This window comes from Primulina eburnea, chromosome 14 (genome assembly GCF_022965805.1).
Source record: "Primulina eburnea isolate SZY01 chromosome 14, ASM2296580v1, whole genome shotgun sequence".
NCBI lineage: Eukaryota > Viridiplantae > Streptophyta > Magnoliopsida > Lamiales > Gesneriaceae > Primulina > Primulina eburnea.
The window spans coordinates 33286813-33422261 of NC_133114.1; the positions used below are offsets into that span (position 1 = coordinate 33286813).

The following is a 135449-nucleotide window of genomic DNA, read 5'->3' on the forward strand; positions in this document are numbered from 1 at the left end:
GACGGGTACTATAAGGATTCGAGATCGACTAAATCCCAACAATTCACACTATTTTGGATTGAGTGATGCTATTTGTGAAAAATTTACATGATTCTCCAATTCAAGGTTCAAAAAAGGGGGATAACCAACAAAAAGGATTTATCACGGCTTGTAATGTGGTTATTTTTATTCAAAGAAAAAGGCTGAAGCTCAAACTTGGTTCACTAGGGGTCTATGAATCAGGGTAGGCTCAAAGAACGGCTCAGATGATGCGAAAGAAAATGGTTTGAACCTAATGCCCTTATCATTTTGTCTATGCACTTAATCCACCACAAAGTGTTGACAAAGACATGTATAACAATGCAAGTTCTAGAAAAATTAACAATGCAATGACAACACACAATCAAAGAAAATGGAGCATGATATCATGATTGCTCAAAGGCTCAAAGCTCACCAAAAAAAAAAAAAAAATTATAGCAATTGTGTTAAAACCCACACACTTGTCCTCTCTAACTATCATCAAGAGCAACTTATTCATAATGTAAAAAGTGAGCATGCAAAAACATTTGCACGCAAAGAAAACAACATTTTTTTCGCATAGGAGGCAATCAGGATTCAGAAGAAAGAGATAACAAATGAACTAGGTGCTTGGAACTAACAACGTTAATATCTTTTCTTTTTTTTTCAATTTTTTTTAATATCCTGAAAAATTAAATTGTTGACTAAAAATCAAATAAGAAAAAAAATAAAAAATCCCACAATAAAGTCAAATTGCTCGCACAAACTCCCACACCTAAACTTGGCATTGTCCTCAATGACAAAAAATAGATGCTCAACTAAAGCGATAAAACAGTAGGAAAAGTTAGAGAACTCCCCTGAAAAATTATGAGCATCGTAAAGAAACATCATCTACTGCTGTGGTGGGGACGTGAGAGTGTGGCTCAGTTATGGAAGTTAGAGCAGACGAGCGGCGACGGCTGGTGGGTCGCGACAACGTTGAGAAGGTGGTGCGAGATGGGAGAGGGGATTTGGAGAGATGCGATGGAGGCTGCAGTGAGAGAGAGAAAAAAAAGTAGATTAAGAATTTTTTTTTTTTTTGGTTTAAAAATTCAGTAGATGTGTTTCAACAAGGCGTGGCCACGCCTTAAGCGAAGACCTCTGCTGTAAATCTTTTTTTTTTTCAAATTTTTTTTTGTTTAACAGTAGAGGTATTTCAACAAGGCGTGGCCACGCCTTGTGCGAAAACCTCTACTGGATTTTTTTTTTCCCGCAGAAGTGGTATTCTTATAAGGCGTGGTCATGCCTTGTTAGAAGACATATTCTGCAGAAATGTAACAAAAATTGTACTATTTTTAAAAAAAAAGAAAAGGAAAAAAATCAAAATAATAAAAACGAAAAATAAAAATAAAAATTGGGTTGCCTCCCAATCAGCGCAATTTTTTTAATGTCGTTATGCTCGACCCTCAAAAGCACTCATTCAAAGAGCGGCTGATGCCCAAAGTACATGTCATATGACACCATATATGGGTCTTGGTTCCATGTGCCCTCAAGTTTGGCTTGATGTATGCAATGTAAGCTCGTCTCCTCAACAAAACGTGACTTTAAATAATAGGCATGAGATGAGAGTATAATCGTTGGCTCTTGAAGAACAAAATCTGTTGAAATCGGCAATGGAGAGAGACAAGGATCTCCTAGATTTATGCATGATAATATTATCGACGAGCTCAAATCGATAGTCTCAGGAGCTTGTTTGTAATGCCCAAGAATTTGATTAACGTAATCTGAGATGATTAACGTAATCTGAGATGATTTATTGATGATGAGCGAATATGAGTATAGTTAGACCACTCCGGAACCAAATTGGTTAAAGCATATGAGTTATGTAATGTTTGGGCAGAACCGGTGGCGCCCGAGCGGTAGAAAGAGACCGCCCGAGCGCCAATGTTCAACAAAGAAGAGTCTCGGGCAGAAGAGGTGGCGCCCGAGCGGTAGAATAGTACCGCTCGAGCGCCAATGGAGGAGCATCCGGACAGAGAGCCTTGCGCCCGGGCGGCAGATTGTCACCGCCCGAGCGCCGAGCTCGCGCCCGAGCGGTACTTTCTTACCGCTCGAGCGCGAGACGTGTTGCATGAAGAAAGAGCCACTCGTCAGTTTGCATGTGCGTGGGTATATATATATATATATATATACAAACGGAATTCAGTCAGGAGAATGGAGAAAAGGGTCGAGGGATTGAAGAAGAAATCCTTACGCCTTTTTACATTTTCGAATTGTGATTGTGAAAGATCCGCCCGTCTGATTTTGAATCCGACTTCGGTACTGAGTTCCTATCGACGTAGGCTACAACTGGACGTAAGTTTTGTTACGTTTTGTTAAGATTTGAAATTATGGTATTGTCAGAATCTGATATGATTCATATATGATGTTCTTGGCATATTAGACATCGTATAATCTGAACTGGATTGAGAAACGGATACAATATGAAATTGTTATGAATTTCAGAGTTAGATTGACTGATATTTGATATCAGAATTGAGTTGTTATTGATTATGAGATGTTAGAATTGATATCAGACTGGTATGTAGTGCTGGATATGTTGGAAATATGATGTTATCATATTGAAACAGAACTTGATTGAATTTTGATTATATCCAGTATTGTTTGGATGGTGTATTGATATTGTACCCTCGATATCATATTGTCAGATTGAGTATTGACAGGTTGGAATTCGAGACTTCGACAGAGTCAGAGTATCAGAGTGACATGTATAAATTAATGTTGAGTTGGGATTGCACAACTCGAGGAAGGTTCGACTCGAGTTTCCCTAAATTACATACTTAGTTATTACATTGATTCTTGTAATTGATGAGATTGATGTTTGTTGTCTATTGATTATAGCCACTGCATGTAAGGACTGCTGATTTGCTAGCCATTGATTGATTTGCTTAGATACTGACTGTATGTATTGATTTCTGAGTTGTGGAGTCATAGGCTGATTCGCCTAGTCACCGGCTGATTCGTCAGGTTATTGACTGATTCGTCTAAACTTAAGCTGATTCGCTTAATTACAGGCTGAGTTGTCTGATTATTGGCTGATTCGCCTAATTACTGGCTGATTCGTCAGGTTATTGACTGAGTCGTCAATTCTGCGGCTGATTCGCCCAGACACTGGAGATATTAATTATATCGATGCCGTTTAGGGATTGATTCATTCCTATCGACTGAGATTCGATATAATTACCTATATCCAGACAACGGGATCCCTAGGATAGAGTTGAGTCGAGTCTGAGACGACGCGTCAGTGGAGTCGAGTCGGAGACGACGTGTCGGTTGAGTTGAGTCTGATATGACATGTTGATTTACATTGTTTATGCCATTCATGATTATTAAATGTTTTATATGAATTTATGTTTCTGATTTGAGACATGTTATGAATACTTCTTATATGCTTTCGTATATGCTTTTATATGACTGCATGTTTACATTGTTTATACTGGGATATTTATATCTCACCGGAGTTATCCGGCTGTTGTCTTGTTTTGTATGTGTGCATGACAACAGGTGGGGCTGGATCAGGGTCAAGAAGATGATGAGAGAAGATTAGATAGCGTGGAGATCCGGGCTTCGAAGCAACATAGGATTCAGCACTGATATGTAGTTGAACCTAGTTGAATTCTTGTAGATAACACAAGATTTGTATGTTCATGTTTAATATGTAAATTGAGTAAATTACATTACGTTTCCGCTTTGTATTTTAAAAAAAAAAAATTTAGACCCTGTTTTATAATTGATTAATTAGTCCCAAACATGATAAAGAACTTGATTAGCGTCCGGGTCCCCACATTGTTCATCTCTCAACTTCATTGGTGCCTCATCTTCGTTTGATATTTCTTCCAAAACTTCTTCTGACTGAGGTTCAACAGTTTCCTCATTCAATGACACGCGCTTGTTTTCCATATCATTCAATCGGCTTATGATTAATTCAAGACTATATCCCTCATCTTTTTGATGCTCGAAAGGTTGGTCTGTAAAATCAGATTGGCTAATTTCTGGAGTGTATTGGTGGCTCCAAATCTGCAGCGAGATTCCAATATTGATGTTAGTCAAAGTCGGCCATATCATTTAGCAAATATATCACACCGTCTTCATGTCGACTAAGTAATGGACTACCAGTTGTCAGTGTTCCATTAAATACCCATCTTCGTGTAACTGCATCCAAACCTTTAAGGAAAAGTCGAATAAGAACATAGTTAGAAAAATCATGATTCCTGAATGTTGTTATTAAATTATTGAATCTCTCCCATGCTGCGTAGAATGGCTCTCCGTTTTGTTGAGCAAAAGTTGTGAATACTTGTCGATGAAACATGTCGAAGTATTTCACAACAAAAAATTCTCAAATTCTTCTTTTTTTGATGAATCACATGTACAAGAAGAATGACACACACAAAAAAAAAAAATAACAAAACTCGAAAATAAATAACCTTGCACCGTTCCCCGACAACGACGCCAAAATTTGGTGTGCTGTCGTTGACCACCAAATTAATTCCTACTCTTTTAAATAAAAACGAGTGTAGTGGTGAGTAGGGTCAAATCCACAGGGAACGGGGGATTATTTCTTTCGAGTTAAAATACAAATAAAAAGGGGGGAATTTTGGGATATTAATTTAAATAAAATGCTAAACTAAAATACTTCAAGAACGGAAAAACAATAAATTTAAATGACAATTAATCAACTAGGATAAAGTAAGACATGTCTGATTCAAGGGATTCTACTATTTAATTATATCACTGGTCATCGGCAAACAAATAATTTATTCAAGTTGTTCCAAGCAATTAACCTTAGAATTATAGGGATAGCCGCTAAAATTCTTGTGTTTTCCTAAATTAATTGACTGAACCCAGCATCCTGTCAAAACTTATCAATAACTAACTGGGCACGATAGCGTTCCATATTAATTAAAAATAGCATTTTCGTTTCGTGAAAACAGTTAATTCTAAAATCTAACAACCGAGATAGCTGCAATTGGAAGATTTAGTTCCGTCGATTTATTTAGATTAAATATATTATGATAGAACAATACATCTAATCTATGCTACTCATGTACCAATCATTCAAGACAATTACGGATCAATGAATTTATGGTTAGCAGTAGAAAATCATATATCGAATTAAATTGTCAGATTAAACGATATACAATATTCATATTATTAAATCATAAATCAACAAATACTTGGAATAAAAAGAATATTAACTCTAAGAACAAATGCCTCACAGTGATAAATTAAACAGTAAAAATATCTCTTAAATCAGAAATAAAACTTAGCCAAATAGGGAGAGAGTTGGAGAGAAAATTTATGCGCCCTTTTTCTTCTTCCCTTCTCGTGAGATGTTGGAATGAAATTGGAGAATGAAATCTTGTTTTCTTTTATTCAGCCGCCTCCCAACTTTTGTTGTGTTATGTGTGCTCATTTGGGTCTAAATATTTTTTGCTAAAAAAGCCCACTAACCTCTTAATTAACCCTTATCATAAAATATAAAATAATAGATAATATTTTATTTAGATTTTCCCTTCTTCCAATTTTTTTTGGCAGCTGAAGTATCTTAATAAGACGTGGCCACGCCTTATTCCAGGACTTCTTCTTTTTTGGTAATTCATATTCAACTCTATCTTGGAAACTTCAAATGTGATAAACATCACCTTTTTAGCTCAAATTTGCTCCAAGACCGTAAAAGTTCCTCCTACAATAAAATTACACAAAAATGTATCAATTAAACAAATCGGAGGTTGGAATAATGAGAAATATGAAAATAAAAATTTATTATGAGCCTATCATATCACCTGCTAAGTTTATAAAGGTTAAAAAGGAGATTGGAATGCAGCAAGCTGCTCCTAAATCAGTCAAGAGAGCCAAGACGCTGGCCCAACTGAAGGCTACAAAGCGAAAACTGATTCTCAGTGAATCAGATTATGAGAAAACTACATCTTCCAAACTTATCAAGAAACCACGGACACAAAGAACCAAACCAATACAAGCAGTGGAATCAACCATTACTGAGAAACTGTCTCAGTCAGCTGCTGAAAAGCCTATTCAGGCTATTCCATTGCAAGTCATCCCTCCTGATGATACAGTTCCCACTGAGAAGATACCCACTAGAGTAAAAGCTACCCTCACTCGTGTAAATCAACCCATTATTTTACCTCAGGCTAGACCGAAAGGAGTCATATTAAAGGAACCAGTGGAGTCTACCAAATCTGGACTACAAATTCCTCACATTCTAACCACGGAGAAGGGAAAAGGCAAGCTTGAGGAGGAGCCAAGGCCATCTCACACCATTCAAACTCATATTGATCTAGTTTGGGAGGAGGTAAATACATTTGCCACAACAAAACTCACTGTTTTTTATCGTTGGAAAAGCTTCAGAACTGAAATTTTTGCCAAGAAACTGAAACACAAATCCCAACTGAAGACATTTATCAAACTAGAAATGATAGTTTTGAGAGTAGTTAAAGCTGCTACTATTATTCAAGCACTGGAAAGGGGACAATATTTCTTTGATCAGATACGGGCTAATCAACTGACTAAGATGGTTAGAAAATTGAAAGAAAACTTCGACCCCACAGGGCCAACTGTATATCGAGATAGAGCTGTGTTCACTCAATTGGATGCAGATCTTAGCGGCCTACAAAAGGAAATAAGGTTTTGGGAACAAGATCAAGAACTTGTTATTCCAGAAAATTCTTCAGGAACAGAGGAATACAAATCTCAATCACCTCAGCAGACTGAATCTTTTGAAGATCTCACTGCTGAAAAGTCAACCCAGGAGGTTCCCCAAACATCAACCAGGGATCAACATATGTACTCTGAGACTGAACTGACCTTCGTCAATATCGATGAAATCATTCAGTCAGTTGCTCAGGAAGCTCAAATTGAAGCACATAATTTTGAATCCGTAGATCTTCTGATTGAACAAACTGAACAAGAAGTTCTAGTTACATCTGAAGACCCAGTTCTAACTTTTATTGCTGAAAAAAAATTTCAATCTCCAGTTGATGAAGAACATACTCAACTCTCAGTTAATGCAGAACAAGATCAATTTCTTATTGCTCCAGAAACAGTTCAGCTCGTAACATCTGAAACAAAAGAGCAAACTGAAGTGCTCACTCAGAATCAAGAGGAAACACTCCCTGAATCTGTGGAAGAACAGTTGCCCAATGTTGGAGATCTTCAAACTGAAGAACCACCACAAGTTTCAGTTGTTAATCATACAGAAGAACAAATCCATGATTCTCCAATAGCAGTTACCACAGATAACCCTGTTATTCTAGAACAAAGTGTCTCTGTTGCTCAGAACCAACCTTCCTCATCTCAAGGTCAAGAAGAGACAGTTGATCGCACTATGATAATTTTTACTCCACAAGCACAAGTTCCACATCAGGAAGATATAGGAGTCATGTCTCCTGAAATCTCAAATTCAGAAGCATTGTTAGAAGAAATCAACACCATCAAGACAAATATGAATCAAATAATGGATGCCATCAAATCCATTCAGTCCACCCAATACTATCATTCTGTCAAGTTGAATGGATCTGAAGATTTTGTTTTTGGAAAGCTGAAGAATATTAAGAAGTTGTAACTGAACTTTCAGTTGCCATCGAACACAAGCCGAACAAAGCTACAACTGCTGCTCTTTTCGTTGCTCAAGATGTAATCAACCAACGAGTAGAAAGACTAGAAACCTCCGTTGCAAACAAAATAGACTCACTGCAAACCTCAGTCCTAACTGCCATCTCCAGTATTTCAGTCGATGTCGGCATTCTATCTACTGAAGTTCGACAATTGTCTATCAAAATGGCTCAGTTTGACAAAAAAGGGGAAGTTAGTATGACTCAGAAAAAGTATTGAAGAGCAGTTAGCAGCAGGAAAAGCATTGAAGAGCAGTTAGCAGTTTAGAAGTTTATTTTGAGACAATTTTAAAGCAGTCTATAAGAGTTCAAATCTTCAGTTAATAAATGCTTAGTTTTGTCAAACACCAAAAAGGGAGAAATTGTTGGAAACCAAATTTCGGAGTTTGACAAACTGAAGAAACTAACTGAATTATGAAGACAACTGAATAATTAGAACCAGCTGAACTAATGAAGAAAACTGATCAGTTGGAAACCGATCAGTTAATATACTCAGCCAAATAAGTTTCAGTCAAAACTGATATCAACTGAATGCTTCTCGGGAAAGAACATTCAACCTACAAAATAACATAGTAAACAGCAAGTGAATATGGAAAGCCGCACCTCAATCATTACAGCATAGAACAACGTATTTCGGCTTCTGCAATTAAGACGCCGTATTACAATCAATGAAGAGAACATTGCCCAACAAATGATGAAGTGACATTCAACGGATACTAGAATTCAAATGCATATCAAAGTTACCGTTGAAAGCGAAGTATAAATATGACTGAAGAACAGCAGAAGAAGAAATAGAGACGATCATTCAATCTTAAGATTGCTGTTACTCTGTCAAAATCTCAGCTCACTTTCATTTGAATTACTCGTAGCAATCAAGACTACAATCTGAGCTTATTATCACTCTTTAAAAGCTGTCAAATTCAAACTGTGCTAATATCAGTTACGTATTAAGAATATTGTGTAGAACTAAGAGTTTCAGTTTTGGCAGTTGTAAGTCCAAACTGAAGTGGGTCTGTACAAGTGTTGTACTTGATCAAAGTCTTTTAGTGAATATCCTATCCTTGTGATAGAATGGGTGACGTAGGAGTAATTCAATTCTCCGAACATCCAGAAACAACTCTTGCATATCTCTTTCAGTTTTGTATTCTATCTTTCAGTCAGTTATTTTCCGCAACTACTCTAGTTTGACTGATTGCTATTGACCAACAAGATTCCGAGATTCAGTTTGTCACCAAACTGAACTCAAATATTCGAAAAGACCAATTTTAATTGTAAGTGTTTATTCAACCCCCCCTTCTAAACACTCTTGTTACGATAATCGATCCTATCAGGAACCTTCGAGTATTGTGCTGATAACGTGTTGAAAGTAAAAATTTAAGGTAAAAATTAAAAATCTCAAACTCACAAAATATATTAAACTTCACATTTTATAAAATTTGCCTACTTAATTGTGTTTCTCTTCACAATTTGAGAGACTTATTTATAGAATTTCTTTGGAAATAATCCAAAAATAAATATATGATTACATACATCATCATACACTAATTTTCAATGTTTACAACTCCTATTTTCAACATTCAATAATTTCAACCCTTATTTTTTAAATGTATGAGTTTATTTTATTTTATTATGGTGTATTGTTGAACTGTTTTATACATGAATCTTAACCTCTGTATTTTATACCGGGGGGTTACTGTGGTTGCCATTGGGCACCATGGTAGGTCACCTGAGTAGTTTTGCAGCACCATACAAATGTTCTGCCCATGGAGCTCGTGACTGAGACAGGATTACTTGGTTGTTGAGTTGAAGTCTCCCAGTTAGTTCACTTTCATTTTGGAGTCTTTTTCGTTTTATATCGGAATATATTGTTCAGGGAGATGCCCCGTTTATTTGTATGGCTATTTGGAGTTGCCATGATGGGTATGAGTTTATTTCATGTTATTATGAGCCTTACCGGCTATATTTGAAATGCGGCATGTGAATGTTGAATTGTGTCTGATCGACACTTGTGTGCAATTGTTTATTAATACGAAAACGTCGTCTTTGAATCATTTTTCTTTTACAGGTATTTTAAAATTTTTGGTATGTCCTATTTATAGGAGGTCATGCCGAAATTTTTGTAGGCCATGTGGTCTATTTTTAAGTATTTTAAACTAATTTTCGCTGAAGATTAACATTAAATCAATATTTTTTTATAATTAATTGTAATTATAATAACTAAGCCTCACAATTATGGGCTCAATTTGTGTTTACACAGGGTAATAATATGTGGATAGATTTTAAAATGTTATCTAGTTATTATATAGAAGTTGTTTGGCTACCATATATAATCCATATGGACTGGGGCTAGATTGAGTTAAACCCCCACATTTGATTTGCCCACTCATCAAGTACAACAATATTTAGAGTTAAATAGCTTTTATCTTCAAGTTTTGATTTCTTTGATCACAAATGGTGTACATGGTTCATCTATCGTGATATGTTGTGTTTCCTATAATTAAAACCTAAATGAAACGCAATCTATATACGTATAAAAGTGTGGATAAATGACATTGTTTTCCAATTGTGCAATGACAAAATTAGCTTTCTATATACACATCAAGAATAGAATGTAACTTCTATATTAATTTATCAAATAACTCATCTTTATACTACATTTAAATATTTTATCCTTTTAATTTTCTCTCTACATTTTTTTTCCAATGATTTTATTGTAATTTTGTAATTATATAAAGTGTGGATAAATGAAATTGTTTTCCAATTGTGCAATGACAAAATTAACTTTTTATACACACTTCAAGAATAGAATGTAACTCCTATATTATTATCAAATAACTCATCTTTATATTACATTTAAATATTTTATCCTTTTAGTTTTCTCTCTACATTTCTTTTAAATGATTTTATTGTAATTTTATAATTATATAAAGTGTGGATAAATGAAATTGTTTTCCAATTGTGCAATGATAAAATTAACCTTCTATACACACTTCAAGAATAGAATGTAACTTCTATATTAATTTTATCAATTAACTCATCTTGATACTACATTTAAATGTTTTATCCTTTTAATTTTCTCTCTACATTTTTTTCAATGATTTTATTGTAATTTTGTAATTATATTTTTAGTGCAATTTCTTATTAAGTAATAAATTATAGTATCACAAAAAGATATATGAAAAATTTATAACTATATGTGCAATAGAAGAATAACTAACATATTTTATGGGTTTTTTAACAAAGAATTGAAAGTAAAGAGTTTAATTTTGATTTTAAAAGATAGTACGATTCCAAAAAAAAATATGAAAAATAAAATAATCTATAACGAATATATATGTTGTAGGCATAATTATTTTATTAAATTGTATAACTAAAAAATTAAATGTATTGCTTGTAAAATCAATCATTAATCAAAACTTTGAATATGTGTTTCATGAAAAGAGATTTAATGAGCAATAAAAAGACTCTAAGTTATTTTCTATGTAAAAACAATATATGATATAATCTTTATAATAAATATAATTATAATGATCATCTATTAGCATTGTCAAAGTATCGGAATTTTTACATACGATATTTACTATCTTTATTTAATTATTCTGAAATCAAACTAATTAATTCAATAGATACAAAAATAACATTTTTGTGAAAGTTTATTTCTTTTGTTATATTTCAAATTTTAATGGTGAAAATCATATCAATAATTTAAAATCTATATTTAATAATTATTATATGAGTTTATTTGATATTTACCATATAATCTTATTTGTGTAAAGATCTGATTTTTAGCCATGCAATTATAATTGTAAGGAAAGTATTTTATTGGATTTTTGTATAAGATATGCACCTTGAGAATTAATTGTTGGAAATATTCAAGTCAATGATGTTTACACTTGTGCATGTAAGTTTATATTTAGGAGAAATAATTCAAGATCATGGGAGATTGTGCAAGGCAAAGACTGAAGGAAATTGAATAATGCATGTTTTGGTGGGATACAACCAAGATTTCGAAATTTGCACTAGGATATATGACTTGTTATTGTATTGGATAGTTACATAGATAATTGGAAGCAAATCCCTCCAACTAGACACAATATTTTCGAAAATATTGAGGTAGGAAGCAAGGATTTAAATCTCATGGAATTGGAAGATAATCTCACCAATTTAGTAGCTAAATTTTCGATTTTGGCAAGAATATTGGAGCCAAATATTGAGAGATTGGAACAAGATTATGGTATGATTTGAGTACCAAAATTATCACCCTTCCCTTCACCTATAAATAGGCCATCACCCTCACTCATTCTCCACACCAATTTTCGAAATCCTAGAGCTAAAACCCTCGAAAATCCAGCAAGCCTCCAAGCCGAAATTTTGCTCCAAGGTCGTTCAAGAAATCACGTCGAAGCGCCGTCCGAGCAAGAGCGAGAAGCGACCCTATTCCGAGCCAAGCCTCCACGTTTTTTTTACATCCAAATACTGTAAGTGGGCTTATTTTTAAAACTTCAAAATTTCAGATCTGAGGTATGCATGTTTTCGATTTTTACAAGAAAAATAAATAGTCGAGTACAATCTTCTTTCTACTCTTTTCTTGTATTGTCATACGATTTTAAAAGCACTGTGAGGAGTCGACTGTATACGGGAGGGAATCCCAACCACGACGTACCCTTACGCGGTGGGGGACATAACCGCTATACGGCCTCGCCCCCTTAGAGGAGTAAAAATTAGGGACTGACGTCAGTAAACCGTAGAAAGTAGATGAGTCGCAGTGCAGTGTCAATGTTATGCATGTTCATGAAGTAGTATGAAAATTTAAGTGTTTCGAATTTATGCATGTTGTATTATTGTGCTCGATTTTCCCCCATTTACTGAGTATTCCCAAATACTCACCCCCCTTACAACCCTTCCCAGATAAGCCCGAAGAACAGGTCGAGGACGAGGAGTCCGAACAATTCTGGGGATGGTGATGATTCAAGAGTCTAGATAGAGTTTAAGTTTATTATTGTTGTTATGCAGTTTACGCTTCCACATTGAATTCTGTCTTTTAAGTTATTTCGATATTGTAAAGACAAATTTATTGAGATTATGATTTATAAACTGGAATCGGTTTAAACTGTGCTACGAAAGGCTTGTCGTTTTAAATTGTGTGATTGTAAACGACGCCGGTGTCAACTCCGAGTTTCGGGGCGTGACATTTAAGTGGTATCAGAGCCGGTCACCGGCATGGAACACCGGGAAATAAGTGCTATGCGGGGCAAAGTGCTACGTGCATGGGAGCCACCTCTTGAACCTGCGGGGCAAAGTGCTACATAACGGGAGCCACCTCTTGAACCTGTAGGAGCCACCTCTAGATTCTCGGTGCTGGTGGATCGAGGGGTCAGGTCACGACGAGGACGTCGCGCTCTGAAGGAGGGGTGATTGTGATACCCTTGTCCCACATCGAAAAAAATCAAGATTTAAAATGAGTTTATAATGGCTTACAATGGACTTCTATAGCAACTTGGGTTAATCATTTTCGTAAAGCGAGGACGGATACGAAGTAGTTGCTATAGGGGCTCATTGTTCAGTCACGCAGCCGCGGGCCCGGGCTCGGGGCGTGACAGAATGGTATCAGAGCCAGGTTCATAGTCCGGTTGGGAAAAGAAATCGATTTTTTTTAAAAAAAAAAAAACCCTAAAAATTTTCGGTGGAATTTTAACTCGAGGCCGATGCTACCCCCTCCGAAACGGCCCAACGATCAAGACTCCCCACGCTAATCGAGAGCTCCAGCGAAAAATCGCGAAATTCCTTCGTTTAGGCCTCTGAAACGTCGTTTTTGCCGTTTTAGGAAAGTTTTGTAACACTTATAACTTTTCGTAGGAAACTCCGAATTCGATTCCGTCAATTGTCCCGGAATCCTCTCGACATATGCTTCGAACCCATATGTCTAATTCCAAACTTTCCATTTTTGGAAAAAAATATATATTTATTTAAATTTCGAAATTTTCATATATATTGCATATTCTCACTTGTTATATACTGCCTATTTCGGATTCTGAGCATTTCCATTTTTGATTTCAGGAAATGGCTCCATCTACTCCCCTGCGACCCCGTACTCGTGTCCAAGCTGCCTTTCGTATGAAGGAGCTTGCCCTTCACTACCAGTCACGCCAGATACGGGCATTATGAATTCACAGGGATGCCTTTTGGTCTGACCAACGCACCAGCAGCATTCATGGACCTTATGAACAGAGTGTTCAAGCCATTCCTGGATCAGTTCATAGTGGTATTCATCGACGACATTCTCGTCTATTCTCCTGACGAGGCGAGCCACGAAGAGCACCTTCACCTTGCTCTGCAAATCTTAAGAGAGAATAAGCTATATGCTAAGTTTAGCAAGTGTGAATTCTGGCTGAGAAGTGTGTCATTTCTAGGACACATGATCTCGAGAACAGGAGTGTCAGTAGATCCAAGGAAAGTAGAGGCGATTACAGAGTGGCCGAGACCGAAGAACGCCACCGATATCAGAAGCTTCCTTGGATTGGCAGGGTATTACCGAAAATTCGTCGAAGGGTTCTCCTCGATAGCCGTGCCACTGACGAAGCTCACACAGAAAAATTCTAAATTCACCTGGAGTGAGGATTGCGAGAAAAGTTTCCAGACACTGAAAGAGAAACTCGCATCCACACCAGTGCTGATCTTGCCAGCAGAGAATAAAGATTTCACTATTTACAGTGACGCCTCTAAGGATGGCCTAGGGTGCGTACTCATGCAAGAAGGAAGAGTGATCGCCTATGCGTCAAGACAGTTGAAACCGCACGAGCAGAATTATCCTACTCATGACCTGGAGCTAGCAGCGGTTGTCTTCGCCTTAAAGATTTGGAGGCACTATCTCTATGGTGCTAAATGTGAAATCTTCACAGACCATCAGAGCCTCAAGGACCTGTTCACTCAGAAGGAACTTAATATGAGACAGAGGCGATGGATCGAACTTTTGAAGGACTATGACTTGACCATAAGCTACCATCCGGGTAAAGCAAACAAAGTGGCTGATGCGCTGAGTCGGAAGGGCCCAGGAAAAATGACTCTAGCTTCCCTCTCGGCCCAGCCATGTCTGCAGGAGACCGTCAAGTTAAACCAAGATCAAGACCCGGTACTGACTAAACTTAAGGAGCAAGTCAGAGAAGGGAAATCTCAGGATCATCAGATTGATGATAAGGGAATCTTATGGATGAAAGGAAAACTGTGCGTGCCCGACAGTGATAACCTTCGCCAAGAGATAATGGCAGAGGCGCACAAGTCTAAATTTTCAGTCCATCCAGGCAGTACGAAAATGTACAGGGATCTCAAGAATAGTTTCTGGTGGAATGGCATGAAAAGAGATGTAGCTGAATTCGTCTCCAGATGTCAGGTATGCCAGCAGGTCAAAGCAGAACACCAGCGACCTGGAGGATTACTGCAACCTTTGAAAATTCCCGAGTGGAAATGGGAACATATTTCCATGGACTTTGTGGTAAGATTGCCAAAGTCTAGGCAAAGTCACGACGGTATATGGGTGATCGTGGACAGACTCACAAAGACTGCACACTTCCTACCCGTCCGCATGAATTACAATCTCGATAAGTTGGCTTCACTATACATGGACAACATTGTCAGACTTCATGGAGTGCCAGTGAGCATCCTATCTGATAGAGACCCGAGGTTCGTCTCGCGATTTTGGAAGAGCTTTCAAGAGGCCATGGGAACGAAAGTGACCCTCAGTACTGCCTATCACCCTCAAACCGATGGGCAAACGGAGAGGACCATACAAACTTTAGAGGATATGCTGCGAGCATGCGCTCTTGAATTCAGTGGCAACTGGAGCACTCATCTACCCTTAATTGAGTTTGCTTATAACAACAGCTATCACAGCAGCATCGGAATTGCTCCATACGAAGCCCTTTATGGAAGAAAATGTCGATCACCACTTTATTGGGATGAAGTGGGAGAGAAAGCTATAGTGGGGCCCGAGCTAGTACAGATGACAGTGGACAAGGTTAAAATTGTCCGAGAGAAACTCAAAGCAGCTCAGGATCGACAGAAAAGCTGGGCAGATCTTAAGAGAAGGCCTGTAGAGTTCAATGTGGGCGAGAAGGCTTATGTGAAAGTCTCGCCTATGAGAGGAGTTGTCCGGTTCAGCAAGGCCGGGAAATTGAACCCTCGTTATGTTGGACCCTTTGAAATCTTGGAAAAAGTGGGCACGCTAGCATGCAGACTGGCCTTACCACCAAACATGTCAAGGATCCACAACGTGTTCCATGTTTCTCAACTAAAGAGGTACGTTCCAGACCCAAGCCACGTTCTGGAGGTAGAACCACTCATAATGGAAGGAAACTTGGGAGGTGAACTGAAATACGAGGAAGTCCCCATCAGAATCGTGGACACCAAAGAACAAGTCCTTAGACGACGTATCATTCCCTACGTCAAAGTGCAATGGTCCAACCATACTGAGCGCGAAGCAACTTGGGAAGTTGAAGAGAAGATGCGAAAAGGTTATCCCTACCTATTTGGTGACCAATACAACTCAAGTTTCGAGGACGAAACTTCTCATAAGGAGGGAGGGATGTAAAGATCCGATTTTTAGCCATGCAATTATAATTGTAAGGAAAGTATTTTATTGGATTTTTGTATAAGATATGCACCTTGAGAATTAATTGTTGGAAATATTCAAGTCAATGATGTTTACACTTGTGCATGTAAGTTTATATTTAGGAGAAATAATTCAAGATCATGGGAAATTGTGCAAGGCAAAGACTGAAGGAAATTGAATAATGCATGTTTTGGTGGGATACAACCAAGATTTCGAAATTTGCACTAGGATATATGACTTGTTATTGTATTGGATAGTTACATAGATAATTGGAAGCAAATCCCTCCAACTAGACACAATATTTTCGAAAATATTGAGGTAGGAAGCAAGGATTTAAATCTCATGGAATTGGAAGATAATCTCACCAATTTAGTAGCTGAATTTTCGATTTTGGCAAGAATATTGGAGCCAAATATTGAGAGATTGGAACAAGATTATGGTATGATTTGAGTACCAAAATTATCACCCTTCCCTTCACCTATAAATAGGCCATCACCCTCACTCATTCTCCACACCAATTTTCGAAATCCTAGAGCTAAAACCCTCGAAAATCCAGCAAGCCTCCAAGCCGAAATTTTGCTCCAAGGTCGTTCAAGAAATCACGTCGAAGCGCCGTCCGAGCAAGAGCGAGAAGCGACCCTATTCCGAGCCAAGCCTCCACGTTTTTTTTACATCCAAATACTGTAAGTGGGCTTATTTTTAAAACTTTAAAATTTCGGATCTGAGGTATGCATGTTTTCGATTTTTACAAGAAAAATAAATAGTCGAGTACAATCTTCTTTCTACTCTTTTCTTGTATTGTCATACGATTTAAAAGCACTGTGAGGAGTCGACTGTATACGGGAGGGAATCCCAACCACGACGTACCCTTACGCGGTGGGGGACATAACCGCTATACGGCCTCGCCCCCTTAGAGGAGTAAAAATTAGGGACTGACGTCAGTAAACCGTAGAAAGTAGATGAGTCGCAGTGCAGTGTCAATGTTATGCATGTTCATGAAGTAGTATGAAAATTTAAGTGTTTCGAATTTATGCATGTTGTATTATTGTGCTCGATTTTCCCCCATTTACTGAGTATTCCCAAATACTCACTCCCCTTACAACCCTTCCCAGATAAGCCCGAAGAACAGGTCGAGGACGAGGAGTCCGAACAATTCTGGGGATGGTGATGATTCAAGAGTCTAGATAGAGTTTAAGTTTATTATTGTTGTTATGCAGTTTACGCTTCCGCATTGAATTCTGTCTTTTAAGTTATTTCGATATTGTAAAGACAAATTTATTGAGATTATGATTTATAAACTGGAATCGGTTTAAACTGTGCTACGAAAGGCTTGTCGTTTTAAATTGTGTGATTGTAAACGACGTCGGTGCCAACTCCGAGTTTCGGGGCGTGACAATTTGAATGTGCATTTCTTTACAAATGTGGATTTATTTATTATTATTAAAACTTATTTAACAAAAAATTAGTAGTTAACAATGTTAGTCTACGAAAGACCGATATATAGAATTTATTATCAATGATATAGAATTGTAAAAATAAAAAGTAAAAAAAATTCTTTAAGAGGTTAAATTAAATATTATGAGATATATTTTACTATCGATATTAATATTTCATTTGTTTTAATATTGTTTATATGAGTTAGTCACATTGATTTTAAATTGATAATAATTTGTCTTTAATATGCTTCGCTTTTGTATATTATGATTTATACATTGATAAAATCCATAATTTGGTTGATTTTTAGGTTATTATGTTTTATACGTGGATACAGCTAGCAATGAGTTCACATCTCCTTGTGATTTCGAGTAACATTTATTCTTATTCGGACTTACCCTAGTTAGTCTCATTCCTTTCATCAACACCTTGATCAAAACTCATTTCTGATTGCACCCATCAGATCATGATAAGAGCGTCTAGTAGCATCGCCCCATGATCCCCTAGGTATCACTGATAGTGCTTGCAAGAACCTTTAGTCCTGGTTAGCGTACAGTATGGTCCCTTCAGCACATATATCCCGATCGAATCTGCAACTATTGGTATATCGAGAGTTGCATATGAATTCGATAATGATACGATTTATCTTTGAGTACTAATAGTGGCATGATATGTGCAACTAGGAAAACACCTTTCCCTAAAGCCAATTTCTTGTTCTGACCAGAGACTCCTTGCACTATTAACTAATCAGATCACATTTGCTCCTACGTATTTCGAAACTACATCCAACCTCACAACCTGATGACCCTCGATAGAGTCGGTAAACGGATCAAAGTACATGCTAGTACGTATAGTTCATACATTGTCCCGGGTCAAAAGACTAATGATGTACAACCATAACTGCGGACTATTCTATTCGATAAGTGAGAACTACTTGGACAGTCCGATGGAGGGTTTTTCAGTGCATCATCACATGATCACCCATCCATGTAAATGGACATCTTCATGCCCTTGCTAATGAAACATGGCGTTTACACCACAAATGCTAGTTTCAAGCTCGAGCGACCTTTCTCCTTGTTTTAGGCGGCTGATTCTACTAGGAACCTGTTTAGAATATACGGTACACTTCCTAACGAGTTTCATGATCTTACGTTGCGACGCAAACCTCATTGTACCTATTGTATATTCAAAGACTTTATTTATGCAGCTTGCATAAGTATACAGATAAAATATAATGTCATAATCGAATAAAATCGTAAAATATTATTAAAATAAAGATTGTTTTATATTAGAGTCAATAAAACATGAGCCACAAGTTGGCTTGTTGAGCACCTACTCTAATAGTTGCAATTGTTGACTTAATGAATTCTATTAAGTGAGGAGAAGAGAGTGACCGATTACATGACCAACTGGTGGGAGTAAAAATACACGAGAGTTATGAAGAATGAGGCAGATCAATTCGGTACATTCAGAAACAGATGCAAGTGCGAGAAGTGGGAGCGGTAAAAACAAAGAAGGCAGAAGAAATTTGATAAAGAAAGTGTATGTTCCTTTTGTGTTCTTTGTTGTAAAGATCTTGTATCTACAAAACACCTGTGAGCATCAATAAAGTATTTGGGTTTTCCCATGGATGTAGATTATTCATGGTTGAACCACGTAATTAGCTCGTGTGCTTATTTTCTTTCTTGCATGCATGTGTGTTCTGGGCTCTATTTGATTGCATTGAAATTTTTCCTGTTCGACTGTTGATGCATTGTTTAATAAGGATGCAACTGGTTCATTGATCATCTAATTGATTTAGAATTAACCCTAACAAGTGACATCGTCTGTGAGAATTGAATCCACGATCGAACAATAAATCAAGAAGATTGGTTTTATTTTCATCACCACAAACCACAAGTGTTACCAGTCTCGACAAGCCTTTTTAAATTCAACAGCTACCATTGCACATCACTGGATCTTCATGTGTAGTGTGTGTATTCGTTAGAGTTAATGGATAGATACCTGGTATGGCAATACGATACGATGCAATACACAGTAAATAATGTTGAAGTTCCTCTATATTCATGACATTCAAAAGTGCACTACAAAAATAAGTTCTCACTGGGTCGCCTGACAAATAAAAAGAACCAGAACTCCAATCAACTACCGGCATCCATCTAATCTGGATCAGCTGACAGCACCTTTAGAAGATATCACTTCCTCAGCTTACTGTTGTGTCTGCAAAGCATCTGACTGTGTTTTGTTGGAATCCCCACTACTGCACAGCTCTTCTACAGCAGATTATACCTCCTTGGCTTCCCGTTCTGTTCCTTGTTGATCAACAGAACTTGACTTTGCAACCAAGCTATTAATGGAGGGTGTGCCAGGAGGTGGACCAGGTGCAACACGAGAGCCAGCCAATTCCGGGACTTCAGGTGAAGGAGACAAGCATACAACAGCTTTCTTTAAAGCAGTTGGCATCACGGATGAGGAAAAAGGATTGATTTTGTCATCAAGAGGAGGCAAGTTAAGATTACCATCAATCCAGGGGAATCCTGAAGCCTCTGACTTAGGGAGCTCCAACATTCCTGCAACAGAAGTTGACCCAATATGTTCTATATCATGGTTAGCAGGGAAGCTATTAACAATACCCTGAGAGGACTTATTAGGTGTATGCAACCTCTTCTTCTTCTTTCTATTCTTCTTCAGACCACTCAGAGGATCCATGGGCTTCAGGGGAGGTGGACCAGGAACAAGAAATGGAGGTATTTTGGAAGAACCTTCCCCATACAAAACTCTGACAGATTGTGCTACTGCAGACACTGCAGGAGGCAGCTCAGGTTCAAAGGCTTTACCAGGAGCATTCACGGCTTCTCGAAGCCAGTGAGGTAAATTGTCTTTTGGAGAAGTACATCTAGCAACTTCTTCCTTCCCCTTTGACTCAGAATAACTTCGAACTTTCCCACAGTCAGTGACCTGAGGAGAACCACCAGGCTCACTGTTTCCCATGTTATGAAGGTCAGGCATCATCCTCATCCTAGTTGCATTCTTTAGTTTGTCCCTTTGCTGCAATCCATGAGAATCCAAGTAAATCGATCCAAATGAGCTTAGAATAAAGGGTGACACATTATCAGTGCTGGAGGAAGCAACTGATCCCTGAATGGTTCCTCCAAAAAAGTCTCTGGAAAAAAAATTTGGGAACTTATCTGCACTCCAAGTTGGAAGTGCTGTATCAGATGGTTCTGATTGTTGTGCTCCAGACGCTAGACCACCAAGAGCAAGTCTCATGTCAGTTAGATGCGTTTGGAATTTCAAAGGATCGTTGTATTTTGTTCCGTGCAACACACGTGTCATCATCCCATCTGAACAAGCTCCGTGCAGTGCTCGTGCCATCATTCCTTCCGAAATTCCAGAAAACAGAGGATTCACAGATTTCAGGGGCTTGAGAGAGTTTGATCCCGGAAGTCTTGGCCCTTCAAAGATCTTGATTTCTTCTTCCTCCCATCTAGCTGACAAATCCTCAGAAGTTTTAAATTTTGAAAACTTCAACCTTGGATCACGTAGCATTGCCTCCCATCTTCCCTTTCCATGTCTACGAACACCTATCCATAGATGATCAAGTTCATCCTCCAACCAGATATCTATTTCAGACTTCTTCATCAGCAGGCCGTTTGATCCAGATCCAGTCCTTAGAATGATGTTCTCAAGAACCTTCCTATGGTTTTCAGGAAATGACGCAAATACTGATGGCATCTGGCTTGAGCCCAATGCTGGAGATAAATATTGTTCTTGTTGATTATACTTGGGTGGATCTGGTGGAAATTTGAGACTTGGAAACATGGGAAGATGAAGACCATGGACACCATCATTTGAGTCTGCAACTCTAGATCCCAGTGATAAGCTTGGGAACAAGTCAGGATTCATATTTGGCAAGTTTCCACCGGGAAGTGAATATCTAGGCATCTGCTTCTCATCAAACGGTAGTTTGGACAATAGCATTTTTTCTTGGAAATCAGAATTAATTGCACCAGGGTTTCTAGAATGATCCGCAGATGCTTTACCTTCCGGGACATTCAATGAATGCTGCAAATGAATGTTAAAAAGTTAAATAAATCAATAGTTTTTCAGGATTAAATTTATGCATGAGTGGTATGGACAACTCACAGAAGTGAATGGTAGATGCATATCCGAGACGTCACTCCATGGAAATCGAAAAGTTCCGGATGAAAAATCAGGAAATTTATACCGGGTTGGGATTGACTCATGACCATAAACAGTCATCTCATTCGACATGCCAGAGGGAGAACAAGTAGATGTCATTGGGAACTCAACTTCAAGCCCTTGCTTGGTTTGTCTTTGGTAGGATTTTGACATTTTCCTCTGCAGGGGATCCATTCTTTTCGGAGCATTTGGGGCACATAATCCTATTACTGGTGGTAAATTATGCCGCAAAATATCAATGGAGCATGTGTTCTGTAACTGGTCATTGGTCATTGAAGCTTCAGACATATATCGATCATTGGATATCACAGAAGGTTGCAGAATAAAATTAGATTTACGCTTGGACATTCTTCCCAGCTTCAGGTTTGAGTCAGTCATGCTATTTGGTTCCATCATTTGATCATGACTCTTATCTTCCAATTTGGTATCTGGAGTTTTTTCTTCAACAGGTTGAACTGACACCTCAATTTTTTTTCCTTCTTGAGAATGAAAAGGTGGAAACTGTGGCATCAACTCTAGCATGTACGATCCCTGAAGCTGTGCCAATGACCCCTTCATGTTCCTTTGGGCCAATCTTTCTTTTTGTCTAGAACGAAGCTTGGTACTGTTTAAACAAACAACACAACAGAAGTATATGATATATCACAATCTGGAGCAAAATAAGAGAGTCAACCACTGTTTTCAAATCTGTGGCACCAAAAGTGGAAATAGCATGTAGTATATCTGTGCAGTTACCGTGCAAAATACGACTATAGAGCTAACAGTCAAAATTCATGAATTTTAACCTGTAATCACAGAAATATGTGATGCAATCTCCAATAACAATCAAGAGAGAATACATAAGAATCCACAATTCACGAAAATACACTTTGTCAGTTTCAAATTTGTAATGACAACTTTTATTCTGTATAGTAGTTTCATTTTGCGTATTGTAGCTCAAATGGAACTCCATAAATATTTTCAAATCAGTAAATCAACTACTTAGTATAAAATGCATGCCAAAAGACTTGCACCAATAAAGCTCATTTTCCTTTTCGGGGATAGGAGTTTAATTTTTAGAATTGGCTTAATTGTCTTCAGACGGCGATAGAAAGTAAGAGGTTATTCAATTTATTGATTGGGTTCACAACAAAGGGAAATTCGTTATCTGGAGTGTGTGATAAAGACAAGATACTCCAGTTCATTTCGGATTTTTTTTGTTTGGGAAATCTTCCTAAATTCATTATCTGGAGTGTGATAAAGACATGATATTCCAGTTCATTTCGGATTTTCCTAAATTCATTATCTGAAGTGTGTGATTAAGACATGATATTCCAGTTCATTTCGGATTTTCCTAAATTCATTATCTGAAGTGTGTGATTAAGACATGATATTCCAGTTCATTTCGGATTTTTTTGTTTGGGAAATCTTCCTAGTGCTAGAAAAGTCAACTACAAAATGTGAAATTAAATTTAAGTGCAACTCACTATTTTTCTTTAAGAGCTCGTCCAGCTGGTGTGTACTCCCGCTCAGGCTCTGGTTCAGGCTCTGGTTCTTCCCCAGTAACATTCTTATCACGTTACAATAAATACCATTAAGATATGACTAAATCTACTAAAAATCTCAGTCCAACATAAAACATTGACACAATGAAAGTTATTATATGACATCAACATTTTCTAACAGAAGGTAAATAGAAGGTGAACTAATGCTGATTAAATTGAGGCTATCAGACAACCTCACAATTTTCAATTTGCAACATTTTGTTTTACTTTTCTTTTTTAATCAAAACAGTAAGTCCAAATAAGGTTAGTGAACAGAAACACAAACCTAAACAAGACCTGAACCAGAACAAAACTTCTCAGAAAAGACAACACAAAGAAGAAGTATCACCGTCTCCTAAAAAAATAAAACCAAGACAAAATAGTTTTCAAAGTGCACTAATGTCTAATTGAGGAATTTCTCTGTAGAAATAATAAAGATCTCAATCCACAAATTCCCAGTTTGGATGGCATTCTGGAAGCTGCTCAATTGAAAAAAAGCTACAAGCCTATAATATATCGAAACATATGCAAAGCAAGGGTTAATCAAATACCATCATAAAGATAACTCACAGACAGTGAACTTTTACAAATACTGTAAATTTGTCCAAAGATGACAGTACAAATGTAACAAAATTTCTAGAATTTTAAATAAACATGACGTCCATGTGCAGAGGTTGTGAACTTGTACAACTACTGTAAATTTGTCAAAAGATGACAAAGCATACACGTATTAGAATATTAAGAATTTTAAATAAATATGATGTCTATGTGCAGAGGTTTACTTTAATACTTCCAAAGCATTAATAAAGAACTCGGGTTTCAAAACACATAAAAAATGGCAAGTTCCCAACAGAGGTGGTAGACCGATGGTGAACAGATAGAAAGAAACATTATAGTTATAATTATATGATAAATAGATGAATTGATAGAAAAAAGGGTGAAAAGAGAAAGAGGGAGTACTCCAGTCAGTGCTTCAATAGGATGAGCGACATATGCCTCCCTATATGAAACAGCTTTTCTCTGACGTTTTCCTCGACCAAGAGCTGCTTCCTCCTCATTTTGATATTTCTCCCATCTATAAAATCCATGAGCAACAACTAAGACATGATCTATCTCCAAGTTTCTTATCAAAAAAAAAAAGACATGATCTATCTCACAATTTAGGGAAATTTAATTTATAAACTTTCTACAGTCGCATCTACACATGCCACAAAATTATATAGATATTTTCAGCGGTACTTATAATTTATAAAGGCTATAACATTGTCAATGAAAAAAGGATAAGAATCAAACTCGTACAGGAAACCACAGAAATCCATCTTCACTTATAATTTATAAAGGCTATAACATTGTCAATGAAGAAAGGATAAGAATCAAACTCGTACAGGAAACAACAGAAATCCATCTTCTTTCGGTGTTGTCACAGCTGAATATTCATATTACTAGTGACAAAGTTAACCCAACACATAAAGCACCCCCAAGGATAGATAGTTTTTCTTTTTATCCCTAAACAAATGCAATTCACGTGGCTCCCATTATTAATTTATATGAAGCTCAGAAATTTCTCTCTAAAGCCTCACTTCATTAATATCTCTACTAAATTCAAAACAGTTTTTCTGTTAAAGTATGAGATGCAGAGGTTTTATTAGCATGAGGCAAAATGATCAAATAGGTGAGACAAGATAGAATTCCCCACCTAACTCGCAGTAGCCTATCCCATTCATTCTCTTCAATGACGCCAACAGAAATATCGTCTTTATTTTCAAAACTTGGTAGAGTCGTGTCTTTATTAGTCACATGTCCTGACACCATTCCAGCTTGTTCTTCTGTGGACTCATCATTCCATTCGAGTGACTGAGAGGAAAAAGGAGAGAGTGAGAAACAACGGTACCAGTTAAATCAAAACTCCATTTCCCGTGATTAGAGAGGCAATCCTAGTAAGTGAGTTCTTTTCAAGAGCACTTTCAGCATTGATCCAAAAACTATGAAATGAGTCAAATGACACGCGATTTATTCACATTTATTAAAGAAAGCATAAACTGTGAAACGTATCAACATTGACAAATGATTGAAGAAAGAGGAGGAGAAATGCGATAGCAGAAGGAAGAAAATCATTATTTTCAATATGATGCCCAAGTACCATAAGAGTATCCAACGTAATGATCCAATTCATTTACCTAACTCGGTAATAAAGTTATATCCTAACATATGTGATGAAGTGCATATACTCAATCGAAACAGTAATGATTATATTTTAGACATAAATTGGAAATCTTGTTTTACAGATATAAATACTAGATAAAAAACCTAACAGGGTCATAAAATCAGAAAACAGTTGTCACCTTCACCGAACCAAGCATGTCATTCTCCAGCTCGATTTCAGTATTATCATCGGCTGAATCAGACTGCAGGTCTGAGCGGTCCAACAATTTCAAAATGGCATTTTCATCCCATGTGATCGTATTGCTGCAATCAGCACATTTGTCTTTGTATACATCCCCAAGACCACCAGTCCTCCTATTATTATGATCTATTTCTGTAAGTGAATCATCTTTATTGATGTGTATGTCACCATCTTTTCCGATAATCGAAGATGAATCACTAAAAAGTTCTTCTGTGCCCCATTTTAAGATGTCTTCCACCTCCTTTTGTGACCCAGACTTGTTCACAAAGAGTTGGTCTAACATTAGCTTTTTCTTTGCAAGCTGCAATATACGCTCTTCAACACTAGCACGGACAACAAGCCTGTACACGAGAAGTCGCTTTGACTGCCCTATTCGATGCGCTCGGTTCATAGCTTGGATATCTGCATGTGGATTGAAATCTGAATCATAGATAATTACAGTATCAGCAGTTGCCAAGTTAATGCCAAGGCCACACGAGCGCGTAGATAAAAGAAACACAAATCTACTCTTGTCTTGATTGAAACGTGTTATTGCCGCTTGCCGATTGGCTACAGGAACAGAGCCATCAACTCTCTCATATGTCTTAGGCCCAAATTCAATAGTCAGGTAATCCTCAAGGATATCAAGTAACTTGGTCATCTGTGAAAAGATAAGGACTCTATGATCTTCTTTGTGTAACAATTTAAGCATAGAATGCAGCAGAGTCAGCTTAGCTGAAGCTTTTATTCGCATTTCGTGAAGAAATTCCAATGATCCAGATTCAGGCTCAGTGCCTGGTATGAGATAAGGATGATTGCAAACCTTCCTCAACTGCATCACAATATTCAGCATCGATTGTTGCGGAACCCCTTTACCTATGTTGCGCAATATTTGGTAGTTTTTTGTGAGCATGGCACGGTAATATTCTGCCTGAATTGATGATAACTCGACAGGAACCACTCGTTCAGTCTTAGGGGGAATATTCTGCATGGCATCCTTTTTAAGCCTGCGAAGCATGTGTGGAGCAACAAGTTTCTTCAGTTCCTCCACCTTTTCTGCGGTAGTTAGATCATTAAATTTCTCCTCAAATAAAGAAAGAGAAGGAAAAGAAGCTTGCTGCAGAAAATTGAGTAAATTGTACATCTCGCCAATGTTGTTCTGAAGAGGAGTGCCAGTCAACAGTACTCGATGGTGGAATGTAAATGTATTCAGTAAGCCAAATAGCTTACTGCCAGAATTTTTTAGACGGTGACCCTCATCAACCACAAGAACTTCCCAGGGAACTCCTCGTAGATATATGGAATCACATAAAACCATTTCATAAGTAGTTAAGAGAACATTAAATTTGTAAGCAGATGGTTTTTTTTTTCCATGGGGATCACAGGCATGCCATTCATATTGGCGAATTATGGCTCTAGCTTTCGTGTTCCCATGATATTCTACGGCATTGAGATGAGGAGCCCAAAGTGTAAATTCTGACATCCAGTTGGGCATTGTCGATAGAGGAACCAAAACCAGACAAGGAAGTCTAGCTTTAAATTCGAAATACAAAGATGAGACGAAAGCACAAGCTGACACCGTTTTTCCAAGCCCCATTTCATCAGCAAGTATCACATTTCTTGATTTATGCCAGCTTTTTCGTAACCAATTCAATGCTTCCAACTGATGTGGAAACAAAGAACCTCCAACTAGTTCTTTAGGCTGTTCCATGAGATTGATTACCTCACTTGGTGGGAAGTCATTTTGTCTCGTGTAGAGCCAAGCTTCGCACTCTCATTCTCCAAGGTTTGCTGTTCAAACCTCAAGAATCTATCAATTAAGTGAAATGATTTTGCAATAGCAGGTTCATCCATTCTTTCCCAAGTGCATTCATCATAAGGAAGACCTTTCCATTTTACGTATGCTTCTTTTGAACCAGCAATAGAGGACCGGGTAGCGATTACTCGATGTGGCATCTTCCATTGTTCCTCACATAGATTCACTGAAGCTGTACCATACTTTGACTTGTAATTCTCCAATTTTCGTCTGGCAAGAATTTTCAGCTCAGATTCGGGAATCCAGCTGTTATGAAGATGAGATTTCCCAACCCATTTCACCAAAAACTCAAACGAGACAGTGGTGGATCCAGCTTCAACCAAGCGAGACTCTAGGAATTTTTTTTTGGAGCAATGCCCAATCCTGTGACCTTTTTTTCCTCCTTTGTGCTTCCATTTTCATCCAAATATTGTGTTAGAAAGTTCTTTAAAGTTCCAGAGGTGTGACTGTCCTTCAAACCACCATTAGTGTGACAAGTCTCCAAGATTGTCATACTCTTCTCAACCTCCGAAACCACCTCATCAGTTGGTGCACCGACATACAATTTACTGCCTCTATCTTTATTGTTATCCAGCACCATGGAATCAGAACCTTTAGTGTCTCTTCTCAAAGAATCTGTCAAACTTTTCTCTTTACATTCTTTGGCTGCTGATCTTCTGTAAACCTGTAGCTTGCCTTTATTCATATTAGTTTTTAAGTTTCTTGCTCCATCGGAACAGCTGGCAAAATTCTGATGGTCCTCTCCTGAGTTTCCGTCACCAACCGCATCCAAATGCATCTCACAGCTGGGAATTTCCTTTGATAGTTTACTTGGATCTTCTGCAACAAATGCCTTCCCTAAAAGGAGCTCCTTTGCATCCAATCGCATCTCAGCGCAGGGATTTTCCTCAGACAGTGTACTTAGATCTTCTGAAACCAACGATTCACCTAAAAGTGCCTCATTTTTGTTGATCACCGCAGCACCACAAACAAAATCTCTGTTATCAACTTTAACTCGACAACCAACTACCCGATCCACCTGATAAGTTAAAAATGATGAACAAGATTTAACATATAACATAAATAAAACTTTTAAATTAAAGGCACGGTTCAACAAGTACTTCAAAACAACATCATGGTCTTAAGAAGAAGTCCAATCAACACATACCTGCTGGATTTCAAGAACATGCTCTTCATCTGCTGCATGTTCAACTGTAATTTTTTCTGCTTCCTGTGTTTCAAGTGAATAAGGGGCTGCTTCCGTAGGAACCACCTGTATACAACCAATTCAAATCATGGAAACAATAATATTCATGATAGCGCAACAGAAAAAGATCGGACTACAATATCAAAATGTATAGAAAAGGCATCATAAACAACCAACCACAGAGCTTCCGGTGTAGAAGATGAGAGGAAATTCACAAGATGCGATATAGATTATATAGAGACAGCAACCACAGCAATAATAATGGAAAGATCCCGCAGAAATGAAGGTCTAAATATGGCACAACAAAAGAAGAGACTTCACTAGACCGATCAAATATAAACTAGATTGATGAGCGATTTGACATAACTAATATACCACCCAACTGATTTGGTCCTATCCAATTTAGGTTTAAGCAATCCATCACAAAATGAGATCTGGAGCCTGAATTTACTTGCTGCTAATTGACCAAACTCTTTGGCTCTCTTCTACGACAAATGATGAAAAACCGCTTCAGGACATTAATCTCACAATTCACAATAGATTTTTGATCATTTTCTGACACAACAACAAAGAAAATATCCCTTCACCTACATCACCAAGTTATACTTTTAACGAAAGCTTCATTCTTGTAAACATTGTATAGTGGGTAATTTCGTGAAGGAAAAAAAACATGGGTGCAAAACTCCAGTTATCGATATCACAATATCAAGCAAATAACAACATACATAAGCAGTGGTACCTTCCTAACAATACCTTAAAATTTTAAGGGTATTTCAGTAATTAAAAGTGAAAATGTTCAAATTAAAGATTTTCAGCATCAGATGCCATCAAGCTAAAATTTAAAAAAATAACCTCATATTGTTAAGAACAAACAAGAAGGAAGTTCAGGACCTCATCCATTGGTAGGATATCAATGACATCTTCGCCTCCATCCCGATTTAGTGAAGTTGAATTAGCCTTGTGGACAATTATTTTACACTGTCCCTTGGATTTTGAAGCTCCTGGGTGTGTGGCACTCCCTTGACCTTTTCCGGGACCAGATTTGGCCTTGCCAACTATATGTTTCTTCTCATTATCATGAGAGTAAGCTCTATGCTTTCTTTTTCGGGCAGCTCGAGTGGCAGCTTCCAATGCAAGGACAGGTTTGTTTTCAGGAGATATTTTTTCAGTTGATGCTTGAGGTTTCATCTCAGAAGATTCCACATCCGCAGTTGATTTTTTTTTCTTCGACGAGGACAAGGATCCTTCAGCAGGAATTGCTGGCTTCTCTGCTTGTTTATGAGAACGAGATCCATCTAGTTTCTTATCAATGCCACCAAAAGAAGAACAATCATCCATTGAACTATCTTGAACCATATGATTCTGATGGTTATTGTGCACACAATTGGAGGAACTGTCCAAATGTTCAACTATTTGGCCAAGATGAGACAAGGATGATTTTCCTTTATCTGAACTGTGTTTCTTCCCAACTGCAGAACTTTCAAATGTTTTAGTAAATTTGTCAGTTGCAGATGATTCAGTTTCAGTTTTTGACTTTCGAATTGTTATCTTAGTTCGTGCTCTTTTTGAAACTGGATCCAGATGGTTCACAGACTCCAGTGAAGCATGTCTCTGACAACACATTGGGCATTCCCACTTTCCCGATGGAATACGCTTGAGGAGATAATTAATAAATGACGCGTTATTGCATGTAAATGAAAAATAAGAATCCCTATACAGACATTGTCAAGATAACAAAAACAAAGCAAACATACCTTCAGAACAGGATCTAAACACTCAAGATGATACGTGCAGGGGCAGCTATCACAACACAGCAGCTTTCCACCAAGTTCACAAATTACACACTCGTAATAATACTGAGATTAGAAAATGTGAGTCACATGTCATAAGCAGCCCACAAGCTCTCACATATTCTAGCATCCAAGTCTAATTAGTGCCATTAATACATAAGAGCGACATGAGTCAAGGAAACTAAGATAAATAGCTGGCAAACAAAACTAAGGTAAAAAAAATAAAAATAAAAAACAAAACAAGGACAATTAGCCAAATGGGGTGTTGAATCAAGTATGCAGTAATTTTCTTAAAACACATATTTCTCCATTTGGAAAGAACCAGTTAAATATTTCACTATCAGAATTGGAACCAAAAAGATAGAAAACATCGAATTCAAATACTCACCCCATCATTTCCTTTTCTCTTGCCAGAACATCCATCTAAACCAGCATTCTCTTTCAGTTCAAGCTTCGATAGTGTCGTGGATGGAAACTTCAATGACTTGTAACCTTTTTCTCTATCACCAGATTTAACTATACCCGCCGGAAGCTTTCTGCGTTTACGTTTTAACACCCAGTTTCTGTCAAGTATTGCACTAGGCTTTGAACTCTCTTTCTTCATTTCCATACACTAAGAACTGCACTGAGTATGTCAGAATGTAACAAACAGTAGAACGAAAGAGCTGAGGAAAGAAGCTTAAAAATTGAAAGTAAGTGCCATAATATCAGGTAGAAATTAGGTTAAGCATTAAGATCAGACTCCACTCATAAGCAATATGGTAGCAAGCAACAAAGTTATCAAGTAAATATTACAAGCTCAAAAGCCCCGAGCAAAAAAAAAAGCAAGTGGGGGAAGAAATAAATACTAGAAGTAAAATCCAACAAACAAATAACCGTGTTTAAACCAAAGTGATTATGGACTCAAAGATGATCCTTGAATGACAATTGTAGGAACTGAAAAGGCAATCAATCTACTGATCAATGCCAATATAAATTTATTAAATAGAGAGCAAGTTTTGTTTTATAATGACAAGCTATTTACAAGCCACTCATGCTTTTACGAATAGCTCTTGAGGCCAATATGATTCTCATTCTAAATTGATTTCCCTAAGAATCGTATATCACTCTGGCCAAGCTACCTTTTTCTTGATTTTTCCTGACTTAGAGCACCCACTGCCTTCACTTTTCAACCAAAGAGTTACCGAATAGATTTTATATGCTCTTTCATCACTATTCTTTTTCTCTAAATAAACTGCCACTAGAGGTTTATATGCTTCAACAAGAATAAGAAATAGCAACACAGACGATTGCAGATGTAGAAACTACGTCTAACTTCTTCAATTTCAATACATGGTCAAAGTTAAATCAAAATCTGTGCAGATTGCATATACAACACGCTTTTTTTCATGTAAACCTTTAGATGGACTGATTTATGTTTAAGATCATTACATGCAATACTGCGTTCTGTTCAAACTACTTCATCAGAAAACAATAAAAATTCTTAAAACAGAAACCCAAAACCGAAAGTCATTAATAAAGAAACATACAAAATGAAACATCAATATATAATTTATATACAATGAAAAGATAACTCAACTGCAACTTTAACCCATAACATGCAAATATAGAAGAGCGCCCACATGAAAAATGAGGTGCCAAATGCAAAAGATTCATCCCAACTTGGCAAGAAAATAGAAAGAAAAACATTGCCATAACAAAGTAATCATCCACCAAAACCTTGCTAATGGATCAAAACACCAACAAAAACTTGGAAACAGCACCAATCTGTCTTATTTCTTCATGCGCACAGAAGGATCGAAACAGAGGAAGCGGTGGAGCAAGGGAAAAGGGCATTAGGTTACACGAGTACGGGAGAAAGGAGAATAAGAGAGAGAGAGAGAGAGAGTACACGGGGCAGGGCAGGCACTTGAGTCTTGAAATAAATAGATAGAGAGAGAAAGTTAATGAATCGTATCGTGTGTTGTGCGAGAATGAGATTAGCAATACATTACAATACAAATACGGATTCGCCGGGTTCATTGGACTTTGGGGCTACACACGCTGACATGTATGCTGTGGGAAGCGAGCCCAGACTTCGTCCACTCGGAATCCGACACGTGGAACTACCGGACGCCTGTCGCATCCCTCTCCTCTCACCCTCCTTCGTTTTTTGCGCTTCTTCCCTCTCATTCTTCCATGATAACCCATTCCCTCGGGTTTTCCTCTTTCAATTCCTTGCCGCTCCGTAACATGCAACGGTGAGCTGGTGGTGGAGAGTTGGATAATGCATATGATTCGCTCTGACTGCGTCTTTATTTAAACTTAAACCCACACGAACTGTAGATACGTACATATATATATATATATATAATATAAAAATAATATTCTTTACCATAACGGAACCCATGCTGAACTTAAATATCGTAATGGTACAGTGTTCACAATTAACATCAAATCTTTTCCAGATCATATGTATCTACAGTTAGTGTGATGGGTTTATGTTTAAATAAATATGAAGTAAGAGTGAATATATATATATATAGATTTGTGTTAAAATACAATTTGGGAGAAATAACCGTCAACTCCATTGCTAAAGAAAAATTGAGAAAAAATGAGTACAATACCTCTTCTTTTAAGCTCATAGGTATTTATACATTTCTAATTTGCAAAAACACACTTCTATTATAGATGCAAATCACGACTCTTGACACGCCCCACAAGCTTGTATATGTTTATTACATCAAGCTTGCTCAATAAATATCCATGATGTGTCTTCCCAATTGGGAGATATGTTGTTTAGTTCTCTCATGATATATAGGCTTAGCTCCTATGTGTATTGCTGTTGTCTAAGATTGTTGGCTTTGATGACCGTATCCCCATGTCCCCTAACAGACCTCTAATCCAAACAATCTTGCAAGTAGTGTTAGTCATTTATCTACATTCTGCTTCGACTGATAATCTAGACATTGTTCTCGGTTTCTTTGTCTTCCATGATATCAAGGAATTCCCCAACTTTATATGATAACCTGTAATAGATCTTCTGCTCATAGGACATGTGGCCCACTCTGAATCACAATAAACAACCAAAGAAAAAGAGCTCTGCGTTGACAGCAATAACCCAAGTCCAGGTGAGGATTTCAAGTACCACAAAACTCTCATTGTCGCATCCATATGAGATTCTTTCGGTGCTTGCATGAATTGACTTAGAGTTTGCTCTGCAAAACAAATGTATGGCCTTGTCACTGTTAGGTAAATGAACCGCCCAACTAGCCTTCGATAAGGGCTTGGATCCTGCATCAAAACATCACTTGAATCACCTTTACTCTTGCTGTCACCAAATTCTTTGGTTGTGAGCCTCAAATTTTGCTCCATCGGTATCACGTGCTTGGGCAGCTGATAGCCCAGCTTCTGAAATCAACTCTAAGGCATACTTTCTTTGACTCAAACAGATACCCTGTTTTGATCTAGCCACCTCAATTCCAAACGTAGATCCTTTACTTTTATCTTGGTACGCAAATATGATTAAGCTTTGAAATATCTTAAATGTCAACTTTCCCAAGGTGAAGAGAAACAATTTGCCAAATACCATTAGCTGCAAGTGCTGACAACTCTTGATCCGTAGCTACCTTTCCAACGAGGGTCAGTAATGGCCTCATGGTAGCTGGAAGGTTCACGAGTAGAAGATATCGAAGAAAGAAAGGCTTGGTAAGCATGAGAAAGATGAGAATAAGAGATAAAATTAGAAATAGGATGAGGAACCGAGGAAGAATGAGGTAAAGATGAGGAAACAAAATCTTTAGTCCAAACGGAAAACCGAGATGATCTGGTGGAATAACGAAGAGGGATAGATGGAATGGTGACAGGAGACGGAGGACTCGCAATCAGTGAAGGAGGATCATCAAAACATTGGACTACTGGAGGAGAAAAACGAGGATCAACATATTTAGGAGAAGAAAAGGGAAAAATATTCTCATGGAAACGTACGTCCCTAGAAAAAAAGAACCTATTGGAAGATAAATTGAGAATAGGCGTGGCGGGTTTGCCATCCACATCTCCGTCTCCGAATTTCATCCTCACCTCTATATCTGTCTCGATCCCCGTTTTTTCGGGTTTGGGCGAAACCGCGGAGATCAAATCGGAGATCCCTCTCCCCGTTTCGAGCTCCAAACCCGTAGGGAAAGTTGTTATCCTTAATTGAGAAGTTTATATCCTTTTTGTGAAGAAGAATAGCCTAAGAAGATACATGGGTGTGCACGAGGAGAAAATTTATCACCACGTGGCAGCACGGAAGCATAACAAAGGCAGCCGAGAACCTTAAGATGATCATAGGATGGAGGTCTGCCAAAGAGCATTTCATATGGGGTTTTTACATAACAGAGGTGTCGGAAGACGATTGATAAGGTAACAAGCGGTCAGAACACAATCATCCCAAAAATGATGGGGAAGAGAAGCTTGGAATTTCAATGTTTGGGTTATTTCGAGAAGATCATGATGTTTGAGCTCAACAAGACCATTTTGTTGTGGTGTATGACAATTTCATTCGATTTGAAGAAACATGTCCAAGACGTTGATGCCAAACAAGTTCTTTAGAAAACTTACAAGTAGTATCAGATGCATTAGAAACCAATGTATGATAGTAAGACTTCATGTTATTAACATCAGGATGATTCAAAATTTGTGGTGTTGGTTGTAGGCTGGAAGTATCTAGGTAGTACAAACGACGTCTCTCCTTACCAATCCCCGGAATCCTCCCACTCCGTAGGTCCTGAAATATAAAAAAATGAGAGAAAAATCGACAGAACAATGGTTTTCGATGGTAAACCGCGAGATAGAGAGCAAGTTATGATGGGAATCATGAAGACGAAGACATTGAACGATAGAATCGGTCATGGCCACAGAGCCCATATGAGAAACTCTGGTTGTGCTACCATTAGGCAATTTAACTAAACCATTGGAAGCGCTATAAGACCGAGAGTGGAGCAAGGTTCCATTTCGACCAACCGTGTGATCATTTGCCCCAGCATCAATAATCCATTCTAAGGGACAAGTAGAGGCAGAAGTATCATGATTACCTGCCATGTTTACCATGGGAGAGTGAGGAATATCAGAAGCTCGACTCTTGTCCAAAAGGTTCAATAACTCAGCATACTGCTCTGGTGTGAACACCAACAGAGGAAGTAGGTTTGGTAGTAAGGGGATTTCCAGACTCAGTACTGGAGAGGATTGCATTAACATGAGGCTTAACATTCTTGTTCCAAACTCTGTTAGATTTAGGATTATTATTCTTGCCCGATTCTTTTAACAAACAAAGAATTGTTCAAATTTCTTATTTTAATTGAAATACCATCCATACCGACAATAATAAAAAAAAATTCACACATAAAAAATCTGTCCAACATTCAAAAGGCTTTCATGAGGTACATTGAATATCACACTATTTTCCCTGCAAATCTTCCTAAGAAATGCATATATATAATCAATAGCCACTTTCTTGTGTATCCCAGATTCTCTCCTCGCTCTAACTACTGTGTTTCCCATTATGTGCACCACCCCTGCATCCCTACAACTACTCAAAAACTCCAGTTCATCGCCCTCTGTTTGGCCGCTCTCTTTCCCTGATGATGATGCGCCAGTGTTGTTTCCACGCATAGGAGATCTAGAAGCAGGCACAATCGAGTCCAATGACGAGATTGTAGTATCCAGAGATGTTGTAGCATCATCTTTCAGCAGGAATTCCGTGGATTGCTGTGTTTGTTGTCCATATAGACTGTACTCCTCAGAGTCTGAACACCCTTCCATCATTGATTCAAGACGAACAAACAGGAAGAGATTGTTGAACAGTTGTTTCTCAAAATCATCGTTCTTTTTATGAAGGTCTTTGTAACCATATCTTGCAACGCAACGGAACATGTGAAAGTTTTTGGGTCCAATACGTTTCACCAGAAATCTTTCTTCTACTGGAACCGTGTAAACTGGAAGGTACTTCACACACACAAATACTACCACAGAATGTATAGCAGGTAGGTTTGTGATGAAATGTGAGAAAATACGAGGGACTCCACTGGCTAGCTCAGTGTACACAAGGCCAATCCCAGGAACACGGACTAGCCCTAAGCTGGGACCAAGACCCAAGATCCAAGCCATGGAGACCTTGCTATGCATCTCGAACTCGTAGCGCTTGACTGTTCCATAATGCCACACAAACATGATGACCAGAAACGCAGCAGCAATCACAAGTGGGACCCAACCACCTTGGTCAATCTTGAAAAGTACCGCAGAGAAATATGTACATTCCACCACAAGAGAGAAGAAAGTGAAAAGAAGGACGAGGATCCAGTGGCAGTGCCAAACTAGTAACATTATTAGTGTCATGAGAAGAGTTGTTGCAAGCATCACGATCACAACTGCAGTACCTGTTGTCATGTCATGCATAGGTGATATAGAAACAACCAAATATGCTCGATTCAATTCCCATTAACATGTTCACAAACGCTTTATAAAGCAATCCAAAAATCGAGAGAAGCTTCAAAACAACAATTGGCGTAATCAGAATGTCCTGGAAGCATTAATGAGAGACCATTGTTTTAAATTTCCTTCAAAATTTAGAATTTCCTAATCTACCTGAACGGAATTCAGCTTAATTTTTTTCCCAAAACTTAAAATCCTGAGAATATTTATCACTATTGTAAAATAAATTAGTAAGTTTCTTAACAAAAAATTTCTAAATACTTAGAGAATGTAAGGTTTCTTCAAGAAAACAGTTGTACCCATGGACTTATCTGTTGCATCCTCAAAACTATTATCTCCATTATTTAAAAAATAGAATCAAAATAGATAATTACTTTATCCTCAAAATTTCCATTAATTTTGGTACATATATTGAAATGATAATTAATTTGGATGAGACTCAGAATGGTAGCCAGGTCTAACACAAGCACACTTTCAATCGTGCACACCAACAGGGAAGACAAAATTAAAAGATCCATGGAACAATATGATACGACCACAACACAAAAGAGTATAAAAACATGAAATATATCACTACTGAATTCTGATCTCGACCATGCCAAAAAACTTGTTTATTGGGTGGTGTAACCTTTATGCATTAATAAACTAATCTTTATTATTTTTAATATTCGATACGAGACATTTGTAACAGAAATGCTACAATTACCTTTCCCCTAGCACACAAGCTAGCATAACAACAAAATAGGTGTGAATTAATTCCCTCTAACCAAATCTTCCCCCTTTTCTCTCCTCCATTCCTTGCTTCTAGCACTTTCCTCACTATCTAAGCCCAACATACTTTATAGGCCAATATAATTGGGTCCGTACCACAGCTAAATTAATAGACAAATTGTGTTTATGGTACACAATTTCTATTTAGTTGTTCAAATACAGCAAACAAATTATCTGGAAGCATCATCACATGTATAGTATCAGAGATTGGAGAATGCATAGGATTTTTAAAAAAAATCGATGCCAAAAACTTACCATAAGCATTGCCAATTTGGCTTTGATTTCTAAATCCAGCAGTTACAGCAATACAAAGAACCATTAAAATCCAATTTATATCAGGAATATAAATTTGCCCCAGGAACTTCTTCGATGTATGGACAACTTTGACTCTTGGAAAACATCCTAGTGCAAGGGCCTGCTTGATTATTGAAAAAGTTGCAGAAATTGTCGCTTGACTAGCAATAATAGCAGCCAAAGTTGCAACAACAAACATTGGCCAGTATATTTTTTCTGCACACAGAAATCAATGAGACATGAAATTTTAAGTAATGTATCATAATCTGTCGTTAAGCGGAACAAAAGGCATTAGCATCAGAGGATTCTTCAAATGTCAATCAATCAAACCTAAACGGAAATACTCTCTCCTTAAAAGAATTGATTTCAGTACCAAGTGACAATTTCACATCACAGATTCTGATTAATATTCTGTTCAAAACATTCAAACCAACAGCTAAAACAATTCTATGGCAGCCATAGGAAGGTATTAGAATTCAAGGTTGAGCCATACCGGGAATTGAATGATAAAATGCATTGACTACATGTTCTTTATTTTCCATTAGATATGCTGCTTGCCCAGAGTAGGCTAAAAGAAGGCAAGGAAACACGACCACTGTAAAAGCAAGCTGTATAGCAGAAACTGGAAAATGGGCAAGATCAGCAAAAAGTGCTTCAGTGCCTGCAACAGTGAGTAATGGTTTTGAATTATATTCTTGCTCATATCCGAGTTCGAAATAAGTCAAACCTCTCCCCATTAAACTCTTGTAACTCCTAGGAAAAACCGAAAGAAAGAACGAGGTAAAAAAGAGTAAAAACACAAAAGATACACCTGTGATACTAAGCATGATCCCTCCGAGGGAGGTCCAACCGTCTTTTCCTCCTCTTTTAAAGTAACGATATATGTATACAGGTGAAAAAGCCCTCAGAACTGAAGTATCATAATTACATATGTTGTAGATGCCGATGCCTCCAATCATGAGAAACCACAGTAGTACAACTGGCGCAAAGAGCCAACCAACTCTATCTGTTCCATAGTGTTGCAAGCTGAACAAACCAACTAATATGACTACAGCAACAAGTACAACCACATCTGCATCAAAGAACACATGCTCACTCTCATAATAAATACCCAAAGAAAAACTGAGTTCGGGAAACTGATGATGACCATGAAATGGAAGATAATAATGCACAAACAAAAATTAACAATTCAAGTAGTATCATAATTTAATGTAATAATAAGAAATACCATTGCTCAACTTTGGATAGTCCACCTTGATTCCTCCAGAAGCTGAAAGAACTGCAGCATTCAACATTTTACATTGGTTAAAATAGAAATTCTTCTTAACTTATTTTTGTAAAAGATCGAAACAATAATGTTAATTAATTCAACAACTGAACAAGAAACTGTTACAAAAAATTCTTGGACTTCTGATTTTACCTGATTGTGATTGACAAGTTCTTAATGGACCTTGTCATATATCATTGTTTTACTGGACAAATCTCATGAATTCGATCTGCCAACTATCTGTTCGAGTCAGATCAAATTCAGCCTTACAGAAGATGTCATCAGCCACGCCTTCTCAGTCTATGTATGTTTCAACTTTGCGATTTGCCACTGATTTCAAAGTTTATTATTTTGACAGCCCAAAGCTCCAAATATTTCTTATTTAATATCCAGATGTATTGTAATGAAGATTCTAATGGTGTATGTCTAGATGTCAATTACTTGGAAAGTGAATAGAAATGTCATTTCACCTTCTTTCGAGAAAGTGACAAGATGCTTGAGTACTCAGAAACTAATAAAATACACAAATAAAAAAACACAAGTTCTCCAGATTCAGCGTCCAACTTCTCTAATTTGTTTCAGAGCATCAATATTCAGCTCCAAGTGTGAATAATCCATTAATTAAGGATTCCTGAGTGAAAGAAACAGTAGAAACCTAACCATGGTGATTTACAAATTATCACTCCACATTGAGTCAACAACTAATTTTTTTTTTGATAAGAAACTAGATATTATTAATAATTACAATGCTATTGGATGAGTAATCCGCATGATGACTAGGAACACAATATTATGCACTATCCTAGTAAGATCATGTTCATACGTAATTCTAATCCCTAATGAATTCAGAAATAGACAAAGGTTGAAATTCTTTAACAATGATTGTCCAGCTCGCGACCCTGAACTTTATCTTCTCCCAGACTTCCTCTGTCGTGTCGTAATTGTCTTGAAAAATTCTTTTGTCGGAATTGTCTTGAAAAATTCTTTTGTTTCTCTCCAACCATATAGACCAAAGCGTGCAGTGTATGACTAGTGGTAGGAAGCTCGTAAATTTTCTGTTTGTAGCTCCTCCCAGCTCCATGATTATCATTTCTGCCGCCTTCCTCGGAAATATCCACTGAAAACCCAACTCTATCAAGACTTTTGTCCAAATATCTCTAGCGAAAGAGCAATGCACCAGCAAGTGGTCTTGCTTTTCTTCTAGTCTTTGACATAAGACGCGCCACTGAGGACACAACATACAGAGTGGCCACCTTCTTTGAATGGAATCACAAGTGGGGAGTTTCCCCAGAGCGACAATCCACGCGAAAACCCGTACTTTATGAGGGAACGGTACTTTCCAGATTCTTTCAAAGCAAGGAAAATAAGGAACTGATGAAAAAGGAAAGAAATAATTGTAAAATGATCGAACTGAGAACACTCCTGTCTGATCTCCCAACCAGACTCTAAAATCCCCCGCACCCCTCTCAAGTCTAACCGAATCTAGAACCCCTAAAAGGTTAGTGAACTCACCCACTTCGACCTCGTTCAACTCTCTCCTAAAACGAATGTTCCAATGAAAGATATGATTGGGTCCCTCAGAATGCAACGCCAGAAAACTGTTAACTGGTTTGTTTGGACTTGTGCAAATCTTGTAAAGTGAAGGAAAACTCTCTAAAAATGACACCCCCCATCCCAAATATCTTCCCAAAATCGAATGATATTACCCTCTCTTAACACCACCCCAACCAAAGGAAGAAAAGTCGGGTAAGATCGAGAGATAAATTTCCACTGGCTTCTGAAAGTTGTGTTCCTTGCCAAACCCGCATCCCACCCATTCTCTTGAGTATCATAAATGCTTATTATCACTTTCTTCCATAACGTATCTCCTTCCAACGACCCTCTCCACCACCATTTCCCCAACAATGCTCGATTTCTTCAACCTATATTCCCCACACCCAATCCACCCCTGTCCTTAGGTTTAGTAACCTGTTTCCAGCCGATGATATGACAATGCTTATCCCCATCTGCACCATCCCACAAAAAATCCGTCATCAACTTCTCCACTCTTCTTGGCACTTTAAATAAAGACATGTAATATGATGGCAAAGCACTCAACACTGACTGTATCAAAACCAATCTTCCCCCTCTTGAGAGGAAGGCTTTTTTCCATGAAGCTAGTTTCCTTGCCATTTTTTATAAGACCGGTTCCCAAAAGTCTATCTTCGATGGATCATCACCCATTGGAACCCCTAGGTACTTTATTGGCAAAATATCTTTTTTACATCCAATTTCTTGTGCCAAAGCATCAGCTTCATCATCCGGATAGTTAATTCCCAAAACCAGACTTTTTTCCAAATTTATTTTCAAACCCGATTGAAGACCGAAGTGATTAAGTATATCCACTAATGCGACTACATGCATCTTCGACTGAACCAAAAATATAGTATCATCCGCAAACTGAATATGCGATATCTCCACTTTCCAACTTCAATGAATATTCATCTGTTTCCCATCATCGTAATGACTTTTCATATTTTTTTAACTTCCTAAATATAATCAACAGCCTAATAAGTGCACTCTCCCTCCCTCCCCCTCTCAAATGTATTTATAACTGCTTGCTATAACACTTGCTTGCACTGTCAACACAGGACAGCAAAAGCTTCAAGCATAACTTGATTGTTTCTTACATGATACAGTATGGATCAGAAACTGTTGATGGTAACAAATATCGTAACAGGATAAAAAAAGATGAACACAAAGCAAATAAATACCAGATATAGCAGGAGTGAGAATTCCATCACCAATCACCATGCATGTCCCAACAAGTACTAATATAAGAAGGGCGTTCCTTCTGGATGCATGTGCCTCAAGCCATCTCTTGGTTTTTGCAGCAAATGATTTCTCGTGGAATGTGGTACGACTATATGTAGTAAGCTCTTCATCAGTCCGGTGCTGATTGGGAATAGTTTTCACTTTAGCATGCCGACAAAGTAATGAATAAAGAGCAAAAGTTCCTCCTAAATACATGAGAAGATAGATAAATTACTATTTGATCTATCTATTATTCTCAAGTAACTTCTGGTGAAGGAAAGTGATTTATATAAGCTTCAAAAGCAAGCGACTCAAAACTAAAGAAAGGGACACAATACCTTCTCTAATGTGTTTCCACTATATTATTTATGAAGCACATATTAATTATGTAGACGAGAAAACATTTAAGAAGCAAATATTAATTATGTAGACGAGGAAACATTTAGGTCGCGCTTAGATTCATCGATTTGATTTGTGGAAGGAGAATTTGTTTTGTGGAAAGAGAATTTGTGGAATGAATTTCAAATGACACACATCTAGACGTAGAATGGATTTGGAATACACTTGATCTTTGTCAATCCATGCGAGTCAAAGAGTTTTAAATTATGAGTCTGAAATTCATCAATCCATGCAGATTTGAAATGAATGGATTTCAAATTCCTCACTCAAATCCATCATTATGTTTCGATAAAAAGTTGATGAAGGCATTTTAAATTCCTCCTTTTTCCCAATTTTTCCTTTGTACTTTGTAAGAATTTGAAACGACAACCAACTATATCTCATTTCAAAGCCATGAATTTTAAAAAATTAGATTTCAAATTTTTTCCTCTATATCAAATCATTCCATCAAATACAACCTTATAGTATGATAATTTATAGCATACAGCATCTTACCTTGACCATTGTCATTTGCTCTGCATACAATGAACACGTACTTAAGGAGCGGTATCAATGTAAGGGAGTATATAATCAATGAAAGGGCACCAATAACGTCCTCCGTGTCTTGAATTCCATGAGGAAAAGTATTGTAGAACACATACAAGGGAGACGTTCCCAGGTCTCCATATACAACTCCCAAACTCTGGAACGCAAGCCTTAACAGCAAATTTACAGAGAATTTCTGCTTTTTTAAAAGAAAAATTAATGAAAGAACAGCTAACAACATCGGCAGAGAAAATAATAATCCTCTAAATCCACATTATTACAGAATTTATAGCAACGATGGCGAAAACCAAATAGATAATTTATTTTTGTATATATAGTAAAACACCAATCCCATGATGCCATCCAGTCCACCTGGATAGAGTTCAAATAAAGTGAACCAAGATGTTACATTATGCATCATACAATCATTTCGACAGAGCAAATAAATACTATCACTGGAGCCATGACCCACCGGGTACACATGTTAAACTCATTCAGTGTACCGAAAGAAGTAAAAGAGATTAGGCTTTTACCTTTTCTCTATACATGTTTCTAAGTCTTCCAGCCTCCTCATCCATAGGTTGATCAAGCTTCTGCTCCAAAACCCACATGCTTCCCTTGGTGGTGTTGTCTTCATCAATTTCCACCTCAGATGCCATCTTTATTTAGTCTTTAGAAACAGAAGAGCCTATTCAACTTATTTAAACCCCGCCTTACATAAAACTAACAAGAATCAGAAGAAATCAACTTTATCTGATTTGGAGGACTGAAGATTGAACCCAAAATTTAAGAAAACAAAACTTACGTCGGAGTAAGAGATAAATATCACAAAACCCCAATTTAAGGAGGACGACAAAGAGTACAAGAAGAGATAAATAAATAAAAAAAGAGCTTTAGTTACGAAGACATAGCTGGCGCTGGCAGGGAATTCTGAAGTGGGGTCAACTCAACATCAGCCGCACAACCACCTATCAAGCACCAACATCAAAGAGGGAAGAACTTCACCATTAAAACTCTTAATGCCACTCGAAACTCCTATAATTGGTTCTCAAACAATACAAGGTTCTTCAGAAGCGAATCAATCCATAATGGGCTCGACTCAAAATAAATGTGATTCTCAAATCTTCACTCCGGGCAATTAAATATCTACTTCCTGATTCCGGATGAGAGATGCTTGAAAAGATGGCAAAAAAGCTTAAAAAATTTCTTAAGAAATTGCAAATTCAAGATTCAAATAAAAACTAGCCTTCTTTAAACTTCCACATCTCTATGTTTCATTTGTGAACAAGTTGAAGGAAAGTAAAATGTCTGTAGCAAACAATTTTTTTTCTCAATATAAATGTTCTCCTCCTGTCTGTATCTTTACAGAGCGAGAGCGAGAGTTTGCAGGTTGTAATTTCTCTATGTCAATTCTCCAATTACACGTTTTACGAATTTTGTATTATTATTATTCTCTATTTTCGTTTTTTTTTTTTTGAGCCAAGCTTCTATTTTCATTTATTCAATAACTATTGACATGTACATTGAAATTAATATAAACTCATGTTATTAAACTACATAAATTATATATATATATATTTAATTAATTTTTTATCACTATTATCCATATCCTGTAATTATCTCATACAATGTATCAAATAATATTTTAATAAAAAATGTGAAAATTGTTATTCAATGTAATTGTGGTACTAAAGCTAGGTGAGACAAATATTATATTACAATATTTAATAAAAATATGTGAGAGAAAGATGGAACCATTTCGGGTAGTTATTATTATGGTGATAATGCAAAGTTTGAGAAAAAATAAATAGTTACGTGATTAATTTGGTAAGTGATTTATTCGTTTGATTTGTCAATGGTCCTCGTTTGTTAACAACTCCAACTCCAAGTGAATGGAATTATTATTATTATTATTCAAATTGCGTTCGCATGATATAAAATCTACTGGCATAGCTTGTATTAATTTCTTACAAACTTAAAACTCTAAGGGTGTGTTTGGTTGAGTGGATTAAATAAGGATAGATTAATAGTCCAATATTTATCGTTAAAATTTTAAGATGTTTTAATAATCATTTTGACTCGGTTTAAGATTCAATTTTATTAATCAAATAGTTATCCATAAAATTGGATCTTAAACCGGGTCAAAATGATTATTAAAACAACTTAAAATTTTAACGATAAATATTGGACTATTAATCTATCCTTATTTAATTCACTCAACCAAACACACACCCTCGATGTGCTATACTCTAAAGCGACGATGCCTCCATACTGGGTACAATCTTTACCAGCTTAAGACAAGGATTAGTGGTTAAAGGATAAACAAGGATTAAGAACAGCTCCTATCGGTCTAAGTGTTTGGTTGGGTGGATTAAATAAGGATAGATTAATAGTCCAATATTTATCGTTAAAATTTTAAGATGTTTTAATAATCATTTTGACCTGGTTTAAGATCCTATTTTATTAATCAAATAGTTATCCATAAAATTAGATCTTAAACCGGGTCAAAATGATTATTAAAACAACTTAAAATTTTAACGATAAATATTAGACTATTAATCTATCCTTATTTAATCCACCCAACCAAACACATCCTATTTTATTAATCAAATAGTTATCCATAAAATTAGATCTTAAACCGGGTCAAAATGATTATTAAAACAACTTAAAATTTTAACGATAAATATTAGACTATTAATCTATCCTTATTTAATCCACCCAACCAAACACACCCTAATATTTAAGAGACCCACCCCTTGGCATTTTTCGTTATTAAAAGTTAAAACCCAAAAATGGGAACATAGCTTGTGCCACAAACTCAAATTCTCACTTTGTTTTTGCTATATTCTGGTGAAGGTTTAGAAAGTGTTACAATTAAATCATATTTAATTGTTGTTTTTTATTTGATAATTATATAGAAATTTATAGCTCATCTGAAAATAAGGTTCTAAATGTAAAACGAGACCACAAGTTTTATATCTAATTATAACAAATATATTGTGGGTTCTCCATTACTTTTAACCTTAATATTGCAAAATACACACAATAACCACAAAAGAAAGAAAGACCCCATAATTCAATAAGGGAGTATTTTGAAGAAGTTGTAGTTTGTAAGTATAAATAGGAACGAAGATAAGTATCACGCCCCTATCCCGGAGCCGATGACACTAGCATTGTTATCAAATAATATTAACAAAAACAAGCTTTAGCTGTACAGTATTCTAAAACCAACATATGCATTCCATAAAAACGAAATATTTTCTTCACAATTGAAATCAAAATTACACAAAATAAAAATAAATATAAATATATATTAAATAATAAAATTTGTGAGTTTCTTACAACGAAAATCTAACTTAGCATCACTAATTTTTTAATAGTAGCAACATTCTTCTTTCATTCTAATTTCTAGCTAGGTTGCTTCTACGAACCCCAAAATTCAACCGATTTTTGCTTTTCTAAATGATTTTTCTTTTTCTTTTTTTGGAATGAGTGAGTGGCCGAGTTACTTGGATAAATCACTCAATAAACGAGGATAATCCTCCCAGTTATTAAAAGATATTTTATACAAAAATACATAAATATCACAAGTATAACATGAATCAAATATCATAATAGGTATTTGAATAAGATTTCGTATAATGAATATGCATTGAATCAAATTATGTCGACAGTGGATGGACTGATATCAATCACTTATATATTATTCCACTAAAGTGTGAGGATTGTAAACAAGAAATTAGGAATCAGGAAGCAGAAGTAGTTATTATTCAGTAACCAGAACATATATTACTACCATTTATGTAACGCCCCAGATTCGATGACTGTCCTCACTGTATCAAGACGAGTCTTTCCAGCGTGCTTATGTCCTCACACACGCACCCTGGGAAACTTCCCAGGAGGTCACTCATCCCAAAATTGCCCCAAGTCAAGCACGCTTAAGTTTAGAGTTCTTATGTGATGAGCTACAGAAAAGAAGATGCACATTCGTGATATGAGTAGTACCAATTAAATCTTTTAAGCCCTCTTCAACTGTACAGTTCATTACATTGAACAGTCTCGGAATCCCTTTCCTTCCGGTGTAAGAATGGTTCATTCATGTTCCCTCCAACTAGAAGCCTGCCAGGAGCCGCTCATTGTCCGTGCCACCTCATGGCACCGGCGATCACCCCCCGCCCTCTTCGACCCCGGACCTCACATGCCCACCAGCTTCCGCTTGGTTCGTCCCTGAACCACACCGTACTCTGAGAGGTCGGCTCTGATACCACTTGTAACGCCCTGGATTCCATGAATGTCCTCACTGTATCAAGACGGGTCTTTCCAGCGTGCTTATGTCCTCACTCACACGCACCCTGGGAAACTTCCCAGGAGGTCACCCATCCCAAAATTGCCCCAAGTCAAGCACGCTTAACTTTAGAGTTCTTATGTGATAAGCTACCGAAAAGAAGATGCACCTTCGTGATATGAGTAGTACCAATTATATCTTTTAAGCCCTCTTCAACTGTACAATCCATTACATTGAACAGTCTCGGAATCTCTCTCCTTCTGGAGTAAGAACGGTTCATTCATGTTCCCTCCATCTAGAAGCCTGCCAGGAGCCGTTCACTGTCCGTGCCACCTCATGGCACCGGCAATCACCCCCCGCCCTCTTCGGCCCCGAGCCTCACAATTTAGTTCAAAATTATCAGTGTTAAAAAAATAATTTTATAACATGAATTCAAAAAACTCATGTTTTGTAAACATGCATACATAACTTGTCGGTTTTATCAAGAAAATGCAGCTTTTAATGCAAAAGACAATTACCTTTGTTGTTACTCGGTCCTTTGAGTGATTAAAAACATCTAAAATATGATATCACTTCAAAAAATCAATTTTTCGTAGTATGAAGGATTCTACATGAGAATTTGCTTGAAGATTTTTATGCGTCATTACAAATGAACATGATGAGTATTTATAGAGATGAAGGATGGTGGTTACCTCTCACTACCTCCATAAATCAGCACATGGTTAGCATCATGAATTTCCCATATTTTCCATTATAACTGATCTATTGAAAGTGTGGGGGAACTAGATTGACCGAGTCCTGACATGTCCCGTCCAAGAATGAACAAGATTCCAAATTGTGCAGGTATAAAATTATATAGTTGAAAAAAACATAAAAATATTTGATGGGTGTTATTCATATCAACAAAGTAAACCTAAAAAAAGCTCTAAACCTAAATCCAAAAAAAGAAAAACTTCTCTCAAGTTAGAAGGTGAAAAAAAATACCATTTATAGTTAAAAATCATCTAAAACTCGCCCAACCATGGCCAGTCGTTTGTCGCCGCTTCTTGGTCGGTTCATTTGACCATCTGAACCGCCTCTTCAAGGCGACCAACATGTCAAAAAATCAGCTCAATCAGAGTTCATTACCCAGTAAAATCAATGATCCAAAATCCCGCCATTTCCGGCCAATCGAATTGTTTGGGATCAAATATTACATCATCGGATTCGTCTTCTCAAGGACTCTATATTCAAAATTTCAAGTCAATCGGAGTTCACTTGCCCTTCTAGTTTCAAATCTAAAATTATGTCAACATTGTTCACGCAATCATCGATTCCGGTCAATCAGACCACCTTTGTTCGATCCAAGCCCTGATACGGAATCAATATCTTCAGACACTCATTTTGCCTCAGGCCCTGTCCCAATCATCATTTTATTGAAGCCGGACGTTCAGATCTATAAATTCTTGCTTCGGAAACCCTAGTTTTGTCTGCTTCGTTGCTCAATTACTCTGGCGTTCAAGCTCAATTTTTCAATTATCCTTTATAGTATGTTACAGGCCATGGGTAATAGATTGGTGTATTGAACGGTCGGAAATTCTCCGGTCACGGAAAACACCCAATTTCTCGTGAATAGTCAATTTTCGGCCTTTGTGTTTGCTAAATTCGATGCTTTGTCTCAACCAAATCTAGGAAATTTTTTCATCGGTTCTATGATCACCTCATCCTCGTCAGCTGTCAGAGGTGCTCCAATCGGTGACTCGAGAGTTTAATCGGTTGAGTCACCCGTCCAAGCGAACCGAGTTGACTCGGCTGTCAACCCAATGTCTACAATGGTTTCAGGTGTCCTGGTGGCTCCTACACTTCCAAAAATTGTGAAACAGAAGAGTGATGCATCCCCTATGATCACTTTCAGAGATATTAGTGCCTTTTTATCTCCTAGATCTCGTAAAAAGAGTTTTGCAGATTCGTGGACTCGATGGATGAGATAGTTGAGTCGATACTTGATGGTATTCCGGGTATTCTATTCTTGGAGCATGTTATTTCTTCCTTGTCTGGGTCTTTTAAATACGATTTAATTGGTTGTATCACAGGAACATGGGTGTGACACCCAATAGTGTTATTTTGAATGATATCTCGTGTTCTGGTTTAGTGGGCACACACACTGTGGTTACTTTACGATTTTTAGCCTTTGATGTTTTGGAAAAAGTACAGTCTTATCCTTGTCCACTATTTTGTCTTATTTATGATGTATGTTTTTATGTTTGTGCTACTTTAGTACGTGATATTGTTATGTTTGTATGTTTTGATGTATCGCCTTTTGGAAAGGTCTTGGTCTAGCCTCTCTCCCTCTTTAGGTTTTCCTTTACTTGCTTATCATGATATATATTGGTAGGGGTCTGTCAAACTAATCCCCCTCAGCCGCTTCCGGTTGTGTTTCCCTGAAAGAACAAAAACCTAAATCCTAAAACCCTAAGACCTTATACCTTAAAAACCCTAAGAGAAACACCATCAGAGTGACAGGGGGATTTGGAAGACCCCTACCTAGTATATAATATAAATCAAACATTACAAATGAAACCTAAGGTAGACGAGGACTAGGCCAAGAAATCCCCAAAGGCTAAGCAGTAAAGACATAAAAACAATGGAGACTAGAGTAGGAAAACATACATGATGAAATATGAAACCCTAGAAGAATGCTAATCGCTCAAAAATCAACATGTGCAAAGTCGAGTAGTGCTTGTATTTCAAAAAATCAAAATAGGGCATCTTCATGGAAGTAGGGATGACAACTTTCCCCACGGGTTTGGGGCCCCACGAGAAAAACCCGAAATGAGGATGGGGATCCCCTATTTTTTCGTGTTTGGGTTCGGGTTTGGGGATTTTTTTTAAATCTCCGATGTAATTCGGGGCGGGTATGAGATTACTATCCACATCCCCGAAATCCCCGAACTCGTCCCGAAAATAATATTAATAATAAAATAATATTATTATTAATAATATTATAATAATATTATTTTTTAAAATATTAATAATCTTATTATTATTAATATTGATATTGATATTAATATTAATATATCTCTAATAATAATAGATAATAATAACTTTTGGTTTGAGAAAATATCTGAATTCATCATCGTCTTGCCATATTAATATTTTTGAAACGGGGATGGGAAGTTGATTCCCGAAGTTTCGGGTTTGGGGATTCCCCGAACCCGAAAAAGCGGGGATCGGGGCGGGGATGGGGTGGGATGGAATTCGGGTATGGAGACGGTAATGGCAAATCTGCCCCCGCCCTAGCCCATTGTCCATCCCTACATGGAAGTCTCATGAGTCAGTAAATAAACCGTCACTGAGATCTCTTTCTTAAAAGAGTTGATATGTCAAAATCCTGAACTGGTCAGAGAACTATCAAAAACTGTAACCACAAAGACTAAAAAAAATCTTTTAGAAAGTCATTGTGCAAGGGCAATCATGATGCAAAAATGTCACTATCCAGCAAAGCCAAAAAATCCCTGAGGAGTGGGCAAAAGGGATGAAACTATCTGGTATCATCTAAACACACGGCCAAAAGTGAGTGGGACTTTGAGAGATGAAGACTGAAACGAGACACAAAGAGTGCAAGTGTCTGGGCCTACCAGCACTCAAACATCCAGGGCATGGGCATTTGATCCCGCCAACAACAATGAAGATTGTAAATCAGCACTGACGAATACTCCTCGGCCTTCTTTCAGTATTGTTGAGAGATTGTCTATTAGGATATTTTGGACGTAGCCTTGGATTTCTTCCAAGGTTCTCATATACCACAAAGCTTCACTGCCACAATGATTCCTTGATTCCTAAATTTGAGGTTTCTCATGCATGGAAGAATTTTCACCTCCATCACTTTGTGTAATGTAACGAATATGATACTTTATCCTCAACATTATGCTGAATCATTAGCCGCCTAAGCCTTCTTATCTGCTCCAAACAAGTGAGTATATCAATCATTCTCCTAGATAGGTTTGACATTTTATTGAGAATCTTTTCTTTAAATGATTCTAAAGCTTTCCTTAGTATTCAGATTAATCCTTTTAAAAACTATGATGGAAGAAAAAAAAATCAGTGAGGCTCGAATGAATCCGGTCATGTCCGTTTTCATCATATATATCTAGATCATGAGAATAAGGCTCTATTCTTGGAGGTTCCTTGGATTCAACAAGTGTTAAATCAGGAGCCTGGATGATTAAAGGATCTTCTTGTTCAATCATCAGTACTCCAGAGTCGGTTTGACAGACAAATCATTCGATATGAACTTCTTCAACATGATTGATTGGCTCTGCATCAGTTTCATCAAGAGCTTGTTTAGCCGTATCAAAGTCAACTATATCTTGCTCTCTACTTTGAATGAATACAGATTCGTCAAGCTTTATCATGAGTACATCCTCAGATAGGATGACTTTTTGCTTCAGAAATCTCTACATCAGTGTAAGGCCCGAGATTATAGAAATGATAGTAGTTTAATCCGAGATTATTGAATTAAAGAATTATGGAGTGTTGAATTATATTCCAAGATGTTTGATATTATTTAGGATTGGAATTGCATCAAAAAGGTTTAATAGGGGCTGATTTGCAAATACTAAAAAGTTGAGGGGCTAAAGTGCAATTATGACTTGAATTTGACACTTGTCCTTGCATGCAAATATATAATGTATACTCCTTCAATTCCTTCGAAAGTCCAGCAAGAAAACCGAGAGCTCCATTAGAAATTCCTCAAAGATTCTTCATGTGCTAAAATTGTGATTTTGTACAATCCGTCTATCAAAATTTAAATCTGAACACAGTTCTGTGCTCCTCTCGACACGAGCTACAACTGGACGTAAGTTTCATTGAGTTTTATTATCATTTGAAATTATGATATTGTAATGCCCAAGATTTTATAACACGTTAGTTTGAGATTATCGATGTTGAGTAGATATGAATGCAACCAGATCATTTTGAGATTTAAAATTTAAATATGTAAACTGTTGGGCGAAAGTGACTCGCCCGGACGGACATTTTTGACCGCCCGAGCGAGAGTGCCTCGGAGAAGAGGGCCGGGAGTCACTCGCCCGGGCGGATGTTTTTGACCGCCCGAGCGAGGCTGCTGGAATGGGCGAGGGTCGAGAATTACTCGCCCGGGCGGCAACTTTTGACCGCCCGAGCGAGAGCCGTGTACACCCAAGGATGAGCCATGTGTTCTTAGACATGCAAAGTATATATAATGTGTCTTCAATTCATTCCTTTTCACTCCAGCACTTGACCGAGAGCTCCAGAGCAATACAAGTTCCTTCATGCTTTTAAATGGTGGTTGTGCAAGATTTTATCAACCGATTTTTAAACCGAGCTTAGATTTGTAATCCTTGTGCTACTAGCTTCAAAGTAATGTAAGTTTCATTTAATTCCAGCATGTTTTGATATTTATGTGTTGGGTAAATGATGAATTGAACTATATATTATGTTCTTGAGATAATAGATATTGTAGAATCGCAAACGGATCAAAGAACGGATGTCATATGCTATAGTTTCGATTTCCAGCATGTTTATTGAGTTGAGATGGGATATTTCAGTGTGAGACTTTGTATTTTGAGGAGATTAGGAATTGTTGATATTGAGTTTAGTGTTGTTGAATTATCGGTATTGAAGAAATACGTCGTTATGCCGTCAATTTATACCGAGACCGATAATTGAATTGTACAAGATTTGTTGAGTGGTACATTGATAGAATATATCTACACATTGTCATTTCAGACTAAACTTGACAGAGTTGACATACTGATCTCGAGACTTTGACACCGACTGGTCAACAAGAAAGGTATAAGTCATGTTTTGTTTGGGGAGATGTAACTCAAATAAGATATTATTTGAGTTTCCCAATCAAAATCACATACTAGTATTATTAGATATATTGTAACATGTTTATGAATTGTGTATAGCATTATATTCAATCTTTTAACATGTTTATGCTTTGATTTCAGAATTGTATTCAAGCATGTATGATCAGTGTGATATTCAGATATGAATATGATTATACTTTGTTTACATATTGATATTCATTGCATCTAAGATAGGAAGTCTTTGACAGGCATTGTCAAACAACTAGACGTTTCGATGTATCTCAGCATAAGAGTAGGTATTACTCTTATTGCCGCCGTTGATACAGCTCAGACCGAAGTCTAGGAATGAGACGTTCATTACCCCGATTGGAGGGTAGGTAGTGACGTCTTATTCACACCGGGATCCCTAGAGTTCTAGTCGAGTCGAGTCCAGACATGGTTTGATTCGCATTGCATTGCATGTGCATATGATGTCATTCATGATAGCATGTTTCATGTTTAATTGATTATATGCATGTATACATGTTTATACTGGGATTTGTTCTCACCGGTTTTCCGGCTGTTGTTATGTCTGTATGAGTGCATAACAACAGGTGGGGCAGGATCTGGGTCACGCAGAGGATGAGAGATGGACATAGCGTGGTGATCTCGGGCATAGCAGAAGAACTAGTAGTTGTACTTTTGGCATGTACTGTATTTAATTACTAGTTGTCGAATATGGTTTGGAACCAGACATATTTGTATCTTTTGTTATAGATTATGTTGTTAATATCTATGGTGTATGCTTGAGTTATATAACATTAGAATTAATGTTAAAAGCAAAAATTTGACCCACTTTTTATATTAATGATCCGTTTTAATCCCAAAGAAAAGAATTAGAGCCCGGGTCCCCACAACAGGTGGTATCAGAGCCATAGGTTCTATAGATTGAGATAGAATAGAATGAGCGGGGTAGATCGAGTCTTCTTCCTTGCTCTATGATGTGCTAGCATGTTTATTGCTTTACTTGTTACATGTTGTTTGTTATTTGATTTATTACAGCATGTATTGGTTAAGACTGAATCAGAACCGATTCTAGATCAGAGGTAACTGACTAGAGGAGGGCTGAGACAGTTGTATATCTTGTATTCTAATCAGTTGGATTATTAGATACATGCCTCCTAGAAGAGCAGCTGTTCCTTTACGACCACCAGCGCCAGAGCAGGGTAGCACATCCGGAGATACGATGGACGTCACTGCTACGCCCATGGAGACTCTGTTAAAACGATTCCAGTCATTCCGACCCCCGACTTTAAAGGGTACAGAAAATGCAATTGAATGTGAAAGCTGGTTGGAGGATATCGAAATTTATTCGAGTCTCTGGAATATAGTGACGAGAAACGAGTGAAACTCGTTGGCCATCAACTGCAAGATGTGGCTAAGTATTTGTGGGTGAATATAAGGAGAGCACTAGAACAGCGTGGCACCGAGGTTACCTGGAAAGCATTCAAGACGGAGTTCTATCAGCGATTCTTCCCTGTATCCTATCGCAAAGATAAAGGCGCTGAATTTGCAAACCTGAGGCAATGGCAATTGAACATTGAAGAGTACGTTGCTAAATTTTCTTCTTTGCTTCGCTTTGCGCCTCACGTTTCAGGCAATGATGAGGCCATGGCAGATCAGTTTATAAATGGCTTAAATCCTGATATCTTTACATTGGTCAATACTGGGAGACCCAATAGTTTCGCTGAAGCATTGAACCGTGCCAAAGGAGCAGAAGCAGGATTGCTTAGGCAACGGAGTGTTCCGTATGTTGCTCCGAGTCCGAGACCGCCATTACCTCCATCCCAAACTCCTTCTCCCCGATTCGAAAGTGGTGGTAGCAGCAGCGGACGCAAAGATCAGTTGAAAGCAAAGGGTAAACAGCTTAAGAGGGCAGGGAGCAGTTCTTCGAGCTCCAGCGGGTCCAGACAGAGAGGCTTTGGCCAGAGTCTAGAGGTGGCAAGTGGATATTGCAGTACTTGTGGAGGTAAGCATGCCACAGAACAATGTCAAGGTGTAGTGGGCAGGTGTAACGTATGCAAACAACAAGGGCATTATGCCAAGGTCTGTCCTCAGAGGAGTGGTGCATCGAGATTCCAGGCTGCAGGATCGTCTGCCTCCGTGACTCAGCCTGAGAGGCAAGTTTCATCTGTTCACTCATTTCAGCCGCCACCAGCACAGACCCAGCCTCGAGCCAGAGGTGGCCAGCCAGGGAGTCAGCCTCAGAGACAACAGGCTCAGGTGTTTGCCTTGACTGAAGAGCAAGCACAGGATGCCCCAGATGATGTCATTGCAGGTAACTGTTTCCTTTGCGGTTATCCTGCTTATATATTGATAGATACGGGTGCATCGCATACATTCATATCAGAACGATTTGCATTATTGCATTCTCTGCCTGTTGAGTCGTTACTAGATGTCGTATCTATTACTTCTCCGTTAGGAAGTGGATTGATATCGGTAACTACGGTTAAACATTGCATTCTACAGTTTGAGGGGCATAAGATTGACCTAGATTGTATAGTATTGGGTCTAGCTGATTTTGATTGTATAGTCGGTATCGACATGCTAACAAAGTACAGAGCCACTGTAGATTGTTTCCATAAGATTGTCAGATTCAGACCCGAGATGACAGACGAGTGGAAATTCTACGGGAAAGGTTCCAGATCTCGGATTCCCTTGATTTCGGCTCTTACTATGAACAAATTGTTACAAAAAGGAGCAGATGGTTTCTTTATTTATGCTGTAGATATACAGAAGTCGAGCCCAGCGTTGGAAGATATACCAGTAGTGCGGGAATTTCCAGATATTTTTCCAGATGAAATCCCAGGATTACCTCCGGTTCGTGAGGTAGACTTCAGTATTGATCTTACACCAGGTACCGTCCCTATTTCGAGAGCTCCGTATAGGATGGCACCCATCGAACTAAAAGAATTGAAAGCACAATTAGAAGATCTTCTAGCCAAGGGATATATCAGACCTAGTGTATCTTCTTGGGGCGCTCCGGTGCTGTTTGTGCGGAAGAAAGACGGTTCGATGCGATTGTGTATAGACTACCGGCAACTGAACAAGGCAACGATCAAGAATAAATATCCTTTGCCTAGGATCGATGACCTATTTGATCAGTTGCAGGGATCCTCCGTGTATTCTAAGATTGATTTGCGTTCTGGGTACCATCAGCTCAGAGTTCGAGATATAGACATACCAAAGACAGCATTTCGAACCAGGTATGGACATTACGAATTTATTGTCATGCCTTTTGGTTTAACCAATGCTCCTGCGGTATTTATGGGCTTGATGAACCAAGTGTTTCAGAGGTATTTGGATGAATTTGTTATTGTCTTCATCGATGACATTTTGGTGTATTCGAAGAACAGAAATGAACATGCAGAGCATCTCAGAATTGTTTTGCAGACGTTGAGAAACGAGCGACTGTATGCTAAATTGTCAAAGTGTGAGTTTTGGCTGAACTAAGTTGTATTCTTGGGGCATATCATATCTGGAGATGGTATTTCTGTAGATCCGAGTAAAGTTGAAGCTGTGATCAGTTGGTCAAGACCGACTTCTGTACCAGAAATACGCAGTTTCATGGGCCTAGCCGGATACTACCGAAGATTTATTCAAGATTTCTCCAGTATTGCAAAGCCAATAACTCAATTGACGCAAAAGAATGCACCGTTTGTTTGGTCAGAGGAGTGCGAGTCTAGCTTTCTAGAGTTGAAGAAAAGGCTGACCAGTGCTCCAGTACTGACGATACCTTCAGGTACGGGTGATTTCGTTGTATATTGTGATGCTTCTCACAGAGGTTTGGGATGTGTTCTTATGCAGCGAGGCCATGTGATCGCATACGCCTCGAGACAATTGAAGCCACATGAAGTTCGATACCCCATTCACGATCTTGAATTGGCGGCTATCGTATTTGCATTAAAGATTTGGCGTCATTATCTCTACGGCGAGAAATTTGAGATCTTTTCCGATCACAAGAGCCTAAAGTACCTATTCTCTCAATCAGAACTGAACATGAGGCAGCGTAGATGGCTAGATCTTCTGAAAGATTTTGACTGTGAAATCAAATATTATCCAGGGAAGTCAAATGCAGCAGCATATGCCTTGAGTCGTAAGGTATGTTCTTTGTCCTTATCGACGATAGGTGTTAACAAGTTAGTTGAAAATTGCTGTACATCTGGATTAGAATTTGATACAGATAGTAAGCCACTAAGACTGTTTACGATCCAAGTTGAGCCCAATTTGATTATAAGGATCAAGGAAGCACAAAGAACTGATCAGAATGTGCAGAAATCAATCCAAATGGTCAGATCAGGGCATGTATCAGAATATCAGGTACGAGATCATGTGTTGTACGTGAATAACCGTCTAGTTGTGCCAGATGTTGCAGATTTGAGACAGCAGATTCTGACAGAGGCACATTGTAGTCGGTTCAGCATTCATCCGGGTGGCAGGAAGATGTACAATGACTTGAAGACACAGTTCTGGTTGAAACAAATGAAGTCAGACATTGCCGAATTTGTGTCTAAATGTTTGAACTGCCAACAGGTGAAGGCCGAGAGGAAGAAGCCCGGAGGGTTACTTCAGAGTTTGTCTATTCCTGAATGGAAATGGGATCACATTTCCATGGATTTTGTGACGAAGTTACCACGATCATCCAGAGGCTGCGATGCGATTTGGGTTATTATTGACAGATTGACCAAATCTGCTTGTTTCATCCCATACAGAATGACGTATAGACAGGATCAGATGGCGGAGATTTATATTCGTGAGGTAGTCAGATTGCATGGAGTGCCGAAGTCTATCGTATCAGATCGTGATCCACGATTCACTTCACACTTCTGGCATAGTCTACAGCAGGCCTTAGGTACGACATTACACCTGAGTACTGCTTACCATCCTCAGACAGATGGACAGTCAGAGCGGACTATCCAGACTTTAGAGGATATGTTGAGAGCCATCGTGCTAGATTTTGGCATTGGTTGGCAAGATTCCCTACCTCTTTGCGAATTCTCTTACAATAATAGCTATCAGACGAGTATCGAGATGGCACCGTTTGAAGCTTTGTATGGCAAGAAGTGCAGATCTCCGCTATACTGGGATGACGTTTCAGAGGTACCAGAACTTGGGCCAGATATGATTCGTGACATGACTGAGAAGGTGAAAGTTATTCAGAAAAGAATGAAGACAGCACAGGATAGGCAAGCCAAATACGCCAATATCAGACGTAGACCGTTGGTATTTGAACGAGGAGATAGAGTGTTCTTGAAAATTTCCCCCTTCAGAGGCGTTGTCAGATTTGGCAAGCGTGGAAAGTTATCTCCTAGATACGTCGGTCCTTACGAGATTCTAGAGAAGATTGGCGATCGAGCATATCGACTGGCTCTTCCTCCTTCTCTATCTGGGATACATGACGTCTTTCATGTATCAATGTTGCGTAAATACATGCCTGATGTTTCTCATATCATTCGTCCTGACGAAGCTGAGCTTGATCAAACCTTGAGCTACGTTGAACAACCGATACAGATTCTTGATCGGAAAGATAAGCAACTCAGAACGAAGACTATTCCACTTGTGAAAGTTCAGTGGAGTCGTCATGGAATCGAGGAAGCGACTTGGGAAACAGAGGCAGACATGAGACAGAAACACCCCGAGTTATTTATATGATGTGAGTATTTATTCGGTTTTAGATGGTAATGCTGTTTTAAATACTCTAATTGATTTATATCAAGTTCGAGGACGAACTTATGTCTTAGAGGGGGAGAAATGTAATGCCCAAGATTTTATAACACGTTAGTTTGAGATTATCGATGTTGAGTAGATATGAATGCAACCAGATCATTTTGAGATTTAAAATTTAAATATGTAAACTGTTGGGCGAAAGTGACTCGCCCGGGCGGACATTTTTGACCGCCCGAGCGAGAGTGCCTCGGAGAAGAGGGCCGGGAGTCACTCGCCCGGGCGGATGTTTTTGACCGCCCGAGCGAGGCTGCTGGAATGGGCGAGGGTCGAGAATTACTCGCCCGGGCGGCAACTTTTGACCGCCCGAGCGAGAGCCGTGTACACCCAAGGATGAGCCATGTGTTCTTAGACATGCAAAGTATATATAATGTGTCTTCAATTCATTCCTTTTCACTCCAGCACTTGACCGAGAGCTCCAGAGCAATACAAGTTCCTTCATGCTTTTAAATGGTGGTTGTGCAAGATTTTATCAACCAATTTTTAAACCGAGCTTAGATTTGTAATCCTTGTGCTACTAGCTTCAAAGTAATGTAAGTTTCATTTAATTCCAGCATGTTTTGATATTTATGTGTTGGGTAAATGATGAATTGAACTATATATTATGTTCTTGAGATAATAGATATTGTAGAATCACAAATGGATCAAAGAACGGATGTCATATGCTATAGTTTCGATTTCCAGCATGTTTATTGAGTTGAGATGGGATATTTCAGTGTGAGACTTTGTATTTTGAGGAGATTAGGAATTGTTGATATTGAGTTTAGTGTTGTTGAATTATCGGTATTGAAGAAATACGTCGTTATGCCGTCAATTTATACCGAGACCGATAATTGAATTGTACAAGATTTGTTGAGTGGTACATTGATAGAATATATCTACACATTGTCATTTCAGACTAAACTTGACAGAGTTGACATACTGATCTCGAGACTTTGACACCGACTGTTCAACAAGAAAGGTATAAGTCATGTTTTGTTTGGGGAGATGTAACTCAAATAAGATATTATTTGAGTTTCCCAACCAAAATCACTAGAAATCAGAAGATTTATTACAGAATTGTATAGTTCTAAATAGAAATGAGAGTACATTTCTATGGCTTTCGTAATGACAGTACCGTCATTTTTTTTTTCAGATTGTAAGATAATATGATTATGATTGACAGATTGTTCAATCTATATCAATTAGTTTGTACCAGATAACGTACAAACAGAACTAGATGACACAGATTGATGTCAGAAGAATGATCAGAATCAACAGAATGTCGAGATAGAGTATATCGAAGGTGATTGTCTGGTTGAATTTGTATTCATGATAGAGTATATCATGAATTCTCTCTTAGATTGTTTCACAAATTGACAGGCAGTCAGAATGTGTTATCCAGAGATTGGAAGATTTTGTACAGCTTTAGTGCTGGATGTTAGCACTAATTGATATAATTCAGTATTACGGTGTGACAATAGCTATCAGCTTATCAGAAGAGTAATGAGATAGTCTAGACAAGACAGTATACGATGAGTACTACAGATTTCTTTTGAAGACAATTCGAAGGAAGATGCAGATAGTTCAGAATAGACAGATTTAAAAAAAACAACGTCGGATGATGACGATTGGTAGTTGAAGCTAAAGATTGTTTATGTCTTTGTTTGAGGTAAACAGATTTGTTAACAGCTGATGATACTGATATGTGATAAGCTATAGATTGGTTTATACGGATGTTGTATAGCCAGTATGATGAGATTGTTTTTGTCAGAACTAGTTTAAGGGGTATTATGACATTATACTTCGTGAATTCTTATTTCAGACTGGAATCAGATATTTGAGTTTTGGTTTAAACTCTGTACGCATTTCTTCTCATATATCTGAATTGATTGTTGTGAGTTCGAGGACGAACTCAGATCTAAGAGGGGGAGAAATGTAATGCCCGAGAATTTAATTATTGTAATCTGATATGATTTACTGATTATGAATTGATGTAATTATAGCCGGGCCAGTTCGAGATACGATTTGAACAAGTATATGAAATTATACAATTTGGGCCGAAGGTATAGCGCCCGGGCGAAAATGGCACTAATTGATATAATTCAGTATTACGGTGTGACAATAGCTATCAGCTTATCAAAAGAGTAATGAGATAGTCTAGACAAGACAGTATATGATGAGTACTACAGATTTCTTTTGAAGACAATTCGAAGGAAGATGCAGATAGTTCAGAATAGACAGATTTAAAAAAAAAACAACGTCGGATGATGACGATTGGTAGTTGAAGCTAAAGATTGTTTATGTCTTTGTTTGAGGTAAACAGATTTGTTAACAGCTGATGATACTGATATGTGATAAGCTATAGATTGGTTTATACGGATGTTGTATAGCCAGTATGATGAGATTGTTTTTGTCAGAACTAGTTTAAGGGGTATTATGACATTATACTTCGTGAATTCTTATTCCAGACTGGAATTAGATATTTGAGTTTTGGTTTAAACTCTGTACGCATTTCTTCTCATATATCTGAATTGATTGTTGTGAGTTCGAGGACGAACTCAGATCTAAGAGGGGGAGAAAATGATATTGAAGATTAATAGAAGGGTACAAATTGCTAACAGAAGAAGACAGAAAGATAGAAATTAGAAGAGTATTACCGATTTCGTATATTTCTAAATAGAAATGGGAGTACACTTCTATGGCTTTCGTAATGACATTACATCCATGTTCTTTAGATTTTGGTATGATATGATTATGATTGACAGATTTCTCAATCTATATCTATCAGTTTGTACCAGATTACGTACAAACAGAACTAGATGACATAGATCGATGTCAAAGAAATAATCAGATGGATTAGAATATTGAAGTCGATGATATCAGATTGTGATTTTGATGGAGTTGTACTTGTGATAGACTATATCATAAGCTCTCTTGTGCAGATTTATTGCAAATTGACAGGTAGTCAGAGTGTATGATTCAGATACTGACAGATATTGGTAGAGTTTTAGTGCTGGATGTTAGCACTAGTGGTTATGATTTATTGTCACTATATGACTTATTGCATTACAATAGTTATCAAGACGGTTCAGAATGGACAGATTAAAGAAACCAACATCGGATGATGATGCTTGGTATTTGAAACTGAAGATTTCATATGTCCTTGATTGGGATTAACAGGTTTGATAACAACTGCTAGTATTGTTTTGTTATAGACTATGGAGTGGTTTATACGGATGTTGTATAACCCACGTGGCAAGATTGATTTTGTCAGAATTTAAGAAGTATTATGATAGTGTACTTCATGACGTCTTATTCCAGCTGTGGAATCTGAGGTTGATACCAGAAAGAGATTTCAGAATGGATTCATTGAGATGAGAGTTTGATTTAAACTCTGTTATACATTTCTTCTGATATATCTGAATTGATTGTTTATGAGTTCGAGGACGAACTCAGATCTAAGAGGGGGAGAAATGTAATGCCCGAGATTTAATCATTTTAATCAGACGTTGATTAATTGACGTAATGGAAGTCATAGGAACTCAAATGACGAAGCCGGGCGTTGGTTTATGTTAAGCCAAGATGTTGAACCGAACATCTCAAGATGTTAGGCCGAACATCTCGCGCCCGAGCGGCAGAAAAGCACCGCCCGAGCGCGCATGTATAATTGGTGAGGGCCGAGAGTTCTTCGCCCTAGCGAGCAACTTTTGACCGCCCGAGCGACAGGAGATATTCAGCCGAGGATCTCGACCGAAACTGACTCGCCCTAGCGGTAGGTTTTGACCGCCCTAGCGAGCGACGTGTAAAATGAAGAATAAGCCACTTGCTTTTATGCATGTCACGGACGTATATATATATATATAGACACATGCAAATCCTTCAGAATGCTTAGAAGAAAATCGTGAAATGGGGGAAAGGCTTTGTTCTGGAGTTTGGAAATTAAGTACGAGAAATCCGTCCGTCAGATTTTGAATCTGACTTCGGTACTGTGTTCCTATCAACGCAGGCTATAACTGGACGTAAGTTTTGCTACGTTTAGACATGTTTGAATTTATGATATTGTCAGAACTGAATGTGATTCAGATATGGTGTTTCTACTACCGTAGATATCGTATAATTCAAGTCAGATTAAAGAACAGATTGTTTCTGTAATTGTTATGATTTTTGGAGTTGATTTAACTGAGATTTTATATCAGAATTGTGTTAATATTCAGAGTATGAATTATGTGGGCACAGATTATGAGTTCAGTATTATATTTGTGATGTTCAGATTGACGGGGTTATTCAGACTTGTATTATTATACCGTCGAAACATCAGTTGATTGATATTGATCAGATTCAGTATTGATTGAGATTGATCAGACTCTGTAATTATTCAGATTGTATTGTAATGTCGATGACATGAATTAGATTGTATCTTGTTCAGATATTGACCAGATTGTATACTGATTTGAGTATTGGTCAGAACAGATTATGTATTGAGTTATTCATTGATACAGAGTATTCGATATTGTCATTTCAGATTCGAGATGGACAGAGTTGGATACAGGTCATCGTCTTCGTCAGACCGGGACGACAAAGGTATAATGCATGTGATATTCGGGAAGTCCCAACTCAAATGAAATCGCATTTGAGTTTCCCAACAAAATCACATACTAGACTGTTGTCTATATTTTATTATGTTTATGCTTTGATTATAGAATTGTATTCAAATGTATGAGATTATTGTCATATTCATCTATGGATATGATTATGCTTTGTTTACAGATTGTTATTCATTGCATTTAAGATAGGAAAGTCTTGACAGTCATTGTCAGACTTCTAGACGTTCGGTGTATCTCAACTTAGGAGCAGGTATTACTCCTATTGCCAGCCGTTGATACAGCTCGAACCGAAGTCTAGGAATAAGACGTACGGTTACCACGATCGGTTGAGTAGGTAACAGGCATTGACGTCTTATTCACCCCGGGATCCCTAGAGTTATAGTTGAGTCAAGTCTAGACATGATTTGATTAGAACAGCATGCGTAGATGAATTGGTTTCATAGACTATGGAACCTAATGTTATTATTTTTAGTCATGATAGCATGTGTTTATGATTTAGATTGTATATGCATGCTTATCTGATTTGAGTTGCATGTTCAGTTAGATTAGATTTCATAGATGATGAACTCTATTACTATTGTTATTGCTTTTATGCATGACAGCATGTTTCATGAATCAATATGTGTATATGCATGTTTACCATGTTTTATACTGGGATTTATTCTCACCGGAGTTATCCGGCTGTTGTCTTGTTTTGTATGTGTGCATGACAACAGGTGGGGCTGGATCAGGGTCGAGATGACGATGAGAGAAGACGAGTTAGCGTGGTGATTCCGGACTTGTAGCAGACTTGGTTTATTACTTGAATTTAGTAATTGAACCTTAGACTTAGGTTGTACAGTATTGTACTTTTCTACTGAATTGTAGTTTTATACAGATATGTATATTATTTAGATGCCATTACCTTCCGCACTTGTATTTTAAAAAGAAAAATTTTTAGACCCTGTTTTATCTTAATTGATAATTAGATCCCAACGATGATTAGCGTCCGGGTCCCCACAACAGGACCATATCTGAATCACATGTAATTCTAGCAACATCATATTTTCAAAACATCTCAAAACGTAACAAAACTTACGTCCAAATGAAGCCTGCGTTGCTAGGAACTCAATACCGTAATCGGATTTAAAATCAGACAGACGGATTACACAAAATCACAATAATAGTCTTCGAAGAAACTTAAAGCTTTTCTCCCTAAGCTTTTCTCGTTTCCCTCGGCTGAAATATGAAGAATTTCATGCTTAAACATATGAATGGGATTCATAGATTATGGAACCCATTGTTATTGCCTTCAGTTATGATAGCATGTTTTATGATTTAGATTTTGTATGTGCATGTTTATCTGATTTGAGATGCATGTTTAGTTAAATTAGATTTCATAGATCATGGAATCTATTACTATTGTTTTAATTTCTTCATGACAGCATGTTTCATGAATTATTATGAGTATATGCATGTTTACCATGTTTTATACTGGGATTTATTCTCACCGGAGTTATCCGGCTGTTGTCTTGTTTTGTATGTGTGCATGACAACAGGTGGGGGCTGGATCAGGGTCGAGATGACGATGAGAGAAGACGAGTTAGCGTGGTGATTCCGGACTTGTAGCAGACTTGGTTTATTACTTGAATTTAGTAATTGAACCTTAGACTTAGGTTGTACAGTATTGTATTTTTCTACTGAATTGTAGTTTTAAACAGATATGTATATTATTTAGATGCCATTACCTTTCGCACTTGTATTTAAAAAGAAAAATTTTTAGACCCTGTTTTATTTTAATTGATAATTAAATCCCAACGATGATTAAAAAGATGATTAGCGTCCGGGTCTCCACAACAGGTAGCATAAACATAATAAAATATAGACAACAGTCTAGTATGTGATTTTGTTGGGAAACTCAAATGAGATTTCATTTGAGTTGGGACTTCCCGAATATCACATGCATTATACCTTTGTCGTCCCGGTCTGACGAAGACGATGACCTGTATCCAACTCTGTCCATCTCGAATCTGAAATGACAATATCGAATACTCTGTATCAATGAATAACTCAATACATAATCTGTTCTGACCAATACTCAAATCAGTATACAATCTGATCAATATCTGAACAAGATACAATCTAATTCATGCCACCGACATTACAATACAATCTGAATAATTACAGAGTCTGATCAATCTCAATCAATACTGAATCTGATCAATATCAATCAACTGATGTTTCGAGAGTATAATAATACAAGTCTGAATAATCCCGTCAATCTGAACATCACAAATATAATACTGAACTCATAATCTGTGCCCACATAATTCATACTCTGAATATTAACACAATTCTGATATAAAATCTCAGTTAAATCAACTCCAAAAATCATAACAATTACAGAAACAATCTGTTCTTTAATCTGACTTCAATTCTATAATGTCTACGGTAGCAGAAACATCATATCTGAATCATATTCAATTCTAGCAACATCATATTTTCAAAACATCTCAAAACGTAACAAAACTTACGTCCAAATGAAGCCTGCGTTGCTAGGAACTCAATACCGTAATCGGATTTAAAATCAGACAGACGGATTACACAAAATCACAATAATAGTCTTCGAAGAAACTTAAAGCTTTCTCCCTAAGCTTTTCTCGTTTCCCTCGGCTGAAATATGAAGAATTTCATGCTTAAACATATATATATATATATATATATATCGCATGCACATCTGAAACGTGGCATATATCTTGGTGTTGCACGTCGCTCGCTCGAGCGGACAAAAGTTGCCGCTCGGGCGAAGAATTCTCGGCCCTCATCCATTATTCATGCGCGCTCGGGCGAACAAAAAGTTCCGCCCGGGCGAAGGACTCTCGGCTTTCTACCAACATTCAATGGCGCTATACCTGCGCGCTCGGGCGGTGCTTTTCTGCCGCTCGGGCGCGAGATGTTCGATTCAACATCTTGGCTTAACATAAACCAACGCCCGGCTTCGTCATTTGAGTTCCTGTGACTTCCATTACGTCAATTAATCAACGTCTGATTAGAATGATTAAATCTCGGGCATTACATTTCTCCCCCTCTTAGATCTGAGTTCGTCCTCGAACTCACAACAATCAATTCAGATATATGAGAAGCAATGCGTACAGAGTTTAAACCAAAACTCAAATATCTGATTCCAGTCTGGAATAAGAATTCACGAAGTATAATGTCATAATACCCCTTAAACTAGTTCGGACAACAACAATCTCATCATACTGGCTATCCAACATCCGTATAAACCAATCTATAGCTTATCACATATCAGTATCATCAGCTGTTAACAAATCTGTTTACCTCAAACAAAGACATAAACAATCTTTAGCTTCAACTACCAATCGTCATCATCCGACGTTGGTTTCTTAAATCTGTCTATTCTGAACTATCTGCATCTTCCTTCGAATTGTCTTCAAAAGAAATAGAACTCTGTAGTAGTCACTGGAAAATGTCTTGACTATAACTATCTCATTACCAATCCGATAAGATGATAGGTATTTTCACATAGTGATCCTAAGTTATATCCATTAGTGCTAACATCCAGCACTATATAGCTCTACCAAAATCTTCCCATATCTTGGATAATACATTCTGACTGTCTGTCAATCTGTAAAACAATCTCAGAAAGAGTTCATGATATACTCTATCACGACTACAAATTCAAGCAAAATCACAATCTGATATAATCTACTTAAATTTTCTGTTCCATCTGAACCTTTCTTTGACATCGATCTATGTCATCTAGTTCTGTTTGTACGTACTCTGGTACAAACTGATAGAATAGATTGAGTAATCTGTCAATCATAATCATATCATATGACAATCTGTAGAAAATTGCGGTAATTTCATTACGAAAGCCATAGAAATGTACTCCCATTTCTATTTAGAACTATACAATTCTGTAATAAATCTTCTGATTTCTATCTTTCTTTCTTTTCTGTTAGCAATTCAGACATATCAGTATAATTTCTGCCAATATTTCCGTACAATTTCTGTCATAGCTGATCTAATCTGTTTATATCAAAACTATCTGTTCGAATAAAATACATTCTCAATCATCAAACTGAAAACTGAATCTACTACTATCTGTTTCTGACACCATCTGTGAGTTCAGATTCGAACTATCTTGTATAAACAAATCAGTAAATAACATAAATTAAAGAAGAAATACCTACCTGGTATTCGGCTCTGACTATCAATATCAAAATCTGTAACCAATTCTGAACCATTCTGATATCATAGCATAATCAGTCCCATATAACACAAAATCAAATATCTGTTATTCTGACTGATGCTCTGTTCTGATTATTACAAACAAATTCTGAACATTCTGATCACATATCTGACTGTTTACACTAATCTGTATCAAACATACATGTAAACCACAGTAATATCAATCAGATTTCTGATATATCTGTTACCTGTGTCGTTTACAGTTGCTGATTTCTGTCTCAACTGTGCAAATAATTCGGTATACAAACTGCAGATATCACGTATTCTGAATACAATCTGTTTCAATTATGATTCATACCGGCCTAATTTCTGTATACAATAATCATGGTTCTCTAAATATTCAATAAAATCTTCAAATATTCCATTTAATCAATCAGATGCTGTTAACATATCAAGTATCATGGATATAACAAGCATACAATCATCAGAATATCTCTGAATCTAAGAGTTAGCAATCTGTACCTTTCTATTAATCTTCAATATCATTCTGTACTGAAGTCTAAAACAACATTCAGTATCAACTCTAGATTCAATTCTGAAATCTATCTTTCGGATATAAAGAAAATCTAAAATCTTATCTGACAAACATCCGTCAACTCATCTATTACTGGAAAATCTGTCACCGTTAGACTCGATTTCAGTATATCTACCAAACACATAAGGATACCATCTGTTCCTTTCTGTGATAATCGAGTCATAACAGTACAATAATCTAAGGAATTCTGGATCTAGAATCCTCATTTCTCAACTAGATCTGATCTTAATCTTACCATTTCTGGATCACATTCCACAATATTTTTGTACTTGTTTAGCAATGAAATCGAAATCATATAACACCAGTACATCATACTCTAACCCAATCTCGGGTTCATTTCACTGTAGTATATAACATGTCACAGAAATCTCTGATACCACCTGTTGTGGGGACCCGGACGCTAATCATCTTCTTAATCATCGTTGGGATTTAATTATCAATTAAGACAAAACAGGGTCTAAAAATTTTTCTTTTTAAATACAAGTGCGGAAGGTAATGGCATCTAAATAATATACATATCTGTATAAAACTACAATTCAGTAGAAAAGTACAATACTGTACAACCTAAGTCTAAGGTTCAATTACTAAATTCAAGTAATAAACCAAGTCTGCTACAAGTCCGGAATCACCACGCTAACTCGTCTTCTCTCATCGTCATCTCGACCCTGATCCAGCCCCCACCTGTTGTCATGCACACATACAAAACAAGACAACAGCCGGATAACTCCGGTGAGAATAAATCCCAGTATAAAACATGGTAAACATGCATATACTCATAATAATTCATGAAACATGCTGTCATGAAGAAATTAAAACAATAGTAATAGATTCCATGATCTATGAAATCTAATTTAACTAAACATGCATCTCAAATCAGATAAACATGCACATACAAAATCTAAATCATAAAACATGCTATCATAACTGAAGGCAATAACAATGGGTTCCATAATCTATGAATCCCATTCATATGTTTAAGCATGAAATTCTTCATATTTCAGCCGAGGGAAACGAGAAAAGCTTAGGGAGAAAAGCTTTAAGTTTCTTCGAAGACTATTATTGTGATTTTGTGTAATCCGTCTGTCTGATTTTAAATCCGATTACGGTATTGAGTTCCTAGCAACGCAGGCTTCATTTGGACGTAAGTTTTGTTACGTTTTGAGATGTTTTGAAAATATGATGTTGCTAGAATTACATGTGATTCAGATATGGTCCTGTTGTGGGGACCCGGACGCTAATCATCTTCTTAATCATCGTTGGGATCTAATTATCAATTAAGATAAAACAGGGTCTAAAAATTTTTCTTTTTAAAATACAAGTGCGGAAGGTAATGGCATCTAAATAATATACATATCTGTATAAAACTACAATTCAGTAGAAAAGTACAATACTGTACAACCTAAGTCTAAGGTTCAATTACTAAATTCAAGTAATAAACCAAGTCTGCTACAAGTCCGGAATCACCACGCTAACTCGTCTTCTCTCATCGTCATCTCGACCCTGATCCAGCCCCACCTGTTGTCATGCACACATACAAAACAAGACAACAGCCGGATAACTCCGGTGAGAATAAATCCCAGTATAAAACATGGTAAACATGCATATACACATATTGATTCATGAAACATGCTGTCATGCATAAAAGCAATAACAATAGTAATAGAGTTCATCATCTATGAAATCTAATCTAACTGAACATGCAACTCAAATCAGATAAGCATGCATATACAATCTAAATCATAAACACATTCTATCATGACTAAAAATAATAACATTAGGTTCCATAGTCTATGAAACCAATTCATCTATGCATGCTGTTCTAATCAAATCATGTCTAGACTTGACTCAACTATAACACTAGGGATCCCGGGGTGAATAAGACGTCAATGCCTGTTACCTACTCAACCGATCGTGGTAACCGTACGTCTTATTCCTAGACTTCGGTTCGAGCTGTATCAACGGCTGGCAATAGGAGTAATACCTGCTCCTAAGTTGAGATACACCGAACGTCTAGAAGTCTGACAATGACTGTCAAGACTTTCCTATCTTAAATGCAATGAATAACAATCTGTAAACAAAGCATAATCATATTCATAGCTGAATATGACAATAATCTCATACATTTGAATACAATTCTATAATCAAAGCATAAACATAATAAAATATAGACAACAGTCTAGTATGTGATTTTGTTGGGAAACTCAAATGCGATTTCATTTGAGTTGGGACTTCCCGAATATCACATGCATTATACCTTTGTCGTCCCGGTCTGACGAAGACGATGACCTGTATCCAACTCTGTCCATCTCGAATCTGAAATGACAATATCGAATACTCTGTATCAATGAATAACTCAATACATAATCTGTTCTGACCAATACTCAAATCAGTATACAATCTGGTCAATATCTGAACAAGATACAATCTAATTCATGTCATCGACATTACAATACAATCTGAATAATTACAGAGTCTGATCAATCTCAATCAATACTGAATCTGATCAATATCAATCAACTGATGTTTCGACGGTATAATAATACAAGTCTGAATAACCCCGTCAATCTGAACATCACAAATATAATACTGAACTCATAATCTGTGCCCACATAATTCATACTCTGAATATTAACACAATTCTGATATAAAATCTCAGTATTATATTTGTGATGTTCAGTTTGACGGGGTTATTCAGATTGTGCTATTATGCCGTCGAAACATCAGTTGATTTAGATTAATCAGATTCAGATATGATTCAGATTGTATTGTGATATCGATGACATGAAATGAATTGTATCTTGTTCAGATATTGATCAGATTATGTACTGAGTTGAGTATTGATCAGAACAGATTGTGAATTGAGTTATCCATTGATACGATGTATTCGATATTGTCTTTTCAGATTGGATATGGACAGATTTGAATACAGTTCATCGTCTTCGTCAGACAGGGACGAAAAGGTATAATTCATGTGATATACGGGAAGACATAACTCAAATAAGATCCTATTTGAGTTTCCCAATAAAATCACATACTAGATTATTGTTATATTCTGATATGAATATGTTTTGTTTATATACTGATATGTTAATGCTTTGTTTATAGATTTATAAGCATTGCATTTAAGATAGGAAAGTTTGACAGACACAGTCAGACTTCTAGACGTTCGGTGTATCGTTACATAGGAGCAGACACTGTCCTATTGTAGATTATTCGATACAGCTCAGACCGAAGTCTAGGAATAAGACGTACAGTCACCCCGAGTGGGAGGGTAGGTGACAGCCATTGACGTCTTATTCACACCAGGATCCCTAGAGTTATAGTTGAGTCGAGTCTAGACATGATTTGACTAGAACTGCATGTGTTTAGAGATGTGGTTTCATAGATTATGAAACCCATGTTTATTGCTTTCAGTATGATAGCATGTTTATATGATTTGATTTGAATTGCATGTTTATCTGATTGGAGCTGCATGCTTATTTTGATTTGATTTCATAGATTATGAAATCTATTATATTTAATTTCATTCATGATAGAACGTTTCATGATTTACTTCGTGTATATACATGCTTACCATGTCTTATACTGGGATTTATTCTCACCGGAGTTATCCGGCTGTTGTCTTGTTTTGTATGTGTGCATGACAACAGGTGGGGCTGGATCAGGGTCAAGATGAGAAAGAGGCTGGACTAGATAGCGTGGTGATTCCGGACTTACTGTAGATTTGGTTTTATTACTAGAACTTAGTAGTTGAACCTTAGATTACTTAAAAGACTGTTGTATCTTTATACTGAATTGTAATTTTATACAGATATGTATATTATTTAGATGACATTACCTTCCGCACTTGTATTTTAAAAAGAAAAATTTTTAGACCCTGTTTTATCTTAATTGATAATTAAATTCCAAAGATGATTAAGAAGAAGATCAGCGTCCGGGTCCCCACAATCAGCCTTTTGAGTTCCTGGAGAAGCAGACAAGTGTTTTTCTCAGAGTGACGTGATCATCAACATTTTCTTCTTCTTGTTGTTGTACAATGGATTGCACAAATTTATATACATTTGCCAGAATGATTTGCCTTAGAGGTGGAGAAGTGGTAATATCTGATTGTTTTTGCAGTTTGCCTTCTCAAGGAGCCAATTCAGTCTGGTTCTCCGAGACAGAGTGAGATGATGATCAAAAAACTTTTTTTGTCATTGGTCTTCACTGTCTCGAACTTCTTGTGATCATTTTCCCAGAATATCACTGGAATTTGAAGTGTTACTGTATCCGTCGTCAGTTGATTGATCACTACAATGTCGTCAAAAGCTGTCAGACAAGTGTGATCATAGTTTGATATTTAATCGTCACATACATTAGTAAACTATCGAATCTTCAAAAGATCAATTGCATAAGCTCGACATTGAAGAGATTAGAAATAACCACAGTCTTCACTTGATTCAACAGTCTTTTTCTAGTGCTATGAACCTTTCTAATACAGCTTTTTTTTTTCAATTTTTTGGCAAATGTGACTGCCCGGAACTCCACCCACTCATCAAAAAATTTGATTTTTTCTTCATCAAATTCATTCACTTTGTCCATCAACAAATCAATATGAGTCTAAACTGCTGATATAAGTTTAATTTCCACCACTTCAGTAACTTTTTCTTTTTCTTTCTCTGACACTGTTGAGAAGATAGAATCTAGTCCCGATCTTTTTTATTGGATAGGATCTCAAGGATTGTTGACAAAATGATTTTCCTTGGTGGAGTTGTCATAGCTATCAGTTTCATTTTCTAAGTTTTCTCTTCAGTAGCCTTGTCCTTAGTAGCCTTGATTGCTTGTACCTGAGAGATAGGTACAGCCTAGATAGGTGTAGGCACTGGTTTGATTTTGGTTTTCCTTGGCTTCTTTGGAGGAGTAGATGAAGCTGACACCTCAGAGTCACTGGATTGAAGAATCATTTTTCTCTTTGTCTTAGGAACAACATCCTTACTCACTTCTTCTCCACAATCTTCTTCATAGTAGCCATTTCATATCAAACTTATTTCTTAGCTACCAGCAATCCGACAGAAGAGAAGTCCAATGTGTGTCCCTTAGGCCTGAGAGATAAGATGTTTGCTGCAGTGGGAGCCTTTAATTTATATGGGGTAACTAAGTTGCTCAGTAAGGCTCCTCTATCATCAAACAATCGGCTAAGATGGAAGGAAATTCCAGCTGTTTTTTTTTCATTTTTAATCATAACCTTTAGAATAAAAAACATAACTATTGACCAGTTGATCTTAATTCATGTGACAATGGTTGTCATCACTAAAAAATTCTTTGTAGTGAAGGCATCGAAAGAGCCTGCCTTAGCCAAAATAGGCTCGGGCACCACATCAGCCAGCAATTGATACTACAACTTCATTTTGTTTTTCTTTTCTCATGTCTGGATTGGATCACTGGAAGTATAGAACTTCAACTTGCTTGTTGAGGCACTTATGAGAATTCAATTAGCACTTCAAAGGGAAACTGGAACATGGTTGAGAAGAAATCTTTCTCAATCAGCAAATTGTCAACTCCTAGAGACATCAAAATCTTCCTATATTTAGTAACATTTCCTCTGGCATAAAAACTCTCCAGCTCAGCCATATAGATATGCAATGATGAGCTGAGAAATGTCTCGAGCCCACATAACTCGACCTCCTAGAAGACTTTTGTAATTGAAGCATCTTCCATGTAATAAATCAATTCAAAATCATTAGCAAGTACGTTCATGATGTAGGAAAGTGTTGTTAGAGCTGCCATTTCTAAAATGAGATATAGAAGGTAAATGTTAAATAATTTTCCGAGTGAAAATGAAGCAAAGGGGTTGAGAGAAGAACAAGAGTTTGCTCATATTATGAAATGCAAAGGTAAACTGAAAACCTTAGGGATTTCAAGTATTTAATACGTGCAACTTTTGAATTGGTATAGTGTAACGTCTCTCGTTTAAAATTTCTACTAATTTTTTTTTTTCAATGGTCGAAACTAAGCCTACATAAATACATAAAATTTGAAACATGCATTTTGTAAAATCAACACACTGCTGAAAAAAATAACTACAGTTAAAATTATGAAAAGAGAAACCAACATAAAAAATTACCGTTTAAAAATATAAAACCTCAAGAATATTAAAATCTGTCAAAACCCTCAACAAAATAAAATCATCAACCATTTAAAAAGTTGTTTAAATGTATTCCCATAAAATCATATTCTTGCGGAAGAACACAAGGTCATCGGGTTAACGTGCGCCACCAGCTCCGTCCATTCAGTCATCATCACCTCCAGTCTCCTGATCAAAATGCTCACCTACATCATTCATACCTAGTGAGTCTAAAGAGTCCACACATCTATAAAGTTAATAGCAATTACATATACATAACATGCAACAATGAAAAATATTGTAATCAACATACATTTCATTAGCATAAAAGTAAATATGTCGTATAATAGCATAACGTGTCAAAATATGTCTCATCATATCATCATACACGTTTACATTTTTTTATTGAATTCAGTTAATTTGTTGTAACTTTCGTATCAGATCTATCCGATAGATCCATCTACGTATAACCACGGTACCGGGCGGCGGGGACATCAATGACACTCTCACCCGTCAATTGAGCATTGGCCTATCATATCAAGTAAATGGAAATACGATCGTTGGGCTCCCTCTGGAGCCTTCTCCCATAAACGGGCTCCTCTAGGGCCTTTTCCCTCACGATATCTTCTATAATATCATCATATACATATATCGTCAGTCACAACCAACTCCCGTCCTTCAAAAATATCATCATTTTCATGACTTGTCAAAATTATGCATATACGTAAATTTTCTTTAAAATCAAGCATGCAACGCGCTTCCAGGACTAAAAACTCACCCCGGGTGAAAAATGACCATTTTGCCCCTGGAAACCCGAAATGACCGTTTTACTCCTGGACCTCAACATTTCGACCTAAAGCTTACCAAACTACTTAAAACATTCCAAAACATATTTAAAAACATTTCTTAGACATAATATTGAGCACATTTATAATATAAACGATTCATTTTAAAACCTGGACCGGGGTCCCGGTTTTAGCCCGAATCAACTCGAAACTTAACCAAATCTTCCCCAACACAAACCGTGACTTGAACCTACATGACCAGCCTCTAAAACACCCGTTACAGACCACTTATGACCCACAAAACTGTTAGAGTAGGTGCACGTCGATCCAAGTGTTGGCCGAGTGTTCACAATGAAACTCTATGTATAAACGATCTTTATTTTAATAATATTTGAAATTATTATTTTGGCACATCTTTATCTGTATACCCATGCTAGTTGCATAGATAAAGCCCTTGAATATACAAATAGTAGAAAGAATATGAGATGCTCATATGATGAGTATCATGAAACTCATATTTGGAATACTGTATATTCTAAACAGTTCCTAGTCGATTCAGCTGCCGCTAAGAAGGATATAGGCCGCTCGAATTCGAGACTAGTATCTGCGATGTGAGTACCATGTTTCATTGGTAGGGGACATTGTGATGTCCGAACATGCAGATAGGTGCTCCTTGTAGAGTGCACTGAACAACCCTCAATAAAAGACTTTCCAAGTGGTTCTCACTTATCGAGTGGAAAAGTCCTAGTTTATGGTTGTACACCATTAGTCCTTATGACCCGGGACAACATTTAGACTCTACGTGCTAGAATTACACTTTGACTTGTTTACCGACTCTCAAGGGGTCATCAGGTGGCAAGGTTGGGTGTTCCGTCGAAACATATAGGAGTCAATGCATTGTAGTCGAGGATTCACCGCTTACCTTCGGATATGGATATACTATGTGTATGTAGTATGAAATCTCTGATCAGATTATGGTGGTAATTAAGAAAGGGGTTCCTTAGATTACACCATCGATGCAACTACGGCATGACACATAGTATCGATTCATTGACAACTCTCGATAAACCAATGGTTGTCGAATCGGTCGGGATATATGAGTTGAAGGGACCGTATTGTACGCTAACCATAATTGAATGGTTCTTGCCTGCACTATCATTTGATACCTAGGGAATCATGTAAGCGATGCTGCTGTTAGAGTAGGTGCCTGTCGAGCCAAGTGTTGGCCGAGTGTTCACAATGAAACTCTATGTATAAGCAATCTTTATTTTAATAATATTTGAAATTATTGTTTTGGCAAATCTTTATCTGTATACCCATACTAGTTGCATAGATAAAGCCCTTGAATATACAAATATTAGAAAGAATATGAGATGCTCATATGATGAGTATCATGAAACTCATATTTGGAATACTATATATTCTAAACGGTTCCTAGTCGATTCAGCCGCCGCTAAGAAGGATATAGGTCGCTAGAGTTCGAGACTAGTATCTGCGATGTGAGTACCATGTTTTATTGGTAGGGGACATTGTGATGTCCGAGCATGCAGATAGGTGCTCCTGGTAGAGTGCACTGAACAACCCTCCTTAAAGGACTTTCCAAGTGGTTCTCACTTATCGAGTGGAAACGTCCTAGTTTATGGTTGTACACCATTAGTCCTTATGACCCGGGACTACATTGAGACTCTATGTGCTAGAATTACACTTTGACTTGTTTACCGACTCTCAAGGGGTCATAAGGTGGCAAGGTTGGGTGTTTTGTCGAAACATATAGGAGTCGATGCATTGTAGTCGGGGATTCACTGCTTACCTTCGGGTATGGATATCCTATGTGTTCTCATGTGTATGTAGGTTGAAATCTCTGATCAGAGTTGGTGGTAATTATGAAAGGGGTTTCATAGATTACACCATTGATGCAACTACGACATGACACATAGTATCGATTCATTGACAACTCTCGATAAACCAATGGTTGTCGAATCGGTCGGGATATATGAGTTGAAGGGACCGTACTGTACGCTAACTATAATTGAATGGTTCTTGCAGGCACTATCATTTGATACCTAGGGAATCATGTAAGCGATGCTGCTAGGCATTTAACATGATTGGTTGGGTACTATCAGACTTGAGTTCTGACGTTCTTATTATCAAGGAGTTGATAAGTAAGAATGGAGCAATTGGGGTATGCTCATATAAGGACATGTTTAGTCCGAATCACATGGAGATGTGAACCCACGGCTAATTGTATCAATGAACCATTGAGGGCCACACAAGTACTAGCTTTCTAGATCCCGTTGAGAAGTAAAAATAGTTCAATGTGTTGAACGGCTTATAAAGGAGTTTATAAGCGTAAAGAAAAATAGAAGTATGACTTCTATTAGAGAAATGTAAATTTTAATTTATGAAAGTGTTCCTAAATTAAAAGTTGGCCAAGTGAATAATGTATTTGAAAATTGTGATTTTCATAAACATCATTATGGACTAAATTAAATTAATTCAAGTGTTGAACTAATTAAACACTAGTGGGCCTAGTAGAGTCCAAATAATTAAATTAATTCAAGTGTTGAATTAATTAAACAATATTGGGTCTTGTAGAGCCCAATTAAAATTAATTATTACACTAGTGGGGCTTGAGTAAAATCAAGCAATGGTTAAATGGTCTCAAATGTGTTTGGAACATTTAAATATAAGTCCATGGGCTTTGTAATTGTTACAAACCCAAATAGAAAGGCATGCAAGGGAGGTGAAAGGTTGGGAGACAATTTTTTGTATAACCAAGGCTTGGCATGCAACTTTTTTACTTTAACTTTTCCCACAACCAAAAAAATGTCTCTCCTTCTCTCCTAGCATGAATAGTGGCCGAAAATACTATTCATCCTCTCCAATTTTTTCTTTCTTCAATTGTTGAGGAAAGCCTACACTTCTCAATGAAAAATACTCTAATTTTTCTAGTGCAAAATTAGGGTGGTTCTAACTAGTTGGTGGTGGGCCTAATTTTGTAGGAAAGATTCAAGAACAAGGTGAAGCTTGTAGATTGTCTTGCCATCAAGAGCTTAGTTGTATATCAACAAAGTTGGTGTCATTCATCAACCTCAAGAGGTTGATAGGTAAAACTATTTCTAACACCCTATGTATGACTTGTATGGTGTTTTATTGTATTTGTTGCACAAATTTTGTGGTGGCCGAATTTCTTGCATGAAAAATTAAAATTTTTGACTTCCGTTGCGCTTCCGGTCACCGTAACCGATCCCCTTTCAGCTGCTAGGCGTTTAACATGATTGGTTGGGTACTATTAGACTTGAGTTCTGACGTTCTTGTTATCAAGGAGTTGATAAGTAAGAATGGAGCAATTGGGGTATGCTCATATAAGGACATGTTTAGTCCGAATCACATGGAGACGTGAACCACGGCTAGTTGTATCAATGAACCATTGAGGGCCACACAAGTACTAGCTTTATAAATCCCGTTGAGAAGTAAAATAGTTCAATGTGTTGAACGGCTTATAAATGAGTTTATAAGCGTAAGGAAAAATAGAAGTATGACTTCTATGAGGGAAATGTAACTTTTAATTTGTGGAATTGTTCCTAAATTAAAAGTTGGCCAAATAATAATGTATTTGAAAATTGCGATTTTCATAAACATTGTTATAGACTTAATTAAATTAATTCAAGTGTTGAATTAATTTAAACATTAGTGGACCTAGTAGAGTCCAAATAATTAAATTAATTCAAATGTTGAATTAATTAAATAACATTGGGTCTTGTAGAGTCCAATTAAAATAATTATTCAACTAGTGACTTGAGTAAATTCAAGTAATGTTTAATTAGTCTCAAATATGTTTGAGATAATTAAATTAAGTCCATGGATTTTTAATTGTTAAAAATCAAATAAAAATACATGCATGGGAGGTAAAGAGTTGGGAGACAACTTTTGCAACAACCAAGGCTTGACATGCAACTTTTCGCTTTACCATTTTTCACAACCAAGAAAAGTCTTCCTCCCTTGTCTCCACACTTGCTTGGCCGAAATTTTGTGGATTTCTCCTTCAATATTTCTCTCATTTTTCTTCTTCAATGGTTGAGGAAAGAAAAACACTTCTCTTTGAAAAATCCATTTATTTTTCTAGTGCAAAATAAGAGGGGTTCTAGCTAGTTGGTAGTGGGCTTTATTTTAGAGCAATGAGTGCTCTTTGGAAGCTTGTAGAAGTTCTTGCCATACAAGAGCTAAGGTGTTTACACCTTAGTTGGAGCCATCATCAACCTCAAGAGGTTGATATGTATGATTTCTTTACACCCTATGAATGTCATAGTTGTGTTTTTGTATATGCTACAACACTAGAACAAGGTGGCCAAAATTTCTTCTTGTAAAATCGAAAATTTTCTTGCTTCCGTTGCGTTTTCGGGCACCTAAAATCGATCCCTTTCAAAAACATGCCCAGAGGTTGCTGGAAATCTCCCGCGTATGCACACAAATTTCACAACTTGAGCGATTTTATGATAAAAATCATATCTCCCTCGCTTCTTATCAAAAAATTATGAATTTACTATCGAATCGAAGATACAGAGTGATACAAATCATATGTTGAACACATTTCTAGAAAACCAAAATACAAGTCGCAGAAATTGAAATAACAGAGGGTGACTGGTTTTGTGACACAGAAATCCCATAGTTTGTGTGGCTTTACGATAAAAATCATATCTCCATAATTTCTTATTTACGAATATTCTATCGAATCGAAGATAACACAGATTGATACAAATCATATGTTGAACAAATTTCAAGAAAACAAACTTACAAGTCGTAGAATTTGAAATAACATTGGGTGACAGGTTTTGTGACACAGAAATCCCACAGTTTGTGCGGCTTTAAGATAAAAATCATATCTTCCTCATTTCTTATCAGACAAGTAAGAATTTTATATCGAATCGAAGATAACATAAAGTGATACGAATCATATATTGAACATATTTCCAGAAAACGAACTTATAGGTCACATAATACAAAATAACAAAGGGTTACAGGTTTTGTGACACAGAAATTTCACCCGAAAACTCAAGATATCGATCGGCCCTATCATAAAACCCACAAACTTTGACTCCAGCCTCATGTACCCCTCTAACTCAACATGTACAGCCCTTAGCAACATAAAATTGGCAGTCGTTCGCATCAAAGCAAGAAACCGTGAGTTGTGCGCAAGTTATACTCATATACGTGTCAAAATCTTTGCAAAAGTGATGTTATAAAGGGGACCAACGAATTATCAAGCATATATATATATATACTTGATTATTGTAATCTGATATGATTTATTGATTTTGAATTAATGTGAGCATAGCCGGGCCATTCCGAACTCAGATTTGGGCAAAGAATATGCAATGCATAGATTCGGGCCGAAGGTGCGGCGCCCGGGCGGAAGTTTATGTCCGCCCGAGCGCCATTGAATGTTGGTAGAAAGCCGAGCATCTCGCGCCCAGGCGGAACTTTATGTCCGCCCGAGCGCGATTGTTTATTTTGCGAGGGCCGAGAGTGCCGCGCTCGGGCGGAACTTTATGTCCGCCCGAGCGCGAGACGTTCTGCACAAAGGAGTATGCCACGTTGCTTCACATGCATGGAGTATATATATATGTATAACTTAGACGATTCTTCATTCATTCAGAGAAGAAGTCGAGAATTGAGGGAGAAGCTTTCAGTTCTAATTCAGAAATTGATTTACGAGCGAATCGTCTATCCAAATTGAAATCCGACTTCGGTACTGTGTTCATATCAACGCAGGCTACAACTGGACGTAAGTTTTGTTACGTTTAGACAAGATTTGAATTTATGATATTGTCAGAATTGAATATGATTCAGATATGATGTTTCTGCTACCGTAGATATTATAGAATTGAAGTCAGATTAAAGAACAGACTAGTTATGTAATTGTTATGATTTTCGAAAGATATTGACTGAGATTTTAATATCAGAATTGTGTATTACTGATTTTGAATATACCGATATTGAGATTATGAGTTCTGGTATTATATCTGTGATGTTGAACTGACGGGGTTATTCAGATTGTATTGTTATACCGTCGAAACATCAGTAGATTGATATTGATCAGATTCAGTAGTGATTTAGATTCATCAGATTCATATATGATTTCGATTATATTGTGATTTCGATGATATGAATTGAATTGTGTCTTGTTCAGATATTGATCAGATTATGTACTGAGTTGAGTATTGATCAGAACAGATTGTGTATTGAATTATTCACTGACACAGCGTATTCGATATTATCATTTCAGATTGATATGGACAGATTTGAATACAGATCATCGTCTTCGTCAGACCGGGACGACAAAGGTATAATTAATGTGATATTCGGGAAGACATAACTCAAATCAGATCTCATTTGAGTTTCCCAATAAAATCAGATACTAGATTGATGTTTATGTTTTGATATGATTATGCTTTGTTTATAGATTTATATGCATTGCATTTCATATAGGAGAGTCTTGACAGACAGTCATACCTCTAGACGTTCGGTGTATCGTTACATAAGAGCAGACACCCTCCGATTGTAGATTATTCGATACAGATATGACCGAAGTCTAGGAATAAGACGTACGTTACCCCGATTGGGAGAGTAGGTAACAGACAGTGACGTCTTATTCACACCGGGATCCCTAGATTCAGCATGGAGTCGAGTCTAGACATGATTTGACTAGAACTACATGTGTTTATGAATGTGGTTTCATAGACTATGAAACCCATGTTTAGTGCTTTCAGTTATGATAGCTTGTTATATGATTTGATTTAAATTGCATGTTTATCTGAATTGAATTGCATGCTTATTTTGATTTGATTTCATAGATTATGAAATCTATTATCTTTGAATATGTTTATGATAGCATGTTTTACGATTTAGATTATTTCTATACATGCTTACCATGTTTTATTCTGAGATTTATTCTCACCGGAGTTATCCGGCTGTTGTCTTGTTTTGTATGTGTGCATGACAACAGGTGGGGCTGGATCGGGGTCAAGAGGATGAGGAGAGAAGAAGAGTTAGCGTGGTGATTCCGGACTCACTGTAGATTTGGTTTATTACTTGAACTTAGTAACCGAACCTTAGATTTCTTGATCATATTTGAAGTAATGCACTGTACTAACTCGGGTAGGTTTCACCCCTTCTACCACCTCGGGTAGGTTTCACTAGAAAACTTTGATTTATACAATGCTTTGTAAAAATCCACTCAGCTTAGGATTTACCCTACTGCCTAACTGAACTCCTAGCCTCGACTGAAGGCAACATCTTTCAGCCAACACTTGTTTAACGTCTTTGTGTTGAAGACTAAGTACACAAGTTTAATGTCTTTAAGCAAGACTCACTCAACTATTCAATTAGCTAAACTCTCTGTATGTGTTAGTGATTGTGTGTGCGTGTGTGAGAAATGATCTATGAATACAACACAAAAGTGTTCACACACACTGAGAGAAAAATGCTCCTAAACTGAGCTGATAATAATTTGAAGTGTTCTTTCAAATTTGGGCTGATTGTTTCTTGTAAGCTGATATGCATTGAACGTGCCCTTCTCTGTTGATTTCACACACTTGTATATTTTTCCACGATTGTATATTGATGATCTTGTTCTGGTATTTATAGAAGCAATGAGACCGTACACCAAGACTCATAAAATATATTCGTTGCAATTTGAATTTGTTCCTCGAAATATGTCTGTAATTTCCGACAGCTACTCTGGAACATTTTGGCTTTAAGCACTAATGCAACGTCTATTATTGTCCTTTGAATAGACAAAAGCTTTTCCTCAATGAAGACATCTGGATTCCATTGAATAAGCTTGTTGTGTTCTGCAAGCTGATTGATTCTTAACTTATGTTCTGAATTGGTAAGTTGAACTGATTCGTGAAATCAGTTGGCTCGTCAGCTGAACTGATTTCGCTGCTTCAATTGAACTAGTCAGCTGTGCTCTTCATCAGCTGATCGGGCTTCTGAAGTTCTTCTGCTGAACTGCCTATCAGCTGGAAAATCAGTGGAACTGGTCCAATTTGGGCGATCGGTTGACGCTTTTAGTTTGCGTCTCGATAGTTTCAGTTTTTGTTCGATAACTGATCAATTCGAATTTTGATCAGTTCCAGCTTCTGCGCAAGTATTAGTAGCATAAAAAAATGCCTGACGCGGCATTGATCCGTCAGGCTTTCGCCCATCATGGGGTGTGGAAGGTTTTGATCCTTTTGTTCCTTTCCGCAGGGACCAGGAGATTGGATCTTCCATTACTGATGGGAAAATATTTATATCCGGGTAAAATCATTAGAAACAAAAAGCAAGTTTTGTTAACATCAAAATCAAGATCGCCAACATGAAATGTTCCAACACAATTTATTAAGAAAATGATTAATACAAATAATAATATTACAGGTTGGGAATCCCATTGAGATTAGATTTTATTTCCGATCTCTCTTCTGATATTAATCGGGATGAGAAAAATCCTGACAACTCGGGTTGTGAAAACGATAGGTCTGGATTTTTTGGAGATGATGATAAGACGGGATTCAAGATGGGTCAGGATTTTAGGAAATGTTTCCAGTCCTAATTCAAATAAATATATTTCCATCATGTAGGTTGAAACGTCTACTAACTAAAATGCTACTATAAATTTTTTTTGTGAGCTCATTTTCAAAAATTACATCTTTACACATGCATGCAATAGTATCTGAAAATTTCACATTTTAAAATAAAACTAATCAACTAACAGATAAAAATACTGCATTTTAAAAATAGCCAATTCGTCAACCCTCGGCATGCATTTTTAAAAATAAACAAATATGAAACGTGTAAAAACCCTGTCAAACATCAACATAATAAAAAGACATAGTTTGAAAATATACAAAATCACTTTATCTCATAAACATGATGTGAGGAAAATATGGTCCTCGGGTTCGCGCGCGCTCAACCAACTCTGCCTACTCAGTCTTCGGCACCTCTAATCTCTTGATCAATATGCTCACCTGTATCATTCATACACCTGTAACATCATAACAAATACTTACATATCACGCAAAATGGAAAGTACCGTAATAAAAACACGTTTCATGATCTTAAAAAGATGTAAGCATAATAATGGCCTGTCAAAGCATAAACATTTTCATAACATATTTCATCATATCATACACGTGTTCTTTTTCTTAATTTGAATTCCGTTCATTAATTGCGACTTTCGTATTATCGTATTAGACGATGGATCCATCTACGTATAACCGCGGAACTCGACGACGGGGACATCAACGACAGTATTACCCATCTACCGAGCCTTGGCCTTACATGTCATCATATTAGTCACAATCAACTCACATCCTTCAAAATATGTCATCATATTCATTACTTAATAAAATCTTGCATATACGTACATTTTTCTTAAAATCAAGCATGCAACGTAATTTTTCATATTTACATAAAAATTCATGTTCGTGATAACATAAGTATTTAAAACATGTCAAATCATGTTTATGGCATTGCCAGGACTAAAAACTCGACCCGAAGTGCAAAATGACCATTTTGCCTCTAGAAACCCTAATTGACTATTTTACCCCTGTACCTCTAAATTTCGACCGAAAGCCAACCAAACTCCTTAAAACACCTTAAAAAATATTTATAAGCAATTCTTAGATGTATACTCGAGTCCGTTTCAAAACTTATATGATTCGTTTTAAAACTTGGGGCAAGGTCCCGGTTTTAACCCAAATCAACCAGAAACCTAACCAAATTTCTCCCAACTCAAACCATGAATCTAACCTACAGGACCAACCTTTAAACGACTTATTTCAGACCACTTATGATCCTCAAACAATAACCGAAAGTTAACCCTAGTTGCACCAACCCACGATTATTCGATCCTATCCCTAACCAACCCGCACCAGCCTTGCACCATGGCTACCTAGGACCCAGTTCAGACCAAGAACGTCCTACTGGTCCAACCCTAGCCATGCATGCTGTTCATGCAACCAGCCCCACGCGATTTACTGACTAGCAACCAGTCTCGACCCTACTCGACACAAGCGAAACGATTGCTCCCTAGCACATGACCAGCCGCGGTTGAGCCCTCCTTGACCATGTCTCAACCCCCTTAGGGACTGCACCGTGTCTTGGATAGGCTCCCCTGCAGCCGGTTCTCTCCCCATAACCCGATCTAGCCCCCAAACGTCGAAGCATGCTCTAGGTCCAATCGATTTCCCTTCGAGCTCTAGAAACCAGAGACTCCAGCACCTAGACACTTAACCCTTGACTTGATCAGCCCCCTGGCAACACAAATCGGCAGCCCCTTACACACCAAATCGAGAAAACGTGAGTTATGTATGAAACATTGCATAATTCATGTCAAAACATTGCAAAAAAGATGTTACATGATAGGACCAATAATTTCTCATGCAAATACATATACATCAGCATATAAATGGTGTAAATGATGATAAAAAGAGATACATGTTGTGCCTTAACGTTTAACCGCTCGAAAACTTGGAAATCCTTGCGTAGAACATGCACCAGAGATGCGGGGAATAATTTTTCTTTGAATGCTTAGGGAACCCGACGAATTTCTGCTGAAAAACGATAGAATGTTGCTGCTGAAGGGTATGGTGGTCGGCCAAATGAGTAGGCTAGGTTGAGGGTTAGTTTAGTAGTGATTAAGTTAAATAAACATGCACTAATGGACCTATAATAAAGATTAGAGGAGTAAAAAGAGTTTGGAACCCATTAAGCACTAATATAAACCCATCAAACCCAATAACACTTTCGAAAAATATTTCATATTGGTACGTTTTAGAAAATATTGCCCGAACCCTCAGAAAGTCCCTCGATTCGCTAAATTTTGCATATTAGTTAAAATATGATCCAACGAGTAAAAGTACCTAATCAAGGCCCATTTTCGAAAATCACACTTAAATACACCTTATATTAAATTATTAAAAATAATTATCCAATAAATTTTTTTTTCCTGATTATCTCTGGTCTCCGTTACTCGTTCCAGCATGGAATGCACCTTAAAATCCTAATAAGTGAAACTTTAAAATACCCATGAAATAAACACATAGCCATGCCATAATCATATATTAAATGCATAAAAATCATTATACACATATGTTAAATTAAAATCTTAAATTACATGCAGACAGATTACATATTTGGAATGTAATTATCCAAAATTTGAACTTATTTGTACTCAACATTAAAATAATACATTAATATTATTTCTTAATATATATATATATATATATATATATATATATATATATATATATATATATATATATATATATATATATATATTATATATATATATATATATATTAAGAAATAATATTAATGTATTATTTTAATGATGTTGAGTATATATATATATATATATATATATATATATATATATATATATATATATATATATATATATATATATATATATATATATATATATGGGATAACTTGTACTGGGCCTGCTGATGCCAAACTCCACCTGAGGGTTAAATGAATCTTCGGCTCAAAGTCAGATCGCCGCCGCTTTCCGCCGCCTCCTCCCCACCGTCCCCTTCTTCCTTGCTTCTCCATCACGGTAAAACCACAATGCCGAGAATGCACCGTAAATCTTTCCTAAAACTCACCATTACCTTCGCCTGCCTTCTATCCCTCTTTGCACTCTATTCCTTCCTCGTCTACGCTAATCCTCCCAATCACACGACAAGTATTAAATTTAATAATTTGCATGATAGCAGTATTTATATCAAGAAAACGGTGAAAATTTATATGTATGAATTGCCGAGAAGATTTACCTACGATGTTATTGATAGCTATACGGCAGCGCGTGGAGGAGAAATCGTGGGGGATGATGCGCAGAAGAGGTACCCTGGGAATCAGCACTCCGCTGAATGGTATTTGTTTTCCGATCTAAATCATCCTATTGAGGAGCGGGTAGAATCGGCCGTCACCCGGGTCCATGACCCGGAAGAAGCGGATCTCTTCTACGTGCCTTTTTTCTCTTCGTTGAGTCTTGTGGTTAATCCCAATCGACCAGCGACCGTGAGCTCGTTTCCTGATGGCAATACATATAGTGATGAGCAAACACAGGTACCTCATACCAGATTCTTTGATAATAATGTTTGCTTCTTGTATAAAAAAAAATTAAATCCTACCGGTGTATTGTAGCATTTGAAGTGTTGGGAATTTTCATAGCCAACACCCGAGAGTTTTGGATGCCATTTACTTGTCTGAGTTTTTTCTTAAGTCGATGTCATGATCCTAGTTGGTCCCATTCTGAGAGTGTGGAAATTGGTACTTTAAATAGTCGTTGGCTCACTCACTTTTATAGCAGTTTAGTGGGATTATCCCTAGAGTAATGACATAGCATATCAGACATTGAAAAACTCAAAATGTTCATAGTATGCAGTGGATCGTTGATAATCAGGTAAAGGGCCGTGTACTCATTATTCTTGGTAATTACTGATGTAGGAGGATTTGATAGATTGGTTGGAAAACCAGGTGTATTGGAAAAGGAACAAGGGCCGGGATCATGTATTTATTTGTCAGGATCCCAATGCTCTGTACAAGGTAATTGATACGGTGAAGAATGGAGTGCTATTGGTTTCAGATTTTGGGCGGCTGGGACGCAATCAGGCATCCCTGGTTAAGGATGTGATTCTCCCATATTCGCACAGAATTAAGACGTACCAGGGGGATATAGGAATTGAAAATCGCAAGGCACTGCTGTTCTTTATGGGAAACCGGTACCGGAAAGAGGTAACTATTTGTTTCTTTTCCTTGCAATGGATGTATGAAATCTGTCGTGAAATTGTTGTGCATCACACCAGCTAGTTAGGGTGTATATTGTAACTCGACGCATTCCATACATGATATATCCTTGATATTTATCAATTTTCACCTTGCTAATGAGTTTGGATCAATTAAATTAAATAATATTCTTGATTTATATTGTAGACATTTACCAGATGGATAATTCAGATCTTGAACATCGAGTCAAGTGAAAGATTATTTGTGGCAGCATGTGTTGATTATGGGAGTAATTTAACAAGGAATATTTACATCTGAATGCTCATTATTTATGAACTTGCAATTATTCTCTAGAGGAATAACTTGCTCACTTTCATTATATTCTTATGGTATTGTTTCACAGGCATCTCTCTATAAGATGTACTTTTGATGCGTTAGCCATTATTTATGAAATATTGTGGACGCCCGAGCCTCAATAATCTGTGTACATTTACACCGTTGAAGCCTTTTCAAGCATTAAATAGACAAGGATATTTAGAGATGCCCAGGAGATGATTGATTCACTTGTAAAAATGTCTTGCATGCATCCATGCTTTGTCCGTGTCTGGTGATAAAAATTTTGCTTGGTTGGAGACTGCAGGGGGGTAAGATTCGAGACTTGCTTTTCCAAGTTCTTGAGAATGAACCAGAAGTTATTATCAAACATGGAGCTCAGTCCAGGGAGAGTCGTCGCATGGCATCTCAAGGGATGCACACGTCAAGGTTTTGTTTACATCCAGCTGGGGATACTCCATCAGCTTGCCGACTTTTTGATGCTATAGTGAGCCTGTGTGTGCCGGTTATTGTTAGTGACTACATTGAGTTGCCCTTTGAGGATGTCATAGACTATAGAAAGATTGCTGTTTTTGTTGATTCTGACACAGCTGTTACCCCTGGAAATCTCGTAAAATTACTGAGGGGAGTGAGCTCAGAGAGGATCTTGGAGTTTCAAAAGGAGTTGAAACAGGTAGTTCTGAGGTGATTGACCCCACATGTGCCTGGGAAAGAGCCAGCTTTCTTTTACATGCTTGAAATAAATCCTGGAAAAACCACCATTTATGTTTACATACATTTTTCAAGAGTAATATTATGGGCGTTGTTTGATTTATTTCCTGTTTATAAGCAATAAACAATTGATAGGACTGTTTGAGATGGTTTTCAGGCATTTTATGTGTGTTCACTTGAAGCATTGATTAGGAAAACTGACTGGACTATTGTTAATGGTAATTTTGGATGTAGAGCCGATCTTAAATATTTATACTTTATTTTATGGTGGATATTAAGAGAACAGAGTACAAAAGAATGTTGGTAGTCCTCCATCGTGTATGCAATAAAGACTTGTGGAGGTGAACTGTAGTTGTTAGACTCTTGCCATCTTAAAGTGATTTGATTTTACATCAGTATTTTCCGTAATGGAGATTTTCACGGTTTGCTTATTGGTGGGGGAACAATGCCATATTTTAGGTGTGTGTTTCTGTTCTCAGCTCGTTTGTGGGAATTTATGGGTTGGTTGGACTTTAATTGCAATTGGTGCTGTGTATGTGCGTGGGTTACATTTTTTTAGCATCTTTAAATTAGAAATTATGTGAACTGACACTAAATTCTGGCTTGCACTCGTGCTAATTTTCATGGGATGCAGGTGCAAAGGTACTTTGAGTACGAAGACCCAAATGGGACTGTGAAAGAAATCTGGCGCCAAGTTTCGTTGAAGCTACCTTTTATCAAGCTCATGAGTAACCGTGACAAACGAATCGTGATAAGGGACTCAAAGGAACCAGATTGTTCGTGTCTCTGCTCAAACCAATCGGGGATGCACATGATACTATGACAAGCCATTTAATTGTTAAGCAATGAGAATCTCTTAGTTATCGTGAGAGAACAAGTGCAACATTTGCTTATACGTGACAAAAAAGATGACAATATCTTGGAGTGGATCTTGATCAGGTCACAGCTGCATGTAATTCTTATTGCGGCTGCTGCAGGGTCGTTGATTCATGTATGGCTATATGGTTAGATGGGGATTAAAAATTAAAAATCGTATGCCTTTAGTGCTACTTGTTAGTTGGTAAAAGCTCGATTAAATAAACGATGCAAGTATTATTGGAATTTAGTGCATCTTACATAGAGGAAAAACAAGAGCTACGGTGTATATTCAATAAAACTTGATGGAGTGACCGTAGATTTTTAAAATATAAGAATGCCTGTTGTAATTGTAAGTTGAATGTCATATGCATTAAGTAAATTAGCTTTGCCTATTATTACTTATGAGGTTTATTATAAATAATTTGTAGATGGTTAACCATATTATTATTGAATTTTTATGTTAACAATAGTGTTGCACAACTGAGATAGTCCATCTTTAGTCTTTAGAACAGAGAATCGATTTTTTTTTTTCTTTCTTCAGCATGTATATATGTTGTGGTCAAATTGCATCAGTCGATGATGGTCAACCTTTTTTCGTACTTAATAAAATATAAAAAAAATAACTCATTCTAGAACTTTGATTGTCCCTTACAAAAAACAAAAATGTACGTGTCCGAGACTCTAACTGAAGGTGGAATATCCAATTATTTCCTTTTCTATCGTCGGAGTGGAAAAGAAATGGCAAATTTCACGCCTTGCAATTTCAGGACCTTCTCTGTGTCTGCATCAGTTAACGGTAAGAAGCGACAAACTTAATGTGAGCTTTGGGTGAATCTGTACTGCTGTGGGCGTCAAGACTCTCGTGGCTAGGAATTGAATTAATTCATTATATATAGCAAATAGGATCTTGTCGTTGCATCTAGATTCTCCCTTCAATTACTTTTACGATGTAGTTGTGTTGGATTCCTCGTGTATAAATCTGATGCATATTGGATTTTAGGATCTCCATCTGGTGCTCCTCAACTGGGTGGACCAGTGATCCTTGAACTTCCCTTGGATCTAATTCGGAGACCTCTCATGAGAACAAGAGCTAATGACCCACAAAAGGTGAAGGAACTTGTGCAAAGTATTGGTGAAATTGGGCTCCAAGTACCGGTAAGATTGACAAGCAAGTCTCTATTTCCATGCCAATAAATCTGCTGCAATTTGGTGTTTTTGAGTCGTAGACTACTTATAAAATTCCAATCTAGTTGTTTCTAACATTGTTCATTTGATTTTTAATATCTATAATGTTGTGCATGAGTTGTCTCGCTAAGAAATGATTCCTTGCCAGCCGTCCATTATAGGTGTCCCCGCGGTTTTACAACATTTCTTGTGAGTAGGAGCATAGTTGCACCGGATGTTTCTTGGTTCTTCGCAGAGCGTATAACCTTTCTATGCATATTTATAATATTATACAATGTATAAATAGTTTAGTTGTCCAAAAATTGGTTCTGTTTGTGTTAAGTATCTCATCAAACCACTGTTGATTTTTCAGATTGACGTTCTGGAGGTTGATGGCAAATACTACGGTACAACACACATCTTATATGATATATGCTTCTTTCGCCTGCACTGCTGTTGTAAAATTTCATCCTTCTGTTTGTATCATCAGGTTTTTCTGGGTGCCACCGATTTGAAGCTCATCAGCAGCTAGGGTTGCCGACAATACGTTGCAAAGTACGCCGTGGGACAAAGGAAACTTTGAGGTTTTACTCTTCTGGTGTTCCTATATTCATTTAAAAGTTGTTCGTGATCTCCTGATAATGAATATGACTTATTTCATAATTTTTTATTCATCTTTACGCTGTAGGCATCACCTTCGTTGACTCTACGACTCCCTTTTGACATCAAGCAGTAGCCTTTTCACCTTTAATTTCAACGTCGTAAGTACAAAACAACGTTGTTATTGCAAGTAATATGTGACATCTGTATTAATCGCTCTCATATAAATTTTGTTATTCATGAACGTGTTAAAATTCAAGAGCACCATGCTGCTCTACTTTTTTCTCCTATTTGTGGAGGGAATGAACGCTTAATGGAATGTCATGGTTCTCTAATGGAACTTTTCCCCGCAGCAGGATGGCGCTAGCTTCAAAATTTATGAAGATTGAAATTCTCAGAAATCTTCTTGTTACTTCTTGATTAGGTACAGGGAATAAATATATACACAGAGACTCCTAAAATTTAGCCCTAATTGATAGACCATAATCATGGGAATTACTAACTTACCTAGAATAAAATATAAGCATACTAAATATAGCCTAGATTACCAATATTCTAATCCCTAACTTCTAGTGACATGATCGACACTCCCCCTCAAGTTGGGTAGTACATATCGTACATGCCCAACTTGTTACATATTTCATCAAAGTTAGGACCTAGAACGGCTTTAGTGAGAACATCTGCAAGTTGCTCTCGAGTAGGTGTGTAGAGGATCTGAACTTCCGAGTTCTTGAGCTTCTCGGCAATGAAATGTCGATCTATTTCGACGTGTTTTGTACGGTCATGATGAACCGGGTCTTTTGCCATGCTAATGGTAGCTTGGTTGTCACATCTGTGGGTTACTGATCCTTCCTGTTTTATCCCCAAATCTTCCAAGACACGACGTATCCATATTCCTTCACAAATAGCTAATGCCAGAGCCCTAAGTTCAGCTTCTGCACTACTTCGGGAGACCACCGGTTGTTTCTTGCTTCTCCAGGTTACAAGATTTCCCCATACAAATGAACAATACCCCGTTGTTGATCTTCGGTCCGTGTGGCTTCCAGCCCAATCCGCGTCGGAATACAATACAACACTTCTATCTTCATGTTTCCCAAATAAGATTCCTTTACCCGGGCACTTCTTCAAGTATCGAAGAATTCGATATACGACGTCCATGTGTTTCTGAGTGGGACAATTCATGAATTGGCTCACATAACTCACTGCAAACCCGATGTCCGGACGTGTATGAGACAAATAAATAAGCCTCCCTACGAGCCGTTGATACCTCCCTTTATCGGACAAGATCTCTTCGTCTTTTTTTTCATTTGGTTTGATAGCTGCCATGGGAGTACTTGATGGTTTACAGCCAAGCATCCCTGTCTCACTGAGTAAATCCAAGACATGTTTGCGTTGTGACAAAACAATTCCCTTCTTTGACCTTGATACTTCCATACCCAAGAAGTAACGCAGCAACCCAAGGTCTTTCACCTCAAATGACTGAGCCAATGACTGTTTAATATTCACAATCGCCTCTCCATAGTCCCCGGTCAAGATAATGTCATCCACGTAGACAATGAGGATGGCAACTCTATGATCGATAGACCGTTTGACAAAGAGGGTGTGATCGGATTGACATTGCTGAAACCCTTGTTCCTTTACCACGGTAGAGAACCTCCCGAACCATACCCTTGGTGATTGTTTCAGCCCATAAATCGATTTCAGCAACTTACATACCTTATTGCTATTCTCATTGACAGTAAGCCCTGTTGGAATTTCCATGTACACTTCTTCCTCCAATTCCCCATTAAGAAATGCATTCTTAATATCAAGTTGTTGTAGCTTCCAATCTAGATTTGCAGCCACTGACAAGAGAATTCGCACGGTGTTAAGTTTAGCTACAGGTGCGAATGTCTCCTGATAGTCGATTCCGTAGGATTGAGTAAATCCGCGAGCCACTAGTCGGGCCTTTAACCGTTCAACACTTCCATCCGCCTTGCATTTCACGGTGAATAACCACTTACAGCTCACGGTTTTCTTCCCAGGAGGTAAATCTGTGATAGTCCACGTGTCATTCTTTTCCATGGCCCTCAATTCTTCTTGAACCGCCTGAGTCCATCCCGGGTGCTTCAAAGCTTCTTGTATTGATCCCGGAATAGGTACCGTGTCAAGGTTTGTGATGTAAGCCCTGTATTTCTGTGACAAACCACCATAGGAAACAAACCTCTGTATTGGATGATTAGTGCAATTCCGGGTACCTTTTCGTAGAGCAATAGGTAACTCTTCGGACTCTTCGAGAGGTGGAGGTTCCAGTGTGTGTGGCTCCGTGCTTGGAATCGGAACCGAGTTTGATGACGGGTCAGCAGTAGGATGTGCCAGTGGCTCACTTATTCTTGGAGTGGGTCTCGGCCGACGGGTGTATACTTGTATGTCTGGCTGGAGTTGTGGGGATTGGACCTGGTCATCAACAAGTGTAGGAGGTGGATTCGAGTCAGTTGGTGGCATATTTGGTTGTGGGGAATTTGGTGTAGTAATGAGGAGTGGGGAATTTGGTGTAGTAGTGAGGAGAGAATCCCAAGACCAAGGCTGTACTTCCCTCGAATTCTCCCCCTGAAGAACAGTTTTGGTGAAATAGGGATTCTCTTCGAGAAAAGTAACGTCCATAGTGTTAAAGATCTTTCTAGTCCTAGGACAAAAACACTTATACCCTTTCTTATTGGAAGAATAGCCGATAAAGACACACTTAGTGGATCGAGGATCGAGTTTGCTACGGTCGTGTGGATAGATGTGAACAAATGCGGAGCATCCAAAGATTTTTGTTGGTAAGTTGGAGGATAGGATGGCGGCATGGGGATAAGTTTTGATTAGGGTTTGATATGGCGTAGCAAACTGCAAGACTCGGGATGGCATTCTATTTATAAGGTAAGCAGCAGTTAACACCGCCTCGCCCCATAAATATTTCGGGACACCAGTTGAAAACATAATGGATCGGGCAACTTCTAATAGGTGACGATTTTTTCGTTCGGCTATACCATTTTGTTGGGGTGTATTTACACATGAACTGATTTGAACTATCCCATGGTTAGAGAAATAGTCTCCTAGAATTAGGTTGAAATATTCCCTGGCATTGTCAGATTTTAGTACCCGGATTTTTGTCATAAACTGAGTTTGAACCATTGCTTCGAAAGCTAGAAAGATTTTTTCAAGTTCTGATTTTTCTTTCATGAGAAATACCCATGTGAGCCTAGTGTGGTCATCGATAAAAGTGACAAACCATTTTGCACCATTTATATTAGCTATTCTTGATGCTCCCCATATGTCACTATGGATTAAATTGAAGGGTTGTGATGGATTGTAAGGAATGCTTCGATAAACTGAGCGTGTGTGCTTTGCAAGTTGACAAATTTCACAATGAAAGTGTTGTGGTCTTTTATTCAGAAACAATTGAGGGAATAACTTTTCAAGATAATAAAAACTTGGATGTCCTAGACGATAGTGCCAACACATGACTTCAGTATCCTTATTGACTCTAGAAACTAAAACAGACTTTGAAACCTTGGAATTGGTTGACTTATGATTGGGCTGACTAAGGGTGACATGGTTTGATGTGGGTTCTGTTGTTGAGTTAAGCAAGTAGAGTCCTGAGCAGACCCTAGCACTGCCAATCATCTTCCTCGATCCCAATTCCTGAAAAATGCACATATTTTGGAAAAATTCAGCGGAGCAATTATGATCAGATGTTAACTTATTTATTGATAGCAAGTTGCAATCTAATTTCGGAACATGCAATACAGATTGAAGGGTGATAGTTGAGGTTAGGCAGATTTTTCCCATCCCGGCAACTCGGGATTTAGAACCGTCAGCAATCCGCACAGTCACTTGGGTTTGGCTTGGTTGGTATTCTTGAAACAGGGACCGGTCTCCCGTCATATGGTCTGATGCTCCTGAGTCGATAATCCAATGACGAGATAGAGTATTCCAAGTAGACAAAGCATAATACTTGTTACCTTTATTTGCCTGCAAACTGACAGGTTCGCTCGTGGTATCGTGGTGTGTTAGAGTGGTGGCTAATGCCTTCTGTAAGGCTTCGATCTGCTCCTTTGAGAATGAAGTGACTTCCGTGGAGGTGGCTGAATTTGCTCGGCTATTTCGCTCATTGAATGGTCTAGAAGGCTTCCAATCAGTTCGCTCATTGAATGGTCTGGAAGGCTTCCAATCAGCAGGTTTCCCATGAATCTTCCAACAGGTGTCTTTTGTATGGCCTGGTTTGGCACAGTGGTCGCAGTATGGTCGAGTTTTGCGTTGAGAACGAGTATCCTGTTGGCTGGCAGGATGTGCACCGTATGATGCAAGTGCAGATCCCTCTACGTTGACCGAGTTATTCTGGGTGCCCATCATCACCCGCTTTCTACTCTCTTCCTTTCGAACTTCAGCAAATGCTTCTCTCAGGTTCATGAGTGGCTTTCCACCCATTATTCTGCCTCGGACTTCATCTAAGTCTTTGTTGAGACCTAGTAAGAACTTGAATGTTCTCTTCTGCTCCTGAATTTTGAGGAATCGCTGACCATCCTCGGCACACTTCCATTCATGGCTTTCAAATGCATCGAGTTGTTGCCACTGTCGTACAAGGGCGTTGTAATATAGAGTGACTGGCTGATCTCCTTGCCGCAAGTCATATAGTACCGACTCTACAGCGAATAGCTCTGAGGTATTATCTGAGCTAGAGTATGTTTCCCTTGCGGCCTGCCACATCTCAAGGGCTGTTTCATATAACAGGAAATTCTCTCCAATTTCCACTGTCATAGAATTGATAAGCCACGCCATAATCATGTGATTCTCGATGTTCCACTTCTTGAAGTCTGGATCCGTCTTCTCTGGGATGGCCGACTCGCTCATCAAGTACTCCTCCTTCCCCCTACCGCAAATAAACATTTTAACCGACTTAGACCACTGAAGATAATTGTGGCCATTTAATTTGTGGCTTGTGATGACAAAGGAATTGTTTTCGGTGGGGCTAGGGTTTGGAGTTTCTGATTTTAAGGTTTCGGTAGCCAGGCCATGTTTCACCATGGTTGAGGATGGCTACACAAGAATGAGGTTATAGGGGAGGAGATTGCGATTTGTGAGAGAAGAGCCGTAGCTCTGATACCATGAAGATTGAAATTCTCAGAAATCTTCTTGTTACTTCTTGATTAGGTACAGGGAATAAATATATACACAGAGACTCCTAAAATTTAGCCCTAATTGATAGACCATAATCATGGGAATTACTAACTTACCTAGAATAAAATATAAGCATACTAAATATAGCCTAGATTACCAATATTCTAATCCCTAACTTCTAGTGACATGATCGACAATTTAAACAAGGGATCAATATGGTGAGAGAAGAAAAAAAGAAGAATAAGAACATCAGACTACAAACAACAGCCATCTAACCTACTATACAGACTTGTTATTTGCTTTATGCATGGTTCTAATAACAAGTCACTTGCACTATCTGATCTTCGCTAGAACAAGCAAGGTTGTAAATGGCGGGAGGCGGTGGCGGGGCGGTCGGTGACCGCCTATCGCCTCGGCCGCCTAGGCGGTGCCCAAACGGTGTCTATGCGGTTGAATTTTTTTAAGTAATTTTTTTTTTATAGATAATCATGGAATATAATCACAAATAATCATCAATTTTATTATGTAAAATGTGCAATTAAATAATGTTTAAGCACAAAATATAATATTAAAGTTTCAATCAATTATCGGATGCTTTAGGACATGCTTCAACTTGTCCTACAATACCCACAATATGATGTTTCATCCTATAAACTCCTCATTTAATAAGCCTCTTACACAAATTGTATGTGATCCAATCCCTTTTCTCTTTTTATACAACACCACATATTTCCAAACAGTATCATTAGACTTTGGCTTAATTCCAACTCCGTTTTTTTATTTTCTCCCGTCATTAATCTTCAACAATAAATCAATAATAAAATAATAAATTAATAATAGAAAAAAAATAATTTTTGAAATCACAAAATCTGAAATATTATAAAAAAAGTATGATAAATAATAAACATGCAATGTCTAACGCCAGCAGTCGGCGGGCGGGGGCGGCGGCGGGTGACATATTGTATGTGGTGGTTGAAGCTTTAGAGTTGAGAGTGAAAACCAAAAATAAAATAAAGAAGGTGATGTGTGTTAGGGTTTTGATATTTAAATTTGGTTGACTTTGACTAGGTTTTTAAATTTGTTGACTACAACTTAAAAATCTTGACTGCCTGCCTAGCCCGCCTGCTCGCCGCCTCAACTCGCCTCCCCAACGCCGTATTGCTTGGGCCGCCTAAAACACCCGCCTCATACATAGGTTGTGCGGTCGAGGGTCGCCTACCTCCTAGGCGGCCGCCTCGATCGTCATTTAGAATACTGAGAACAAATAGACATAAGCACTTTTGCGGTTCCCCCATGGGGATAACAACCACTGTCAATCATTTCTTCAAAAATTGCCATACTACCCCGTGTACTGTTTTATGGTAGAGTAAGAACCGAGTCTAGAGGTCCAGGTCACGATGTCTGGTCTCAAGTTCTTGTGGGAAAGTGACATAAAAAGCTCTTCCATTTTCTCAAGAAACCTAGCCCATATCCATATAAGTGCTGATGTAAGGTCTTCATGCTCCGTTCTCCATTGCACTCAATATTTAGGGTTTATGGTTTAGAGTTTTTTTAATAGAAACACCGCATGTGTGGCGGTGGAGGGGTTCTGCGGACCTAAAAACACACACACAAATACACCCACACAAGAACCCAAGAAACCCAACACACACACACACACACGAATGCCCACGCACACAAGCCCACACGCTAATGTAGCCACACACGCACATGCCCACCCACTAATGCACCCACTTACACACACTAAAGCACCCACACACTGTGACCCTAGGTCGATTTTTTTTTCGACCGATTTTTTACGGTTGCCTGGTACGAAGGTACAGGAGCTCGGAGAGATCAGAATGGGCGAGGATCGAGATATAACTAGGGAGAGCCGGTCTTGGCGTGAAAGTATATCGTCGAAGAGCATGAGCCTCAATTGCTAATGCATCTGCCACAGAGTTATCCACCCAGAAAATATGAGAATATGAATAGCACGTCCCCTTATAAGACAATGTATCCTAGAAACAATATGATCAATAACACACTGACTCCTACAAGAACAGAGGATCTGGATGAAAATTTTGGAATTGGTCTCTCAATCAAAATGGGAAAAAGTCTAAGGTCAGAACAAAGAAGAAGTCCTCTCCAAATAGCACACAACTCCGCTCTGACGTTGGTCTCGACTCCGATGAACTCGCTGAAGCAAAGGATGATCTTGCCTGACGAATCTCGATCAATGCCACCCGCAGAAGAGTCATCGAGATTGCCGAGAGCTCCCGTCCATATTAAATTTAAAGCAACCCGCTGGGGGACGCATCCATCTGACAATTGTCATTTTGTGAGTTCTCAGAAAACACACAGATATGCCCATGAGACTGAGAGCATTGGAGAAGCCCAACAAATAACTAGGATTGACAGTGTGAGTATAATGAGCCCGTCTGAGGTAAGAAGTGATCTGAGATCTGACATTCGTCGCAGATATAGGCAACTGTCTATGCTTGACATCATATCTAGCAGTCCAAAAGAACCACATAACGATGAAGGGGGAAATTTCTTTCACATGGCCACCCGGTGACCAGTTTAGTTTCCTCTTCCAAGAACCGAGAAACAAACTGAGATCTTGGGTTTGAGGGATACGAACCATGAAGATGGCCCCAAAAAATGCCACACAGAATGGGCAATCGGGCTATCAATGAAGACCTAGGAAAAAGTCTCAACCATGTCACAACACTGACATCTGGACACCAAAATAACCCCATGCCGCTGAAGCACCTCATCAACAGATAGCCACTTATGCCAGAATCTCAAGAGGAAAAAGGACATAGTTGGTCTCAGCCAGCTATCCCAGCAGGGGGTGAAAATATCTTGGGTGAGATCTCTCGCACGATTCGACTCCCATGCAGACCGAAAGGAAAAGACAGCATAAGAGCTCCGAGTCCAGTGAGCAGCGTCCGGCTCACCACGAGCAATGGGGATCAGGGTAATATCCTCAGCAAAAGCTGGGACAACGACAGAGGAGAGCCTATCAAAGTCCCACCCCTCATCTGAGAAGAAGTACGAGATGCGAATGCTGCAGTCACCACAGACCTGACACTGAGTGGATAGGGGCGTCACCGAACCAGGTATCATCCCAAAAGGATAAGTCCCTTGTTCCAAAATGTGCCCCCGTATGGGAACGTAAGACGGATGCTGAGCCCTACAATACTTATTCAGGAGGAATTTCGCCCGAAAAAAACAATTCTCCACCTGAACCAGAACCATAACTTGATCGAGAAGCTATCAACCAAGTCCTTCAACCTATGGAAATCGAGGCCTTCTTCAGAGGGAGAGAGGCAGACACGAGACCACTTGGCCAATGCCACTTCTTCTCAAACCATCGAGACCCCCATAAGAAGCCATTGAAGATCTGCTCAAGCCTCTCAATGACAACCAAAGGGGCCTGGATCACCTAAAAGAGATGGATTGGGAGAGAGAAGAACACTTTGCGAATAATAGTCATACGAATCACGGGAGACAGGGTGCGGGATTCCCAATATTCTTATTTCTTCCTGATAGATTTAAGAATGGGCTCAAAAAGAGAACACTTGTGATTCCCTCGAAAGAAAGGGACTCCAAGGTATCTGGTGGGAAGCTGCCCCTCTGTAAAGCCAATCAGACGAAGGAGCGGAAGCCTATACCGTGCAGGGAAGCTAGGAGGAAGGAAGATAGCGCTCTTGGATGAGTTAACCATCTGGCCAGAGCAACTCACAAAATGTCCGAGAAAATAAATACTGCACCTGATGTCACGGGTCCCACCATTAGTAAAAATAATAATATCATCGACATAGGCTAAATGGGAGATCGAAATGTCGCACCTCAATCTAAAGCGAATATTCCGTTCCCAGGATGAAAAGGAGCGGGGAGATGGGATCTCCTTGACGGAGACCCTTGGAGGAACTAAAGAATCCTGCGGGGTTGCCTTGATATTCAAAGAGAACTTTCAATGAGAAATGCAAGCCTAAATCAAGGAAGAGTTGGCAATGAGAGAGCGATTCTCTGAGTCCGAGATCAAAGGGTGAACTTAGAAAAGTCAGGAGCTCAGGACAGAAGGATCCCCATTCAGCAAATTATGGAAGAAGGCAGTTCAAGATCTTTGAATGAGATCAGGAGAGGTGAGACATACCCTATCCTCCAAGATGCCGAAGATGTTATTGACCACACACCTCTTCTTGACCATATTGTGGAAGAGTTTGGTGTTCTTCTCACCATACTCTATCCACCTGCAGGTAGCTTTTTATTTACAGAAGTTCGCCTCCATGGCAGTGACCCTCACAAGATCCTCATTACACTTAGACATATGAGTGCCAGTTCATCGCCCAGTCTGAAGAAAGTTGTCGTGCCTTACCCACATACTCTAGAACCAGAAAGAACATGGCCCACAAGCACTGATGGGAGTTGACATAAGGAAGTAGGAGTGATCCGAGACAGTATGGGTAAGATGCTGAACTCAGATAGGGTGGAAATGATCACACCAGTCAGTAGAAACGAAAAATCTATCTAGACGCTTCCAAATGGTTTTTTTCGTCCAAGTGAAGGACGACCCTTCAAACCCAGCATCTACTAAACCAGATTCAAGAATATACTCATTAGATTCGTCCATGGGGAGGCGTCGCCCACCAGAAGTGCCAAGGCACTCACTGACATCGCGAACGACATTGAAATCAACAAGCCAAGGATCAATATCAGGTTTGATCTAGAGCGACGAAGCCCAAAGATCGTGTCTTTCAATGTAGTCACACTTGACATACACAGGAGTAAAGGAGAGAGGCAGGGAGAAAAGGGGCAGAGACGTGGACATGTAAGAGTTGAGCATGATCAAGGACACACTCAACCTTAACATCCTCATAAGAAAAGACCCAGATGTGCCCAGAAAGATTAGAAAGGACACTACAAAATCCTAACCTACGAGTAATGAAACGCTGATCAAGCTGGATCATTGGCTCGAGGATGGCCAGGACTTTGATACGGTGTTGCTTAACATAGGCATGAAGCCTCTGTTGGGATTCCGGGTTCCCGAGGCTTCTAATGTTCCAAATGAGGCAATTCATGAGGAACAACCACGATAAGGGTACCATTTCTCAACTGCCTTATCAAATTCCCTGGGCAGCTGACCTTTTTTTACTGGGGTGTACCATGTCGAGGTCTCTATCGAGATCGACCCGACCATTGAAAGAAGCAGACTCTCGGGGTGAGCCGATAGTATGATCCCGATTAGATTCAGAAACCAAAAGACTAATCTCGGAGGAGACTAATCCCTGTTGAACAACTAAATCCTCGAGAAGCTTCGAGGAGACATCAACATGAACAAAAGGACTAAAAGGGATGGAATTACTGCTATGATTCTCGACACAAATAGGGATCAGATCCACAACCAGGGGAACACCGACCTGCGGGGATCCTGGGTCCTCCGCACAGTCAGCGAAGTTAACGTCATCCTCCTCCTCTATTTCCATCTCCTTGGCACATGACTGAGCTAGAGGGGCACATTTCATCGAGGGCGATGACTGAGTAGAGCTGTGGATGGGAGTCTTTGTAGCGTCCTTACCGGAGCCACTACTAAACAGACTAATAAACATGCAAAATTTAAACTTGATAACAACAATTAAATAGTGGAAGATAACTTAATCATCTTACAACCCAAATGAAAACAGAACAATAATCTCAGTCTTAAACATTAACACAATCATATCTAAAACATAATCATGCACGAGAATATGATAAACCAAATAAAACCTCCACTAGATCATCATCGAAAACCCAACTGCTATAATCACTGCCGTGGTCGTACGAACCGTCTAACCTAACTCCTATCTCGTGGAATGGGGTGCTCAAGATGAAAACAAGAACGTGAGCGATAAGACTAGTACGAGAATATATGAGTATACAAACTGAAATGTTGCATGTGAAATGCAGTATGCTTGGATATCAAGAATCAGTTCAAGAATCTCATGCTCATTATAGGGAGCTTGAGTGTGTAGTATCTGATCTTCCTTAGACATGTTTTGACTCCCACACTCATTATCAAGACGTGAAACTACAATGTTCAAGATCATCAGAGCCCGCGAGTCCCGTCGGTCACTGTAGCTTTTGATTCCCAACCATACACAATACATAACAGGGTTGAGCGGCCTTAACAAACGAGGTATATCCCAAAAGATATAATGTCCAACACGATATGTCATGTATAATATGACAAAATAGTAGGACATGTATCATGCAACATATAAGTGTGTATACTACACTTGTATATCTCAGTCAGTACATCACGTATCCTCACTAAAACAATATGATAGAAAGCTTAATCGTCTGAACCTAGACAATACCAACATAATGAAATTATTATCAAGCCAGATCCTGAATTAGCAAACATGCTTCAAAGTTGTTCCTAACGATCCTTAAATCACTATTTAAGGCTTTAAGATTATACATGTGTCCGTCATCAGTCCGCTAATGATGTCTCGATCTGCGTCCCAGTTCACGACCCCTCCTTGAGTCAATACTAGCTCTGAAACTTTTCGACACCATACTATCCAAGAAACTAGCTAGAAAACCTGAGGTATATGGATAAAACTCGAGAGAGAGTAGCTGAAGGAAGCGGTGGAAAACAAATGAAATCAACTTTCATTTATAGGCTGCATCCGGACTAGATCAGAAGATGTGAAATCAATCTTATTTACCACGTGTTAGAGTCTCATTCGTCTAGTTAGATTGTGATAATGTAATTTGAAATAGATTGGGTTGTCCATTTTAATTCGGTGTATCCCAACAGGTTGATCCCGAATTATCAATTCCTTAATAATGCTTAATTAACATCTCTTTAGTAATCTCTTAATTAGCACTTCTTTCAAAATAAGGATTGAGGTAATTACATCCTCCCCTCCTTACAATGATTTCGTCCTCAAAATAGAACTGAAGTACAATACAACTGAATAAAATACAACTCGTGATTACAAAGATACAACTCAAAACAAATGTGGATACTCTAAGCGCATACGAATCTTTAATTCCCAAGTCGTCTCTGCAGTACCTCGGCATTACCATTGCACTAGAACAAGTGAAATGGTCTTGTTTATGAGCTTCTTATCTTTTCTACCCAGAATTAAAAACAGTTGCTCGACATAAATCAAGTCTTCTTCACGTTGAACATCTGTCAGATAAAGAACGTGCGATTCATCTGCTAGATACTGTCGTACCAACGATACATGAAAGACAGTATGAATGCTGGACAGATACGGCATTAAAGCCAATCGATACGCCTAATTTCCAACACATTCCAAGATCTTGAAAGGTCCGATGAATCTTGGGGCTAATTTTCCCTTCAGTCCAAATCTCATCACTCTGTGGAATGATGAAACTTTAAGTAAAACTTTTTCCCCTAACTGAAACTGTAGGTGTCTATGCTTGGTATTCGAACTTGATTGACGATCTTGTGCAGTTTTAATTCTCTTCTTGATCAGTTCCAATTGGTCAATCGCTTGTTGCACTAATTCAGGTCCTTGACCTTGTCGTTTTCCTACTTCGTCCCTAAACAATGGAGACGTTGTATGGTAGACGTTGTCGCACTCCATTGTTTAGGGACGAAGTAGGAAAACGACAAGTTCAAGGACCTGAATTAGTGCAACAAGCGATTGACCAATTGGAACTGATCAAGAAGAGAATTAAAACTGCACAAGATCGTCAATCAAGTTCGAATACCAAGCATAGACACCTACAGTTTCAGTTAGGGTTAGGGTTTAGGGGTTAGGGTTTAGGGGTTTCGGGTTAGGGTTTAGGGTTTAGGGTTTAGGGTTTTTTTTTAAAGAAAACCTAAAAGAGGAGGTGGAAAAGACCAAACCTCCCCAAAAAGGCTAAAACAGTAGGAACATAAAAACAAAGCAACCTAGGGAAGGAAATACAAAAGCAAAACGACCCTAGGAGGCTATCAATATGCAACAACTGCTAATCCAATACAAAGAACACTATGAACAACCAGCTGAGGAAATCAAAATGATAACGACGAGATGATCGCAGAATCCATGCAAAAGCTCTCATCCCGAAACTATCATCCTGAAGAGTCCAATCTGTCAATAGAAATATCATCTGGTAGCTAACAACAGTACCACACCCACTAGGCAAAAGAAAGTCTGGCCAGGAAGTCAATATACAATGGCGATTACAGATCAAAATATAGATCACAATCCCGCCAGGACAAAAGATATCCAGCATCTGAATCAAAAGTGCAGAGAGCTCGATCCCATGAAGTAGGAGTCTGACGAGCATGGTATAAAAAGCAGAGGATCCTGAAGAAAGCACCCCATGAATCCACCATGACATCCAGCAAACACCTCTACAAAAACTAATACGGCGGCGAAAGAGAACAAGCAGTAAACGCCCGCCAGGGATCATGAATGTGCCAGAGGAAAGCACCAACAGAAATAGATCCGAAACCCACTCGGAGCAAACAAGTATAAACACATCATGTGCAAGTGTCTGGACCCACTTGCACAGACTATATGGAAGTGAAAAACAACCTCCAATAAAACTAACCTGCAATAAAATATATATATATATATATATATATATATATATATATATAAATAGATATATAACCAGAGATCATAAAGAAATAGATCCAAAAAAAGAAGGGGCTGCAAATGGCTAAGATGATCTGTTTCTGAGGTATGGAAGCCCAGAACGATCAGATCTAGCAAGGATGGAGATGTCTGGAGGTAGGGAAGGACCTAACTCTAAGGTATACTGCCTAAAAGTATGGGCCCTCGCCGCCAAGGCATCCGCCACATCACTGGTAAGGGGAATACGGACATGAAAAACAGCCCCAAAGTAATGCCATACAGACCTGGCAAGAGGGCTATCAATGAAAATGTGCGTGAATGTCTCGGGCCTCCCTCTCACAGCACTGACATTTAGACGCCAGCTCGAAGCCACGACGCTGGAGCACATCGTCAACTAGAAGCCATTGATGCCAAAACCTCCAGAGGAAGAAAGACATAGTAGGCCTCAGCCAACGGCCCCAGCAAGGAGTTAAGATATCAGAAACTTGGTCTCTCAAGCGGACAAGCTCCCAGGCGGATTTCAGCGAAAAAACACCGTCAGAACTATGCACCCAAATAGCCAAATCGGGTTCCCCCGATGCAATAGGAATCAGAGTAATAGTCTCAGCAACAGAGGGAGGGACAACTGAGCAGAGGAGGTCAAAATCCCAAGCCCCATCTGAAAGAAAGTGAGAAACACAGACACCTCGATCCCCCCTAACCAGAACCTGACTAGATAATGGAACATCCCCACACCAGATGTCATTCCAAAAATTAACGTCTCCCATCCCAATTCTCCATCGAATGCCAGATTCAGCACGAGGCCTAATCTTAAGCAAACGATGCCAAGTGGGAGAAATGAACCCAGCAGATGAGACATAAGCTGGATGCACCAACTGGCAGTATTTTCTCATCATGAATTTGGCCCATAGAGATGAACCTTGACGAAAACGAAACCATAACTTAATGGAGAAGCTTTCCACAATATCTTTGAGCCTGCGAAATCCAAGACCCCCTTCAGAGACAGGAAGATATGCACGAGACCACCTCGCCCAATGCCATTTCTTATCCAAGGATCTGGATCCCCACAGAAAACCATTGAAAACATTCTCAAGCCTCTCCATAACTGCCAGAGGTGGCTGGACTACCTGGAACATGTAAATGGGAACCGAAAGAAGTACACTCCTAAGGAGGGTCATACGGCTCCCCGGGGAAAGAGTTTTAAGCTCTCAGCCCTCCAATTTCTTACGCACCATCTGCACAAGGGGATCAAAAAGAGAGCAAACTCTATTCCCACGAAACAAAGGAACTCCGAGGTATTTGATAGGAAGATGACCCTCCCCAAACCCAGTGATACGAAGGAGACGGGAACGTGAACGACCAGAACACCTCGGAGGCAAAATAATAACGCTCTTAACTGCATTCACCAACTGCCCCGAGCAGTTTTCATAGTGATGCAAAAAGTCCATGAGACTGTTCATCTTACGATTCCCACCATTGGCAAAAATAATGATATCATCAGCATAGACCAGGTGGGAAATAAGGAGATCACAACCAGATCGGTACCTAATCGCAGGATGATGACGATAAAGACGATCAAGACCACACGAAAGGTACTCAGCCCCCAGAATGAAAAGAAGTGGGGACAAAGGGTCGCCCTGCCGGAGACCCCTAGTGGATCCAAAGAATCCAGTGAGAGAGCCATTGATATTAACTGAAAATTGGCAATGAGAAATGCAGGCAGATATCATCGACACTACCTGCTCGGAAAAGCCATAATGCCTCAAAACATCCAACAGAAAAGACCATTGGACCCTATCATAGGCTTTGGCCATATCCAATTTCAAAATAACATTGCCACCACGGGTGGGAAGAGAAAGACTATGAGTAAGCTCTTGAGCCAGGAGGATATTATCCGAAATCACCCTCCCTGGAACAAAGCCACTCTGATTCCACGAAACAAGCCTCTCCGCCACCACCTTCAGTCGAGAATATAAAAGTTTGGAAATAATCTTATTGGTCACATTACACAAGCTGATAGGACGAAAGTCCGACCAAGCCTGAGCACCCATGACTTTGGGAATCAATGTGATCGTGGTGGCAGTGAACCCCTGTGGCATGGGACTACCCCGAAAGAAATCAAGAACCGCATCCAAAACATCCTGATGGACAATCTCCCAGCAATGCTGAAAGAAGGCCGAAGAGAAACCATCAGGCCCCGCCACACTATCACGATGTATGGAGAAAACAGTAGCCCGCACCTCCTCCAAAGAAGGGGGGCAGCAATATTGGCGTTCTCCATATCCGAGATCACCAAGGGGAAATCAGAAAAATCTGGGCAAGAAAGCACAAAAGGATCCCCAGTAAGCAGGTTTTGAAAAAAAGCGGCCCCAGACTGCTGAATAAGATCAGAGGGGAAGTAAGGCAAGAGCCATTATCCCAAATACGGAAATTTTATTAGCCATCCGTTTTTTCTTAACCATATTGTGGAAGAGTTTGGTGTTCCTCTCACCATCCTCTAACCACCTACAAGCGGCTTTTTGCCGCCAAAAATCCGCCTCCATGGCGGTAACCCGAGCAAGATCAGCATTGCAATTGGACAAACTAGTCCAATGCAAATCCGAAGGGTCATCCTCGCAAACTGCCTCAGCAACCCGGACAGCCTGCTCCACCTCAGCAAGTTTGGCAAAAAGATCACCAAAAACACTCTTATTCCACCACTTCAGATGGCTCTTGAGGCGCTTCAATTTCACAAAAAGACGGTGCATGCCTTTCAAATGACACGGCAAATTCCAATTAAGCCGCACCGTCTGCAAAAAACCATGGTGCCTGAGCCACATGCTCTGAAAGCGAAAAGAACTCGGCCCACTAGCAAATACCGGGACTGACACAAAAAGAGGACAATGATCAGAGACTGTACGAATGAGGTGCTCCACACGAATAGAATGAAAATGTTCACCCCAATCAACATACACAAAAACCCGATCAAGACGCTTCCAAATGGTCTTGTTCGTCCACGTGAACGAAGACCCCTCAAAACCAGCATCCACTAACCCAGAATCCAAAATAAAATGATTAAATTCTTCCATGGGAAGTTACCGCCCACCAGAAGAACCCAAACACTCTGACGAATTTCTAACTACATTAAAGTCGCCACCAACAAGCCAAGGACCCTGATCAGGCTTAACCTGAAGCAAAGAAGTCCAGAGCTGTCTGCGCTCAATGTAGTCACACTTAGCATAAACAAAGGAGCAAAAGACAGTGGTCGGCAAAAAACTAGCAGAAACCCGGAAGTGAAGGAATTGAGTGTGATCAAGGAGACACTCAACCATCATATCCTCATGCAAAGAAAACCCAGATATGACCCGAGGAATTCGATATAACTCGAGAAAAACCAAAACGACGAGTCATAAATCGAACATCCAGATCAATCATGGGTTCCAAAATAGCCAAGATCTTGACTCTCTTTTCTTTAACATAGGCATGAAGCCTTTGTTGAGACTCCGAGCTCCGGAGCCCCCTGATATTCCATATGAGAAAATTCATGGAGAATGGGCACCAGAACCGTCCTGTCGCTTTTTACGCGACCTATGAAAAGCATTCTCCTTCCTTTTCTTAATATCCCCCATATCAGCATCCAGAATACGACTATCAGACCTACAGCCATCACCCGACTCAGAATGCCGATCAAATTCATGATCAGTATCTCCAGCAGATTCCAGCCGGAAGACCAACTCACTGACAGAAGGTCCCTGCCTAGCAACCAATTCCTCAACCGCAGAGGAAGCATCATCAGGAGACAAAGGAACAGAGGGGATGGAATGACTACTGTGATTCAAAATGCAAGGCCCTAGAGAACCAAACACAGGCAACCCAGAAGTAGACGGTACCCCAATACCATCCACACAATCATCCAACTGTGACCCTCCATCAATAACCTCATCACTGAGGATCACACCCTCAACAAAAACAGACTTCAATTGATCCTTTCCAGAAGGCCCAACACCGTCATCCTCCAGATTACCACATGGAAGATCCGTATCAACACAATCTAATCCAACAGGATCAGGCTCCGCATCCTGCCCATGCGAGAGCACCTCAAAAGGATTCAACTCAAGAGGATTTTTTCTTTGAAGAACCTGCCGAACTGGCCTCTTTCTCCCTCTACGTCTAGGGACCCGTGCCAGTTTTCTGAAGCTGAGGCTGGGTCCCCAAATTAAAACCATGAGCAACACCCCCTGGTCGGGCAGGCTCTGTAGAAGTGGGAGACTGACCAGGAGCACGGTCAGCAGGCTTAGGACGAACGGGTTTTGGGTTTTTGCCATGGGAATAACAAACACTGGTCGAATGACCCAGCATTTTGCAATCCGTGCAGTATCTGGGGATGCGCTCATAAATGACTTCAATTTCTTGAGCATGAACACCCCAACCCACCCAAACTTTTTTGACTAGCGGTTCCAGCACATTAATTTCAACACATACTCGAGCAAAAGCACCCCGAGTAGAGTCTGCAGTATGATCATCCATTTTCACGGGTTTCCCCACAATTTTAGCCAAAGCAAAGAGACTTTGCTTAGAAAACAAATGAAGGGGAAGACCCGGGAAACGGATCCAAACAGGTGCAATGGGTGACTCCTCCTGAAGATTAAACTCTGGCGTCCACTTAGAAAAGCGGACCGACAGAGGGCCCACCTGCATAACCCTTTTGTTCAAAAGAAAGCATAATCTTCTTCACAAGCCAAGGTAAGAACAAGAAAACCTCTAGGCATGAACTTCAAATCAAAAGATCTAACTAGCCCCAACTTAGCGAAAGCCGCAGAAATCCTAGAATTAGGAACTAGAGATCTATTACCGGAAATTTTCCCGATCAAAGCAAATTTAAAAGGTTCTGCCAGGGAAGAAATAACCTCGCCCGGGAACAGAATACCCGGTATTCCATTCCTAAGCGTCGGCATAGGCATTTCTTCAATTGAACTATGCAAATCATCAAAACTTTTCTTGGCCGTGCGAGGGGACGGCGGAGCCAGAATATCGCGAAAGACACAGTAAGTGGAGTAGGAACACGCATACCTGGCTTGACCACTGCATCAGCAACTTTGACTGCCGAGTTCAATCGGTCAACTCGGTGAGTTGACTCAACCGAGTTGACTCGTGAGTCACCAATCGGAGCACCACCATGGATCGGCGACGGTGTGGGGAGCCCAGAACCGGAACCAATTCGAGCAGACTCGGGCATTGGAGAGTCCGATTTAACCAAAGAAGTGGAAGAAATTCGATTTAGCCCTAGAAATTGGGGGTTTCCGACCGGTGGCCGGAAACCGGAAATTGAACCCGGCAATATCCTACCCATGACTGGACGAAGAGCTGGGCCAGAGGAATTGAAAAAAAACGCCGGATCGGCGCCGGAATTTGGACTTGAATGGGACGGAATTCTCGCCGGGAGCACAGAAATCGTAGATCTAAAATTGCCGTCGACGGTGAACGGATTTGGGGTTGAATCCGGTGCCATCGGGATCGTCTTTGACTGGGCATCATAGATCGGGCCTTGGATTGAACTAATAATGCATGAATCGGCCGGAATCGAAGAAATTGTGATCGGATTTTCGGTGAACAGTAACGTCGAATCTTTGAGGCATGAAATCGGGGGGCAAATGGACACCATTTCGGCTGATTTTTGGACACAAGGATCGCCTTGGAGAGGCGAATTGAATGATACATGTGCGACGCCAAAAGGAACGACGGAGACCGGCGACGCAGAAGTGACCGGAATTTGCGGAATGTTAAGGGACGATTCCGACGGGCAAACGGTAACCGAAGGGGCTGAAATTTTGATATGTTGGTCGTTGAGAAGAGGCGAATCTTGTGGAGTGGTGAACCGGCCGGAAACCTGGCGGCGGCGGCGGCGGCATGGCGACGGGGCAGAGCTAAGGGGCGATTTTTGGGTTTTTGGGAGGGTTTTTTTTGGGTAGAGAGCATTTTTCTGGGTTGGTTTTAGGTTTAGGGTTTGGGGTTTGGGGTTTAGGGTTTAGGGTTTAGTGTAACGTCCCGAAAATTTTAAAGTTCACGTGAACCACATGCGCTCAAGTTATTAAATTCTTTGTATTTTAATTTAATGTTTTAATTGTATTAATTAATTATGTTGTGCATATTTATATGTTTAAAATATATTTTTCAAAATGGTTGCATTAAAATGTTATTCGAGTTGCGATCGAGGAACGGGGACCGAAGGCTGAAAAACGTAAAATGATTTTTATTAAATAGTTGTTTTTATTATTTAAAAATATGGGTGATGCTTTTTTAGTATTTTTGAAAATAAGAGGGTTTGAGGTGATTTTATACGCCGGGGCGTAATTTTATCGGTGTTGGATTTTTAACAAAAATACGAACGTTTTGGCAACCCGGCTAATAAATTCACAAACTTATTTAAACAAAACTAATTTTAATATTCTAATTTAGCACTAATAAGCTTAATTGAGCCTAATTAACTATCTAATGGGCCTAAGCTTGTTTAAGGATTAATTAACTATTTAATATGTTAATTAACCTACCCTAGCATCACATATACACGGCCACACACTCCTCAATTTCAGAAAATCTCCTCACCAATACACGGCACACACATGCTTAATTATTGAGGCAAAAATTCGAGAATTGCTAAGGGATTCTAGCCAAGGTCCCGTCGTCGCCGTTCTTCGCAATCGTCAACGGTTTTTCGTGCGTTTTAAACGCAAAGGCACACCATATTCTCCGTTTACTAATCATCACACCATATTACATAATTGTTTATGAAATTGCATGAAAATAACTCACACAATTCACAATTTTCGCAACTATTCATATGCATGTGTTTAACTCTTGTTTGTGGATTCAAAATCATGTTTATATGATGTTTAAGGGGCTGCCATGAATTAGGATATGAATAAGCATGTATTTCAACAAGTTTAAAGGTCTAGAATAGCACACAAAATTAACTAATGGCTGCACAAAAGCAGGAACATAAAGCTGGGACCGTGAGTTTTTCTTCAAACTTTGTGTGCTTGTTATGGCGCAAGAGTTCGGTGGTTTTGCATGGGGGCTGTGGCTCGGCCAGGACTTGTTGGGTGCTTGGCCAGGGTCAGGTTCGAGGGCTAGGTAGGGTCTGGAGTGGCTCGGGTCGCTGCTGGCTCGAAGGGAAAAGGGAACCCGTGAGAGAACAAAAAAAACACAGCGAGCATCTGCTGTTGGCTTCGGGCGGCTCCTGCACGCGTTCCAGGGCATGGGTTGGTCTGGGTAGGGGCTGGCCGTGGTCTAGGGAAGGTTAGGGTTGTGTGGGCTCGGTGGTGGCTTGGCTGGAGGAGTCCTAGTTGGGTTAGGAGTCATAGAGTTGCAAGAAACACACACACTACAGTGCACAGAATTGATGCTTCGGTTCAGGCGAGTTTGAGCGATTTGGGGGCATGTTTCACGGGCTGGGCTTGCACAGTAGGGTCCCTAGATGGGTTGGCTAGGTTTTGGATCGAGGTGGCTCGGGCGTGGCTCGAGTAAATTGGGAGATGTCTCGGTGTGTTCGTCGAAGGGTCATATTTCGAAAATAAGAAGGAAAATTTGATCCAAGGGTCCACGGGGGTGGCTCATAACTTGGAAGGGTAGAATAAATCATAAAAAGGTTATGTTAAAAATTTGGAATCAAAATAACGAGTTTTGGATTTATTCGGAATTTAATCGCCGCACGAAACGTCAATTAGCGAGTTAATTGAAAAGCCTAGTTTTATGCCTTATAAAATTATGAAAAATTGGGGTTACGCTTAAATAATTATTAGAAGTCTAATTTTTTAATTTGAGAATTTTATATGAAAGTTTGGTTTAATTCGGGATTAAAACGCATGAATACGTCACATTTAAAGATTAAATTAAAATTCATCAAATTAAGCTAAATAAAATTATGGAAAAATTCATGTAAGCTTAAATAATTATTTAGGACATGTTAGAGTCAATGAAATTAAGAAAATGTCAAAAATGTGGAATTTTACGTCTAGGGGTAAAACGGTCTTTTTACATCTAAAAATTAGTAAACGTCATGGCAGTGTCCGTAATGCTGTTTTATATGCAAATATGATCATTTTCAATAATTATGGATGTTTACATGATAATATGTCAATATTATATGTTTATGGATTTTTAAGACGTTAATATGTTTAATGTATTATGATTTAATATGCTAAAATGTTTATTTTAAATGTTTATGTTTATTTTAAACATTTATGATGTAAAATGTTTATTTTAAAATGTTCATGGATGTTTATGATTTTTAATATGTTAAGTCTATGATTTTTACGATTTAAATATGGGCATTTAAAAGACATGTTGCATGCTTGGTTTCAAAATAAAAATAATATTATATGCATGTTTTTATTAAGTGATGATAACATGTTGAAGGACGTGAAGGGATTGTGACTACTGCAATATGTTGGAAATATCGTGAGGGTTATGGTCCCAGTGGGAGCCCGACGATCGTGTTTCCGTTGATACGAATACGAATACGATAATATGATTGGAGATATCGTGAGGGGAGAAGGCCCCAGAGGCAGCCCATTTATGGGAAAAGGCCCCAGAGGGAGCCCCGACGATCGTATTTCCAATGACACGAATATGTTAATACGTAGGCCAGGGCCCAATTGACCGGTGAGAGTGTTGCTGGTGTCCCCCGCCGCCCAGTACTGTGGTTACATGTAGATGGATCCATCGCCCAATACGTTTAAGATTACGAGTCACAATCACGATCTGAATTCAACAAACACGAACATGAACATGAATACGAATATGGATATGCATGTGAATATGAATACGAATATGTGAATGTTTTTTTACGAAAATGTTTTTATGCATCATGAAAATGTTTAGGAAAAATGTTATGTTTTAAGTTTATGCATCTTCATGAAAACGATATTTTTAAGTACAAGTATTTTTCACTGTTATATGTTAACTATATTATGTATTACTCGTTATCAAGAATATGACGTGTTGAGTCTTTAGACTCACTAGGTGTGATTGATGCAGGTTATATTGATTATGAATATGATAATGGAGGTCTTGATGGTTGACTTGACTGGACTGAAGGTGCACAGAACCCGAGGACCGAAGCTAGTTTTCCGCACTAGTTATTATTTATGATTTTAAGTAATGTTAAAGATATCTTTATGTCTTTTATTTATGTTATGAGATATTTTTTAGAGGTTATAGTATAGGCTATACTTTTCAAATAATATTTTTAGGTTGATAAAATGTTTGACGATTTATGCTTTAAAATATTTTCCTTTGGATTTTTAAATGGCAGTTGGATGTTTATTTTTTAAAATAATGTCAAAAATATTTTGTGGTTCAGCCGATGCTATGTGAGGTTTAAAAAAATAAAATTTCTAGCACTTTTTAAGAAAACGAAAAAGGGCAGACGTTTCATTTAGGGTTTCGGGTTTCGGGTTTGGGGTTTAGGGTTTGGGGTTTTGGGTTTGGGGTTTCGGGTTTAGGGTTTTTTTTTTTTTTTTAAAAAATAAAACACCGCTGGAAACGGGGAGGTTATGCGGACCCCTACCTGTATATATAAACACAAAATAAATACAAGGTAAGGCCTAAAGAGAGGGGGACTATACCAAGACCTCTCGAAAGGCTAGTCTGACAACACATAAAACATAGAAACATAAAACCTAGGGTGGCAAATACAAGGCCAAAATGTAAGCCCTAGGAAAAACGCATAATAAAAACGAACATATAAGAGCAGCGCTAAATACATAAAAGCAAATCGAATCATGTCTAAACTGTAAATGTCCGACTCAGATGGTTTCGGGTTTAGGGTTTTGGGTTTTGGGTTTTGGGTTTAGGGTTTAGGTTTTTTTTTTTCCAGGAAAACACCGTCGGAAGCGGGGGGGTTAGGCAGACCCCTACCTGTATATATCCACAAAATAAACAGTAACAAAATACAGAAGACAGAATAAAAACCTAAAAGAAGAGGTGGAAAAAACCGAAACCTCCTCAAAAAGGCTAAAGCAGTAGAAACTAGAAAAACAAAGCAATCTAGGGAAGTAAAGACAAACGCAAAACTAACCCCAGGATACTACTAAAGAGCGACAAACTAAACAAATACAAGCAGCGCTAAAGACCACATACTGAGGAAGACAAAAGGATAGCTGCGAGATGAAAACAGAAGCCAAGCAAAAACTCTCATCCGGAAGCTATCACCCTGGTAAATCGAATCTGATAACCGTATGAAGCCCACCAGTCAAAAGAAGTCCTGGCCTGGAAGTCACTGTACAATGGCGATCAAAGAACAAAAAGTATATCGCAATCCAGCCAGAGCAAAAAATGTCCACCATCTGAAGCAAGCGAATAAAGTGATAAAGCCCATGAAGTATAAGTCTGACTAAAGTCGCAACAATGCAGAGGGTCATCCAGAAAGAACCTCTGAACCACCACAACCTCCAGCAAACATCTATGTAAGAACGGAAGTAGCGGGCAAGGAGAACTCTGCAGTAAACGCCCGCCAAGAACCAGGAATAAATCATATATAAGCACAAACAGAAAGGGTGTTGTAGCCCACCCGGAACCAACCAGGACAAACACATCATGTGCCAGTGTCTGGGCCCACTAGCACAGAGCAAATGAGAATGACAATCAAACTCCCAGAGTAATATACCTGCAATAAAATACATATATATATATATATATATATATATATATATATATATATATATATATATAATATCCAGACAGATGTGATATAGAAAGAGATCCAAAAAAGAGGAAAGGGCACAAATGGCTAAGAGTATCTATATCTGAGGTAAGGGAGCCCGGAACGATCCGAACGGGCAAGGATGGAGATATCACTAGGTAGTGAAGGACCTAACTCTAAGGTGTAATTCCTGAGTAAGTGAGCCCTCGCCGCCAAGGCATCCGCCACTGAATTCCCTTCCCGGTAAATATGCGATAGATGAACTGACTGCCCCCTCATCAGCAAAAGAATCCGTGTAACAATATGCTCAAGACCCCAAGTACACCGGCGGGAGCGAAGTATAAGAAGAGATATACGAGAATCAGTCTCAATCCAAAGAGGGAAGAAATGAAGATCAGGAGAAATGAGAAGACCCCTCCAAATAGCCCAAAGTTCTGCCCGGATATTGGTCCCAACTCCAATGAACTCACTGAAAGAAACCAGCACCTGACCAGAGGAGTCACGAACAGCACCACCAACAGTAGAATCTCCAGTACTACCTCTCGAACTCCCATCCACGTTTAGTTTGAAGCACCCAATCGGCGGTCTCAACCAACGGACAATCGCCATTTTATGAACCCTGCGCATAACAACGAAAAACCCCAGCGACCTCGCAGCATGCAAAACACCACGCCAGTGCATGGGCTTAACAGTAGACGCAGCGTGAGCGAGACGTAAATAGGACAAAATCTGGGACTTAACAGTCTCCCCAGAAATGTGCAAATGACGGTGTTTCGCATTATTCCTAGCTGTCCAGAGAAACCATAAAACAATGAAAGGCAAAAACTCCTTCACGTGGCCTCTAGGTGTCCACCCCGGATGCCTCTTCCAAGCACTGAGGAAGAGTCTGAAATCACTAGTAAGGGGAATACGGACATGAAAAACAGCCCCAAAAAAATGCCATACAGATCTGGCAATAGGGCTGTCAATGAAAATGTGCGTGAATGTCTCAGGCATCTCACAACACTGACATTTAGACGCCAACTCGAAACCACGACGCTGGAGAACATCGTCAACTGGAAGCCATTGATGCCAAAACCTCCATAGGAAGAAAGACATAGTAGGCCTCAGCCAACTACCCCAGCAAGGAGTGAATAAATCAGAAACTTGGTCTCTCAGGCGGACAAGCTCCCAGGCGGATTTCAGCGAAAAAACACCGTCAGAACTATGCACCCAAATAGCCAAATCGGGCTCACCCAATGCAATAGGGATCAAAGCAATAGTCTCAGCAACTGAGGGAGGAACAACTGAACAGAGGAAATCAAAGTCCCAAACCCCATCTGAAATAAAGTGAGAAACACAGACACCTCGATCCCCCCGAACCGGTAACTGACTAGATAATGGAACATCCCCACACCATATATCATCCCAAAAATTAACATCTCCCATCCCAACTCTCCATCGAATGCCAGATTCAGCACGAGGCCTAATCTTAAGCAAACGACGCCAAGTGGGAGAAATGAACCCCGCAGATGAAACACAAGCTGGATGCACCAACTGGCAGTATTTTCTCATCATGAATTTGGCCCATAGGGATGAACCTTGACGAAAACGAAACCATAATTTAATGGAGAAGCTTTCCACAATATCTTTGAGCCTGCGAAATCCAAGACCCCCTTCAGAGACAGGAAGACATGCACGAGACCACCTCGCCCAATGCCATTTCTTATCCAAGGGTCTAGACCCCCACAAGAAACCATTGAAAACATTCTCGAGCCTCTCCATAACTGCCAGAGGTGGCTGGACTACCTGGAACATGTAAAGGGGAACCGAAAGGAGAACACTCCTAAGGAGGGTCATACGACTCCCCGGGGAAAGAGTTTTAAGCTCCCAACCCTCTAACTTCTTACTCACCATCTGCACAAGGGGATCAAAAAGAGAGCAAACTCTATTCCCACGAAACAAAGGAACTCCGAGGTATTTGATAGGAAGATGACCCTCCCCAAACCCAGTGATACGAAGGAGACGGGAACGAGTACGACCAGAACACCTCGGAGGCAAAATAATGACGCTCTTAAATGCATTCACCAACTGCCCCGAGCAGTTTTCATAGTGATGCAAAAAATCCATGAGACTTTTCATCTCACGAGTCCCACCAGTGGCAAAAATAATGATATCATCAGCATAAGCCAGGTGGAAAGAGGGAGATCACAACCAGATCGGTACCTAATCGCAGGATACTGACGATAGAGACGATCAAGCCCACGCGAAAGGTACTCAGCCCCCAGAATGAAAAGAAGAGGAGACAAAAGGTCCCCCTGCCGGAGACCCCTAGTGGATCCAAAGAATCCGGTGAGTGAACCATTGATATTAACTGAAAATTGACAATGAGAAATGCAGGCAGATATCATCGACACAACCTGCTCTGAAAAGCCATAATGCCTCAAAACATCCAACAGAAAAGACCATTGGACCCTATCATAAGCTTTGGCCATATCCAATTTCAAAATAACATTGCCACCACGGGTGGGGAGAGAAAGACTATGAGTAAGCTCTTGAGCAAGGAGGATATTATCCGAAATCACCCGCCCTGGAACAAAGCCACTCTGATTCCACGAAACAAGCCTCTCCGCCACCACCTTCAATCAAGAATATAATAGTTTGGAAATGATCTTATTGGTCACATTACACAAGCTGATAGGACGAAAGTCCGACCAAGCTTGAGCACCCATGACTTTGGGAATCAATGTGATCGTGGTGGCAGTAAACCCCTGTGGCATGGGACTACCCCGAAAGAAATCAAGAACCGCATCCAAAACATCCTGATGGACAATCTCCCAGCAATGCTGAAAGAAAGCCGAAGAGAAACCATCAGGCCCCGCCACACTATCACGATGTATGGAGAAAACAGTCGCCCGCACCTCCTCCAAAGAAGGAGGGGCAGCAATATTGTCGTTCTCCAAATCCGAGATCACCAAGGGGAAATCAGAAAAATCTGGGCAAGAAAGCACAAAAGGATCCCCAGTAAGCAGGTTTTGAAAAAAGGCGGCTCCAGATTGCTGGATAAGATCAGGGGAAGTAAGGCAAGAGCCATTATCCCAAATACGGAAAATTTTATTTGCCACCCGTTTTTTCTTGACCATATTGTGGAAGAGTTTGGTGTTTCTCTCACCATCCTCTAACCACCTACAAGCGGCTTTTTGCCGCCAAAAATCCGCCTCCATGGCAGTAACCCGAGCAAGGTCTTCATTGCAATTGGACAAACTAGTCCAATGCAAATCCGAAGGGTCAGCCTCGCAAACTGCCTCAGCAACCCGGATAGCCTGCTCCGCCTCAGCAAGTTTGGCAAAAAGATCCTCAAAAACACTCTTATTCCACCACTTCAGGTGGCTCTTGAGGCGCTTCAATTTCACAAAAAGACGATGCATGCCATTCAATTGACACGGCAAATTCCAATTAAGCCTCACCGTCTGCAAAAAACCGTGGTGCCTGAGCCACATACTCTGAAAGCGAAAAGAACTCGGTCCACTAGCAAATACCGGGTCTGACACAAAAAGAGGACAATGATCAGAGACTGTACGAATGAGGTGCTCCACACGAATAGAATGAAAATGGTCACCCCAATCAACAGACACAAAAACCCGATCAAGACGCTTCCAAATGGTCTTGTTCGTCCACGTGAACGAAGACCTCTCAAAACCAGCATCCACTAACCCAGAATCCAAAATAAAGTGATTAAATTCTTCCATGGGAAGCAACCGCCCACCAGAAGAACCCAAACACTCCGACGAATTCCTAACTACATTAAAGTCGCCACCAACAAGCCAAGGACCCTGATCAGGCTTAACCTGAAGCAAAGAAGTCCAAAGCTGTCTACGCTCAATGTAGTCACACTTAGCATAAACAAAGGAACAAAACACAGTGGTCGGCAAAAAACTAGCAGAAACCCTGAAGTGAAGGAATTGAGTGTGATCAAGGAGACACTCAACCATCACATCCTCAGCAAAGAAAACCCAGATATGACCCGATGAGTTCGATATAACTCTAGAAAAACCAAAACGACGAGTCATAAAACGAACATCTAGATCAATCATGGGTTCCAAAATAGCCAAGATCTTGACTCTCTTTTCTTTAACGTGGGCATGTAGCCTCTGTTGAGACTCCGAGCTCCGGAGCCCCATGACATTCCATATGAGAAAATTCATGGAGAATGGGCACCAGAACCGCCCTGTCGTTTTTACGCGACCTATGAAAAGCATTCTCCTTCCTTTTCTTAATATGCCCCATATCCGCATCCAGAATACGACTTTCAGACCTACAGCCATCACCCGACTCAGAATGCCGATCAAATTCTTGATCAGTATCTCCAGCAGATTCCAACCGAAAGACCAACTCACTGACAGAAGGTCCCTGCCTAGCAACCAATTCCTCAACCGCAGAGGAAGCATCATCAGGAGACAAAGGAACAGAGGGGATGGAATGACTACTGTGATTCAAAGTGCAAGGCCCCAGAGAACCAAACACAGGCAACTCAGAAGTAGACGGTACCCCAATACCATCCACACAATCATCCACCTGTAACCCTCCATCAATAACCTCATCGCTGAGGATCACACCCTCAACAAGAACAGACTCCAATTGATCTTTTCCAGAAGACCCAGCACCGGCATCTTCCAGATTACCACACGGAGGATCCGTATCAACACAATCTAATCCAACAGGATCTGGCTCCGCATCCTGCCCATGCGAGAGCACCTCAAAAGGATTCAACTCAAGAGGATTCTTTCTTGGAAGAACCTGCCGAACTGGCCTCTTTCTCCCTCTACGTCTGGGACCCATGCCAATTTTTTGAAGCTGAGGCTGGGTCCCCAAATGAAAACCTAGGGTTTAGGGTTTAGGGTTTCGGGGTTCGGGGTCGGGGGTCGGGGGTCGGGGTTCGGGGTTAGGGGTTAGGGGTTAGGGTTTAGGGGTTAGGGGTTTAGGGTTTAGGGTTTTGGGGTTTAGGGTTTAGGGTTTCGGGTTTCGGGTTTCGGGTTTAGGGTTTAGGGTTTAGGGTTTCGGGTTTCGGGTTTCGGGTTCGGGGTCGGGGTTTAGGGGTTAGGGGTTTAGGGTTTAGGGTTTAGGGTTAGGGGGTTTCGGGTTTCGGGTTTCGGGTTCAGGGTTTCGGGTTGAGGGTTCAGGGTTCAGGGTTGAGGGTTGAGGGTTGAGGGTCTAGGGTCTAGGGTCTAGGGTCTAGGGTTAGGGGTTTCGGGTTTGGGGTTTGGGGTTGGGGGTTTCGGGGTTCGGGGTTCGGGGTTCGGGTTTCGGGGTCAGGGGTCAGGGGTTCAGGGGTCGGGGGTTCGGGGGTTCGGGGTTCCGGGTTCGGGGTTCGGGGTTCCGGGTTCAGGGTTCAGGGTTCAAGGTTCCGGGTTCCGGGTTCCGGGTTCAGGGTTCAGGGTTTTCGGTTTTCGGTTTAGGGTTTAGGGGTTAGGGTTTAGGGTTTAGGGTTTAGGGTTTAGGGTTTAGGGTTTAGGGTTTAGGGTTTAGGGTTTAGGGTTTAGGGTTTAGGGTTTAGGGTTAGGGGTTTAGGGGTTAGGGGTTTAGGGGTTAGGGTTAGGGGTTTAGGGTTTAGGTTAGGGTTTAGGGTTTAGGGTTTAGGTTTAGGGTTTAGGGTTTAGGGTTTAGGGTTTAGGGTTTAGGGTTTAGGGTTTAGGTTTGGGTTAGGGTTAGGGTTTAGGGTTGGATTTCGGTTTAGGGTTTAGGGTTAGGGTTTAGGGTTGGGTTGGTTTCGGGTTTCGGGTTTAGGGTTTCGGTTTCAGGGTTTCGGTTCGGGGTTTAGGTTTAGGGTTTCGGGTTTAGGGTTTCGGTTGGGTTTAGGGTTTTGGGTTTACGGGTTAGGGTTTCGTTTAGGGTTTCGGGTTTAGGGTTCGGGTTTCGGTTTAGGGTTTTTTTTAGGGTTTCGGGTTTCGGGTTTAGGGTTTCGGTTTTGGTTCAGGGTTTCGGGTTCGGGTTTAGGGTTTTGGTTTGGGTTTCGGGTTTAGGGTTTGGGTTTAGGGTTTAGGGTTTGGGTTTAGGGTTGTTTGGGGTTTGGGTTTTGGTTTTGGGTTTAGGGTTTCGGGTTTGGGTTTAGGGTTTTGGGTTTAGGGTTAGGGTTAGTGGTTTAGGTTTAGGGTTTTTTTTTTTTTTTTTTTTTTTTTTTCCGGAAAACACCGCCGGATGCGGGGGGGTTAGGCAGACCCCTACCTGTATATATCCACAAAATAAAAAGTAACAGCAGAAAGAAAACCTAAAAGAGGAGGGGGACTATACCAAGACCTCCTCAAAAAGGCTAAAGCAGTAGAAACATAAAAACAAAGTAGCCTAGGGACATAAATACATAAGCAAAAATAACCCTAGACTACGACAAAAAGTGCGCCAGAAACTAATCAAATACGAGCTGCGCTACGAGTCAACACGCCGAAAAAGACTAAATGATAACTGGGAGATGATTGCAAAATCCATGAAGAAATTCTCATCTCTAAGCCATCACCCTGAAGAATCCAATCTGTCAAAATGACTCTAATCTGAAACCGAGTAACTGTATGAATCCCATCAGTCAAAATAACATAAGGCCAGGAAATCACTGTATAATGACGATAGAAGAGCAAAATGAAGATCGCAATCCAGCCAGAACAAAAAAGATCCAGCATCTGAAGTATAAATATGCCGAAAGTATCATAACAAAGAAGAGGATCGTCCGGAAAGAAACCCTGTAACCACCACGACATCCAAAAAACTCCTGTAAAAGAACTGAGACGGCCGGCAAGGAGAAACTGCAGTAAACGCCCGCCAGGGACCAGAAGTGGACCAAATAGAGGCCCAAACAGAAATAGCGCTCCAGGGAATATGAGAGGGCCAAAGAAGAGCACCAAGAGGGTAAGTGCGAGAGCCCACCCAATCCCGAGGAGAACTAACATGAAGTGTGCGAGTGTCTGGGCCCACTCACACCAGCCTGGCAAAACGGGGTAAAAAAGAAACCCCCTAAGTAACAGTACCTGCAAAGAAAAGATATACATATACATATAAAAAGATCAAAGAAAGGGAGCCAAGTGAAGGGAAGGGCTGCAAACAGCTAAGAAGATCTATATCTCAGGTAGGGAAGTCCGGAGGTATCCGAACGTGCAAGGATGGAAATGTGCCTAGGGAGTGAGGGACCTAACTCTAAGGTAAAGTGCCTAAGGGTATGGGCCCTCGCCGCCAATGCATCCGCCACCGAATTACCCTCCCGAAATATATGCGAAATATGAACAGACCGCCCCCTCAAAAGGACAACAATCCTGGATATAATGTGATCAATACCCCAGCAACATCGACGGGAACGAATAAGCTGAATAGAAGTCAGAGAATCAAGCTCGATCCAAAGAGGGAAAAAGGAATAATCAGAACAAAGGAGAAGACCCCTCCAAACCGCCCAAAGCTCAGCCCGGAGAGAAGACCCAGCTCCAATGAACTCGCTGAATGAGAGCACAACCCTCCCGGAATCGTCCCGAACAACGCCACCAGCAGCAGAGTCTCCAGATAAACCACGCGAGCTCCCATCCACATTAAGCTTGAAACACCCGGACGGCGGTCGCAGCCAGCGAACAATCGCCGTCCTATGTAATCTGTGGAGAGCAACCGAAATACCCATCGATCTCGCCACATGAAACACACCCAACCAATGGTTGGGCTTGACAGTACGCGCAGAGTGGGCGAGACGCAGGTAAGACAAAATCTGGTACTTCACCGTCTCCCCAGAAACAGGAAGATGACGGTGCTTAGCATCGTTCCGCGCAGTCCAGAGGAACCACAGAACTATGCAGGGGAGAAACTCCCGCACATGGCCCCCCCGGGACCAGACCAAATCTCTCTTCCACGCACTGAGGAACAAACTGAAATCCTCAGTGTCGGGAATACGAACCCGAAACACGGCACCAAAGAAGTGCCAGACAGACCGAGCAACCGGGCTGCGAATGAATATGTGTGTGAATGTCTCAGACATATCACAACACTGACATCTCGAGGCTAACGCAAAACCCCGGCGCTGGAGCACCTCATCAACTGGGAGCCATTGATGCCAGAATCTCCAGAGGAAGAACGACATGGTAGGCCTCAACCAGCTCCCCCAACACGGGCGGAATATATCAGAAGACGGAGCACGCTGACGGATCAGCTCCCAAGCAGATCTCACAGAGAAAGCACCATCGGAGCTATGGATCCATCGAGCCAGATCAGGGTCACCCGAAAGAACAGGAATCAAAACAATCTCCTCGGCAACCGAAGGAGCAACAACCGCACAGAGGCGATCAAAATCCCAGGAGCCCTCAGACAGAAAATGAGAGACCCGAACATCACGGCCCCCGCGGACCACACACCGGGAGGACAAAGGGACGTCCCCAAACCAAGTGTCATCCCAAAAGGAAACATCTCCGAGACCAACTCGCCAGCGAATGCCAGGCTCCGCGCGAGGGCGAATCCTGAGGAGACGACGCCAAATGGGGGAAATAGAAGCACGGGCGGGGACACAGGCAGGAGCATCCAGCCGGCAGTACTTCCGGAAAAGGAATCTCGCCCATAAAGAAGAGCCCTGCCGAAATCTAAACCATAATTTGATAGAGAAACATTCCACGAGATCTTTCAATCTGCGGAATCCAAGTCCCCCCTCAAGCACGGGGAGGCAAGCCCGGGACCACCGGGCCCAGTGCCACTTCTTTTCCAAGGGTCTCGACCCCCAGAGGAAGGCGTTGAAGGCCCGCTCAAGCTTCTCCATGACAGCCAGAGGTGGCTGAACCACCTGAAACAGATAAATCGGCATGGAGAGGAGCACGCTACGTATCAGGGTCATGCGGCTCCCCGGGGAAAGGGTCCGAATCTCCCAACCCTCTAACTTCCTACGAACAGACTGTAGGAGGGGCTCAAAAAGGGAGCAGGTGCGATTACCCCGATAAAGGGGAACTCCGAGGTACTTGAGGGGCAGATGACCCTCGGCGAACCCAGTGATGCGCAGAATCCGGGAGCGGAGGCGCCCAGAGCACCTCGGAGGCAAAATCAAAGAACTCTTGGCAGCATTCACCCGCTGCCCCGAACAGTTCTCGTAGTGATGCAGAAAATCGACAAGGCGCTGCATACCACGAGACCCACCACTGGCAAAAATAATGACATCATCAGCATAAGCCAGGTGGGAAATCAGAATATCACAATCAGAACGATACCTAAGCGCGGGATGCTGCAGGTAGAGGCGGTCAAGGCCACGAGAAAGATACTCCGCCCCCAAAACGAAGAGAAGGGGAGACAATGGATCGCCCTGCCGGAGGCCTCTGGTGGAACCAAAAAACCCCGAGAGAGAGCCATTGATGTTCACAGAGAAATGACAATGGGAAATACAGGCCGAGACCAAAGCCACAACACGCTCTGAAAAACCAAAATGTCTCATAACGTCAAATAGGAAATGCCACTGGACCCTATCATAGGCCTTGGCCATATCCAACTTCAAGATGACATTACCACCACGAGAGGGGAGAGTAATGCTGTGAGTGAGCTCCTGGGCAAGGAGGATATTATCAGAGATCATCCGACCCGGAACGAAGCCACTCTGATTCGGGGAAACAAGTCTCTCCACCACATCCCTCAACCGAGAGTACAACAGCTTCGAGATGATTTTGTTCGTGACATTGCACAGGCTGATCGGACGGAAGTCCGACCAAGCGCGTGCACCCTCGACTTTGGGAATAAGAGTGATCGTGGTGGCGGTAAAGCCCTGAGGCATAGGAGAACCCTGGAAAAAATCAAGAACAGCACCAAAAACATCCTGATGGACAATCTCCCAGCAATGCTGAAAGAACGCCGAAGAGAAGCCATCAGGACCAGCAACGCTATCAGGGTGAATGGAGAAGACGGTCGCGCGGACCTCCTCCAAAGAGGGAATCGCAGCAATACCATCATTCTCCCCATCAGAGATGACCGAGGGAAAACCCGAAAAATCAGGGCGATCGAGCGCAGAGGGCTCCCCGGTAAGAAGGTCCTGGAAAAACAAGGCTCCCGACTGCTGAATCAAATCCTGAGACGTCAGGCAGACCCCATTCTCCCAAATGCGGAAAATCTTATTCGCAACGCGCTTTTTCCTCACCATGTTATGGAAGAGTTTGGTGTTCCGCTCACCATCCTCAAGCCAATGGCAAGCCGCTTTCTGTTTCCAAAAATCCGCCTCCATGGCGGTGATACGAGCCAGATCCTCATTGCGATCAGACAGGGAAGTCCAATTCGCGTCAGAAGGGTCGGCCTCACAAACATCCTCGGCTGAACGAACAGCCCTCTCAGCCTCAGTGAGTCTATCAAAGATGTTACCAAAAACATCCCGATTCCACCACCGGAGGTGATGCTTGAGACGCTTCATCTTGGCAAAAAGCCGAGGCATGCCGCTCAGACTGCAAGGCAGATTCCAATTAAGCCTCACAGTCTGCAAAAAACCATGGTGCCTAACCCACATACGCTGGAAGCGAAACGAGCTCGGCCCACGGGCAAAAACAGGAGCGGTAACCAAAAGCGGACAGTGATCCGAAACAGTACGAGCGAGATGTTCAACCCGAATCGAGCTGAAATGATCTCCCCAATCAACAGAAACCAAGACCCTGTCCAACCGCTTCCAAATGGTCTTATTCGTCCAAGTGAACGAAGACCCCTCAAAACCAGCATCGATCAAGCCAGAATCAAGAATAAAAGTGTTGAACTCCTCCATGGGTAGCAACCTACCACCACTGGAGCCCAAGCACTCAGACGCATCCCTGACGACATTAAAGTCGCCCCCAACCAGCCAGGGACCCAAAACAGGCTTAACCAAAAGCAAAGAAGCCCAAAGATCCCTACGCTGAACATAATCACATCTAGCATAGACAAAAGAACAAAATATCTCTGTCGGCAAGAAAGAGGCAGAGACTCTGATGTGAAGGAACTGAGCATGATCAAAAACACACTCCGCCCTCACATCAGCAGCAAAAAAAACCCAGATATGACCGGAGAGATTAGAAATGACTCCAGAAAACCCCAAACGGCGAGTCATGAATCTCGGATCCAGATCAATCATGGGCTCCAAAACAGCTAAAACCTTAATCTGTTTCTCCTTCACAAAGGCATGAAGCCTCTGCTGGGACTCCGAACCGCGAAGTCCCCGGATATTCCAGATTAAGCAATTCATGGGGAACGGGTGGAAGAAGGACCCGATCGCTTTTTATGCGATCGCCGACCATCATCCTGAGGTCTTTTTCTGGGGTTGGACATGTCAGTGTCCAGAATACTACACTCGGACCCACAGCTAACTCCAGACACAGAATGTCGATCAAAATCCTGATCAGGATCATCAGCCGACATGTGACTGGGAATCATCTCAAGAATAGGGGGTCCCTGCCGAGCAATCAACTCGTCCAGCATAGAAGTGGCATCAGCAGGGGATGCAGGAAAAGATGGGACCGAGTGGCTGCTATGATTTTCAATACAAATCTCCGGGGGGACAAACACAGTCACCACATCCGGGCGTGGAGATCCAAGGTCATCCACGCAGTCCACAAAAGGAACACTCTCATCGTCCTCAACCACCGTGACCGCAGGGCGGTCAGAAGAAGGGGCCTCCTGATGAGAACTCAAACCGACAGAGGGATCAGGAACACCTAATCCAAGCTCCTCAGAGCCAACCTCTATCTCCTGCAAATGTGAAAGAACTCCAAAAGAGTTCGAAGCAAGGGGATCATCCCTCGGGAGAGCCTGACGAACAGGCCTCCGTCTCTGTCTACGCCGGGGACCATGGCCATTGACATGAAGCTGGGGCTGTGGTCCCGGGACAATGACAGGGGCTGCACCCTCAGGTGGTGTCTGAGCAGGAGGCGCCTCCGGCTGAGGAGGCCCTCGATCAGCAGGCTTGGATCGAGGGGGTTTAGGATTTTTACCATGAGAATAGCAAACGTCGGTCGAATGACCCAACATCTTGCAATCCAAGCAATACCCAGGTATTTTCTCATACACAACATCAATCTCCTGGGTATGATCACCCCAACCCACCCAAATTTGCTTAACGGGTGGTTCCAACACATTCATCTCCACACAGACACGAGCAAAAGCGCTCCGAGAGGAGTCAGCAGTAAAGTCATCCATTTTCACCGGATTGCCCAAAATCTTAGCAAGGGCAAAAAGACTTTTCTTGTTAAACAGGTGAATGGGCAAACCCGGGAGACGCACCCAAACAGGGGCGATGGGAGATTCTTCCTGTAGATTGAATTCCGGGGTCCATTTGGAGAAACGGATCCCGAGAGGTCCCACCATCATCTGCCCACGCGTCCAAAAAAACGCATAATCCTCCTCACAATGAAGTGAGAGGATCAGAAAACCCCGAGGCAAAAACCTCAAATCAAAAGATCGCTTCAATCCCAAACGAGCAAATGCCTTAGAAATTTCCGAGTTTGGGACTAAGGATCTATTACCAGAAATCTTCCCAACTAAAGAAAACTTAAAAGGCTCGGTCAGGGAAGACATTACCTCATCCGGGAAAAAAATACCCGGTTTCCCATCCTTAAGAGTCGGTGGGGGCATTTCTTCCATAGCATTCACGACATCTCCAAAGCCATTCTTCCCCGAGCGAGGGGAAGTAGGAGTCAGAGCATCCCTAAATGACACAGGAAACGTCTTAGTCGCCCGAGAATCAGATTTAGAAGACAAACCCGAGTTGTTGACTGTTGAGTTGACTCGGTCAACTCGCTGAGTTGACCCGGCCGAGTTGACCGCCGAGTTGACCACCGGAGATGCACCAAAGATCGGCGACGGCGAGGCGATCACGGAACCGGTCTTCAATCCACTAGAACCGGGCAGCAGAGGGGCCGATTGTATCAAAGGATGAGAATAAATCCGATTTTGCCCTAGAAATTGGGGGTTTCCGACCGGTGGCCGGAAACCGGAAATTGACGGAGGCAAAACTCTACCCATAGGTGGACGATCATCGTGTGAAGAGGAATTGAAAAAATACCCAGGAACGACGCCGGAATTGAACGAGGAAGATGACGGAAAAGTACCGTCCGCCGCTGAAATCTTAGATCTGAAATTGCCGGCGGCGGGGAACGGCGTTGGGCACGAAACCGGTACGATTGGAATCGTCTGATAGTGGGTATCACAGATCGGGGCTTGGATTGAAACGAGATTGCAAGAATCCACCGGAATCGAAGATGGCATCTCCGGCGAGTTTTGGAACAGTGCTGTCGGAACTTTGCACGTCGATTGCGGCTGGAGATACGGGGTTATAAGGTGGCGGGGCTTGTACCAATCGAAGCGTCGGCCTGAGGCGAGTCGAATGGATGGCAGTCCGGCGCCGAGAGGAGCAGTACCGGCGCCGGCGAAGAAGTGGACGGAAATGCCAGATTTTCGAACTGAAAAATGGAGGGTTACCGGACTCCGATTGGACTGAAACTTGGACAGGGTGGTCGCCGTGAGGAGGCGGTTCAGGTGGGGTGGTTGGCCGGCCGGGATCCGGCGGCGGCGGCATGGCGGCAGGTAGGGCGTGAATAGTGACGGTTTTAGTGTGTTTTTTCGCACCTTTTAGTGTGTGTTTTTTCAGAGAAAATTTTTTGGGGTCGGTTTAGGTTGGGTTTAGGGTTTAGGGTTTAGGGTTTAGGGTTTAGGGTTTAGGGTTTAGGGTTTAGGGTTTAGGGTTTAGGGTTTAGGGTTTAGGGTTTAGGGTTTAGGGTTTAGGGTTTAGGGTTTAGGGTTTAGGGTTTAGGGTTTAGGGTTTAGGGTTTAGGGTTTAGGGTTTAGGGTTTAGGGTTTAGGGTTTAGGGTTTAGGGTTTAGGGTTTAGGGTTTAGGGTTTAGGGTTTAGGGTTTAGGGTTAGGGTTTAGGGGTTAGGGGTTAGGGGTTAGGGTTTAGGGTTTAGGGTTAGGGTTTAGGGTTTAGGGTTTAGGGTTTAGGGTTTAGGGTTTAGGGTTTAGGGTTTAGGGTTTGGTTTTTTTTTTTTTTTTTTTTTTTTTAAAAAACACCGCCGGAAGCGGGGGGGTTAGGCAGACCCCTACCTGTATATATCATCAAAACAAAGATACAACATAAAACCTAACGAGAGGGGGACTATACCAAGACCTCTCGAAAAGCTACTACACAACACACAAAAAACAGAAATCTAGGGTGGCAAGTAAATGAGCCAAAAGCTAATCCCTAGGTAAAGCGCATAAAACATATGAAGATCAAGAAGCAACGCTAAATACATGGAAATAAAACGAAATCTATCTAAGCAGTAGAGATCCGGCTCAGAAATAGGTGCAAAAGACCACCGATGGTACCCATATCTGAGCCATCTGCCAGTGTAATACCAAACTGAAGAATAGAACCTACACCGAGATCGATCTGCTGTACCCGATCTGGCAGTCAAAATAGTAAGCAGCTGGAAAGTCACTGTGCAAAAACGGTCGAAACACAAAAGGAGGACCGTTATCCAGCTCGAAGACCTAAGGAGAGGGAAAAAGCTGACGGAGCACATAAAATCAGAGCTCCAAACATGACTGTAGCTCTGAAATAAAAAGTAACCAAAACATATCATCCAGAGCCACCAATGCACGGAACGAGAGTAGAAACTATATAAATCCCGACATGAATGGGGCTCCGGGCCAGAGAAACCACTGAAATAGATCATCCAGAACCACCATAAATGTCGACCAGAGAGCATAAAAGTAAGAAAGCGGCGGGCAAGGAGAAGCCTGCAGTGAGCGCCTGCCGGAAAACAGAAATAATCCAAAGAAAAGCACCGATGGAGACAGGACTGGGACCCATCCAAATCCAAAAGAACAAACCACGGAAAGTGCAAGTGTCTGGGCCAACTAGCACTGCTCAAATGTGAGATAAAGAACAACCTCCAAGGACAAAAGACCTGCAAGAAAAATAAATACATATAGATAGATACAGAAAGAGAGCCAAAAGGAAGAAGGGGCTGCAAATGGCTAAGAATATCTGGATCTGAGGTAAGGGAGCCCTGAACGATCAGAACGGGCAAGGATGGAGATATGGCTGGGTAAGGAAGGACCTAAATCTAAGGTAAACTGCCTAAGGTTATGAGCCCTAGCCGCCAAAGCATCCGCCACCGAATTACCCTCCCGGTATATATGCGAGATATGAACCATACGTCCCCTCAAGAGAACCAAAATCCTCGACACAATGTGATCTAACCCCCAACGACACTGACGAGAGCGGAGGATCTGAATAGAAATCTGAGAATCAACCTCGATCCAAAGAGGGAAAAGAGAAAGATCAGAACAAAGGATAAGACCCCTCCAGACCGCCCAGAGTTCCGCTCGGATAGTAGACCCAGCTCCAATGAACTCACTGAACGATAGCAAGACCCGCCCAGAATGATCACGAACGACGCCACCAACCGAGGAATCCCCAGGATTCCCTCTCGAACTCCCATCCACATTCAGCTTAAAACAACCAGACGGCGGCCGAAGCCAACGAACAATCGCCGTCCGATGATATCTGTGTAAGCAAACTGAAATCCCCAGCGATCGCGCCACCTGGAAAAAACCCACCCAATGCTTGGGTTTGACAGTACGCGCAGAATGGGCGAGGCGCAGGTATGACAAGATCTGGAACTTCACCGTCTCTCCAGAAATGGAAAGCTGGCGGTGCTTCGCATCATTCCGAGCAGTCCAGAGAAACCACAAAATAATGAAAGGGAGAAACTCCCTCACATGGCCCCCTGGAGCCCAGACCAGATCCCTCTTCCACGCACTAAGGAATAACCTGAAATCCTCAGTGTCAGGGATACGAACCCCAAAGACAGCGCCAAAAAAATGCCAAACATGGCGAGCCACCGGGCTGCGAATAAACACATGTGTGAATGTCTCAGACATATCACAACACTGACAACGAGACGCTAACGCAAAGCCACGGCGCTGAAGCACCTCATCAACTGGGAGCCACTGATGCCAAAATCTCCAAAGAAAGAATGACATCGTAGGCCTCAACCAACTACCCCAACAGGGCCGATTAATATCAGAGATCGGGGCGCGCAAACGGATCAACTCCCAAGCGGACTTGACTGAAAAAGCACCATCGGAGCTATGGATCCAACGAGCCGAATCCACCTCTCCCGAAAGAATCGGGACCAACATAATCTGCTCCGCAATAGAAGGAGCCACAACTGAACAAAGGAGGTCAAAATCCCAGGTTCCTTCCGAAAGAAAATGGGAAACCCGGGCCCCACGATCCCCACAGACCTCAGTCTGCCTGGACAAGGGGACATCTCCGAACCAACAATCATCCCAAAATGAAGCCTCTCCATGGCCGACACGCCAGCGAATACCACTCTCCGCACGAGGCCTGATATGGAGCAAACGCCGCCAAGTGGGAGAGATAAGACCACAAGAAGAAACACAAGCTGGGTGCGCCAGGAGACAATATTTCCTCATCAAAAATTTGGCCCAGAGGGAGGATCCCTGCCTGAACCGAAACCACAATTTGATAGAGAAGCTATCCACAAGATCTTTCAATCTGCGGAAGCCAAGACCCCCCTCATCCACAGGGAGGCAAGCCCGAGACCAGCGAGCCCAATGCCATTTCTTCTCCAAGGGCCTGGATCCCCAAAGAAAGGCATTAAAGGCTCTCTCAAGTTTTTCCATGACAGCCAACGGAGGCTGAACAACCTGAAACAAGTATATGGGCATCGAGAGGAGCACGCTACGAATGAGAGTCATGCGGCTCCCCGGAGAAAGAGTACGAATCTCCCAACCCTCCAGCCGCCTCCTAACAGACTGTAAGAGGGGCTCAAAAAGAGAGCACGACCTATTTCCTCGAAATAAAGGAACTCCGAGGTACTTAATCGGCAGATGACCCTCCGCAAATCCAGTGATACGCAAAAGTCTAGAGCGAAGGCGCTCAGAGCATCGCGGAGGTAAAATCAGGGAACTCTTGACAGCATTAACCAGCTGTCCCGAACAGTTCTCGTAGTGATGCAGAAAGTCTAAAAGACGCTGCATCCCACGAGACCCACCATTGGCAAAAATAATGATATCATCAGCATAGGCCAGGTGGGAAACCGGAAGATCACAACAAGAACGGTACCTAATAGCAGGATGACGCAAGTAGAGTCTGTCAAGGCCACGCGAAAGATACTCCGCCCCTAAAATGAAGAGAAGGGGAGACAATGGATCTCCCTGCCGGAGGCCCCTGGTAGAGCCGAAGAACCCCGAGAGAGAGCCATTGATATTAACGGAGAAATGACAATGAGAAATACAGGCCGAGACCAAAGCCACAACCTGCTCAGAGAAACCAAAATGACGCAAAACATCAAAAAGGAAAGGCCATTGAACCCGATCATAGGCCTTAGCCATATCCAACTTCAAAATAACATTACCACCACGATTGGGGAGAGTGAGACTATGAGTGAGCTCCTGAGCAAGGAGGATGTTATCAGAAATCATCCGTCCGGGAACAAAAGCACTCTGATTCAAAGAAATGAGTCTCTCCGCCACAGCCCGCAGCCGAGAGTACAACAACTTAGAAATGATTTTGTTCGTGACATTACACAGGCTGATCGGACGAAAATCCGACCAAGCCCGAGCACCCTCGACTTTTGGGATCAAAGTAATCGTGGTGGCTGTAAAACTCTGGGGCAGGGGAGAGCCTCGGAAAAAATCCAAAACCGCATCCAACACATCCTGATGAACAATCTCCCAGCAATGCTGGAAAAACGCCGAAGAGAATCCATCAGGGCCTGCCACACTATCAGGAGAAATGGAGAAAACAGTCGCACGCACCTCCTCAAGGGAGGGGGTGGTAGTAATCCCAGAATTATCCTCATCAGAAATCACCGAAGGAAACCCCGAAAAATCGGGACAATCAAGCACAGAGGGATCCCCAGTGAGTAAGTGCTGAAAAAACGAGGCACCCGACTGCTGAATCATCTCAGGGGACGTCAGGCAAACCCCATCATCCCATATGCGGAAGATCTTATTAGCCACACGCTTCTTCTTAACCAAGTTATGAAAGAGTTTGGTGTTCCGCTCACCATCCTCTAGCCAGTTGCATGCAGCTTTTTGTTTCCAAAAATCCGCCTCCATGGCGGTGACACGAGCCAGATCCGCATTCCGATCGGACAGGGCAGCCCAATTCGAATCTGAAGGATCGGCCTCACAAACAAGCTCAGCAGAACGAACTGCACTCTCAGCCTCGGTGATTTTATCAAAGATGTTACCAAAAACATCCCGATTCCACCACTTGAGGTGATTCTTAAGACGCTTCAACTTGACAAAAAGACGCGACATACCGCTCTGACTGCAAGGCAAAAACCAATTGAGCCTAACGGTCTGCAAAAAACCATGATGCCGAAGCCACATACGCTGGAAGCGAAACGAGCTCGGCCCACGGGCAAAAACCGGAGCGGTGACCAAAAGCGGACAGTGGTCAGAAACAGTACGGGGAAGATGTTCAACTCGAATGGAGCTGAAATAATCTCCCCAATCAACGGAGACCATAACCCTGTCCAACCGCTTCCAAATGGTCTTATTCGTCCAAGTGAACGAAGACCCCTCAAAACCGGCATCAATCAAACCAGAATCCATAATGAAAGTGTTGAACTCCTCCATGGGTAGCAACCTACCACCACGGGTGCCCAAACACTCAGACGCATCACGAACAACATTGAAATCCCCACCAACCAGCCAAGGACCCAGAACAGGCTTGACGTGAAGAAGGGAGGACCAGAGATCACGACGCTCAATATAATCACATCTGGCATAAACAAAAGAGCAAAAAACAGATGTGGGCAAAAAAGGAGCAGAAACCTTAATGTGAAGGAACTGAGCATGATCAAGAACACACTCAGCCTGCACATCAGCAGCCAAAAACACCCAAATGTGACCAGAAAGATTCGAAATGACCCGAGAAAAACCAAAACGACGGGTCATGAATCTCTGATCTAAATCGATCATCGGCTCCAAAACAGTCAAAACCTTAATCTGATTCTCCTTAACAAAAGCATGAAGCCTCTGTTGGGACTCCGAACTCCGGAGTCCCCGGATATTCCAGATTAGGAAATTCATGATGAACGGGCAGCAGAAATGCCCGATCGCTTTCTGAGCGACCCAGGGAGGTCATCCCTCCCCCTCTTTTTCTTAACATCAGGCATATCTGAATCCAGGATGCCGTCCTCAGACGCACGACCATCACCTGGTTCAGAATGTCTATCAAAACCCTGGTCAAGGTCCTCAACAAGCCTCTCACAGACAACCCTCTCAACAACAGGAGAACCCTGCCTATCAACCAACTGAGTGAACAAAGAAGAAGCATCGGCAGGGGACGGAGGGCCAGAAGGTATCGAGTGAGAACTATGATTCTCCAAACAGATCACAGGTTCAGAAAACACCGTGT

The 135449-nt window shown here is 39.9% G+C and overlaps 6 protein-coding genes across 9 annotated transcripts; 2 read left to right on the plus strand and 4 right to left on the minus strand.

Moving 5' to 3' along the window:
- Positions 1-19711: 19711 nt before the first annotated feature.
- On the minus strand, positions 19712-32879 carry LOC140812676 (protein CHROMATIN REMODELING 4). The gene is given in 13 exon segments (XM_073171013.1): positions 19712-21768; positions 21850-22510; positions 23373-23455; positions 24390-24504; positions 25126-25283; positions 25772-27565; positions 27568-27980; positions 27983-28646; positions 28776-28880; positions 29706-30467; positions 30569-30670; positions 30993-31224; positions 32324-32879. Coding segments are annotated over 12 exon segments (6975 nt in total). The 5' UTR covers positions 31215-31224; positions 32324-32879; the 3' UTR covers positions 19712-19872.
- Positions 32880-33517: 638 nt separating this feature from the next.
- On the minus strand, positions 33518-33958 carry LOC140811382 (uncharacterized mitochondrial protein AtMg00240-like). The gene has a single exon (XM_073169223.1). The coding sequence runs from the start codon at positions 33956-33958 to the stop codon at positions 33518-33520; it is 441 nt and encodes a 146-aa protein (XP_073025324.1).
- A 1956-nt stretch (positions 33959-35914) lies between these two features.
- On the minus strand, positions 35915-44504 carry LOC140813303 (potassium transporter 10). Of its 2 annotated transcripts, XM_073171805.1 has the most exons (9): positions 44350-44504; positions 43637-44071; positions 43074-43299; positions 42140-42385; positions 39348-39398; positions 38931-39191; positions 38613-38780; positions 38081-38335; positions 35916-36999 (listed from the first exon to the last, which is right to left on the minus strand). In XM_073171805.1, exons 2-9 carry the CDS (start codon positions 43760-43762, stop codon positions 35960-35962), a joined length of 2373 nt encoding a protein of 790 aa, XP_073027906.1. In that variant the 5' UTR covers positions 43763-44071; positions 44350-44504; the 3' UTR covers positions 35916-35959. The 2 variants fall into 2 exon arrangements, with proteins under 2 accessions (XP_073027907.1, XP_073027906.1); XM_073171806.1 differs by lacking the exons at positions 43637-44071; positions 44350-44504 and having other exon boundaries at positions 35915-36999; positions 42140-42320; positions 43074-43215.
- A 42227-nt stretch (positions 44505-86731) lies between these two features.
- LOC140811523 (probable arabinosyltransferase ARAD1) lies at positions 86732-90327 on the plus strand. 2 transcript variants are annotated; one of them, XM_073169455.1, is made up of 4 exons: positions 86732-87365; positions 87747-88034; positions 88666-89042; positions 89704-90327. In XM_073169455.1, the coding sequence occupies exons 1-4, from the start codon at positions 86769-86771 to the stop codon at positions 89744-89746; spliced, it is 1305 nt and encodes a 434-aa protein (XP_073025556.1). In that variant the 5' UTR covers positions 86732-86768; the 3' UTR covers positions 89747-90327. The 2 variants fall into 2 exon arrangements, with proteins under 2 accessions (XP_073025556.1, XP_073025555.1); XM_073169454.1 differs by having other exon boundaries at positions 88666-89031.
- A 233-nt stretch (positions 90328-90560) lies between these two features.
- On the plus strand, positions 90561-97272 carry LOC140811524 (sulfiredoxin, chloroplastic/mitochondrial). Of its 2 annotated transcripts, XM_073169456.1 has the most exons (6): positions 90561-90723; positions 90928-91082; positions 91465-91498; positions 91582-91675; positions 92045-92071; positions 97036-97272. In XM_073169456.1, exons 1-6 carry the CDS (start codon positions 90591-90593, stop codon positions 97106-97108), a joined length of 516 nt encoding a protein of 171 aa, XP_073025557.1. In that variant the 5' UTR covers positions 90561-90590; the 3' UTR covers positions 97109-97272. The 2 variants fall into 2 exon arrangements, with proteins under 2 accessions (XP_073025557.1, XP_073025558.1); XM_073169457.1 differs by lacking the exons at positions 92045-92071; positions 97036-97272 and adding an exon at positions 91780-92041.
- An 8433-nt stretch (positions 97273-105705) lies between these two features.
- Positions 105706-108717, minus strand: LOC140811383 (uncharacterized). The gene is made up of 4 exons (XM_073169224.1): positions 108492-108717; positions 107898-108434; positions 106639-107681; positions 105706-106533 (listed from the first exon to the last, which is right to left on the minus strand). Exons 1-4 carry the CDS (start codon positions 108715-108717, stop codon positions 105706-105708), a joined length of 2634 nt encoding a protein of 877 aa, XP_073025325.1.
- Positions 108718-135449: the final 26732 nt, after the last annotated feature.

Bases quoted from the DNA above. Each gene is read 5' to 3' on its own strand.
- LOC140811382 (XM_073169223.1), bottom strand. From the start codon at position 33,958: ATGGAGCAAAATTTGAGGCTCACAACCAAAGAATTTGGTGACAGCAAG.
- LOC140813303 (XM_073171805.1), bottom strand. From the start codon at position 43,762: ATGGCATCTGAGGTGGAAATTGATGAAGACAACACCACCAAGGGAAGC. The intron at 39,192-39,347 runs GTATTTCTTATT...TCTTTGATGCAG, and splicing joins CTATCCAAAGTTGAGCAATG to ATGTGGTTGTACTTGTTGCT. The intron at 38,336-38,612 runs GTATGGCTCAAC...TTCTGTGTGCAG, and splicing joins ATTTTATCATTCAATTCCCG to AAAAAATATACTGGCCAATG.
- LOC140811523 (XM_073169454.1), top strand. From the start codon at position 86,769: ATGAATCTTCGGCTCAAAGTCAGATCGCCGCCGCTTTCCGCCGCCTCC. The intron at 87,366-87,746 runs GTACCTCATACC...TTACTGATGTAG, and splicing joins ATAGTGATGAGCAAACACAG to GAGGATTTGATAGATTGGTT. The intron at 88,035-88,665 runs GTAACTATTTGT...TGGAGACTGCAG, and splicing joins GAAACCGGTACCGGAAAGAG to GGGGGTAAGATTCGAGACTT.
- LOC140811524 (XM_073169456.1), top strand. From the start codon at position 90,591: ATGTACGTGTCCGAGACTCTAACTGAAGGTGGAATATCCAATTATTTC. The intron at 91,499-91,581 runs GTACAACACACA...TTGTATCATCAG, and splicing joins GGTTGATGGCAAATACTACG to GTTTTTCTGGGTGCCACCGA. The intron at 91,676-92,044 runs GTTTTACTCTTC...TTTTCCCCGCAG, and splicing joins GGGACAAAGGAAACTTTGAG to CAGGATGGCGCTAGCTTCAA.
- LOC140811383 (XM_073169224.1), bottom strand. From the start codon at position 108,717: ATGGTTGAGTGTCTCCTTGATCACACTCAATTCCTTCACTTCCGGGTT. The intron at 107,682-107,897 runs GTGAGAGGAACA...TCGGATATGGAG, and splicing joins TTGTAGGTGGTTAGAGGATG to AACGCCAATATTGCTGCCCC. The intron at 106,534-106,638 runs GTGCGTAAGAAA...TACATGTTCCAG, and splicing joins TTGATCCCCTTGTGCAGATG to GTAGTCCAGCCACCTCTGGC.